General features: G+C 41.6%; 2 protein-coding genes across 2 annotated transcripts; one reads left to right on the forward strand and one right to left on the reverse strand.

The window, feature by feature from the left end:
* Positions 1 to 27880: 27880 nt before the first annotated feature.
* LOC124605970 (solute carrier family 22 member 13-like) lies at positions 27881 to 75177 on the reverse strand. Its single transcript, XM_047137934.1, has 5 exons — positions 74966 to 75177; positions 47015 to 47236; positions 43511 to 43725; positions 34101 to 34288; positions 27881 to 27991 (listed from the first exon to the last, which is right to left on the reverse strand). The coding sequence occupies exons 1-5, from the start codon at positions 75175 to 75177 to the stop codon at positions 27881 to 27883; spliced, it is 948 nt and encodes a 315-aa protein (XP_046993890.1).
* Positions 75178 to 83119: 7942 nt separating this feature from the next.
* On the forward strand, positions 83120 to 111493 carry LOC124605971 (solute carrier family 22 member 7-like). Its single transcript, XM_047137936.1, has 5 exons — positions 83120 to 83157; positions 86845 to 87084; positions 103822 to 103979; positions 107882 to 108050; positions 111247 to 111493. Exons 1-5 carry the CDS (start codon positions 83120 to 83122, stop codon positions 111491 to 111493), a joined length of 852 nt encoding a protein of 283 aa, XP_046993892.1.
* The last annotated feature ends 32686 nt before the right edge of the window (positions 111494 to 144179 follow it).

The following is a 144179-nucleotide window of genomic DNA, read 5'->3' on the forward strand; positions in this document are numbered from 1 at the left end:
GGCTCTCATTAAACCTGGGAAGGACCCAGAGTCTCCGATGAGCTATCGACCCATAACCCTTCTTTGCCACCTGTTTAAGCTCTATGAAAGATTGATCCTCAGCAGAATAGAGAAGATCGTTGACTCGAAGCTAATTCCACACCAAGCAGGTTTTAGACCTGGGAAGTCCGGTACCAGTCAAATTCTGGCATCGACGGAAGATATCGAGGATGGGTTTGAGAATAAACTAATCACCGGGCTGGCACTAGTCGACCAAGTTCCGCCTATGATACGTTAGATCACCGGACACTACTGCATAAACCCTACGAGACCCTGAAAGACTACCACCTAGTCAAGATAATCGAATCCCTGCTCCAAAATAGTTCTTCGTAATGCTTGAGGGGAAAAAGAGTCGATGGCGCAATCAGAAAGATGGGCTCGCCCAAGGGAGCGTGTTGGCGCCAATCCTATTGAACATACACTCCTGGAAATTGAAATAAGAACACCGTGAATTCATTGTCCCAGGAAGGGGAAACTTTATTGACACATTCCTGGGGTCAGATACATCACATGATCACACTGACAGAACCACAGGCACATAGACACAGGCAACAGAGCATGCACAATGTCGGCGCTAGTACAGTGTATATCCACCTTTCGCAGAAATGCAGGCTGCTATTCTCCCATTGACACGATCGTAGAGATGCTGGATGTAGTCCTGTGGAACGGCTTGCCATGCCATTTCCACCTGGCGCCTCAGTTGGACCAGCGTTCGTGCTGGACGTGCAGACCGCGTGAGACGACGCTTCATCCAGTCCCAAACATGCTCAATGGGGGACAGATCCGGAGATCTTGCTGGCCAGGGTAGTTGACTTACACCTTCTAGAGAACGTTGGGTGGCACGGGATACATGCGAACGTGCATTGTCCTGTTGGAACAGCAAGTTCCCTTGCCTGTCTAGGAATGGTAGAACGATGGGTTCGATGACGGTTTGGATGTACCGTGCACTATTCAGTGTCCCCTCGACGATCACCAATGGTGTATGGCCAGTGTAGGAGATCGCTCCCCACACCATGATGCCGGGTGTTGGCCCTGTGTGCCTCGGTCGTATGCAGTCCTGATTGTGGCGCTCACCTGCACGGCGCCAAACACGCATACGACCATCATTGGCACCAAGGCAGAAGCGACTCTCATCGCTGAAGACGACACGTCTCCATTCGTCCCTCCATTCATGCCTGTCGCGACACCACTGGAGGCGGGCTGCACGATGTGGGAGCGCGAGCGGAAGACGGCCTAACGGTGTGCGGGACTGTAGCCCAGCTTCATGGAGACGGTTGCGAATGGTCCTCGCCCATACCCCAGGAGCAACAGTGTCCTTAATTTGCTGGGAAGTGGCGGTGCGGTCCCCTACGGCACTGCGTAGAATCCTACGGTCTTGGCGTGCATCCGTGCGTCGCTGCGGTCCGGTCCCAGGTCGACGGGCACGTGCACCTTCCGCCGACCACTGGCGACAACATCGATGTACTGCGGAAACCTCACGCCCCACGTGTTGAGCAATTCGGCGGTACGTCCACCCGGCCTCCTGCATGCCCACTATACGCCCTCGCTCAAAGTCCGTCAACTGCACATACGGTTCACGTCCACGCTGTCGCGGCATGCTACCAGTGTTAAAGACTGCGATGGAGCTCCGTATGCCACGGCAAACTGGCTGACACTGACGGCGGCGGTGCACAAATGCTGCGCAGCTAGCGCCATTCGACGGCCAACACCGCGGTTCCTGGTGTGTCCGCTGTGCCGTGCGTGTGATCATTGCTTGTACAGCCCTCTCGCAGTGTCCGGAGCAAGTATGGTGGGTCTGACACACCGGTGTCAATGTGTTATTTTTTCCATTTCCAGGAGTGTATATACAAATGACCAACGAACTCCAGACAAAACCAAAACTTTTGTATATGCAGACGACTTGGCAATAACAGTTCAAGGCAACAGGTTTGAAGCCATCGAGGAGAAACCAGAAACCGCCCTTCCTACAATGTCGACCTACTACAAAAAGAATTCTCTAAAACCCAATCCCTGCAAAACTCAAGTGAGTGCATTCCATCTGAACTCGAGGCAGCAAAGTACAGGCTCAATGTTACCTGGGATGGGACATTACTAGAACACACAGATACGCCCACCTACCTTGACGTCGTACTGGACAGAACATTAACATCATTGCGAAAAAACACGCAAAGAAGTAGAAACACGAAATTCCCTAATAAGAAAGCTGTCCAATAGCAAATGGGGAGACAAACCTACTGTGGTCAGAACTTGAGCCCTAGCTTTGTGCTTCTCAACTGCCGAATATACCTACCCGGTATGGTGCAGTTCCGCCCACGCAAAAAAGGTAGATATTAGCTTTAATGAAACATGCAGGATAGTGACAGGCTGCATGAAACCAACCGCCATAGAAAATCTTCACAGGACCGCAGGTTTCACAAACCCTGACTCATGTAGGAAAGCACATGATCATACCGAGAAGCTAAAACAAACCTTTGATGCCTGTCACTCAATATTTGGCCTAGAGTGTGGCCCCAGCAGACTCAAATCCAGACGCCGTTTCCTAAGCTGCGCCTTACATGAACCACCCATCTACTATCCACTGAGAGAGGACCCACCAAGCGGCGTTTCTGGTGATTGGAAAACCTGGAGAATGCATAACCGCATCAGAACTGGGGTGGCTCCTGTGAAATCTAATCTGATCAAATGGGGTTTGTTGGACGAAAATGACGACAATTACGACTGCGGCACTCGACAGGACATGGGACTTCTTCTTCAATGCCCTGCCTGCCCCCACAGATGCACCCTCGACAATATATGGCTGGGTAAAGAAGAAGCATCGGACATTGCCCAATACTGGGCAAACAAATTGTAGTTTCCGGACACGAAAAAGTAAAAGTAATTTTAACAGAGAGAAAGCTTCACACGTAAAAGTAACTTATGGCGAACCGTAATGGAGTGTTTTAGCACCATTATTTTGAATGTGAATGAGCAAGTCGAAAACATCGGAAGTGGAATAAGACTTTTCGCGGGTAACTCTATAAATCTGTAGCGGAATGTGGCAACACCTGCAGAGGACCAATGCCTGCAGACTGACTTGCAGGTGGGAATGATTATAAAAGTAATACACTGCGCATAATAAGTAGAAAAATAAAAGATTTCAGAAAGATCAGTGTAAACATGTCATACCCATTAAATATGTGGGAGTGTGTGTATGAATCAATTTAAAGTGGTTGGACCACATAAAATAAATCGCAGGTAAAGTACACTCCTGGAAATTGAAATAAGAACACCGTGAATTCATTGTCCCAGGAAGGGGAAACTTTATTGACACATTCCTGGGGTCAGATACATCACATGATCACACTGACAGAACCACAGGCACATAGACACAGGCAACAGAGCATGCACAATGTCGGCACTAGTACAGTGTATATCCACCTTTCGCAGCAATGCAGGCTGCTATTCTCCCATGGAGACGATCGAAGAGATGCTGGATGTAGTCCTGTGGAACGGCTTGCCATGCCATTTCCACCTGGCGCCTCAGTTGGACCAGCATTCGTGCTGGACGTGCAGACCGCGTGAGACGACGCTTCATCCAGTCCCAAACATGCTCAATGGCGGACAGATCCGGATATCTTGCTGGCCAGGGTAGTTGACTTACACCTTCTAGAGCACGTTGGGTGGCACGGGATACATGCGGACGTGCAGTGTCCTGTTGGAACAGCAAGTTCCCTTTGCCGGTCTAGGAATGGTAGAACGATGGGTTCGATGACGGTTTGGATGTACCGTGCACTATTCAGTGTCCCCTCGACGATCACCAGTGGTGTACGGCCAGTGTAGGAGATCGCTCCCCACACCATGATGCCGGGTGTTGGCCCTGTGTGCCTCGGTCGTATGCAGTCCTGACTGTGGCGCTCACCTGCACGGCGCCAAACACGCATACGACCATCATTGGCACCAAGGCAGAAGCGACTCTCATCGCTGAAGACGACACGTCTCCAATCGTCCCTCCATTCACGCCTGTCGCGACACCACTGGAGGCGGGCTGCACGATGTTGGGGCGTGAGCGGAAGACGGCCTAACGGTGTGCGGGACCGTAGCCCAGCTTCATGGAGACGGTTGCGAATGGTCCTCGCCGATACCCCAGGAGCAACAGTGTCCCTAATTTGCTGGGAAGTGGCGGTGCGGTCCCCTACGGCACTGTGTAGTATCCTACGGTCTTGGCGTGCATCCGTGCGTCGCTGCGGTCCGGTCCCAGGTCGACGGGTACGTGCACCTTCCGCCGACCACTGGCGACAACATCGATGTACTGTGGAGACCTCACGCCCCACGTGTTGAGCAATTCGGCGGTACGTCCACCCGGCCTCCCGCATGCCCACTATACGCCCTCGCTCAAAGTCCGTCAACTGCACATACGGTTCACGTCCACGCTGTCGCGGCATGCTGCCAGTGTTAAAGACTGCGATGGAGCTCCGTATGCCACGGCAAACTGGCTGACACTGACGGCGGCGGTGCACAAATGCTGCGCAGCTAGCGCCATTCGACGGCAAACACCGCGGTTCCTGGTGTGTCCGCTGTGCCGTGCGTGTGATCACTGCTTGTACAGCCCTCTCGCAGTGTCCGGAGCAAGAATGGTGGGTCTGACACGCCGGTGTCAATGTGTTCTTTTTTCCATTTCCAGGAGTGTAGATACCACAGTGGGACATTTGGACATTGCCCGTCAGTTTGCAATCCCCACCACATTGATGGAAAAAATAGAGGACACCCAAAGAAGTGTAGACAGTTTGTTCAACGGTTCATTACTAAGAGCCAATGCTTCATTGAAATGCTAAGCCAACGCCAGTGGCAGACGCCGCAAGAGAGAAGATCTGTATCGTGGTGTGGTTTACTGTTAACGTTCTGAGAGCGTCTGTACCGACAAACTATATATTGCTTTATCCTGCATGTATCTCACGAGCTGACCAGGAAATGAAACTTATAAAGATTAAAACTCACCCAGCGGCTTCCCAACAATCAGTCGTTGTTCCCGTGACCCATTCGCGAGTGCGAATTGCAGTGATATACCAAGTACACTCCGCCAATCAGCATAACGTGGCTTCCGGAGTATAGATGTAGATCTAGATCTGGCTGACACAGCGTAATTGTTACAACAGTTCTTTATAAATACATATCCTTACTCCACGATTTACGACATATTTCATGCAGGAAGACACGTTTTTTCCAGCGTTCCACTATCGTCCCCCACCTCCTTTCCATTTTCCAATAGCAAATGATGTGCGGTAAAGCTCCACACGAGGATTCGGTATTATTATAATGACAACATGTTTATAAATAATACACTACTACACAGGTGCGCAAGTTTTTCATTTAATTTAAAGTGTTCTGAGTCGTTAGATCGAACCACATTGCCTTCTCAAAGCTCTTCAGAATTCGGTGTTTCGGTCCCTCTGCTGGAATCTTCTTCAGGATGCCACTGGTGTCTCCAGATAGCTGATTGCTGAAAAAAGACAATAACACTTTCACCTATAAAATACTATTCTCCAGAGATTTTCCGCAGAAGTGGATTGAAAGGGTAAAATACTTGAGGCTGTTTGGTGGATTGTGGCGTCATTTGGAAGATATGAAATCAGATATTAAAAGCGCGAAGAAATCGTTAATATTATTGATATGGTTGTTGTATAGCCTCGGTTGTATCTTGCTAATTATTTTTATATTTTGCCCGCCGTGGCTTAGTGTTTGCTTCTTTGACAGTGGGTAGGATGAAGCTCGGAACCATACTCTAAAGCTCCGTATAATGGCACTCTACGGCTTTCAGTAAAGACCGGCTGTTGTGCCAGTCTCTACTATTTCCCTTCTATTAGCATAACAGGGACATGTACACTCCGTTCCAGTCCTGTCACTAATATAAAATCCCTGAGTGCACCGAGAATCGAAACCGGATCTTCCGCAAAGCAGTTAGAAGCTATGGAGGTGGATATTGTAAATGCATTCGTTCTCCGTTGTTTCAACTAGTTAATGTAGTTTGCTTCTGTAAATATTAATCTCTGTCACTAAACACTTTTGTGTCATTAAGATCAAGTACCTAGGCCTCAACGAAGTTATATGTTCCCTTACTTTTGAAACGAATGTTCTCTGCATTTTAACAACAGTCCCATCCATGATGATAAACGCATTTTGATAAGCGTCTTCATAACGATCTTGCGCTAACTTATTGACTCATGAAGAAAAACACTGCTCTTCTTTGTATTATCTGTTTCCTCTTTTAATCTCACGTGCCAAAGCGTCCGGCAGTCACCTGCAATACTGAAGAACTTGCCGAAAAGCTTTTATGCAAGCCACACCTCTCGTGAATGAGTTACAGTGTCTTCAACATTCTGCCAGTCAGTCTCAGACTCGATTAAACTTTCCTTAAAACTAACTTTATGTTGCTGTAGCAAATATATGTCGGTCCAGAAGAATAGTGCTTGTTATATTGCGGCTGATGGTGTTTTCTGAGATTGACTGCCATTAATTTAACAGTGTATGTCACTGCATCTATATACGCGAACCATGTTACATTTATTTACTTTCAGCGTCAAGCACGAAAACATGCACGGAGTGTCGATTCTCAGTAGGTCCTCTGGCATTTCGCCACAGTTCGGTTTTATGATTCCACAACAGTACGAGATGTCGATGGTCGTAACGTTAAAACGTGATTGGTATCTTTTATGTGCAGATAACTGGATATAACAGTTCGGTAGAACGAACTGCATATTCGTCGACAGTTTTACAAAACTTTTCAGAGCAACGAGCGTATTAATCGTCCTCTTGCGTAGCGGAACACCAATGTGCGTAATTTAGATGCACACAACGTCTATCTTAAGCGTGTAATGTGATGAAGTGGAAGCGTAATTAAAGAATGCTGTAACAAAATTCTCGCTTTATCGTGTAGGGTCACCGCGTGGAAATGGGGTACTTATATGACTCCTTGTGGTTTCCTGTTGGGTCGACCCGACAGAAATGGCCATCGACTTCATTTCCAGAGGCACTGTGTAAAACATACTCGGCTCAATCTGAAGAGGTCGGAGGAATGCATACATAAAGAAAACAGGAAATTAGAGTTTCAGCTTAGAAGTTCCATTAGCTTTCAAAATAACTGTGTTCATTGTCCTTTTATTGTTCGATGACCACGAAAGTATCATAGTATCCCCCATTTCTCTTTTGCGGTCGACGACAAGTACTTCTGAAGCCACACTTCACAATGTCACTTTATTCTGGTAAGTAATTTTCCTGCAAGTTCTCTAGATTTATTTTGAAATAAACACTTCATATAAATGCCAGGTAAATGGGAATACTACCGTACAATCACTTTTAAAGCAGTTACATCTATGTTGCTGACATGAATAATATGCAGAAGAGTGGAAGAGGAATTTGGGGACCTGTCAGTTTGCCTGTATGAGACGACACCAGAGAGGCTGTTCTGAAGTTTTGATTGCTAATGGGGAAGACAAGACGTATGGAAGCTCAAGTCACGTTTATATTGTTCTTTAACCTAAAAGCACCTATTGACAATGTGATATGGTTCAGGCCGTTCGAAATTCTGAGGAAAATAGGAGTAAGATTATGGGAAAGTAGGATAACGCACAGCATGTAAAAACCAAAAAGTAACGATAAGAATAGAAAGTAATGAAGGCAATATTCCAATTAAATGGGTGTAAAGCTGGGATGCAGCCTTTTGACACTATTGTTTCGTCAAAACATAGAAGAATCAATGTAAGGAATAAGCGTAAGTTACATGAGTGGGATGCAATTCTAGGGCGAAATGATGTCAGGGATAAGTTTCGCTGATGAAATTGATGTTGACAGAGAAAGTGAAGAAGCATTACAGGACGAAGTGAATAAAATGAAGTCTAATGAGCACAGGAAATGAATATAGAGTAAACCTAAGACAGACGAATGCAATGAGGAGTAGCAGAGATGTGGTTATCTACAAAATGAATGTCAGAACAGATGACCAAGAGGTAAATGAGGTCATGGCATACTGCTATTTCGATAGAAGCATAACGTACGACAGACGAAGCAAGAGGGACATGAAAAGTAGACTAGCGTATATGACCAGCACCTTCCTGGTGTATGAAGTGCACTAGTATTGGTGGTTCAAATGGCTCTGAGCACTATGCGACTTAACTTCTGAGGTCATCAGTCGCCTAGAACGTAGAACTGATTAAACCTAACTAACCTAAGGACATTACACACAAGCCGGCCGGAGTGGCCTAGTGGTTCTAGGTGCTACAGTCTCGAACCGCGTGACCGCTACGGTCGCAGGTTCGAATCCTGCCTCGGGCATGGATGTGTGTGATGTCCTTACGTTACTTAGGTTTAAGTAGTTCTAAGTTCTAGGGGACTGATGACCTCAGAAGTTGAGTCCCATAGTGCACAGAGCCATATGAACCATTTTTTTTTTTTTTTTGAACATCACACACATCCATGCCCGAGGCAGGATTCGAACATGCGACCGTAGCGGTCGCTCGGCTCCAGACTGTAGTGCGTCGAACCGCACGGCCACTCCGGCCGGTACTAGTATTGAATATAGGCTTTATTTTGAGGGAGAAATTTCTGTGAAAGCATGTTTGGAGCACACAATTATACAGAAGTCCATATTTGAAGATGGGCATACTGAAACAGAAGAGAAGCGTTTGGGATGGGGTGCTATAAACGACATACCTCCTATAAGGATAACACTGGCGAAAATGTAAAAGATGAAATGACTTACGTGAAGAGATAAGGGAAGTAGCTCCATTGTGCTTCAGGGAGTTGAAGTTGGTTAAAATGATAGGGGAAGACTGAGATTTGAATATATACAATCAATAATTGAGGACGTAGGGTGTAAGTACTACTCTGAGATGTAGAGGGCAGCACAAGATGGGAGTTCGTGGCCGGCCACATAGAACTAGTTAGAAAACGGACGACTCAAAAAATCCTTACACCACTATAAGTTGCAGATGATTTTCGAATTACCGTGGGAACAGATATATTTCAGTGCCATTCCGACTGACACCACGAAGATGAAGTGCTAGATACGCAAAATTTAACCGACTTTAAGAAGATTCTGTGATATGCAAATGGTTAGCTTTTCAGAGCATTCACACAAGGTTGTCGCTGGTGGCAACGTGCTGACATGAGGAAAGCTTCCCACCGCTGTCTCATACACAAACAGCAGTTGAACGGCATTGGTGGGTGAAACATTGTTGTGATGCCTCGTGTAAGGAGGAGAAATGAGTACCATGACGTTTACGACTTTGATAAAGGCTACAGCCTATCGCGATTGCGGTTTATCGTATCGCGACACTGCTGCTGGCGTTGGTCGCATACTGTTAGCAGAATATGGAATCGGTCCAGGAGGGTAATACGGAACGCCGTGCTGGATCTCAACGGCCTCGTGTCACTAGCAGTCGAGATGACAGGCATCAGCATGGCTGTAACGGATCGTGCAGCCACGTCTCGATCCCTGAGTCAACAGATGGGGTTGTTTGCAAGACAACAACCATCGGCACGAACAGTTCGACGACGTTTGCAGCACCATGGACTATCAGCTCGGAGACAATGTCTGCCGTTACCCTTGACGCTGCATTACAAATAGGAGCACCTGCGATGGTGTACTCGACCTGGGCGCACGAATGGCAAAACGTCATTTTTTCGGATGAATCCAGATTCTGTTTACAGCACCATGATGGTCACATCCGTGTTTGGCGACATCGCGGTGAACGCACATTGGAAGCGTGTATTCGTCATCGCCATACTGGCGTATCACCCGGCGTGATGGTATGGAGTGCCATTGGTTATACATCTCGGTCACCTCTTGTTCGCATTGACGGCACTTTGAACACTAGACGTTACATTTCAGATGTGTTACGACCCGTGGCTCTACCCTTCATTAAACCCCTGTGAAACCCTACATTTCAGCATGATAATGCACGACTGCATGTTGCAGGTCCGGTACGGGCCTTTATGTATACAGAAAATGTTCGACTGCTGCCCTAGCCAGCACATTCTCGAGATCTCTCACCAATTGAAAACGTCTGGTCAGTGGTGGCCGAGCAACTGGCTCGTCACAATACGCCAGTCACTACTGTTGATGAACTGTGGTATCGTGTTGAAGCTGCATTGGCAGCTGTACCTCTACACGCCTCCAAGCTCTGTTTGACTTAATGCCCAGGGGTATCAAGGCCGTTATTACGGCCAGAGGTGGTTGTTCTGGGTACTGATTTCTCAGGATCTATGCACCCATATTTCGTGAAAATGTAATCACACGTCAATTCTAGAATAATTTATTTGTCCAATGAATACTTGTTTATCATCTGCCTTTCTTCTTGGTGTAGCAGTTTTAATGACCAGTATTGTATATTATATGTGACGTTAAAGAGGGAATGAATTTTGGTGGTTTTGAACATAAAAGGTTTATCATTAGTTCCGCTATCGAAAGAAATCTCATTGCCAACGTAGTGTCCTCTATTCTACAATATTTTGGTTTGCTTTACTTTTTTTACTGCATTACGTATAAATTTACTTATTGGAGTATAGTAATTTTTAAATTCGGTTATATATCGTTAGGACTGCGTTCAATATTAGGTAGTTTGTTATTTGCAACAAGCATATGTGGCGGCGTCTGCAGGGGTGCTCCACTCATCTGTTGGAGATTAAGCAGAGATTGTATGGAGACTAAGTAGAGAAATGGAAGAGTTGCTCATTAATTTAGAGCTGAAGTAAACAATAAATGGGTAAATTCAGGATTAAGCAACGATCCATTACCTGCTCCGTAGTATGGGAAAGTACAGTTTACTACTTACTTAGCCGATTCCGAAGTTGTATGTATTTGTACATCAGCAGTTACCCTTTCAAGAATAGCAATATGGTCCGACAGCCACCTCAGCGCGTCTCAGCCTGACAGACTTGTGCCGAAATTTACTGCTCTTTGGAGTCACCATCGTCACCAGTCTGAGCGCTGTAGAGAAGAGTGATTTTTTTGGTACCTTAGGGACCTTGCTTCATCCTACACTCACCTATGCACGGCTGCCTTATTAACTTTCAGCAGTTCATGTAACTTCGTCACTCATCGTCTAGTTATAATGATACTAGACTTATAGGATTCTAGGTAAAATTATCGCAGATTTGGTCTAGTGTAACACATATCCTCTCAATTCATGCTGGTTAGTGTGGTATCTAAGTATGTGTCATGTACAGTCAGATTAACTTACGCTACACTTCTCGCAAGAGGAAGCAAGATATTAGCGCATTCTGTGTCTGATATACTTTACTGATGATATATACACAGAACGCTTCCGTTGACATCATCATTGATGTCCGCAGCTTCTAGGCATGCATGTGTGTATATTAGAAAGTTTTCATCTGTTCAGGATTCTGTCTTCAGCTCAGTTATGGTTACTTCCTATTCTGCATTTTACAGCACTACAGGATGACCAAATTTTTCCTCGATCATATGAAAGATTTTGCAACAAAAGTCCGTTATGTCGATTGTTGAAGCGATTGTTGAAGTCGTGACACAATACCCCTCACACGGGTATCCTTCATTATTTTTACTCCTGCTTATCTTCCGTTAAAATCGTATTGTTTACAATGTGGTTCACTCTGTAAGTTTAGCACCTTGAATGGGAAGCACTTTTAACTGTTACTATCTTTTTTTACCTCTGTATTAAAAATATGGCACAAAGTAAGCTGTTGTTCGTGTGTGTTTGCTTAATACAAAAAAATTCCCCTCAATATTGTTAGGGGCGTTCACAGACCTGTTCGCCTAATCAGGTAGTTATGCTTCTACCGTTACGATATTCATTACTGTGGGCCCCTGAATTACTTATTGACAGATTTTCTGAGTCGTTCGCATTGTTCTCAATGTGGACATCTTTTAACTAGTAATGTCACCCTGTGGCTTCTAATTCACTTTTCTGTCGTGGCTTCCACAGAATGGGTTCTTTGTGAAATTGCAACGCCTACAAGGATAACACGTACAATACCTATCGGATTGAATGGATGAAAAATTACTGCATGCCTCGTCAAAATAAGAGTGACAGGGAGAAGTATCTCGGTAGCGTAACTGGTATTCGGGGTATTCGGGAAAATGGGCTAAGAATTCACTTTCTTTTTCTCGTAGACAACATGTAACGATAGTGGTGCCTGTTTGGAAACAGCTATACGCAGTGATAGTAAGAGATGGGCAATGTAGAGAAAGGGATGACTGCCATCTTGTTGGCTTGAAGCAACAGCCCTGCAAGAAATGTGCACCTGTTTGTGTCGACGGCTGAATTGCATTTGCAGCGTATGGGACACGTGGCAAACTGTTTTCCGTCGTTCGAAATCGAATACACCACAAAATAACAATGTGCGGGTGCAGATGACTGAAGATGGTTTATTATACGAAATATAATATTTTGAACTTGTGTTACTGATATGGCTGCACAAATACACATCGCTGGAATCGGTTTATTGCTCAAAATATCATACTTCGAACTTGTCATACTGATATGGCCACTGTAATGTTAAATCACTGCTTCAGTTCAATGAATGACGTAGAGGACCATCAGGATGTGTATTGGGATTTTACTTTACGAAGCAAGTCCATATGCAGCAGGATGGTTACCACTAATTCCGTGTCCTGTTTGTCCAGTCATAAAGGTATTTTAACATTTTTCTTCAATTTCGTATTTCTTACTTCGTAGTTTGGAATCGTATCCCACTAAATCCTTACGACATGCCTATTTAGTTGTAGTTGTTTCTACAGAATAACATGAATAACTGAATTCTGAACATTCACTGTGTCTCAGAGTATATCTTTACTCATTCCTTCTATTTAGTGATACCATTCATGAACGTCACCAAATATTCACCTCTGCTGTTAGTAGTGTTGAGTTTAGATCCCATTTCATTAGCATCTCAGAATATTTGTATTAATTGTTTTATCGTAGCCACAGTTCTTGCGTGCTTCTATTTGAGAAAACCATTCTGTATCGAAATGGTTATTATTGCCCAATTATTGTCTTCCTAATTTATAGTTTTTCTTTCCTACCACTTGTAATTTTCACCACAAAGTATTTATATCTGTCAGTAGATGCTACTGTTCTCATCGCTTCTCAGTGTCCTAAATCTTATTTTATTGAGCCAACAGTCAATGAATTTTGTTTTACTGGTTTGTAAAAGTTATATGGTTCTTATTTTTACATTTTCCATTCAGTTTTATAATACTATTATATTCTGTATTCTCATAGCCGTGAGCAAAAATCAGTTTCTCGTCCACAAACTCATTATGAATCGGAATTTGGACATATCATTCTGTCAATATTGTAGCCTTTTATTCTGTGTACGTTTCACAAATTGCGGGAGAAATCCAATATGAATGATGTGACACTTTGTACATTGAAAACAAGGTGATAAATATATTGCCAGTTTAGATGAAATACATGGAAACTTCCCGTCAGTTTCAACTGTCGTTATTGTTCCTTGGAAGTGTGTAGAACGATTTTTACGTTTTCCATATATTGACTAAAGGTACACTATCACATGAAATGGGTGTGGTAAGAACAACAGGTGAAACAGATTTGTTATACTAACTTTATTCTCATAAATCAGTAGGAAATAGTACAGTATAAAAGAATTGTATAACTGAAACAACTTTTTTAATTTTTTTTCCTATCTTCACTCCTCATACCACTTTGGCGCCGCCTACCACGACTTCCTCCTCTATGTCAACTATTTCTTCAGAGAAACAGCTTTCGCATCCACAATCCTCATTTATTTGTTGGTTATATTACAATCTCCATTACTGCAGTTTTTAATATTTGCAGCTGCCTCTAGTACCATGGCTGTTATCCGCGATGTCTCAACACATGACCTACCATCCAGTCGTGTTATCTTGTCGCTACTTTCCCATATTTCTTTCTTTGTTTATTCAGTGGATTCAGGATTTCTTACTATATAAGTACTAATAATTTTCAGCATTGTTCTGTAGCACCACATCTGTAATGCTTCGAATCTGTTCTTTTCGTGTTTCACAATTAACAAGCACAAAGTTTCTTTCATCTCTTTTGTCCATACACAGGGTGTTCGGAAATTCCCGTTACAGACTCCTAGGACATGTAGAGAGGAGTAAGTTTATCATATTTTAAACCGGAAACCGTTTTCGGAAACGGTACGGTTTCTCTTCAGACGTTTAACGCGTCCCTCATAGTTACTTGCCCTGGTATGCAGTAGGAAAGGCAGGATGAAATGCCATTGCATGTCCGTCAGGAACTGTGGTTTCAGTTTGTCGGTGAACCATCTCATTTTTCACGTGTGATTCGCGGACATCTCAGTAGGCGATATGGTGAATGATTGGCAATCAGAAATAGTCGTACGACGTAGCCGCAACGATCGCCGGATTTAACTCCTATGAACTACTTCTTGTAGGGTCATATGCAAAGTTTAATTTACGAAGCTCCTACACTGACAAGGGATGATCTGCTGACACTTGTTCCGGTTCAAATGGTTCAAATGGCTCTGAGCACTATGGGACTCAACTGCTGAGGTCATTAGTTCCCTAGAACTTAGAACTAGTTAAACCTAACTAACCTAAGGACATCACAAACATCCATGCCCGAGGCAGGATTCGAACCTGCGACCGTAGCGGTCTTGCGGTTCCAGACTGCAGCGCCTTTAACCGCACGGCCACTTCGGCCGGCCTTGTTGCGGTCGCAGCACTAGAAACAACAGGTGTATTAGAGAGTTTTTACCACACGAAAAATAGGTAGATGCACGTATTTGAATGCAACGTTATGCCGACATTACAAAGCAATCGGTGGAGAACTTTCGGAGATTTACTGTTTTGAACATACAACAATTTACATTTATGTTCATGTTATCAGAATCAAAGTTCTGCACCGATTACTTTGAAATTTGGATGCGCAGTTGCATGATGATTTAAAATTACCTTTTTTATTAAGTGTAGAGTATACATATTTATATATGGTCCTCAAGTAGTTACGTAAAAATGTGGGAGTATTTGAGTGCAACTTTCTGCGAAATTTTCAAAGCTGTCGGTGAAGAACGTTCGGAGATCTACGATTTTGAACAAATGAACACTCACGCTTTTATTTCTGCATGTCAGGATTGGCTAGCGGCCATGTATTGTCACTAAAAATTGCTTTGTATAACCAAGGTCAGACTGTCAACTGTGATAAAATATGTAAAACGTTTTATAGTTCTCGACTGAAACAAGAACATTGTACTTGATTGATAGTAAGTGCTAGCAAACACTGCAATTTACATTTCCTGGCCGAACTAATATTACGCGTCATTGTCGAGCATCTGTCCAACCTGTATTTCGTACCATCCTCTACGGATCACTAAATGTTAGAATAACTAAGTAAGTAAATCTTTCTGTTTCCGAAGGTGAGTTTGAGAAGTCACATTCGCCACGTATAACATTACCATTGTATTGGCATAGACTTCGTTTACGTCATAGAACACCCTCTCTTAACCGTATTCATTTTTCAGCAAAAGCATATAGGTGGCGTAAAATTGTTAAATTGAACTCTCGACGTTAGTTTTCTTCAAGACATAATCCGGAGGTGGTTTGGGCTTCCAGCTCCAGTACTTCTGGCCTTTACCAAAGACGGCTGCATCCTGTAATGTCTCTGGCAACCTCTGTAAAGCAGATTCCGGAAGAAACGATGCGGCAAACGCCGTACCAAAGTTAAGAGCAGCGAGAATGGCACAGGGCATCCTTCTGTCGCTCTGAAAAAAAAAGAATGAAATGTTGTGTCAGCACTGCGAATTAAAACTGGTTGTACTACCGAGACACACGTATTAAAAGGGGAACACAAAGCATCTGTTTCAGACATACAAGGTCGGCCACTCTTCTCCCTCTAGTAGGTGTTCAATCACGAATATATAATAGTGCTAAACAACCACCGGTAGTAACCAATGAAGTTAATTCGTACGTATACTCTACATTACTCAAGATCTGCCACCTTTCCATCATTCTGTATCAGGGTACTCACTGTGACGAAACATTCTGAAAGGTCAAGGAGGAGAACCGAGCCATGGGTCAAACCCGGCCAGTTGTTTCCTGACACTATGGTACTAGGGTGCCGGAATGCTCCGTTACTTCATCTCACCAGGCAATAAATTTGAATCCGCTCACTCGAAAAGCCACATAAAGTATTTGTTCATCAGAGAAGTTTACTGAACTGTAAGGACGATCACAACTTTTTAACTATATTTTCTTGGATTACTACACAACTTCTCATATGATTCGGAAATATCCATCTTTTACACACTTTTATGACATATAGTCCCAAATTATGTATTTACACACACGTCTACCACACGTGCAAAGTAGTACGCGACTCGAGAAATAAAATGAGAACATTTTCACAGACATTCATGCTATCAAAGTTGCAACGGGGCCGCTATGGAATTTAGACTATCTACATACAATGATTGTTGACGTTTCTATAGTAACAGTTTGTATCCTATAGGATACAACGTACATACGAGTAACATCACGTCATACGTGTACCATTGCCGTAAATGCTATGATAATACTTAGATAGCATACATCTCTGACTTACTATACTTTTTAACATTCGTCACAGAGAGAAAACTATTCTACGTCTGACATGAAGTAACTGTATATGAGAAACTTACAAACGGGAAAAGTGTCCATCGTGCCGTACAACGGTGTAATTAATTAGAGAATTGCAAAATCAAATAGTGCACTAGTTCTTACTGATTCATATGTTATTATCGTTATTAGTAGAAAAATATAACTAACAATGACATAGTATTAGTAAAACAAACTTACCTTTTTTCTTTTTTTGTGTGAATTAAAGCGACACTGTTCTCTACCCATCTCTCCTTCTCTGTTTGCGTAATAGTTACAAGATATTTCATTACTCGTCTTCGTCCATACAGAGTCATTTTGAGTGAATATCTAGATGTAATTTCTTTCAAACTGTCACTATTACACAGTTTCAACACGACATAATTAGTTTTAAGAGAGATTTACTAATTTTGATTCGTCAGAATGTCAATTGGGAGTCAGTCAACGACGCAAATATTTTGTCCTTGTTGGAAAATAATCACCAAATCCTCTTTGCCTCAAAATGAAGGTTACTAAGGTCAACGTTGAACCCCTCATCGATGTCGAAGTCATTTAATTATCAGAATGTTTAGCGACTGAAATTCCTTGTAAATCTGGTATAAGAAATGTCAACTTAGATCCTAGGTTGTATGTTTCCCTTTTCTGTGCGACATGAGTCGCACAGAAGTAATCGAAATATATTAGGCCTCATTGGAGAGAGGCATAAAATACCGGCGCCACATGCCCCTTAGTGCCTAATTCCGTATTAAGACAGGACACTTTAGTATGGTCCAGTATGAGCAATGCTCCGCTCCTGTAATACAGGGGCACGTGGTAAAATTTTGGTAGTATTCAGATTCTACCAACAGAGAAAATGTCTGCTGGCAATACATAAACACAACATTCTCTGTCTACACATTCCTCCGAAACACAGTGTCTGAAGTAAATTACCACTCCTCGTAACAACGGCTATCACTTACCATGACTTACGTAACATTTTGCAGGCTACAAAGTATGGTCTGTGGTACTGTTTCAGGTAAAAAGTGATGGGTGGAAGACAGAAAGTACTTCATAATTGCAGCCTCTAAAGTAAGAAACTGAAAGAAGTTTACTGTGTGTTGTGTGATGTCCTTAGGTTAGTTAGGTTTAAGTAGTTCTAAGTTCTAGGGGACTGATGTTAAGTCCCATAGTGCTCAGAGCCATTTGAAAAAACTTTACCAACGGACTATTAAGAATCACAACAACAATGAACCAGAAATGCATGTCTTGATGTAATACGCAGCACATTAATGCTGTAAATTGTTTATTCATCTATGATCCACATATCGTATTTGCCTTAAGTTTTTCTAACTCATGAAATGGGTATTTATTCTCATTTTCTACGATGTGTTGGGAGATCAAAAGATTTTCTCCAACGTTCTTCATTATAAGGAATTCATGTCTACTCTTTCAGTTGATGGTATTATCTGATGAAATGGCTCTTCCTTATTGCAAAGAATTCGCGTTGACGCTGTCTGTACAGTTTTCTTCTTATAACATAAGAAACATAGACGCTCCTGAACTTTGAATAGAGACTTCAACGAACTAACTCGATGAAGTTTTCTTATCTTCAGCCACATTAGAGCGGGCTTTCATTAGATGTATTCCAATCTCTGTCTTCCTTTAAAGTTTTGCCTTCTATAGCTCCCTCTAGTACCATGGAACTCATTCCCTCATGCCTTAACTGATGTCTTATCCTCCTGTCTCTTCTCCTCATCAGTGTTTTCCACACGTTCCTTTCCGCTCCGAATCTGTGCAGAACCTCCTAGTTCCTTACCTTATCCGTCGACCTAATATTCAACATTCGTCTGTAGCAGTTCTGGTATGATTTTTTTTATAGTAATTTATTTGAAAGCTTTGTTGCCTTGGTAAAAATAAAATTGGTTCTTTTTGTCGTGACAGAATAAATCACTATTAATCACACCAGATTTGTCGGAGAACAGCAGCAACATGTGTAATTGATCCAGCTTTAAGAAATTCTATTACCTTTTAGCGGAAAATTCGTGCGGTACTCTCCGACGTTAGAAAAGTCGTGGTGTTCCGTTCGGAGCAGGAGGCGGCTGTCTTTTCTCATTAGCGATATCGTAAATTACTAAAAAAAATGAACAGAAATTTTTTTTCGGAGGAAGATCGCGCGGAGAAAACAGACGGAAGTTACATGAAAGAAACCTAAGGCACCAACTAATTGGATTTGTACGAACATATAAACGGAACTGAAAGAACTTGGAATAAATACTATAACGATGTCGTCACGACAGCCTCCTGTTCCGACAGAACACAAGCTGGATCATAAGCTGCATAAATCTTTTAAACAGGAAAGATTATCACAAGTATAATTAATGAAAATAAGGTTGAGAGATTTTCTTTGAAGTTAAATAAACTTCAAGGTTTCAAGTATTATATTATGAAACGGAAACTTACATTAACATGGCCACCCATTGTGGCGGAGGAGCGAATTTTCATGATATACATTCTCGCTTGTTTATGGCTACATATATTTTTTAATCACTTAAACTCTTAAAGTTACAATAAAATGATTATATCAGTATGGAGCACAATACTTTTGCGTCCGACTCGCAACACATTCACAGAACAGCTAGAGAGCGGCGCGGCTCCCTGCAGAAGTAAAAATTGGCAATTGTTATTTTTAAACATAGCTGCATCGTTTTTTTTTACTGATCGATAGTAGTGTATAACAGTTTATAGCTATCGTGATATTCTGCGCTTTGAAGGAGCGCGGCAAAGATATCTGGTTACAACATTCATTGGTATATGTTAAAAGTTCGCACATACTGACGCGAATACAGAAAAAAAACTTTTACATGTTAAAAATCGCAGTGATAAAGACTGTAATGTCACAATGCCTCCCATATGAGGCATGATGATTCCGGAAGGATCATCAGGACTCACATGTAGTTTCAAGACATTACTGTGTTATATCATCTGTTTACTTTCGTTCTAACATAAAATTGGAATGAGTTTGCCATCTAGTTATTTTATGCTTCCAGTACAGTTATGAAAACAAATAGTCTTTCAGTGTCTTTTGTGCACTTTGGCACTTCTCTCAGTTCATTGTAAGGTGTCCTTGCACTGTTATCTTAATTGCTGTTACTGTGAAACAAAATATGACAAAAAACAATCTTAAGTCTAACACACACAAAGATAAATGAATAATACTGTATATAGAAAACAAAACATGTCAGTAGACAAACATACACAGATACATTGAAATAATTAATTAAACAGTCTTCTAAAATTGTCTGTGACCTGTTTGGTCTCGTAATGTTTTTTATCCGTTTTATTAGATACTTTTAGAATGTCGTTGTTAATCAGGACGTTTCACTTGACACTACACTGTACACTTTTATTCGTCACGCACTCACTTAACCGGAGTCTGCAACGTCTATTCTCGTTCGGTGAGCGGGGTCGTCCGAGAGGTCACGACCCTGGGTAGCGTCTTTTTTGTGTTCGCTCGTGTTGCCTCTCTAGTGTCTCGCATCAAGCGTCATGTCGTTTACATGCAAATAAACAGAAAGAAACCTGTGTTAGGTTCGTGCTATAATGTAGACTTACAGGTAAAGGTTTTATAGGATTCTGGACAGGATTGATAACCTTCCCTTCCAGTTAACGTTTCAGTGCTCAGTAATGCCTTGTCTTTATTTAACTATCTATCGCAAAATATCCGACGTGACTGATTAAATGGAAATTAATTTGAAGCTAAGACTTCTCTTTTTACAGAATAAATAAAGTTCATAATTAAGTTTCACTGTGATAGCTTTAGCAATGTCTCTTGCGTAGTTGTGAGACGGAAAACATTCTGAGGTCAATGACACGCCTCCACAGCGCGCGCGTCGGTTGTGTTTCAAATGTTAATTGTTGAGTCCAACTGCAAGCAGCTCCGCGCTGTTGCCGGTTACTAGTCCAGTGCAACACGCGCTCGTGTATGCTCGTATGAAGTTTAACGTGTGTCACTCGCGCTCTGCTAAAATGAGAACACGCGGAAAACACACGTTTAGTGTCCTTTCTCCATCGTCGATCGGCGTATCGAAAACTTGGGTAGAAAATACCAGCGTCTGTTTCGAGGATTTCACACGACAGTCCCTGCGACCTGCCATGCTGCTTACACACAGGTAAGTGAGGCCAACGTTTTACATATAGTTTGCAAAATGTTTTGCTGTGATCGCTGTCACTACCTGCACTTGCGTGTACACACGTCACTGCACACGTATTTTGTACACTTTATGACTCGCATTTTGTTTAAAACGTCTTAGGGTGTCTGCAAATTCACATCTCCCATCTCACATTGCGATTTCAAAGTTCACAGTTCAAGTTACTCACAGGTAAATACATTACAAGATTAAACAATGTCCATAAATTACATACATACATTTCTTAAGTTTGCTTACAGTCACAAAATTCTGTTAACCTTTTCAGTCACGCCACGCCGGATTAGCGTATTGAATACCACTACTTGTGCATCAAGGCACTATTATTTCGGTTATTCTCTCTCCCTTTTACAAAGGTAAAATTTTATTTAAAACAAATCTTTTAAGCAACTTGTTATTTCGTTTCTCTTCAAAATTTAGTGTCACTGTTTATGTAGAGCACAGATTGAACAAATTCTGTCTCTACTGGTCGAGCATACTCATGCATTTCTCTCCGGAAGATTCATGCTTCATAAAGTTACTGGCTGCAAGTACTACTCGCGGAATGTATTATAATCTCTCAACATTGCTACTCGCGATACGCGATTAGAACAAAACTTTCGCTAACGGATCTCTCCCAAAAATTTCGTTTCCACTTCAACCGTCTAAAGAGCACTCAGATGAGCCTGTCAAATTCTAATTCTCACTTTTTTTTAATGGGATAGGATGGGGAAGTGGAAGAGGAGAGGATCAAATATGAACATAAATACACTATATACATATACAAATTCTAGCACAACTACACTAGGATATTTTTGTGACCTTACATGCATGACATGCGTCACGTGTGCCTTCAAGTGGCTATTCTTTAATCTAATATCGGATCTTAGTTTTATTATTATAATGTGAGTCATATCTGGTGACAGCTTTCTAGTTTCTCACGCTTCCTTCTGGGCGATTGTCGGGCTTGGCTGTGAAATAGCTAATTACTTTAGTGCATCTTACATGTTTAAAGAAGAAACGTTTACCATCAGGAATACTTCAGACTTGTCAGTACGACGTATATGTTTCCATGTAGTGGCACTTTCGACTACATGACCTAACAGCTGTTGTAAAACAGAATAAAGGAATTGCTTTGTTGCTTAGCTATTAAATCTTTATGAGGCTTACTGTTCGTAGATGATACTTTGATTCTGAGATTGAATCTCCTGAAAACTATCTCTGTTATTTACTGCTTTTGACAGTTCAAACACTTGGCTACACAAATCTGTTTAATTCTGAAGATCGCGCTAACAAAAGGTATAGTTCATGGCGGTGTTACAATAACGCACAGTTTACACGCAATAGGCTGTACTCTGTACAATTAAAGACTAACGTTCCATCTTGAGGGCTGATAAAGAAATTGCTTAACCTAATATTTCACATACATATATATTCATTGGAGTTGGAAGGTGGCAATCTGCTACTTCCTTCGGTATCTCCTTTCACCAATAACGGCATTCCTCAATGCCAACAGCCAACTTGGACTGCTTACACCTATGACTAACTTAAAACTACCTGAGAATCTGTCCTCTCCAACGGAATGTGCTTTCCTTTTCGTACGCCATAATAAATCAAATCTTCAATTACCTCCATAGTCTTTCGCCAAAGTGTGAGTACTCGTATTGGTGTGTTTGAATACCGAAGTGTTTCACAGATTAAACCTTAAGCTAATGTTCCTTTGCTTGTTACTTTGCCTCGTTATACTTCTTGAGATCCTGGTGGTGATACAATCCTTTAATTCTGCCAGATGCTGGATCCGCTATTAGATAACATCCTGTATGTGGTTTTTTAATTACTACAAATGGTCCGTCGTACAATAGCCTCCATTTCCGATTTCTTTTCAACAACTTCGATGGCTTAAAATGTGTCCGTAAAAGCACCTTTTCATTAATATCATATGTAAGAGCCTTAGATACTTTCTTGTCATAAGACTTCTTGCGTAGATTCGCCTGTACAGCTAAGGATACCAATGCTTGCTTAAGTTTTGCATCTAAATCTAATTCTGGTTCTACAATTTTAGGTATGGGATCTAACCATTCATTTCTTTCCCGATGACTCGTCATTGATTCCGCAGGTGTAAATCCAGTTGAGAAGTGTGGAAGATTGTTGACAATCTGCTCGAATGAAGATACAAAGTCAATCCATCGGGTTTGTCGATTAGGTATGTAGGTTCGAATGAATCTATTGAACTCTTTGAAGATACCGCCGGTGGGATTAGATTGCGGTCTGAAACGAGATATAAGTATTTGTTTGATGCCATGTCCGGCAAGAAAATTGCGCCATTGTCTGCCAGTGAAATTCGATGCATAATCTGATAGAATGGCCTCCGGCTTGCTAAATCGAGGAAAATAGTCTTGTTCGATTCGATGGATGATCGGAAGTGCCCTGGATGATTTCACTGCATAAAGTCTCACATGTTTTGTGAAAAGATCCATCAATGCGACTAGGTATTTCACCCCTCCCCTCCCTTGCGGCAGGGGGCCGGCGAGATCAAGGGCCAGAACTTGATTTGGTCTCGCAGTAATAATTGGATTCAGAGGAATTAGGTTCGAATGGTTGAAGGGTTTTGCCTTCTGGCAGATAAGACATGTACTTAACAACTTGTGGATTCGATGGTGCAAGTTTGGTACATAGCAATACGCAGAAATCTTTCGTTTGCATTTTTCAGGTCCATAATGACCCAAGGAAAGATGTGTGTGCCAGATAAGGTGTTCAACGTATGCGTGTGGTATACACACACACCATCTACCAGAGAGGAGAGAAGTTCGATGGAATAAAACATCGTTGTGTAGTTTATAAAATTTGGACAAGTGGTGATCGGGTTCTATTAGAAGAAGTTGTTTGACCTTACGCCATTTGGGATCTGTTTCTTGGAGTATACGCATCTGCTTGCAGAGCTGAAGGAAATACTTTCTATGTAGTGGGTCTTTCATTAGAAGAATTCGGTAATTAGACATCTGCTCGATAAGTTCACTGGACTCGGGAAGTCCTTGCGGCATGCGTGACAAAGCATCCGTGATAATGTTGTTTTTACCCTTGATGTATACTATTTCGAAATCATACTCTTGCAAGAAGAGACTCCATCGTGTAAGACGAGGATGAAGAAGTTTACACGAGAGCAAGAAACTAAGAGCTTGGTGATCAGAAAAGACCTTAATTTTCCGACCATGGATGTAGTAATTGAACCTTTTAAAGGACCATACAACGGCCAGAGCCTCCAACTCTGTCACCGAGTATGACCTCTCACATTCTGTGAGAACCCTACTTGCAAAGCTGATAACTCTTATCTCTTCTTTTCCATCAATTACTTCTATTTGAAACAAACAAGAACCAAGCCCCTGAAATGAAGCATCTGACGAAATACAGAATTCTTTATCCATGTCTGGATGGAACAAAATATTGTTTAATGCTATCAAAATCTGCCTGACACTCTGGCGTCCAATGCCAGTGAGTATTTTTCTTTAGAAGATCATGCAATGCTTGACTGTTCATCGACTGGTCCGAAATAAACTTTCTGAAAAAGGAAGTCATTCCGAGGAAGCCTTTCAACTGGCGTTTAGAAGAGGGCACAGGAAAGTTTTTAATAGCTGCTAGTTTGTCTGGATCTGGGGTAATTCCCTGTGATGATACAAGATGTCCTAAAAATTTAATCTCGCTTTTACCAAATTTAGACTTATGTACATTAGCTGTGACTCCATAGTCAACAAACCTCTGGAAAACTTTGCTTATTATCTCTAAATGTTCTTCCCAAGATTTCGTAGCAATCAGTAAGTCATCAACATACACTGTTACTCGATCCAACAGTTCAGGTCCTAATACATGATCAAGTGCAGCTACGAATACGCCTGAACTCACATTCAAACCAAATGGAACTACTTTGAATTGGTATGATCTACCTGCAAATATAAACGCTGTATATTTTCGAGACTGTGATGTCATCTTGACCTGCCAGTTGCTCGATCTCAAGTCTACCGATGTGAGGAATTTTACTCCATGAAACCTTTGTAATTGTTCATCCATAGCCTCAGGTCGAGTTCTTACTGGAATAATTATTTTATTTATGTTTCTTGCATCCGAAACTATACGTACACTACCATCCTGCTTCAAAACTGGCAATAACGGAATACTGTAATGTGAGTCTGACGGTTCAATGATCTCCCACTTAAGCATTTTACGTATTTCATTTTTCACAGCCTCGCGCCTTGCATACGGGACAGAGTACGTTGTCTTGCAAAAAGCAGAATGGGGAGCGACCTTCATGTCATATTCGTAGTCACGTATTACTCCAGGTCTCGAAGAAAAGACATGAAGATACCTCATAAGTAAGTGCAGTAAATCTTGCCTTAGTATGTAATCAAATTCACTTGATTTGCTTACTTTATTCAAAATCTCTTCTCTAGTCGGAAGTCCGTCATCAGTATCAAAATCCGTCCAACTGTTACCCTGTCTTGTCATGTGTGCTTGGTTCAAAAACATTCGCTGTACCAGTCTGCGTACCTTAACTTTGTGCTCAGTGTTGACTCTTTTGACCTTGCCGCGCAACAATTGCAGCGTTACCTCCTGTTCACCTACTCGGATTGTACAGATACCCTTTTCTATATCAATCACTGCCTTATTCTTCCTCAGGAACTCCATTCCTAATAAGCATGACACTGACGAATTCTTAGCTAGTAGAAATACACACATGAAAGAAGTAGAATTAATCCTTATCGGTACCTGAGCTTGCAAATTGACTCGCTGTGATAAAGATCCTACCGCTCCTGTTACTGAACAACCTTGTACTGGTAACGTTAAAATTTTCATCCCTTTCTTAAACATACATAGTGATAAAGCATTTACGTTTGCACCAGTATCAATAATAGCATCTATTGCTGTATTGGCTATGTAAATTTTAGTCATTGCTTGTACTTCGTCTTCCCATACGTCATTCAAGTCTGTCTCAATATTTTCCTGCAACAAATCGTCTCTCAAGTCAGTGTCGCGACCATAACGTATTACGTTAAGTCGTTCAAGGTCGAGTTTGCCCCCATTATGTCCCGCAGCATCCCCAAGGAGGCGAAAAGGTGCTGCCTTTAGTTTTCCGCTTTCTTGTGATGCGACTGATTTGATTCTTCTGTCACATCACTTGACCATTCTCGCTGGTTTTTTACCCATTGTGTGTGTTGATTTGTATCAAACCCTTGTTGGTACTGCACTTGGTTACCAGGCTAAAAATCGGCACATTACTTGCCTGCGTAAAATATACCGGTGGATTGTATTGTTTTCTTGGTTTATTGCTATTGTATCTAAAGTCCTGTTGTGGTGGCGTGTATTGTTGTTGTTGCATGAATGGTTGTTGCTGAGGCGTGTATTGCTGTTGTTGCTGGTGTTGTGGCTGCCCATAGGGTTGTGGTGGAGGTAGCTGACTTCCGCAATTTTGATTGATGGAACGTTTACCCTTGTATTTGTTCCCATTCTGGTAGAAGTTACTACCGTTATTGTTTGATAGGTATGGGGCATTCCCGTAATACTGTTGTTGCGTGTTGTATATTGGATTCTACCGTTGGTTGCCGTAATGCTTGTTTTTGTTTTTATCATTACGGTAACCATTGTTTCGGCCTCTATTGCGGTTATTGTACTGTTTGTTTCCGTATTGTGTTTCGTGTGAACCATTTCCATTACTACCGTTTCCATTCGAATACGTGCCTGCGTTGTTGTTCTTACGGTTAGCATTCGCACGCGCGTCTTCGTGTATAAGATCGAACGAATCAAGGACGGATAAAAATGCGTCCTGATCTTCTTCTGACACGTTCACTAATTTTTCGCGTATAGAAATGGGTAGTTTTGACTTAAGAATCATAATAACATCTTTTGTTGTTATGGGAGTGTCCCAATATTGTATCTTTCTCAAGTACTTTTCAAAGTACCGGCGAAGTCCGCCACTGTTCGAATGGAAAGGTTCGGCGTTGTAGACCTCTTTGCGTAGGCGTTGCTGAACACCTGCGCTCCAAAATTTGCTTAAAAAATTCTTCTCAAACTCGCTAAATGTTTTACACTTAACAAACATCTCGGTTCCCCATATAGCACTTTCTCCTTGTATGTATCCAGTAATGAATTGTATTCTCTGTTTGTCTTTCCAGGCAGCTGGAAAGACTCCTGAAAAGTTCATTAGGAAAACGACTGGATGAATATTTCGCTTTTCCGGTTGGAATGGTTGAAAAACTCTGTGTTTCAATACACTCTCCTCTTTCATGAGGGTTGTGAGTGTCAATTGTTCAATGTTGTTGTTGTGTGAATCGTTAAATTCATTTTTCGGTCGCGGAATGTACTTTGGTGTGTTGTGTTGTTGTGTTGTCTGGTATTGATGTTCATCTGGCTCAGAAGGTAGTGAGTGTTTCCCGTCACTCTGATTATCATACTGTAGTGTTTGAATTTGCTGTTTCAGGTCGGATATTTCATCTGTTACTTGCTTCCGCCATTCCGGCAAATCCCGGGTAAACACTCGTCTAATTTGGCCTAGTTCAGTACAAACAGTGTCTCCTGAACTGCCGGGTGCAGATAATATGTCTAAGGTTGCGGATTTAACAACATCTTTCAAGTCACGTGTAACCTTCTCCTCAACAAGCTTCTCTTGTACATCAATCCATTCTTTATAATGTTCGGTAAGTGCTTTAGTGTGCGAAGCAACACTACTATTAACTCTTTCCACAATAGTTCGGTCCGAAATGTCATTCGCCATTGCACTTACTTTTGATTCTACAGTGGCTACCGCTGTCGCTAACTCGTCTACCAGTCGTGAAACTGTTTTATACGCAAGTTTTACGGAATCGGTTTCTTTGCGACACGCTTCGATTTGAGTTGTGAGATTCTGACGAATGTTATCAATTTTGTTATTCAGAGTGCTTATCTGTGTTGTCAAAGTGGTTACTTGCGCCGTGACGTCACCATTAACCGAATCTATCTGTGCTGTGAGAGAGCCTACTTGCGTAGTAAGGGTACCTACTTTCGCATCAATGGTGGTATTTACGTCATTCCTAATTGAGTCAATCTATGTTGTCATATCCGTTTTTAACTCTGATAAAAACTTGTCTCTGTCTTTCTCACGTTGTTCGCGATCACGTTCGCGCTGTTCCCTCTCCTGTCTGTCTAGTATCAATTCCTGTAACATTTTGACAATGTCAATTGATACCGTTATCGGGGAGGTGGGTGTTTCCTGCTGAGTGTCGTCCACTTTAGCTACCTCTTGTCTGTCGTCTGTCCTGGCCGTCGTTCCGCGTGAGCGGAGTCGGTAATGTTTGTTAACAGTGCCGTCGCTTTCGTCTGCAGAGTTCGCGCTCGATTGTCCGTCCGCCATAATGAAATTCAACTATTGCCAACTTAAAATGGGTACTGCCAACAGAAATTCTGATTGTCAATTATTCTTGCCGCGCAAGTTAAAGTCGCGACGCGTTCGTCAAATGTCTAATGTTACATGGGTAATAACTGACACACGTCTGTAGCAAAAGGACAAGATGGAGTCAACGCCGTTGAAACAATTGATTGCCAACGCTGTTACACAGAAAAGACTGAAATGGCATCCATCTTGAACTTACACGAGAATACTAACTACAGTATAAAACAAATAGTCAAGCAAAAGGTTACAGAAAATGTTCAAATATTTACGTAGAAAAAAAGTGGTTTTTTACGTTAAGCTACAGAAAGGATAGAGTGAGGTCGAATTTGACGGTCAAATGAGCTACTCGTTAGACAGAACTATGGCAAACGAAAATTTGGTTCTCACTCGGCGTTGTCTTCAAAACTGCAAATCTGCGTCTTATTAAATCCCAAGATATTTGTGTAAATACCGCGTCCTTCAATATTGCGTATATTTATTGCTCATCCGTAATTTTATGCAGCATTGGGTTCCAAAGAGCGATACATGAAATAAGACAATCATATATTAGTACCGTGACACTTTCAATATTTTAATCAAGTCCCTGTTCGGGCGCCAGATCTGGTACGATTTGTTTTTTAGTAATTTAATTGAAAGCTTTGTTGCTTTGGTAAAAATAAAATTGGTTCTTTTTGTCGTGACAGAATAAATTACAATTAATCACACCAGATTTGTCGGAGAACGGCAGCAACATGTGTAATTGATCCAGCTTTAAGAAATTCTATTACATTTTAGCGGAAAATTCGTGTGGTACTCTCCGACGTTAGAAAAGTCGTGGTGTTCCGTTCGGAGCAGGAGGCGGCTGTCTTTTCTCATTCGCGATATCGAAAATTACTAAAAAAAAATGAACAGAAATTTTTTTTCGGAGGAAGATCGCGCGGAGAAAACAGACGGAAGTTACATGAAAGAAACCTAAGGGACCAACTAATTGGATTTATACGAACATATAAACTTAACTGAAAGAACTTGGAATAAATACTATAATGATGTCGTCACGACTGTCTCCTGTTCCGACAGAGCACACGCTGGATCATAAGCTGCATAAATCTTTTAAACAGGAAAGATCATCACAAGTATAATTAATGAAAATAAGGTTGAGAGATTTTCTTTGAAGTTAAATAAACTTCAAGGCTTCAAGTATTATATTATGAAACGGAAACTTACATTAACATGGCCACCCATTGTGGCGGTGGAGCGAATTTTCGTGATATACATTCTCGCTTGTTTGTGGCTACATATATTTTTTAATCACTTAAACTCTTAAAGTTACAATAAAATGATTATATCAGTATGGAGCACAATACTTTTGCGTCCGAGTCTCAACACATTCACAGAACAGCTAGAGAGCGGCGCGGCTCCCTGCAGAAGTAAAAATTGGCAATTGTTATTTTTAAACATAGCTGCATCGTTTTTTTTACTGATCGATAGCAGCGTATAACAGTTTATAGCTATCGTGATATTCTGCGCTTTGAAGGAGCGCGGCAAAGATATCTGGTTACAACATTCATTGGTATATGTTAAAAGTTCCCACATACTGACGCGAATACAGAAAAAAAAACTTTTACATGTTAAAAATCGCAGTGATAAAGGCTGCAATGTCACACAGTACATCTCAAATGCCTCGATTCTCCTCTTCCGGTTTTCCCACAGTCCATGTATGACTACCATGCTGTACTCCAAACGTACATTCTCAGAAATTTCTTCCTCTTATAAAGGCCGATATTTGATATTAGTAGACTTATGTTGGCCAGAAATGCCCTTTTTCCTATTGCTACTATGATTTTCATGTCCTCCTTGCTCCGTTCGTCATTGGTTATTTTATTGCCTAAGTAGCAGAATTTCTAAACTTCGTCTACTTCTGATGTTAGGGTTCTCGCTGTTCTCATTTCTACCACTTTTCATTCCCATCGTCTCTATACCATTTACTCTCAATCCAGACTCTGTACTCACTAGGCTCTTCGTTCCGTTCAGCAGATCATGTAATTTTTCTTCAGTTCCACTCAAAACAGCAGTGTCATTATCAAATCGTATCACTGATATGCTTTAACTTTGAATTTTAAGTCCACTCTTGTACCATCCTTTTACTTCCATCATACCTTCCTCGATGCACAGATTGAACAGTAAGGGCGAAAGACTGCATCCTTGTCTTACACCATTTATAATACGAGCACTACGCTATTGTTCGTCCACTCTTATTATTTCCACTTTGGTGTTGTACAAATTGTATACGATCCGTCTCTCGCTATAGCTTACCCCTACATTATCAGAATTTCGAACATCTTACATCATTTTACATTGTCGAAAGCTTTTTCCAGGTGGACAGTTCCTACGAACGTGTCTTGATATTTATTTAATTTTGCTTCCATTATTAACCGTAACATCAGAATTGCCTCTCTCGTTCCTTTGCCTTCCCTAAAGCCAAACTGATCGTCATCTAGAGTATCCTCAATTTTATATTCCATTCTTCTGTATATTAATCTTCTTAGCAACTTGCATACGTGAGCTGTTAAGCTGATTGTGGGAAAATTTTCTCATTTGTCCGCTCTTGCCGTCATCGGAATTGTGCGGTTGATGCTGTAAGAGGTCCATGACTAAGGAATTAGTTGCTAGCGCTCTCGAGCAGATGTAACTTCGATGCATTGCTCACGCGCTGCCTGCGATATGTAAGCTACAATAGAATCGCAGACCAGAGAGCAATGTCGTCAGCAGTAGTAGTAGTAGCTCGCAGTCGGGCAGTTGGGTGGGCAGGTCGTGGAGAACAATGGCGATGTCTGAGCGATGTAGTATGAGGTAAATGCAAAAATTATTCTTCTTTATTGCCGTGCGCATATGTTAATTGCTACAACAGATTTTTTTGTACTATTGTTATATCAAAGTCACATGTAAATGTCTTCAAAAATCTTTCAATAGCAATGTTTCTTATTAACATAACTTTTGACAGTCATTCATCTGAATTTAAAGTTTTAACTAATTTTTCATATCCATAGTCATACCGATTATTGTAAAGAAAATCAGTTCTTTTCATACATAACGAAATATAGTGGCCAGCACTGCACTCGGCTGTGCCAGAAAATTTTCTTATAAGAGCAGATACAGGACTATTACAAGTGATTGAAGCGATTTCATAAATTCACTGTAGCTCCATTCATTGACATATGGTTTACGACACACTACAGATACGTAGAAAAATTCATAAAGTTTTGTTCGGCTGAAGCCGCACTTCAGGTTTCTGCCGCCAGAGCGCTCGAGAGCGCAGTCAGACAAAATGGCGACAGGAGCCGAGAAAGCGTACCTGTATGTCGTGCTTGAAATGCACTCACATCAGTCAGTCATAACAGTGCAACGACACTACAGGACGAAGTTCAACAAAGGTCCACCAACTGCTAACTCCATTCGGCGATGGTATGCGCAGTTTAAAGCTTCTGGATGCCTCTGTAAGGGGAAATCAACGGGTCGGCCTGCAGTGAGCGAGGAAACGGTTGAACGCGTGCGGGCAAGTTTCACGCGTAGCCCGCGGAAGTCGACCAATAAAGGAAGCAGGGAGCTAAACGTACCACAGCCGACGGTTTGGAAAATCTTACGGAAAAGGCTAAAGCAGAAGCCTTACCGTTTACAATTGCTAGAAGCCCAGACACCCGATGACAAAGTCAAACGCTTTGAATTTTCGGAGCGGTTGCAGCAGCTCATGGAAGAGGATGCGTTCAGTTCGAAACTTGTTTTCAGTGATGAAGCAACATTTTTTCTTAATGGTGAAGTGAACAGACACATGTGCGAATCTGGGCGATAGAGAATCCTCACGCATTCGTGCCGCAAATTCGCAATTCACCAAAAGTTAACGTGTTTTGTGCAATCTGACGGTTTAAAGTTTAGGGCCCCTTTTTCTTCTGCATAAAAACGTTACAGAACACGTGTATCTGGACATTGGAAAATTGGAGACCGACAGCGCCGACTTCATCATTCAACAGGATGGCGCTCCACCGCACTTCCATCTTGAAGTTCGGCATTTCTTAAACAGGAGATTGGAAAACCGATGGATCGGTCGTGGTGGAGATCATGATCAGCAATTTATGTCATGGCATCCACGCTCTCCCGACTTAGCCCCATGCGATTTCTTTCTATGGGGTTATGTGAAAGATTCTGTGTTTAAACCTCCTCTACCAAGAAACGTGCCAGAACTGCGAGCTCGCATCAACGATGCTTTCGAAGTCATTGATGGGGACATGCTGCGCCGCATGTGGGAGGAACTTGATTATCGGCTTGATGTCTGCTGAATCACTAAAGGGGCACATATCGAACATTTGTGAATGTCTAAAAAAACTTTCTGAGTTTTTGTATGTGTGTGCAAAGCATTGTGAAAATATCTCAAATAATAAAGTTATTGTAGAGCTGTGAAATCCCTTCAATCATTTGTAATAACTCTGTATATACGCGTTATCCGGCGACATCACTGCGGTAAGAATTTTCAGTTCATTCAGAATGAGTTTTCAGGGCCATGACGCAGCACTGCAGACACCAGATTTACCAGTTTAGATTCGCAATCAGTTAATTATTGAAAGGTTACATTACGAGATTTCTTTTGAAAGGTTATGTATTAGTCACATTTTATTGGGAGGTTATTCACTTTTTTTATTTGGAGGTTACGGAACATATTTATCTGTTGGGAGGTTACAACTGTTGGTTTTTGGACTGGCTAAACACTGAGAGATTTACGATTAATAAAATTCATGAAGGTCCTCTCTGAATAATTGTACCATTCTAGACGCAATATTTAACATCAGCTTTGTCCTGTCATTTCTCTTGGATGCCTTGTGCACCTCCGCTGTCGAGCAGTACAGTAATTTTCTTGTATACGGAGCTTATTTGCGGAGCATGCTTACATGGTGGGTTGTAAATCTTAGTTTCTTTCGAGAAAACACATTTAGCTCTTTTATTGTACATCAACAGTTTTTATTATTTTATTTAATCTGTTTGCTATCAATCAATCTCGTACAGGTTATGACTGTTAACTATTCTGTTTCTCAGTAGCGGTACCACTGAAGGTCGTTTTCTAATAGATGTTTCTTAAATCTAAATTAGTGTGTTCTGTTAACACAGAGAGAAATGTCACAACACGAATGATGTTCAGTCTCCATGTGGCCCTGTCCTTTATACCACAGAGAACTCAATGCGAGTTCTGCGTGCCAGTGTGTAAGACTATGCACGAGGTGTAATTCTCCTGGTTCAAATGTGGTACGCAGTTCTATATTAACTCCTCCCGCACAGGCCATGAAGGCCTAAAGGTACCGACAGTCCGCCGTGTCATCTTCAGCCCACAGGCGTCACTGGATGCGGATATGGAGGGACATGTGGTCAGCACACCGCTCTCCCGGCCGTATGTCAGTTACCGAGACCTGAGCCGCTACTTCTCAATCAACTAGATCCTCAGATTGCTTCAGAAGGGCTGAGTGCGCCCCGCTTGCCAACAGCGCTCGGCAGACCGGATGGTCAGCCATCCAAGTGCTAGCCCAGCCCGACAGCGCTTAACTTCGGTGATCTGACGGGAACCGGTTGTTACCACTGCAGCAAGGACGTTGGCACAGTTCTGTATTACTGCCCCTAATATAAACTGAGTGCCATAAATCACGTAAACTGTTATTATATTTGCTGACGTACTGTGTGTGACACTCGAGAATTGCAGCTGTAAATAGCTTGTGGCATGGATTTAGACACAATCTTTGAGCAGCTTATTATAGACAGCTGTGACTCCTCTCACGTCTTCCCATAAATTCCCTTACCGTCGCTTCTTATCTCGCTGCGATAATTATGACTCACACCTCCTGGAGGTCTGTCCACCTACCATGAGGGCCACGTATGGCAGGGCAGACATGACGACGCCAGCAGCGGTCCACTCGACGCAGGCGGCGATCTGTCGCAGGCACGTGTGGTGCACTTCCACGCTCTGCAGGTTGGCCATTCCGTTGGTGCCCGTCCTGAAGAACTGCGTTATCACCATCATCAGCGTGATGGCCAGACCGCTGAAGTTAGCTGAAACAAAAACATACCGTGCAGCACTTACCACATACAACTAAATGACGGAAGTACCAAATGGTTCAAATGGCTCTGAGCACTATGGGACTTAACATCTAAGGTCATCAGTCCCCTAGACTTAGAACTACTTAAACCTAACTAACCGAAGGACATCACACACATCCACGCCCGAGTCCGGATTCGAACCAGCGACTGTAGCAGTCTCTCGGTTCCAGACTGAAGCGCCTATTATCGCTCGGCCACAGCGGCCGGTGACGGAAGTATCTCTCTCTGTCTGTCTGTCTGTCTGTCTCTCTCTCTCTCTCTCTCTCTCTCTCTCTCTCTCTAATTCTCACGCACACACACACTTACACACACATTCACACGCACACATACACAGAGTGCACAAAAATTACCCAATTCAAGCAAATGAAGAGTAGATCTGACCCTCTTACGTTGTTGACCTTCTGGTTTTCTTATAGAAAATTGGTTTGAATCACTGTCCATGCTAGCCCATCCTGCGCAAGCCTCTTAATCTCTGCGTAACGGCAACTAACTGCATCCATTTGCACCTGCATACAGTATTCAAGCCTTGGATTACCTGTACAATTTTAACCATCTACACTTCCTTCCATTACCAAATCCACAATTCCTTGATTGCTCTGAATGTGCCCTGTCTAGTTCTTCCCAGTTCTTTCCTTTAATCAGTTCCTCCCATAAATTTGTTTCCTCTCTACTTCGACTTAATACGTCCTCATTTATTAATTTCCATCTTTCTTCTGTAGCACCATATTTCAAGAGCCTTTATGCTCTTACGTTACTGTTCCTTATATAAACTGAATGACCAAAAGTAACTTTAAGGTTTGTCCCACTTGATGATGTACCGTGCACGACAAATGTTGTGGCAAGATGTGGCGTATGGCACGAGTTTAGACACTTTCTGTGACTGTTTTCTCTCAGGTGTGTAGTGATTATGGAAGTAAACCGTCTATCAGTTTGGAATGCTTACTGGTGCTAGACGAATATGGCTTGGCATGTCATATGAAGACGTCCTCCGTCCCTCCAACCAACCAACAGCTGAGAGTTTCTCTGCTAACTGGAGAGGCTTGAAGATATTGATCAAAGGCAAACGGTCTTTTCTTTCGCTGATTCGAAGATCCTCTTTGACGGTGTCGCCAGGTGATGCCCCAGCCCGGTTGGCATCTGTGTCGCCAGTGCGTGCCATCAACCGTTTTTCTGCAGTGGACTCGACAGACCGACAACCCAAGAAAGCTGACGATTCTGTGAACCTCATCGAGCAGGATGCTCCTGCCTCTGTGCCCTGTAGAATAGAGTCTTCTGACGCTGGAACTTGGCAGCCACCGACGTGACACCCATTCATTTTCTCTTCATCCTCCAATGGGACGTTCACGGCCTTTGATTCCACCAACAGGATTTATGGCTGCTTTTAGAATCTCAGCACCCTTGTACTCTGCCTTCAGGAAACAAAATTGCGTCCTCATGACCGCTATGAGCTTCCGCACTCCTCCCTGGTCCGTTTTGACTTTCCCCTAAGGTCAGCATTCCATCTCATGGGGGAGTCATGCTGCTCATTTGGGATGATGCCTATAGTCAACTCATCTGTGTGACTACCCGTCTTCAAGCAGTTGCATTTCGCCTTTTCCTTCCTCACCTGACTTTTTCTCTTTGTACCGTTCATATCCCTCCATCTCTGGGCGTCACCAAGGTAGACTTCCACCAGCTTATTGGGCAGCTTACCATACTCAGTATTCAACTTTACTAGTGTCATTTAGACTCGATACATTGTAGGTAGCAGTTTTTATACGTTTTATAAGGAAAAGTCATTTTGACAATGAATCTTAAACTCATTTGCGTACGTTTGTTTAGAACAAACTGCGAGCGTTAAAAGTTAAGCCAATGTAAAATACGAGGTAAATTATTGTTACAGTACAATATGTCAGTAAATCAGTATCGTAATACAACTTCTGAGTCCCTCTTACATACGGTTTAGTTAACAGAAAGTTAAAACTTATCTCGTAGACTGCTTACATTCCTTAGCATGTTGTGGCTTTAGTGATCGTGTATTGTAAGCCTATCGGTTCCTATAAAGTAAAGCCCGTATTTGTGCTTTACTTTCTGCACTCTTATCGTTAGCTAAAGGTTATGTTTTGTACCTGCATCTGTCAGTGTACAATACTCAGTATATACTTTTATAGACTAGATACATTGAAGACAGCACTTGTCATAGTTTTATTAGGTCATTTTCGCGTACACGTAAACGTTTGTTTACATTTTAAATACGAGGGTTAATCTGTAGGTGTTGCTTACCGTAGGTTACTGTTTAACAGTATTCATTAGATAGACCATAGAAGTTTGCTGTAGGATACTGTTTTTTTTTCTTTAGTATTCACTAGATAGACTGTAGCAGGAAAGTAAGCTCCAGATCTAGCTTCCACCATAGTTTTTTATTCTTTCTCATTGTTGAGTGTCCTTTCTGCCAACTAGAGTGTAGCTGTTAACTGTACGTGGCAGTAGGTTTCCTTAAGTTTCTTATAGTTAATCACATATTAGCTAGATAGATAGGGACTGAGTTTATTGTGTGGGGATGGAGGAGGAGTTGACCACAGCGCAAACGTAGCTGGAAGCTTTGTTGGCCACAGTCAACAGGCTCCAGAGTGCCACCTTGGGATGCAGTGGGGATGGGGTGCCTGGGGCAGCCTCTGCTGTACTAGATTTGCAGGGCGGGGGGGGGGGGGGGGGGTGTCACAGCTCTTTGAGCCGACAGGCCCACTCTCAGTTTGGGTGACGGTCTGTGTCGAGGTCTCGAGCCTTAAGGCAAAGGCTGCATGGGGGATGAACGCTCCTGCCAATTCTTTTGCACTTTCCAATAGATCAGTGCGCTATCTGATGCTATGGGTGGAGGGAGGAGGCTGACCCAGATCAGAGTGCACCTTCTGCCAGGATAGTGGCCGCTCCTTCAGCTAGGTCTGCACAGGCACCTGGGGATAGGAGTTTGTTAGTTACTGGGAGCTCCAACGTTAGGGGGGTCATGGGGTCATGGAGTCCCTCAGGAACATAGCGGCTAGGGCGGGGAAAAAGTCCAACTTTCACTTTGTGTGCTTCTCAGCGAGCATTGTCCGGGATGTCGAAGAGGCCCTTCCAGCAGCTATCGAGCGTGCGTGGTGCAGCCAGCTGCAGAATGTTGTACATGTCGGCACCAAAGATGCCAGTTGTCGGGGTTCCGAGGAAATCCTTGGGTCCTTTCGGCGGCTGCCTAAACTGGCGAAGGCTGACGATTTGTAGCATTATACCCAGGGTAGACTAGGATCCTCTGGTTTGTAGTCGAATTGAGAAAATAAAGCAGAGGCTAGGTCGACTTTGTGACGAAAATGGTTGTAGATTCCTTTACCTACGCTATGGGGTGGAAGGTTGTAGGACGCCCCTCGATACATCGTATGTGCACTACACACAGGAAGCAGCTACACGCGTAGCACAGTAATTGTGGCGAGCACATGTTTTTTTTTTTTTTTAGATTAGGTCCTTCCCTACGGAAAACAAACCGTTGGCCTAAAAAATTACCAGTTCACGACACGAATGTGGGTTGACTACTGAAAAAATTGTTATTTCGCGAAAACAGGTCATTCCTAATGATTTATATATGCTAAACTGTGGAAGTGTCTGTACCAAGATACTCGAGCAACTCTCCGAAATAAACAGTAGTAATGCCATTATTGTGTCATGTAACAAAAGCTGGTTGAAACCAGACGTAAATAGCAGTGAAATTTTGAACCCGGATAGGACAAAGTTTAGGAAGGATAGGTCTGATGGTATGGGAGGTGGCGTGTTCATAGCAGCTGTTTAAACGCAGTTGAGATAGATACTGGGTGGGACTGTGAAATAATCTGGATAAAGCTGTCAATCAGACGAGGAGTGGCCATTGTATTAGGAAGTTTTTCTAGACCACCATCAATGTCCCTTTTACGATATCTCATAACTGTCCACCATCGTGTCATCCGTTTGGCCATTGGCGCCTTTTACACCAGCCCATTTGAGTCTGTGCACTGAAGCTGCTGAACTACCACTGTGCAACCGCCGTGACTTTCTCCTCGGCAGGTATGCATGCCGTTTGTCTGCCATGCCTGTTCATCCATTCTGTGCCCCCTTCTTCGACGGCTCCTTTGATCGCCAGTATGGGGCACGTCCCTCTTGTCTGTTATTTCCTGGAGTTCACCTCCAGCACTTGCTCTGGCGGCTTAAGTTCACACCACCTGCAAGTTTCCCGGCGGTTTGAACCCTTCACCACCTTAGCTTCTTGCGGCGGCCGTGTTCACCTTGGCCTTCATTCGCTTCCGAAGGACACTACTGCAGCCTTGCTCTATCGCCTTCACAATTTCGCATGGAATTACCTGTGTGTACACTGATGGCTCTCGGATTGAAGCTGGTGTGGGTTGTGCCTTCGACGTTGGCACCGACGTTTTTCGATAACGGCTTGCAGCACACTTCTCAGTAATTACAGCCGAGCTCTTTGCCCTATATTAGGCGACTGAGTACATCCGGCGATACAGGCTTTTCAATTGTATCCTTTGATCACTCTCTCAGCGTCCTCCAAAGTCTCTGTGCACTGTGCACTGCCCATCCCCTAGTGCAACTGGTCCAGAAAAACTGTCACAGTGATGTTTATGTGGGTTTCTGCTCATGTCAGTCTTCCAGGATACGTGGCTGCGGATGCTGCTGTGTGGGTTGCAGTCTTCGTACCTCAGACCACTAATTCCTATGTTACCTCCGATGGTCTCTGTGTTTTCGTCTGTCAGGAGGAGGTGTCACTTTGCCATCGCTATTGGTCCTCCATTCATGGAAATAAGCTCGAGATTATCAAGCCTCTCCCAGCGGCTTCGACGACCTCCTCTCGGGCCTCCCGCTGGGAAGAGGTCGTTTTAAGTAGGTTGCATACAGGGCACAGCCTTTTTAGCCATCGTCATTTGTTCAGTGCTGCTCCTTCACCATTTTGTGCGTATTGCTGCTAAATTTCAACTGTCCGTCATTTCCCGACGGAATGTCCGTTTTCTAACCGTTTACGTTCCTGCTTCGGTCTGCCACTTGAGTTATCGGCCATTTTAGTTAACTACGTCCGGGCTGTCGACCGCGTTTCACTTTTTATCCGTCACAGCAATATGGTGAAGGCCATTTAAGTTTTTTAGTTCTGGATCTCCGTTTCTCTTTGGTGTATATTACAGCCCATTATACACGTTCCTGGTTTTAGCTGTCCTCTCTTACGTCGATAGGGAATGAAGCTATTTAACTCCTCAGTCTTCGCGTCTTATAGTTTTGACTTCGGCGCGTATGACCCCAGTAGTTTTTGTCTCTAAAACAAAACGAATGAAACGAAACAGGACTGAGTGGAGGCAAATGTACAGCAATAGTTTCAGCATCAGTGTCACAGTGCCTTCCGATGACTTTCGGTCATGGAATGTACATGTTATATACGTATAATCGTATACCTTCAGCAGATACATTGATGATCAATGTAGCAAGCAGCAAGACCAGTCTTGCACAGAGAGATCATGAGGCAACATGTTGACGAGATTTTTCTCTGAGGACACACGAGGTACCATTCTGGAGGGAGTGTTGTCCTGGGAGATCAAGCGGCACTGTGGTCTTGTACTGACAGTTCACGCGGTATTCACAAGTGCCAAGTCTTTTACTGACAGTTGAAGAGGCATTACATTGTCACAAGTCTTGTTCTGAGAGCTCATGACGCACCATAACGGCGAGACTCATGTACTGAAAGACCACTAGGCACCATGCTGGTGAACGTTTTGTACTGAGAGCTCAGGAGGCTCTATTCTGGCGACAATCTTGCGCTGAGAGCTCACGAGCCACCATAGTGGGGAGGGCCTTGCATGGAGAACTCACAGGGCACCATGGAAGTGTCTTGTACTGACAGCTTTTGAGCCAAAATTCTCAAATGAGTCTTATACTTAGAGCTCGCGAGTCACCATGGCGAGGGTCTTGTACTGAGAGCTGACGACGAACCATGGTGGTGAGAGTATTATACTGAGAGGTCTCGATGCAATATGTTGGCGAGAGCCTATTCGTGAGAAATCACGAGGCCCCATGCTGGTGAGTGTGGAGTACTAGGAGTAACAATTTCGTTTCGGAATATCGCTAATACGTCTTCCGTTAACTATACGTGGTTAACATTATGAAGATAATTAATCCGCCTTCACCAAAATGCATAAGCAATTCATTAATAGTATATATATATATATATATATATACATGTATATATATATATATATATATATATATATATATATATATATATACAGGGTGATTCAAAAAGAATACCACAACTTTAAAAACGTGTATTTAATGAAAGAAACATAATATAACCTTCTGCTACACATCATTACAAAGAGTATTTAAAATGTTTTTTTTTTTCACTCAAAAACAAGTTCAGAGATGTTCAATATGGCCCCCTCCAGACACACGAGCAATATCAACCCGATACTCCAACTCGTTCCACACTCTCTGTAGCATATCCGGCGTAACAGTTTGGATAGCTGCTGTTATTTCTCGTTTCAAATCATCAATGGTGGCTGGGAGAGGTGGCCGAAACACCATATCCTTAACATACCCCCACAAGAAAAAATCGCAGGGGGTAAGATCAGGGCTTCTTGGAGGCCAGTGATGACGTGCTCTGTCACGGGCTGCCTGGCGGCCGATCCATCGCCTCGGGTAGTTGACGTTCAGGTAGTTATTGACAGATAAGTGCCAATGTGGTGGCGCTCCATCCTCCTGAAATATGAATTGTTGTGCTTCTTGTTCGAGCTGAGGGAACAGCCAATTCTCTAATATCTCCAGATACTGTAGTCCAGTTACAGTAGCACCTTCGAAGTAAAAGGGACCAAAAACTTTACTGGCTGAAATGGCGAACAAATGTACAACTAAATGAAGCTTTATAGCTCCCTTAATTCACCGACAGATAGTGCTTAGCTCTGCCTTTTGTCGTTGCAGAGTTTTAAATTCCTAAAGTTGTGGTATTATTTTTGAATCACCCTGTATATATATATATATATATATATATATATATATATATATATATATATATATATATATATATACTATTAATGAATTGCTTATGCATTTTGGTAAAGGCGGATCGCTCTCCAATTGTACCGCCTCCATTTTCCCGTTTTTTTTAACAGGGTGTACCAAAGCTCTCCCGTCCGCACTGATTTTCGACGATGTTATAAGTTGCGCTAGGGACCGCATCTACCTTCTTTCGAAGTTAGCAGGCAACTACGCTGTTATGCGGCGGCTCGTTTCGGCCCATTCAACATCTGTCCTTCAAGTGTAACGAGCGAGTAACGGAGTTTATATTTCATACCTGCCACAGCAAGTTTATGTTCGTGGGGTCTCTATTCTAATTCGAACGTTTGACTTACGCTATACGTATTCGTTTCGGAATATCGTTAATACGTCTTCCGTTAACTATACGTGGTTGACATTATGAAGATAATTAATAACATTTGTGAAATATAACTTTGTTTGCGGAAAACATACTGATGTTCGAAGTCGCCAGTTTTTCCACGACAAACGACTTTCAACAACTTATATGCATAATTGTTGCAACTGATTGCAGGGAATTATATATATATATATATATATATATATATATTTTAATTACAAAAAAGAAATACTTAAAAAAAAGGTAGCTTGGCGCGAGAACCGATCCGGCGACCTTCGGATTACGAATCCGACCGCTTACCCCTGCGCCACGACGCTGTAGAAAATTATTAATCGTAGAGAGTATTTCACCGCAGCGGTTTCTTTTAACTGTCGATTTTCTCGACAACGGCTGAGAATTGCATCTAGGTGCTTTGCCACATTATACCTCTGGCCATGAGCTTTTATTATGCGCAGTATTAATCGAATCTGAATTTCACAAATGGCGGCCTCCCTTGTTAGAGTTCAGAATTTACCTCTCTGACGGGACACTCGTAGTGAGAGATACTTGTTGAGATCTCACAAGACACCATGTCCGGTTGGTCCCGGCCGAGGTTCGAATCCTCCGCCGGCCGCGGTGGTCTAGCGGTTCTAGGCGCTCAGTCCGGAACCGCGGGACTGCTACGGTCGCAGGTTCGAATCCTGCTTCGGGCATGGATGTGTGTGATGTCCTTAGGTTAGTTAGGTTTAAGTAGTTCTAAGTTCTAGGGGACTGATGACCACAGATGTTAAGTCCCATAGTGCTCACAGCCATTTGAACAATTTTTCGAATCCTCCCTCGGGCATGGGTGTGTGTGTTTGTCCTTAAGATAATTTAGGTTAAGTAGCGTATAAGTTTAGGGACTGATGAGCTTAGCAGTTAAGTCCCATAAGATTACACACACATTTGAACAGTTTGAACACCATGTCGGTTAAAGCCACGTATTGGGAGCTCACGAGGCACCACACTTACTGAGAGTTTAGTACTGAGCAGTCATGAAGCACAATGCTGGTGAAAGTCTTTTACTGAGATCTAAAAAGGCATCGTGCTGGCTAGAGTCTTCTGCTGAGAGCTCACTACGCTAGGCACCGTGCTGACGAGAATCTTTTACAGAGAGCTCATGAGGCTTCTTGGTTGCAAGAATATTGTGCTATGAGCTGATAAAGCGTCATGTGACAGTCTTACTGTGACAGTTATACAGGTACCTGGCAGGCAATAATCTTGTTCTGAGAGCTTCCCTAGTCACATGGCGAAGAAATCGTGTTGTTTACCTTTCGAGATTTGCAAATTATCTGTAAAACCGGCAATGAATTGCCGATCTGCTACCTTCAGTTAACTTTCGAGACGCAGTTTGCTAAAGGTTGAGTAACATTTCGTCGCCTCTCGCCATTTTCTTTTGTACTAGGTGCATAATCATCAGAAGCTAATTAGTTTCTCACTTTTTGAATTAATGTCTTTGTCAATCTGTGACGCGTATTATCAGTAACACAGTGTTTGCGAATTTGATTACGTACTCACACGTTAACTGTAGACATACAGTGCTGCAGGGGGAAACGATATGTTAATGGCTGCTACAATGCCACTGCTCACTGTTTCCTTGGCGAAGCGTCGCTTTGAACAGATGCAAAACACTTGCTGCCCGGTCAATACACGCAGCAGTACTGTCTGCTTTGAGCGTGGGCTAAGGTTTGCAACCCGCACAGCACACAGATGGCTCAAAAACAATGCAATGTGTAAGGCGCTCAGCTCACCAGTCAGCATGAAGGAGACGGCCGCTGCGGCGATCCCAGACAGAAGGGCGCTGCCCACGGCGGACCAGCAGCGGCCGAAGCACGCAGCAGTGAAGTGGACGACACAGTAGGCGGGCAGCTGGATTGCGCCCTGTGCTGCCACTGACAGGAACGGGTTCACGCCCACGCCACCAGACATCATCACTATAGACTGCAGCGTAAGCAGGTGCGTAGATCTGCCATAAGTTGTTTGACATTGTAGCTTGCTAGTTATAACGTTCCACAGATCATATGCTCACTAGCTATGACATAGGTGGTTTGTTTATATTGGGATCAATAATTATATAGGCAATATTGACCTCTTTAACAGATGATCTTTCACATTTATATCAAACAACTGCTACTTTTTTATTATTTTTGATGGTTACTCCGAACTTTCCTCTCAGTGTATCATCCTTCCTAACAATCAATGCACACACACAAACCAGCAACCCTCATAGCCCCAGTCGACACTCAGTTCCACCGAACCTGCAGTGACGAAATAACGCAATTTTTAGCAGCGAGTTAAGTATACAGTGGACCGCGACGATAAGACGTTTACTCCAGTCGCTGTGAAACACTCTGCTCAACCGTCCGTGACTTCGAGAGCATCTTCTGGCCACGACAGCACTCAATTGTTGACCCACAGCCCTGCCCTCTACAGGCGACAAACCACTGGAGATGTTATTGTGGTCACAGATCTAATCACGAACGGAAACTATCGGTATCAATCGTGCTCGCGCGGTACAAAGGGTAATTTGCAGTCATTTTCAATTTCCAACGAAAGTTTGATGCGTGGATGAAGATAGTTACAATGATGTTCAAATGGGTGTGAAATCTTATGGGACTTAACTGCTAAGGTCATCAGTCTCTAAGCTTACACACTACTTAACCAAAATTATCCTAAGGACAAACATAAACAACCATGCCTGAGGGAGGACTCGAACCTCAGCCGGGACCAGCCGCACGGTCCATGACTGCAGCGCCTATACACCGCTCGGCTCATCCCTCGCGGCCCGTTAAAATGATCTGGATACAGATGAGAAGGTTCCATTCCATGTGGCCACACCATAAGAATACATCCACATACTTAAAAAAAAAGCCTGTGAGTTTAGGAGAAGACGTCCTGAATGCGGTATCTTTAAAATCTTCCATAAACAATTTGGCGACAATACGGGAGAGAGGATTACCCATAGCCTCACCGTAAGTTTGTTAGAAAACATTTACATTAAGTAAAAAATACGTTGATGTCAATATATGGCGATACAAGAACATCAACACCAACTAGAGAGTCATTTGTTGCAATGATTAGGTACTTAGAGCATTGAATAAAATGAACCATGTTGGATATATGATCTTCATATTTCTCAACATGGGTGTTAAGAACAGAAACCAGGCATTTGGCCACATAATAAGGAAGAGCGCCCAAATTGTTGACGACCGGACAAAGGGGAGTTCAAGGTTTACGAACCTTGGATAAAACATACTGTTGTGGACTGACAAGACAGCCACAGTGACGGGTAACCGAAAGGCACGCGTTTAAACTCACGCAGGCTGGCGTGAGGTCTGAAACAGGATACGTAATGAATGCTATAAAGAAAAATACGTAGCTTCTGGAATACTTAACTTTAATCTACATTTGTAGAACATCGCTCTTGATGATACATGTTATAACCACAATATATATAGCAAAGGAATATGGCGCCTTGCTAGGTCGTAGCAATTGTAGCTGAAGGCTATGCTAACTATCGTCTCGGCAAATGAGAGCGTAGTTGTCAGTGAACTGTAGCTATGAACGTCGGCTGTACAACTGGGGCGAGTGCCAGTACGTCTCTATAGACCTGCCATGTGGCGGCGCTCGGTCTGCAATCACTGACAGTTGCGACACGCGGGTCCGTCGTATACTAGCGGACCGCGGCCGATTTAAAAGCTACCACCTAGCAAGTGTGGTGTCTGGCGGTGACAACACACATGCAACTCTTGTGCCACCCCTGATGAAATTTTGTAATGATATCCTCAACTCTCAAATAAAAGGACCATTTTTGCCAAACAATTTTCACGACAGAACAGTGAAACTCCATTAATCAAAGGGAAGAACTAAAATATATCTTCCCTCAATGACTGAAGGGCTTTCCTTTCACTAAAATAAAAGTGGTAGAGCTCGACGAAGATGATCAGAAACTTCCTGTCTAATTTCTTCTGCCCGATCTTCAGGAAAGCGAGCTATGACCAGCCCCAGCACTAATAGAATCAATAGCAGACTAATGCCTCTGTGTGGGAACGAAATTCTAGCCTTTCTGCAAAGGCTTGTGAGCCAGGTTTGGAAGAGAGTTGTGGAGACAGTAAACAAAAAAGTACGCTGACGCTTGCAGCTTCCTTTGAGTTTCAAGAAGAATCAATAGAGGAATAAGGGAATCAATTGAGGACGAGACAAATGGTAAGTACACTGTTCATTATTTCAAAAGTAATCACGATGGCAATTAACATATTTATCCCACTATGAGACAAGATGGTCAGTGCCTTCATGGAGAGATGTTTGCTGTTTCCTACCGAACCATGACTGAGCCCGCCATTTGGGAGCGCCAATATGTAACGAGGGTTGTTTCGAGATCGCCGCAATGCTTAGGCATTAGGCATTCACCACATAGTCCTGATCACTCCCCAAGCAAATTCTGTGTCTTTTCAGCCCTGACGAGGCATTCGTGATAAAATAATTTAATGATCCGGCTGTACACCCGATTACAACATTATCTACTCGTAGGCAGATGTAAAATATACCATTTCGAATTTATAAATATTTAGAACCGATGCTGTGGACATGTGAACAGTTCAATGGGAAGACAGTTATGGTAATCAGAGTTTTTAAAGTATTCTGTCATGTAATCGCTAGTCTAATACTGACTGGCAAACATGTGCCTCGCGTAGGTCTTCCCTGAAGCCGCCAACCTATTTACGCTAAGTATAAGTAACCATTTAATAATTACAGATCTTAAATTTTCAATCTATTTTTCAGTTCAATCTGCAACCTTTTTTACACAAGGCCAACTGAAAAACTAGCTCAGAATTTATTGTTTATACTGGTTACTTTCTTTTTGTGACACCTGCTAATATTTGCTCCGTAACACAGTTAGGAAAATGGTTCAAATGGCTCTGAGCACTATGGGACTTAACATCTTAGGTCATTAGTCCCCTATAACTTAGAACTACTTAAACCTAACTAACCTAAGGACACCACACACATCCATGCCCGAGGCAGGATTCGAACCTGCGAACGTAACAGTCCTGCGGTTCCGGACTGAAGCGCCTAGAACAGCACGGCCACTGCGGCTGGCTCACAGTTAGGAAGCTTCTACATAGGACTTTAACTTGCAATCTCCTGAAGGTTTTTATATCCATTAAATAAGTTAATAAGTACAAGTTTTAAGTGAAGACAGCGAAATCAAGAAGCAGATATTCATTGGTTAGCTCTCCTCTGTATCACCATACCTTGCCGTAATTAGGAGCACAGTATTCTTGAAGACGTTCCAGCTAGAGAAGAGGCTGAGGAAGCCCTTCCTGTCCCTCTGGGCCTTACCCACGTTCCGCATCACCTGCCGAGCGTAAGGTGGCAGTTGTCCACCGTTGGTAGTGGCGATGCGCTTCAACAGCCTCAGGGCGTCCTCCTCACGACCTCTGCACGCCAGCCACCGCGGAGACTCCGGGAACCACCTGTGCAAAATTAGTGAGAGCATGTGGACGCTTCGTCTTAAATTCATACATGTTAGAAAAGTGGATGCATATCAGTACAATACAAGTCTCGTCGTAAACCAGTCGATCGTTTTCAACCAAACTTGGTACACACACACACACACACACACACACACACACACACACACACACACACACACACATACCATTTAATGTTTCATTATTTTCATCATGGCAGCAACAACAGCAACCATTAGAAAATTATCTCGAAGGGAAAACATCCCGCAGTTGTACTAAATTATGTGTATTTTAAACCTTCACCATCGTTTCTGCTATAATAATATAGCCTTCTTCAGAAGTCATACACACTAATAAATGAAAAACATCTTAGCCCAGCGGCTACGTCAAGACCAATAAAATATCTTCGACATAAGCCTGTTTCGAGTATATGTAATTTTTACATATGTTCGAAACAAGCTAATGTCGAAGTTATTTTATTGGCCTTGACGCAGCCGTCGGGCTAATAAATTTTTCATTTATTAGTGTATATGACTTCTGAAGAAGGCTATAATGTTATAGCAGAAACCGTGGTGAAGGTTTAAAATAAACATAGATTAGTACAACTGCGGGCTGTTTTCCATTCGAGACTTAATGTTTCGATAGGACCATTGTGGAGGTAAGAACCACCTATCTATTAAAGGGGGAGTGTGGGAGTCAAAAAGAAGCGTAACTCATGACATGCAAATAGGCAGACCATATTTCTCCAGTATTTGACATTGAGAACCATTAGTGACTTGTAACCAACTTTACTAATAATACCCGGCCGCGGTGGTCTAGCGGTTAAGGCGCTCAGTCTGGAACCGCGCAACTGCTACGGTCGCAGGTTCGAATCCTGCCTCGGGCATGGATGTGTGTGATGTCCTTAGGTTATTTAGGTTTAAGTAGTTCTAAGTTCTAGGGGACTGATGACCACAGATGTTAAGTCCCATTTGTGCTCAGAGCCATTTTTGAACTAATAATAATAATCTCTAACATTTATGAAACTTGACCAATTTCATCATTTCGCGGCCCTGTCAACAACTGTATAAATATTAATTTCAATTTTAATAACCAACAGCCTCAGTTGCACCGTTCACCTAGAATTTACTTAGGTTTCAGTCGGGTTAACCCAACCTTCTTCAGAATAAAAGTAACTACCGTTTGTCCATAGCGGACGTCGTCAAGCTAAAACTACAAATCCATAAATTACCATCAGATTGTAAAAACTTATCTGCAACTGCCTCAGCCCCACTTCGCGACCGCAATGCTGCAGTCACGAGTGCTGTACTGGAGATTTATGGATTTGTAGTTTTAGCTTGACGATGTCCAGTATGGACAAACGGTAGTTACTTTTATTCTTAAGAAGGTTGGGTTATCCCGACTGAAACCTAGGTAAATTCTAGGTAAATGGTGCAACTGAGACTGTTGATTATTAAAATTTAAATTAATTGATGAAACTGTGTTGCTGAAATTTTTCCTTCCCCCATCCCCGCCCCCTCCCCACCCCCAAACGCACACACACACACACACACACACACACACACACACACACACACTTACACACACACACACAGAAAATGATGAAAGGGAAAAAGCTTATCGCTTGTTACATTTTCTCAGTTCATGCAGTAAAACTGCTGCATCACGTATGGCGTTTCACTCTATTCTTCTTTTTTGCTTCAGACTTTTATTGCAACAGATATGGCATGAAGTGTTCACATATACCACTTAATTTAATTACGAAAATATATCATTTTATAATACAGGGTTCAGGAGATACGATCTCATAAACACTGCTATTAATAAAAAAGACTGCTGGAAAATGCATGACGTTTTAATTTATTACTTCCTTACTGCTGATTGTAACCGCAAAGCGTTTCTCAGACAGTATCCAGGTACGCAAATGGATGTAGATGCAATATTATATCACTCTACGACAAGCAGTTCAGGAGATGTGACATCGTAAACAAGGAGCTCCGTGGAAACGAAACTGCAGAACGATATTCGCTAGAGATATAGGTAAATAACGTCCACAAATATAAGTGATACACGTTAAATACTTGGGAAATATATGTGACATAACTGTACGAGAGCAAGAGCAGGGTAAATTGCTCATCCTAAAGTACTGGATCGACTTCAGTCAATCCTGGTACACATACTACTAATCAATAGGAAATAAATAATTTGGGTGTAAGAACCACCAACGTGCTATTGGAATGGGGTGAAAGTGGGTAGAAGGAAGAGTGAAGATAAGATAGACACAAGTAGGAGGAGGAGGTAGTGGACTGGGAAAGGGGAGAGGGAAATGGACAGAAAGTAAAGAGACGGAGCCAGACAGAAGGGAAAAGAGGAGATGGATACAGAAAGGAAAGATAAGATGGACATAGAGAAATGGGAAGAAAAGATGAACAGGAGAATGAGAAGCAGGAGATGAGAAAAGCGGGAGGAAGCATAAGAACAGAGAAGTGGAAGAGGAGCAGATGGACGGAGAAAAGCAAGGGGAGGAGATGGACAAAGAGAGGAGGAGTAGATGGACAGAGAGAGGGAAAGAAGGAGATCCACAGAGAGACGGAGACCAGGAGATGTACTAATGGGGCAGTGCACTGATACATACCCAGAAATGACGGTTACGCAGTGAATTTCAAGAAAGCGAAAGGAAGTAATGTATAATTAGACTCAGAACAGTTTTCCGCAAGTCCAAAGCCTCTCCATACGTTTCATTTTGCAGTTTTGCGATTGAAAGGGGAGTTGTTTTATAGGTAAATGGTGTGTTTGCATCATGCTACAGAACGTCATCAGATGTATTAATAATAGCCATTTAAACAACATTGTAAAACTTTCCGTTTTAGCCACGAAAACTGCGTTGGCACTACGAGATACGAAGAACTGTGATTCTGCACATTAGAAAAAAAAATCCCATTCGGTAATGGAAACTGAGTTCATGATACTGCTTCCACGTCTACACATCAAACCGAGTCTTCATTGTGTACTACAAAAATGGAACTCTGACAACAGAACATAGTCAATTTCAGACACAAAAATAACACAAATATTCCCAATAAGAAAGTATAGAATAAATTACAGGCGAAGTTGACGAATAAGGGAATAAAAAATAGCTGCAGTCGAAACTGGAGATGAAGTTTTTCTTAAGTAGCAATATACTGCAGCTTACAGATTTGTTAAAAATTGAATGAAAAATTGTCGCATAAAACAAAAGTCTCAGGCTTGAAGAATCGTAAAGAAATGTGATACTAAAATATGGTGTGGAAACATTATTATTACGAAAAGAAACCTAAAACGACGTAACCCCCCAATATTCATCATCATCTGTATCTGGAATAAGTATATGGTGTCCTTTACTCTCCATATTACCTGAAAAATAAAAACAGCGCTAAGCAGAATGCTGCAGAACAAGACACAAAGTAATTCCAGTTGCGCAGGGGCCAGGCTAAAAGGCGGAAGCCATGATGCCAAGCCCGAGGCTACTGCTCGAGAAATAGTTCAGCGTCGGCCGATGTCTGATGTCCGTCAGTTCCAAACCTAAAGCAGAAAAGGTACTTAATCAGTTTTTATCTATATCCGATACCAACTACTTAAGTATCAGCATCACAATGTAACTTAAGTTTCAATAAAATCACATGGACAGAAATATCTGGTAACTACGTACGGCCACAGATTTAAATATTGCGTATGTATTCGTACTTATTAAGCTTAACTCCCAAAGAGCTGTGCACCCCCACAACAAGGCAATACCGAGTAAAACCATCTCTCGTACTGCACTCTCTTCAGTTCGGCTTGGAAACTAGTTACCTTTCTTGAGACAAGCCATATCCATCAGAAGTCACACACTACTGCCGTAGGTCACCCAAAGTACGAGGACCATGATCATCACATGTCACCTGCTGTTCCAAGTAGTCCCTGTCATCTCCATGCGCAAACGATTTCAAAATGTGTGGTGCTTCTTTTATCCCACCCAAGAATTCGTCAAACTAGGAGAATATAGGTGCAGCCCTCGTTTTAGACGAACGGAGTGTTGCCAGTATAATCAAAATGAAAGTGTAAAACGTTAATGTAAAACATGGTCACAGAGAATGTAGAAAAAAAATCCTGAGTTACGTTCAAGGTAACCTGAATGACTGGGCCCTGTAGCGGAATAGGAATTGTTCACTTATATAGTAACACAAGTCCTGTCATCCTTTACATAAAAATTTACTGCTGAGTATTTATCAAAGGCATCCACGCAGCACTTTCCTGTAACATCTCATCTGCTTCATTCCAATTTTCTTACAAATGAGAAAATTAAATGTCATGAGGTGAGAGTCCCCAGTCGGGTAGACCGGTTGCTAGGAGCAAGTCTCTTTAGCTGACACCACTTCGACGACTTGCGTGTCGATGAGGATGATATGATGATGAGAACAACGCAACACCCAGGCCCAGAGCGGAGAAAACGCAACCGGGAATCGATCCCAGGCCCCGCGCATGACACTGTGCCCCACTGACCACTCAGCTATCGAGGCGGACATACAGATGACGATTCACTACCATACAATTCTGTGTTTGAGATATACATGCTCAGAAAATTCTTTCACATATTAAAGCCTGTTGCTGGTACTGATAAATGTCTTCTGGAGGGGGATTCTCTCCTTCATATGGCTGTTCTGATTTTTATGACCACCATGGTCCGTTCGTTATGCTTTATTATGAATGCTAGGCAGCAAAATCTCCACAATCACCTACAACGTGATCCCTGATTTTGATGTGAAACTTATCGCTAACAGCATTTATGCTAAAACTCAGTAGTTTCGTGTTTCATTTATTTACTCTGAATCCTCTTGATGACCCTGTAAGCCACTTTGCTCCACTCAAAAGGTCCTGAATATCACAGAAGCCAACGCGTTCATCAGCAGATCTATTGGTTCAAATGGCTCTGAGGACTATGCGACTTAACTTTTGAGCTCACCAGTCGCCTAGACGTTAGAACTAATGAAACCTAACTAACCTAAAGACATCACACACATCCATGTCCGAGGCAGGATTCGAACCTGCGACCGTACCGGTCGCACGGTTCCAGACTGTAGCGCATAGAACTGCTCGGCCACCGCGGCCGGCTGGCGCGCCGTGATCTTCAGCGATGAAAGTAGATTCTGCGTGAAACCAAACAGTGGTCGTTTGCTCGTACGACATAGACCTGGTGAGTACTGTCTCGTACGATGCATTCGTCCAAGACACACTGGCTCCACTCCAGGCCCAATGGTCTGAAGCGCAGTAAGCTGCAATTCTTTTTCACCGTCGGTGTTTCTGGAGGGAACACTAACACTCAATACGTGAAGAATGTTGCTAGACCGTTTTTGTTTCTTTTTACCGTTATTGCAACAGGAAGGTTCTTCCAAGGGGATAATGCTCGCTTACAAACTTCTCATGAAACTCAACGTGTTCTGCAAGATATGCAGCAACTTCCTTAACGACCAAAATTTCCAGACTTGCCTCCAATCGACTTCCTGCATGGGACGAGAAGTGTTTCGTGTGACTCGTCAACCAAAAACTCTTACAGAACTAGGGACACAGTTCGAGCAAGCGTCGAAAAACGTATCACAGGACAATATTCGCATTCTTCACGATCGACAGAGTGCCAGAGTCAGCGCCTCTATTGCCGACCGTGAAGGCTCCAATACGTACTAATACTGGGGTTTCAACACAGGTCTATACCCGCTTTCTCAGAGCCGCTTGTGGTACTGGTCTGACTTGTAAATCGTTCCATGTACGGGCGTAGAAACTTTTTTCTGTTGCATTTTACGATCTAGAGTTTAGGATCTTACCCAGATTGCTTCCTTACTACTGTAACGAACAAGAAAGGTGGCACAGGTCAAAGGGGATAGAAACTTAGTAAATTGTTCAATGTTTGTATGTATTTTATATACGAGTAATCAGTTAATGTTGAAGAAAAGAAAATTTCCTTACCACCGTAAAATGGCTATGTACTTCATCATGTTCTAATATATTTTTCCATCGATTTTAAAAGAAAATACTCCCACTCCATTAACAAGAAGCTATCAAATTCGTTATCAGATCACTTAACATCGAGCGCTAAATATTCATTCTCTTATCGCAGCTTCTCTACGTTGTTGTTGCTGTGGTCTTCGGTCCTGAGACTGGTTTGATAAAGCTCTCCACGCTACTCTATCCTGTGCAAGCTTCTTCATCTTCCAGTACCTACTGCACCCTACAGTCTTCTGAATCTGTTTAGTGTATTCATCTCTTGGTCTCCGTCTGCGATTTTTACCCACCACGCTGCCCCCCAATACTAAATTTGTGATCCCTTGATGCTCCAGAACATGTCCTACCAACCGATCCCTTCTTCTAGTCAAGCTGTGCCACAAACTCCTCCCCAATCCTATTCAGTACCTCCTCATTAGTTATGTGATCTACCCATCCTATCTTCAGCATTCCTCTGTAGCACCACATTTCGAAAGCTTCTATTCTCTTATTGTCCAAACTAGTTATCGTCCATGTTTCACTTCCATACATGGCTACACTCCATACATATACTTTCTGAAACGACCTCCCGACACTTAAATCTATACTCGATGTTAACAAATTTCTCTTCTTCAGAAACGCTTTCCTTGCCGTTGCCAGCCTACATTTCTTATCCTCTCTACTTCGACCATCATCAGTTATTTTGCTCCCCAAATAGCAAAACTCCTTTACTTCTTTAAGTGTCTCATTTCCTAATCTAATTCCCTCAGCATCACGCAAGCTCTATGTAACAATGCTTTAACTCCCCCTTTAGAATGACCCTGCACCAGTAACCTCCTACTTTTCTCTTATTGTAATCCTACTTTTAACATTTCCTCGCTTGTGGATTGTAATTTCCTGAACTTGATTCCAGTAATTTCAGAAATAAGGGCTATTGGACAAACCATAGCTAGAATTGGCGGACCGTATGGCAGGTGAAGGCTGTAAATGGAAATAGCCAATTAATGGTAATAAAATTTCTCATTTGTTACACGAATAGCAAGCACTGAAAACACATAAAATGAAAAATGTCTGTTTGCCATAAATTATTCATCCTGAATCGTCTGCTGCGAGAAAAGCCATGACACTGATAGATCGTCTGTTATCTAACACTCTTACTGATAAAGTAAGTACGTGTGACAACGTGCCACTACACACATTTCCATGCGCCCACATCTCATGGCTATTACTGAGCGACTGGAAATGTTATGCCCAGTGCATCCACAGCTCGGACACCCACGAAAGACTGTCGGCGAACAGGGATTATTTTTTACGACTGGGCGCAATTTAAACAGATTTTGCTACGTGACTGTCGTTATATCACGATACATGCAGTCACAGGTAATAATTAATTAAAAATAATCCAAAAATTAAAAAAAGCTAATACGTGTTGGGGTATACGATCCCCACGGTGCACTCACCAACAGACAAAGCTGATTCAATCATAGGACCTGCGGCCCCTGATATATGGGACTGCGCCAGGATGAACAGCGGAAGTACGTCTGGAGTGAGGACCAGCAACAGCCTGCTGATAACGTGGGCTGCCACACACAGAAACTGCTGCGGCCGTCGGCCGTACCTACAGCGAGAATAAGAATGAAGTTGAAATGTAACGCAGGATTGTCAGGCGGGTGGATTCCGCTGATCCTGACTGCTGCTATAACATTTTACAGTAACCGTGATTTTCGTTGATTTTCGCAGTCACATTTCCATAGTGTAAATGTATAACACTGCGCTATAAATTTTTAAAACTTGAAGAAAGTAAACTTTGGATCCAATATTTCGTACTTAAAATCTTTATTTACGATGATCGGTTTCGTTAAACACAATTAGCGCCAAATGATCTCTTTTCAGGTTATTATATTGACTGAAGTTGGGCACATGGGGTAACCTGTACTAACAAGGGGAGGCCGCCAATTGTGAAATTCAGATTCGATTCATACTGCGCATAATAAAAGCTCATGGCCAGAGGTGTAATGTGGCAGAGCACCAAGATGCACTTCTCAGCCGTTGTCGAGAAAACCGACAGTTAAAAGAAACCGTTGCGGTGAAATACTCTCGACGATTAATAGTTTTCTACAGCGTCGTGGCGCAGCGGTAAGTGTTCTGGTTTGTAGTCCGAAGGTCGCCGGATCGAATCTCGCGCCATGCAGCCTTTTTTTTAGTATTTGTTTTTTGTAATTCAAATGTGTATATATATATATATATATATATATATATATATATATATATATATATATATATAATTCCCGGCAATCAGTTGCAACAATTACGCATATAATAAGTTGTTGAAAGTCGTTTGTCGTGGAAAAACTGGCGACTTCGAACATCAGTATGTTTTCCGCAAACTTAGTTATATTTCACAAATGTTATTAACTATCTTCATAATGTCAACCACGTATAGTTAACGGAAGACGCAGAAACGATATTCCGAAACGAATACGTATAGCGTAAGTCAAACGTTCGAATTAGAACAGAGACCCCACGAACACAAATTTGCTGTGGCCAGTATGAAATATAAACTCTGTTACTCGCTCGATACACTTGATGGACAGATGTTGAATGGGCCGAAACGAGCCGCCGCATAACAGCGTAGTTGCCTGCTAATTTCGAAAGAAGGTAGATGCGGTCCCTAGCGCAACTTATAACATCGTCGAAAATCAGTGCGGACGTGAGCGTTTTGGTACACCCTGTTAAACAAACGGAAAAATGGAGGTGGTACAGTTGGACAACGATCCGTCTTCACCAACATGCATAAGCAATTCATTAATAGTTTATATATATATATATATATATATATATATATATATATATATATATATATCCCCCCCCATGAACCATGGACCTTGCCGTTGGTGGGGAGGCTTGCGTGCCTCAGCGATACAGATAGCCGTACCGTAGGTGCAACCACAACGGAGGGGTATCTGTTGAGAGGCCAGACAAACGTGTGGTTCCTGAAGAGGGGCAGCAGCTTTTTCAGTAGTTGCAAGGGCAACAGTCTGGATGATTGACTGATCTGGCCTTGTAACAATAACCAAAACGGCCTTGCTGTGCTGGTACTGCGAACGGCTGAAAGCAAGGGGAAACTACAGCCGTAATTTTTCCCGAGGGCATGCAGCTTTACTGTATGATTACATGATGATGGCGTCCTCTTGGGTAAAATATTCCGGAGGTAAAATAGTCCCCCATTCGGATCTCCGGGCGGGGACTACTCAAGAGGATGTCGTTATCAGGAGAAAGAAAACTGGTGTTCTACGGATCGGAGCGTGGAATGTCAGATCCCTTAATCGGGCAGGTAGGTTAGAAAATTTAAAAAGGGAAATGGATAGGTTGAAGTTAGATATAGTGGGAATTAGTGAAGTTCGGTGGCAGGAGGAACAAGACTTCTGGTCAGGTGACTACAGGGTTATAAACACAAAATCAAATAGGGGGAATGCAGGAGTAGGTTTAATAATGAATAGGAAAATAGGAATGCGGGTAAGCTACTACAAACAGCATAGTGAACGCATTATTGTGGCCAAGATAGATACGAAGCCCACACCTACTACAGTAGTACAAGTTTATATGCCAACTAGCTCTGCAGATGACGAAGAAATTGAAGAAATGTATGATGAAATAAAAGAAATTATTCAGATTGTGAAGGGAGACGAAAATTTAATAGTCATGGGTGACTGGAATTCGAGTGTAGGAAAAGGGAGAGAAGGAAACATAGTAGGTGAATATGGATTGGGGGACAGAAATGAAAGAGGAAGCCGCCTGATAGAATTTAGCACAGAGCACAACATAATCATAACTAACACTTGGTTTAAGAATCATGAAAGAAGGTTGTATACATGGAAGAACCCTGGAGATACTAAAAGGTATCAGATAGATTATATAATGGTAAGACAGAGATTTAGGAACCAGGTTTTAAATTGTAAGACATTTCCAGGGGCAGATGTGGACTCTGACCACAATCTATTGGTTATGACCTGTAGATTAAAACTGAAGAAACTGCAAAAAGGTGGGAATTTAAGGAGATGGGACCTGGATAAACTAAAAGAACCAGAGGTTGTACAGGGATTCAGGGAGAGGATAAGGGAGCAATTGACAGGAATGGGGGAAATAAATACAGTAGATGAAGAATGGGTAGCTTTGAGGGATGAAGTAGTGAAGGCAGCAGAGGATCAAGTAGGTAAAAAGACGAGGGCTAGTAGAAATCCTTGGGTAACAGAAGAAATATTGAATTTAATTGATGAAAGGAGAAAATATAAAAATGCAGTAAGTGAAACAGGCAAAAAGGAATACAAACGTCTCAAAAATGAGATCGACAGGAAGTGCAAAATGGCTAAGCAGGGATGGCTAGAGGACAAATGTAAGGATGTAGAGGCCTATCTCACTAGGGGTAAGATAGATACCGCCTACAGGAAAATTAAAGAGACCTTTGGAGATAAGAGAACGACTTGTATGAATATCAAGAGCTCAGATGGAAACCCAGTGCTAAGCAAAGAAGGGAAAGCAGAAAGGTGGAAGGAGTATATAGAGGGTCTATACAAGGGCGATGTACTTGAGGACAATATTATGGAAATGGAAGAGGATGTAGATGAAGATGAGATGGGAGATACGATACTGCGTGAAGAGTTTGACAGAGCACTGAAAGACCTGAGTCGAAACAAGGCCCCCGGAGTAGACAATATTCCATTAGAACTACTGACAGCCTTGGTAGAGCCAGGCCTAACAAAACTCTACCATCTAGTGAGCAAGATGTATGAAACAGGCGAAATACCCTCAGACTTCAAGAAGAATATAATAATTCCAATCCCAAAGAAAGCAGGTGTTGACAGATGTGAAAATTACCGAACTATCAGCTTAATATGTCACAGCTGCAAAACAGTAACACGAATTCTTTACAGACGAATGGAAAAACTAGTTGAAGCCAACCTCGGGGAAGATCAGTTTGGATTCCGTAGAAACACTGGAACACGTGAGGCAATACTGACCTTACGACTTATCTTAGAAGAAAGATTAAGGAAAGGCAAACCTACGTTTCTAGCATTTGTAGACTTAGAGAAAGCTTTTGACAATGTTGACTGGAATACACTCTTTCAAATTCTAAAGGTGGCAGGGGTAAAATACAGGGAGCGAAAGGCTATTTACAATTTGTACAGAAACCAGATGGCAGTTATAAGAGTCGAGGGACATGAAAGGGAAGCAGTGGTTGCGAAGGGGGTAAGACAGGGTTGTAGCCTCTCCCCGATGTTGTTCAATCTGTATATTGAGCAAGCAGTAAAGGAAACAAAAGAAAAATTCGGAGTAGTTATTAAAATTCATGGAGAAGAAATAAAAACTTTGAGGTTCGCTGATGACATTGTAATTCTGTCAGAGACAGCAAAGGACTTGGAAGAGCAGTTGAATGGAATGGACAGTGTCTTGAAAGGAGGATATAAGATGAACATCAACAAAAGCAAAACAAGGATAATGGAATGTAGTCTAATTAAGTCGGGTGATGCTGAGGGAATTAGATTAGGAAATGAGGCACTTAAAGTAGTAAAGGAGTTTTGCTATTTGGGGAGCAAAATAACTGATGATGGTCGAAGTAGAGAGGATATAAAATGTAGGCTGGCAATGGCAAGGAAAGCGTTTATGAAGAAGAGAAATTTGTTAACATCCAGTATTGATTTAAGTGTCAGGAAGTCATTTCTGAAAGTATTCGTATGGAGTGTAGCCATGTATGGAAGTGAAACATGGACGATAAATAGTTTAGACAAGAAGAGAATAGAAGCTTTCGAAATGTGGTGCTACAGAAGAATGCTGAAGATTAGATGGGTAGATCATGTAACTAATGAGGAAGTATTGAATAGGATTGGGGAGAAGAGAAGTTTGTGGCACAACTTGACCAGAAGAAGGGATCGGTTGGTAGGGCATGTTCTGAGGCATCAAGGGATCACCAATTTAGTATTGGAGGGCAGCGTGGAGGGTAAAAATCGTAGAGGGAGACCACGAGATGAATACACTAAGCAGATTCAGAAGGATGTAGGTTGCAGTAGGTACTGGGAGATGAAAAAGCTTGCACAGGATAGAGTAGCATGGAGAGCTGCATCAAACCAGTCTCAGGACTGAAGACCACAACAACAACATATATATATATATATATATATATATATATATATATATATATATATATATATATATATATATATTTGAATTACAAAAAACTAATAATGAAAAAAAGTTGCATGGTGCGGGATTCAATCCGGCGACCTTCGGATTAAGAACCCGAGCGCTTACCGATGCACCACGACGCTGTACAAAATTATTAATCGTCGAGAGTATTTCACTGCAACGGTTTCTTTTAACTGTCGATTTTCTCGACAACGGCTGAGAAGTGCATCTTGGTGCTTTGCCACGTTACACCTCCGGCCATGAGCTTTTGTTATTCGCACTACGAATCGAATCTGAATTTCACAATTGGCGGCCTCCCCTTTTAAGATTGGATGTTGGTAATTCTGTTTACCGAAACCGATAACCGTAAATAACGGTTTTACAAATGCAATCTTGGCTGAGAAACTGTCTTTCTTGAAGTTAAATATTCACAGATCGCCTCTAATTACTCAATGTGATCAAGTTAGATTTTTAAATTTTAGTAACTTAAGTCATCTATTCATATCTTTAGGTTCGCAGAACATGAGAATACTCCTATTTATAGTTACCAAAGACTTTCTAAAGCCAAGGTCTTATAAAAATTACCTAATTTGCAACAACCGGTTTCGACACACCTTGATGACATATTAAGGGTCTTGAAAAATTTTCTTACGAAACGTGTTCATTTTGAGTTGGAACACCTCGCCAGATTCTCGTGTTAGTGGATGAAATGTAGGAAATTATCCAAAAGTTTTTCATAAATAAAACATTTAAGAACCATAAGCATCATGTTCAATTGGCCATATCCATGTATGTAGTGCTATTAAACGATGTTTACGACCTGAAAATCACAGTACATGATACAATGTACACTATTATATTTACTACGCGTATCTTGCAATAGAAGAAGCAACTGTTAAACGCCTACGGACTGCTTGGCTCCAGCAGTGTGTCGAAGGAGCGTCTCTTTACGGCAAAAGTCAGTAATTTAATGGCAGAGGATCATCCCGCCACCCTGCAAATTTTGCTTCATCGGTGAAATATCTCGGTGAAGGCACACACAACTGTTGATCGCCAACGTCACCACAATTTGTAGGTAAGATATTCACGTGTGCATTTTTAGTAACATGTAATATTTCAACTGTTCATGCAGAAATATTTCATCAATCACAACTTCTCTCAATTTTTTTAAATGTTCAACAAAACATACGAAATCGTCTTAATTAATTACCGTGCTGTGTTCTCTCCGATCCTGAAGACCAATTCAAAATTAGAGTATATAATATACTCTGATCTATGGGCAATCAGACGAATATTAATTTATTTTTCGCATCTCTTGACTGGGAAATTTTTACGTCAGTGCAACGTCATTTACCTATAAAGTTATTTACAAAATACTTCATAACCCACAGTTTGGCATACAGCGCCTACGGCAAAACTTTGTTTGTGTGAATCAGTGGTTCAAGTGCAACAGTTCTCATTTCACGAGTAAATTAAGTTCTCATGGCTATTTTTTCCGGTTCCATAGTTGGTTCCTGACATGGTCATACTTGCATGGATAAAACAGTACTGAACGTACCAGCTGGAAAATTAACAAAAAGCAATTTTGATGAAAGAACGTCGAGAAGAGTGAGAACAGAAAGATTCAATACAATTATTCTAAAGAACTGAAGATTATTCTCTGAGCATTACGCCACTTAGCCTGTGATGAACTTGAGAAGATCGCGCAAATTACGCAATGCCAATAAATTATACATGTGGTCCCATATGTAGTTAATGATGTTTCCAATTGGAATTCAGTAACACGAAGCAAGTTAAGTTAAGGGCACATCGTTTACACTACATTTTGTGTGTTGAGTAGTGTTGTGGGTGAAGTTACCCCCATTACTTTTACATATCTTTGCACTATCTAAGAATATAAATGTCGGCCCCAAAACTACCATATAATGGCTACTTCCAATTGTTTGTATATCTATATTTCGTATAATGCTACGTGTAACTATTTTCAGTGCGACAGTTACTTGCAATATACCATCCATACACTGTTACACACGGTAAATCACAAAAAAATTGCACCGTAGTTTTGTACATGGCTGCACGTTCAGAGACCGTGAATAGTTACAATTGAAAGAAAAACAGTCCTCGGTCACTATTTTTAACAAATTAACCTGGTTTCAACCCTGCTAGGAGCGTCTTCTTCAGTATTTAAAAAAAGGTTTATATTCTATAATATGGACACAGAATAATCACTAAAAGCCTATGATAGGGTATAAGTACGGAATCATCGTAAGGAATGACAGTACTTGTATGTCATTTATAAAATAAAAAATATGCCAAAAGGGCATTAGGCACAAAGATATTTCAGATAAAGAAAACTATGATGGCGAGCCACTAAGGGCTGTTCGTTACTTGCGTGGTGCAGGTTGCAAAACGTACTCAGGTGCCCACGTTAACAAATGCGACCAGGTGAACATGGCACTGCAACGAGCGCGCCATCTAGTAGTCATAGATACAATTAGGCTAATTCACATTGAAATATTTGGGATACGAACAGCTCCTTTCACAAGCTTAATTTCGGTAGCTGAGTGGTCAGCGTGACAGACTGTCAATCCTAAGGGCCCGGGTTCGATTCCCGGCTGGGTCGGAAATTTTCTCCGCTCAGGTACTGGGTGTTGTGTTGTCCTAATCATCATCATTTCATCCTCATCGACGCGCAGGTCGCCGAAGTGGCGTCAAATCGAAAGACCTGCACCAGGCGAACGGTCTACCCTACGGATGGCCCTAGCCACACGACATTTCCATTATTAGTGCTGTGACCTCACCTTTTGTGTGATTTAGTTTACATTAGTTTAGGTTGGATGCATTTGGCGTTGATCTTTAAAATGGCCTTTGTTTAATGCGTTATTACATTTTTAAATAGTTATTACTGTGTTTTCCCATTCTCAAGTGTGAGCGTTATGTTAAATCTGTCTTTGCGGGATCCCATAATGTTTAGAGCCCAAGCCTGGTTTGTTGTAAATATATATTTAGGTCGTAAATAATTGTTTTGTTCCAGACGTTAGCTTAAAAATGTCTGGCGACCTTTTGGGTTCATTGCTTGTCACTTAAAGCTAACTGGACCTCGGGACTGTTTCTTTAATGGCTGTTGATGTTCATGTATATGACCTGTTGATATTAATGTCTCAGAGAGGCGGGGCCTGGGTATTGTTGTTGACTGTCTGCAAGACATACTGAAAGTCTGAGTGGCGTCAGAACATATTACTAGCCATTGAGTGGCTTAACGGCAACAAGAGTTTACTTATGTACATATTTTTTTTTTTATTCCTGCTAAGTTTGACGACTTGTTATGTCTAGCAACGTTTCCAATGATTTTCCTTAAGGAGATGTTAAGAATAGTAGCTGCTCATGCAAGAATTAATCTTTTGAATAATCAAGGCATTGGTTAGGTGATTTAATGTGAAACACACTTCCATTATTCCATATTTGAAATCCATATTGTACCTTCCATATCATCATTGTGGAGAGAAACCCAGTGCATAAACTGATTTTATTGATGTATGTCCAGTAAATGGATTTTACAATTTGTTGGTACCACTAATGATGTTCTATAGACTCTTGGTCCATTTCTTCTGATCTCAGGGCAACCAGGCACAGCAAGCTATGTATCAAAATGGTAGCAGAGAATGGCAGCCCTAGGAGGTGGTAATTATTAATATTGAACAGAGCTCTCTTCGTTTTTTGATAGTTGACGGTAATATCCTCCTAGCAACGTTATAACCGTATTTTGCATTTTGTCAGAATCTATCCTTGCTTTATGTTGTCAGATGTTCTTGTCATTAGCATGAAGACTGAGCTGTAGTGGAAGTGTGCTGTCTGAAGAAGGAGCAGCTAAGCAGTAAACTTCATATTCTTGGCAATCTGAGGAGTTGAAGGTCACTTAAGCAACGCTGTGCAAGACGCGACAATTGGCTGCGACTACGACGCTGCCCCCTCCTAATCTTTTCCCACCCTGGCAGACGGTGACAAGGCCGCAACACGACAGGATTCGTCGCTGTTTCCCAAACTCTGGTCGGCAGCGGCGGATTCAAATACTCAAGAAAAATAAGAATTCCGATTTTCATGGTATAAAAAATTATGTTAATGGAACAAAGTTACCTCAGCTCCCAGAGTTAGTTTTTCGATGTAGATTCTCCTTTAACTCTCCCAGTTTTGCGTTTCTTTTTCGCTGTATATTACTTCTCTATCGATTGTGAGGAAAGTAAAAAGCACAATAAATTGATGTTTGCGTATCTTACACTTTCACATCACAGCTTGATAATGAGGTGTCTATTTTTCCGATATTCATCACAGTTATTCCGATACTTAATTTACAAGTAACCTACTTCATAAAATTTGAATTGTGTACAGTGAAAAATGTGGTCGCTGGCTACTTTGCGTATGGTTCACGTTAGGTCATACATCGTTGCCGATGAAAAGAAGCTAACATATCGAAATTATTTTTAAAGTTGAGATCAGAATGATATCGATGTCCGTTTCCGAGATTTGGGCTCATATATCTCCGTGAGCGTCGCGACTAGCCGCCAGTTCTGTCGACGCGCAACGTGAATCGTGTGGTCATCACACGATAGAGAATGCATTTGTTTTGTTTCGCTGACACATTTGGACCTAATAAAACCATTTTATGTCATATATTTCTCCAGTATGAGTTACTAATATTTCTCCATATGCTCTTGACAATTTTATTTAAAATGCCACGAAATGTAGATTTCTTAAATGTAAAGACATGCTGCCTTCAACATATTTTCTTCTCATTCTTGGGAAGAGGATAAATTACTCACCTCTAGTATTTTCTTCTGAACCTGGACGAGGATACCCAAGTGGAAGTAGACGCCCTAACAAAACCAACAAATGTCAAATATTTACGTCTTTCATCGTTATGGATGACATGAACATTTAATCTTGCCAAGCTGAATTCAAAAGATGACTCCTGGATTTACAAAATACGAATTTCAATTGTGGACTGTGTCAGACCAGAAGGGCTTTGTAAAACAGTTGTGCACTTTTGGCACAAGTTTTTTGAGCACCATCTTCTACCAGTGAATTGAAGTGAATGTGACAAATTACTTACTGCAGCATACTGTATGCGCAATCTGCTGAGAAACTCCTTCCTCAAAAATTAACACCTATTGATTACAGAAAGCTGTACAACAATCTGGTGGCGGTTTTTCACAACTGGAAGGTATCAACAAGACACCAATCTGCCGTTTACTTTCAAAGTGAAGGTATTGTAAAGTGTAACTTTCTCGTTGTACTTTAGATTGTTCATTTTATAATGTACTTGCCGTTTTCTATTTTTATCGTCCCAAAAAAGAGTAATGCGAAAATTGACCTGCAAGTTCATTTTCGTCATTCTAATTCTACATCTGCATGGATTATACTGATTTTCATAATAGGACTGAAAATTTTGCATTAATGGGAAAATAATATATATTTCACTCACCTGCCAGTTTCAACTGTGCATCAATTTCTTCCCAAATTCCGTCTCTGAACAAAGTGTCCCTATGTTTAGGGTTCTTCAAATCGTAAAGGCAAGGATGTTGCGAGACCAACTCACAGAGCTTCACACCCTGTGAGTGGCTCACTTCAGTTTTCCTTGACTGGCTCGACATCTTTCTGGCAGCCGTACGTCTTTGTGTCGTCCGGTTTCCGTCGCAACACTGCTCACTGGTGCAGTGCTGCGGCAGCTGCCGCAACAGTCGCGCGTCGCATCCCAAACTCGAACTGTGCATGCGCCAACAGGCAACTTCTGACGTCACGTAGCGACCCGTCGCAGTCGCTAGTGTGCGTCACGTCTTGAACAACGTACCTTTAGCTGTCAGCACGGCTGCGGGTAGCAGCGTAGAGTCCAATACAGGTGGCAGTGGCCTTAATAGCTCATGTGAGTGCTCCTATTGAACACAGCATTGATTCTGTATCCGGCTTGTAGAAAAATGTTGGGTTTCTCGAATACACTTTCAAAGAGGTCTACCGGTTTCAGACTCAGATTGCTCTTTAGTTTACTCGTTTTGGGGATTTGGATTTGATAGTCAATGTTTCAAAAGAGAATTCGAGTGTCAGTTGTGGTCCCAGATAACGCTGTGTCAGTTTAGGTTAAGTGTTTTAGAGTCGCATAAGAAGCGCGAAGTTAGTGGAGAGGGAAGTTCTCTGCCATTAAAAAACATCAGTAGTTATGCACGTGCAAGGTGTAGCAATTAAGATAATCTGTTATACCACTTTCCTAAGCTACCTGATCACCTCTTGAGGGGTTTTAAGGGAGTAGATTCTCTCGCTATTGACACTTTGCTGCTACTAGCAAGATTTTTTTAGTTTACTGTGGACGTGCGAAGGTAGGCTACAGTATTTGAAGTCCCTCAGGCAGTCATTTTACCACTTTGATATCCGCTGTGCTATGGATACTTTGCTGAGACGGTGAGCATCACCCTGTAGGAGCGGTACTGGCTCTGGGAGTTGCACGCCAGCATTCGGAGAGAGCGGGTGTCAGGTGGAGTCCAAGGTCAAATAATGAATCAATATATGTTTTGCGTGAAACACCTACAAGAGTCATTGACTGATTATGTCAGCGACGTATGTAAGGGGACAATTTGCATTCGATGTGAACTTGCCGGAATCGGAGGTAGTTATGACCAACTTCCTTATGGCAAAACCGGTGGACCATTCCCGCACTTTTTTTTCAGATAAACGCCATAATTATGGCGTGTTACGTCACTTGGTAAGCAATGAGGAAGGGGTTGAACAGGCTGATCAAATGGGAGACGGCGAGGTACAGCCGTCGGTTCGATAAGACGAGGGTAGAAGTTTGGTTAGAAACTTCATCTGCGTTAAGGGAAGTTGTTATCGTTGTGGTGTGCCGGGTCATTTCGCCTAACAGTGCACCGAACGAAATATTCGGACAGCTGACGCCAGAGGAGACGGGCTGGACGTCGGTCGTCCAAATTGCCAAGTGATTCTAATGGACCGAGGGTAGCAACAGGTGAGTCACCCCCTTGCGTTTCTATAAACGTTATTCATGAGCCTTTGTGCACCAGTTTGGACTCGGGTAACAGCATCTACTTTTTAAGTCATGAGTGAGATTCGTGGCATGGACATAAATGTAAATTTTCTGATATTAAACCTCTGTTTAGGAGCTGTAGAACTTTGAAAGGCCACATGCTTCCGTTGGTGGCATTGTTGAGAGCGTCTTCTAGGATTAATGATTTTTCGTGGCCATTTTTTATGTCTGTGGTGAAGGGTCGGAGTATTGAACATTTGCTTCGGTGTGATTTCATTCAAAAGTCAGCTTTAATTTTAGATTGTTTAGGAGGGATATTTTATTTTAGGTTTCGGCCGTCACTCAGGTTTATACACACATCAAAAAAAGTGTTGCATCACCCCGGTTTCCAGATCTCCTGAAGACGGTCTTTGACGGTAGATATTGTATCACAGACACACTCCCTTTGACTGTTCAGAGATGTCACTAAACCCGCCAAAAGATCTAAACAAATATGCATGAGCAGCGCCTATTAGACGGAGGTGTTCCGACAGCCGATCAGGAGACGGCGTTCAACCAAGAAGGAGGTACATGGCTCATGTTAACTGTATTTCAACCATGCCTAGACGGCCTATACCACGGTTCGATCCCATCCGCATTGTTACCTTATGCCAGGAAAGGCTCTCAGTAAGGAAAGTGTCTCTGAGTGGACCAAAGCGATGTTGTTGAGACATGGAGGAGATACAGAGAGTCAGGAATGCCTCGCTCAGGCCGCCTAAGGACTATTACTGCAGTATATGACCACTACCTACGAATTATGGCTCGGAGGAATACTGACACTAACGCCATCATGTCGACTGATGCTTTTCGTGGAGCAACACGACGTCGTGTAACGACTCGAACTGAGCGGAATAGGCTGCAATATGCGCAACTTCACTCCAGACGGCCATGGCGAGGTCAATCTTTGCATCCACGACACCATGCACCGCGGTACACATGGTCCCAACAACATGCTGAATGGACCGTTCAGGACTGGCATCACCTTCCCTTCACCGACTAGTGCAGCTTATTCCACAACATCGTCGAAGACGTGTTTGGAGGCAACTCGGTCAGGCTAAACGCCTTAGATTCACTGTCCAACGAGTGCAGCAAGGAGGAGGTTCCCTGACGTTTTGGGTTGGCATTGTATGGGGCCGGCGTACGCCGCTGACAGTCAAGGCACGATAACGGTTGTACGGCACGTGAATGCCATCCTGCAACCGACAGTGCAACTATATCGGCAGTTTATTGGTGAGGCATTCATCTCCACGGACTGCAATTTGCGCCCCCATCGTCCGCATTTTGTGAATGACTTCCTTCAGGATAATGACATCGCTCGACTAGAGTGGAAAGCCTGGGATAGGTTGAAAAGTGCTGTTTATGGACGACGTGACCCACCAACCACTATGAGTGATCTACGCCGAATCGCCGTTGAGCAGTAGGACAATCTGGACCATCAGTGCCTTGATGATCTTGTGGATAGTATGCCACGACGAATACAGGCATGCATTAATTCAAGAGGACGTTCTACAGGGTACCGCTGTGTACAGCAATCTGGATCACCACCTCTGAAGGTCTCGCTATATGGTGGTACAACATGCGGTGTGTGGTTTTCATGAGCAATAAAATGACGTTTATGTTGATCTCTATTCCAATTTTATTTACAGGTTCCTGAATTCTCGGAAACGTGGTGATGCAAAACTTTCTTGATGTGTGTATTACACAAGCATGCCTGTTTGCCAGGGCGGTGGGATGGGGGGGGGGGAGGGCGCAGGATAGATGATGTTTGCTCTGGTGAATTTGAAGTAAGACATTTGTTTCCAACCGTCTTAAATTATTTGCATATAGTCTTCTTAAGATACTAACTAATAAGGTATGGTTCACTAACAGGATACAGTATCGTAATCCAACTCTCGGCTCAATTACATGTTAGGCAATCACCTTATACATTTTTCCAACGTCCGGCTACTGCCACTGTGGCTCCAGGTACTCTCGCATTTATAGAGCGCATAGAGCGCGACCTCAGAAGATGTCTCCCGCAGATGGAGACGCAACGTCAGGTGGAAATTTTATACATCGTCCACGGCCTCTCAGCCCGGAAGTTTCAACTGAAGTAAACACCGGCCGTGAAAGCCTACATTGCTGATTAAAAGCACCGTATTTACAACCGAATGAAACTAGCGATGCTGCGGGAAAGAATTCACCAGACGCGGCGAGAACTAGCGCAAACTAGCAGTAAGCTGTTATATCTCCATTTATATATCAGTAATATAATGCAGTGTTATGGCTGGAATAAGGCGGACTGTAACGTTCAGAACCATGGAGCTCAGTGCAGAAATGGCAGCTGAAAGGCAGAAGAGGAAATTCGATGGCCTACAGAAAGGCAGAGGTGAAACATCAATCGCTGGCAACTCTCGAACTGTGATTAATATGTCTCTGGGAGAGAATTAACAAAAGAGGAACATTCAGTTCTATCGAAAGGAGGCAACTTTGCAGTCACGCCACTAAAGGTTCCTTCGGAGGACAATATAGCAAATTTGGAGGCAGGAATCCGTTTGTTATCACCGCATTCCGCTGATGAAATGAGGAATGAAGCAGCCAGAATATTACGCCAAGCAAAACTACCTACCAGCAATTTGCCTCAAGCGGAGAGGATAGCACTGTGGGAGATCAATGCGGATAAGAGCGTTATTGTACTTGCAGCTGATAAAGGATGTGCTACGATTTTGGTGAACACCGAAGATTATCACAAGAAGATTAGTGACCTATGCACAAAAAGCTTCAGAAGGATCCTACAACCTAAATATTGAGAAATACCAATCATCTGGTGAAACAATCTTCTTTCTATTCGAATGATAAGAAACAACTCTGCAAAACGGAAGCTTATCCACCCAGACTTTATGGACACCCAAAGGTACATAAACCACAGGTCCCGTTGAGACCGGTTGTGAGTGCCATAGGGTCTCCAATATCTCGCCTGCTTGCTGCAACCACACATCGGCAGAAAGGACAGTTACATTAAAAACTCGGTGCATTTTATTGAAAAACTGAGGGAGATTTACGTCAGCCAAAGTGATATTCTTGTGAACTTCGGTGTAGTGTCATTGTTTACCGTGGTGCCTGTAAACGAAGCTATTTCATATATAGCAGATATCTTTACGACTGATACAGTTACTTTATTTAAACACTGCCTGACGACAACTTATTTCCAGTACAACAACGAGTTTTAAGATCAGATCGACGGGGTGGCGATAGGAAGCCCTCTCAGCCCAGCTGTTGCCAATTTCTTTATGGAGATCTTCGAACAGCGAGCGCTGCAGACTGCCAGTAAAAAGTCTGCTAAATAGTACCGCTATGTTGATGACACATTTGTAGTGTGGCCTCATGGTGTAGAAGAGTTGGATGTCTTCTTGGTGCATCTGAACAGCATTAACCGGATGATACAGTTTACGATGGAGAAAGAGAGCAACGCCGGCCTGTGTGACCGAGCGGTTCTAGGCGCTTCAGTCTGGAACCGCGCGAACTCTACTGTCACAGGTTCGAATCCTGCCTCGGGCATGGATGTGTGTGATGTACTTGGGTTAGTTAGGTTTAAGTAGTTCTAAGTTCTAGGGGACTGATGACCTCAGATGTTGAGTCCCATAGTGCTCAGAGCCATTTGAACCATCTGAAAGAGAGCAAAGGTCAACTCAAATCACAGGATGTGTCTGTCATTAAACGGGTGGATGGGACGCTGGGCCACAAGGTATATAGAAAGAACACTCACACGGATCGATACCTCCACAAGGAATCTAACCATCATCCTAGGCAAAAAAGAGATGTCATGAAAAACTTGGTGGACAGAGACAACAAAATCTGCGAGCCGGCTAACTTACGAGATGAACTGAATCACCTACTGTCAGCCTTCATGAAAAATGGATATACCAGCAAGGAAATTGATCGAGCCCTCCATCAAAACAGAAAATAAGCCAGAAGTCCAGAGCAACAACGCTCACCTACTGGAAAAGTTTTCCTACCGTTCATTAATAAGGTCACGGACCGTGTCGGGAAAGTTGTCGCCAACTATGGTATCGAAACAATCTTCAGACCCATCAAGAAGATTAAGGAATAATTAAGAACTGCAAAAGAAGCCCGACATCCCCTAGCAACAGCTGGGGTGTATTAAATTCCATGCAGTTGTGGACAAGTATATATTGGAGCAACGAAAAGAAGTGTAGAACACGAGCTTAGCCGAACATAAAAGAAACTGTCGCTTAGGACACATCGAAAGATCGGCCGTAGCTGAGCATGTTTTCGAGATGGGAATCACAAAATTGAATTTAATGAGACAAGCTTTCTGGCACGAACATCCCATTATCATGAGGGCATGTATAGGGAAGCAATAGAAATTCACAAACACCATAACAATTTTAATAGAAAAGAGAAAGTTTTAAAGTTGGACAAAATACGGATATCGATGTTGTGCCAGCAGAATGACAATCGATTACTCTTAATCGAGAATGATGACGCCTTGCAAAGATAGGCATACCGTCGGCATCACGTGACGAATAGTGGTGCCCTCTATGCGCTCTATAAACACGAGAGTACCTGCAGCCTCAGTGGCAGTAGCAGGATGACCTGAGAATATGTCTCCCGCAGATGGAGACGAAACTTCAGGTGGAAATCTTATACATCGACCACGGCCTCCCAGCCCAGAAGTTTCAACTGAAGACAACACCGGCCGTGAAAGCCTACATTGTATGATATAGCAAGTTGTTACCCAAACATCTCCAACACTTGTGGGAGGTGCTGGTGCACCTCAGAAAGGCAGATCTGACTGCCAAGCCCAAAATGTTTGAATTAGCACGGCGGTGCCAAACCATCAAAGTCTGACTATGTGCAGCGAGAAAATTTACATTGTTGGCAATGTAGACTCTGCAGAGGGTGTCCAGGTAGACGAAACTAGCACCCAAGCCTCTTACAAGTTCCACCTACTGTACCGTAATCAATGGAAGATGGTTAGTCAGTCTCAGACTTGTAAGGTGGCGAAACACAATCCTGATGAGCGCAGGGTGCTGCTGTAGTCTTTCCAGGCTGAGAAACTAACAGAACGTTTGTTCGTCGATTCCATGGGGCCCAGTCAGGTTTATTATTTGAATGCCAGTGTCGTTTCTTCTAAAGAACAAACTCGACGTAAATCCAGCAGCTATGAAACAGCATATGTAGACTGAAGGGGGATCACTGCTGTTGATGGGACTGTGGATTCGCCGTAAAGCGTACCGAAATAGTCTGTGCAGTTGCGAAAACACTGTGTCCCAGATGGCGCAGTGGTTGCCGCACCTCCCTAGTAAGCTTGAGATTCCGGGCTCGAATGCTGGTGAAGTACACATTTTCGTATGTCGCCGCTGACTCCGCTTAATGTCCAGCTGCAGTTGATAGCAGTGATCTCCCTTCAATTTACATACAGGGTGAAAAGTATTTAAACCGACAAACTCTGTGAGGTTGTAGGGGACATAAAAACAAATACATTTCCCTTACGTCATTTTTTTCTATGAGGATTATTTAAACCAGTGAAGGCCGTATTATGCTCTTCAGTTGTTCGAGTGCCGGCCGGAGTGGCCGTGCGGTTCTGGGCGATACAGTCTGGAGCCGAGCGACCGCTACGGTCGCAGGTTCGAATCCTGCCTCGGGCATGGATATGTGTGATGTCCTTAGGTTAGTTAGGTTTATTTTAGTTCTAAGTTCTAGGCGAATGATGAGCTCAGAAGTTAAGTCGCATAGTGCTCAGAGCCATTTGAACCATTTTTTAGTCCTTCGAGAGCAATTGTTACGCCCATTTCGCTTACAGTGTGTCCCCAACCTGGAATCAGTTATTTATCCACCCAGAGCACAGTTTTCGCAGTTTTACTTGGAACGATGTGAAATGCATCCTGCATTTCAATCCTCTGTGTTGTTTACCGATGAAGCAACGTTCGGGCGTGATGGAGTCTTCAACATGCACAATTCACATGTTTGGAGTGAGGATAACCCACATGCCACAGTTACTAGCCCTCATCAAGTGCGTTTCTTCGTTAATGTGTGGGGCGGTGTTGTTGGGACTGTTTAATTGGGCCGTATCTGCTACCGAGGCCATTAAATGGCTGGCACTGTTACAGTTTTCTCGCCACAGCATTGCCAAAATTGCTGGAAGACGTCCCGCTCCCTACAAGACAACGCATGTGGTTCCAAGATGACAGGGTGCCGCCACATTTCAGTCACCGTGTGCGTCGATTCCTGGACCGACGGTTCCCAGAAACGTGGATTCGCAGAGGTTGTCCTGTACCATGGCCTGCTCGATCCCCAGATATGTACACTCTGGACTTTTTTGTGTGGAGAGAGATACACAACCTTGTTTACGCAGCTCCTGTTGCATCAGAACAGGATATGGTTGCTCGGATAGTAGCAGCATCAGGAACAATTCAGGATATTACTGGGGTGTGCCAGTGTCAGACAGAACATGATCTGACTGTGTAACCTTTGTCTACGTGTCAATGGAGGCATTTTTGAAACTCTACTGCAATTGAAATTGGGTTGTGTTAATGTGTTGTCTCTTGGTAATAAGAATATGGGAAAGTGGTTGTTGGTTTAATTAATTTGCCACCAGAGAAATCTTCCTCTACCGGTTTAAACATTTCTCATAGAAAAAAATGACTTTTCACCCTGTATAGTTTTTCAAAGCTGCTGGATTTACGTGCTGTCTGTTCTTTCCAATCAACAGACACTGTGCATTCAAGTCATCACAATCTTTCAGTGTCTGTGATGACGCGTTTCCTACGGAGCTATGTAGGAAGTACCTCTCCGCGCCGAGTGGAATAGTGAAACATGGCAGCATGAAAGTACAAATGAACGTAAATTTGGTTGCTGTAGACGACATGTCCCAATGTACCATCAGCTTTTATCATCACTAATACATCAAATAAGAGAAGGCAGCCATTATTTGTCTACCTCCATCGTGAAACAAATATTCGAGTGGATTGATCAAGATATTATTGGGAGCTGCTTCAATTCTCATTTCCATGAGGTCAAGCGAAAAATGTGTGTGCGTATACGAAGAAGCACACATGTTTGAATACAAATGACTCTACGGCAAGTTTCTCAAAATCTTCCGTAGATAGGTTGGATTTTGCTTCATAGAACTGTTAATCGAATAAAGTGTGAGGACGACACGTATCGAAATAGCTTCGTTAGCTGAAGAACAAACCTACCCTGATTTAAACGTCAAGAATCAGGCAGAGGGAAGCGAGCAGAGTGTGAGAGCACATCAGATTTCCAATATCAGACCCATTCAAAGATAATCCCTGTAATCGACATAAAAATTCCGCATGACTCGTGATGTGACGCCACATCGAACTAGTAGTGGGCTCAACCTAGTAGCATCGCGTTTTGATACATGTCAGAGCCCCAAACTCATTGGCAATAAACCGAAGATGAACACCTTCCCTGTGGATCTTCGGAAGGACCCTCAATCTAGGTGGGATAGGACAGAAACAATTATGGAACTCCATAGACTCTGGTGAAAAGCAACTTTTCTTCAGTAGGATGTTAGTCTCCTTTCAGTGGAGTCAACACTGGGTTTGCGATACGTTGGATCGGATAGGAAAGCTCCACATTTTGAATGTAATCTTCTTGTCAATGCATAACGCGGTTCTCATCCCTTATGGCAGTTCAGGAGGTAGCTTAAAAATGTCCTGTTTCACATAAAATTATAAGACCGAGAGGTATCTTGAGTTCCTTTGGAAAATTTAGCCTTTGCCTGACAGGGATGAAGCTGCGTCGTCCAACATGTCCGTGAGACTGATCACGAAACATCGGTATGTAATATTGTACTTCGAGGCACGGAAACGTTCAAACTTAGCTGAATGTCTGGGAGTTAGAGCACGGTATTCCCAGTCAGAATGCGACCGAGAAGCACTATCCAAGAAATCCCAAGAAAATGGCAAATTTTTCAAAGGAATCAGAAAACGAACGTGAAATAATTCCTTGGAAACAAATCTAACTGTCGGAGCCTGCAATAAATCCTGTCATGAACAACAGATAATCCAGCGCAGTTATTGAGACGTTTAGCGACAGCAGAATTAATATGAGGCACAATTTTCGAAAACGGTTGAGCAACATTGTGGTCTCAACATCGTATCAGAAACGAAAACGCTCGTGGCATTTTCTCTCTTGTACCACGAAGTTTAACTTCCAGATGTGTAACTTTTCTCTCGGCTTATAAAATGTGCATATAACTTGCAGGACTTTGGTTGTTCATGCACCGGTATCTGCGGAATGTCCGAATTAAATTTTTTAATACACTAAACTTCTATGTAGTAGCTAAAATTAGACTTATCCATCTAAAATAGCCTAGGCGCATATACAGAAGCATAAACTCACTAATATCTCATTATCTAGTGCGCGATCTCTTCTGATATATTTGGGCTTGGTAAGTCACTAAGAATAAAAGGAAGAATATGGTTGCAGTATTACGCTAAGCACAATGGGCGAATACTTACCTGTCGCCTATATACCCAAAGAGCAGTCCCAGAGCCACTCCGATATTCTGTGCGTAGAACAAGACGTCATTTGTTACGTGCCTGTTGTCACAAACCCAGCTCATCTGCGAAGGGACCGTCAGCGAGAACCACGTATCGTCATAGTCCCAGCCGTGCTGACACTGGACGGGGTTTTTACTGCTCGAGTGAAAGTCATCACTCTGGTTGTACATCTGGCACTTGCTGAAAGAATCTTCTTCCCTGAGTCAGACGCGAAGCGTTTGTATCAAATGTCGTACAAGACTTTTAAATAACAATATTACAAGTAAAGGTCGGTTACTTTTTTGCATAATGGTAGCAAAAATAGGTAAAAAGAAATTCTAACCAATGATGGCGAAGGCATAATTTTTCTGGATCAGTATTTCTTTGAAATAAAGCATTATTAATTTATAACTATGGACGAAGTGATAATATCTACGTAAGATACTGCGTCCCTTGAGCAGGTAAACATAAGTACATAAAACTACCCATAACGAATTAAGGCCTACTCAGACATATTGTGATTGTGATGCTGTTCAGAGAGTTACAGAAATAATGTACACAGAATTCCATAAAACATGTTTAATATTGCATTATACATGCCACAGTTACTTCACATACACTGACTTAAGCTCTGTTTACTTTCACTACAACCATACATAAAGAAAACTCTAAATTCATGAGTATTATTTTTCAGCTGGTTAGAGCAACATTTGTCGGTGACTGACACAGCCGTAGTCACAGAACAAGTCAAAGTGTTAGACAGTTCAACAATTCACGAAGGCCACTTTCCACTCGTTCAGAGCTACCCCTTGAAGAAACTTACGCCGGAACACGTCTGTTAAATTTCTACGGCTGCGTTTGAACATCGCAAATGAATTGAGCTAAAATCGTTTTTCACACAACGAAAAATTTGTTGAAAGCTGATACATTGCGTTTTTTTGTCTGTTCTGCTGCAGTTTCCATCTGACTTGTAATGACTTACCTATAAACAGTGAAAACTACCGTAATATATCATAATACCTGTGACGTTGGGAAATGTGCGGTACCATTAAACAGAGTATGAGAATTTACTATGGCCTTTTACAAACAGTGTGCTCACATGAACGCATGGTTTCAGGAAATAGGAAAAAAGTTTCAGAAAACTGTCTTAAAAGCACAGTATGTGTTAGTAAAACGATAATTAGGAAAATCCCTCCATTTATGGAATAAGGAGAACTACATTAAACTCATTAATAAATATAAAGATTCAAAGCAAGTACAAAAGAAATAGGTTGCTTTGTAGGATACATTACATATGGATGTCAAAAAACCCAGCTGATTTGTAGCTGTGAGACTGGTCCTTAGTGTACTGTGTGGTCATGGATGGCTATAGAATCTATTGATATTCTAGTCCGCATTTATGCACTACTCATACCATTGAACTGACAACCAAATTCCATATTAAATGCGAACGCCAAGTAAAAGTTGAAGTTCTACGATCCATATACACAACATTGAAAATTTATTTTATCCTACATGACTCCGTGAGATATTGTTATCCCTAAATTAATAGCATGTATTGACATCACCAACAGGCGTGCCTCAACATGATGCGAAATCATCTGCCGACCTTATAAATGAGGGGAACAAAGGCAAGACAGAGGACTTGCTCGGCGATAGCACCCTAAGTTCATAACGAATCCTTGTAGATAGCTTTGCATTGGCTGCTGCAAGTCAATGAGCCTCGAATAAAACGTATCGCGCCATTCGACAGGCCAGAGAATTTCTCAAGAGAGCGCATCATCGATACCAACGTGTCAACGTTTGTGAACTTGCGGATAAGAAGAGGTAGCACCATGTTAACGTATCGATGGAAAGTCTCGAGGTGAAAAGCAGACGCATTTCAGTATGCGTGTATTGCATTTTGAGCTGATATACAATCATGAGTTAAGCTAACGAAAGAAATTAATCGAACAGGGATTTTAACAGTATCTATACGATTCAAAATTTCACCTTCCGCATTTCTACATATAATAGGTCTAAAGGTTGAACATCTCATCTCAAAGATACTTACTCAGATTACCGTGGAAAGCACTGAGTGTTTGTTGAAAGGGTCATCCTGCATTTTTCTGCACTTTTTCGGAGAAGCAATGGAAAACTTGAATCTGAATGTCTGTACAAGATCTCTATTCCGCGTCTGCCGGATGTGTGTCTAGCAGGTTAACAACTGTACCGTCTATCAAGAGGTTCGTTCGGAAACAACAAAATCTTCGTACAGACAGTACTGCCAATCTGTGGTTATTAACTACATGATTCTCACAGACCATTATTCAAGCAATGCTACTGAAATACTGCACCTCAGTATTGTATGGTGGATCCAACAATTGGGCCCACTGTTGTGTGAAGATCGCATAACAACACTCCACGTAATGCACTACCCTTTGGTCAAACGGATAAGTGTCTTGAGACACGTAGTACGAATTACATAAAAAAGATATACATTTATCAGTTGCTAAACGTTTATTTTTATGTAAGTCTTACCTAGGGATTGTGAAATTCTTCCACTCCGTCAGCGAAATGTTGCTATTTTCTCTCCCAGGAACATGGCACCAGTGATCAGGAGTCTGCATTGCGAGATAGAAAACATATACACTTATTAAGTTGATACACTGGCCGACGAAATTGAAGACGATGTTGAGCTTCGCCTGAAATTTTCCTCTCGAGCCAATGGAATCGAGTACTTCTTCAAACGCTAGTAAGACCGCTGTTCACTGAAATCTCGCAGTTTCCCTGGAAGCAAATGTCACGCTTATAGATAGTAACTGTTTTGACCTGGTTTATTGTATTTGAGTAAGAATTATATACAGAATCTCATGATTAACATTCAGAACATCAGAAGAAAGGAGTTGAGAAGATGCTCTACTGACCCCACCTAGAGTCAGAGGGAAGTGAGGTTGCTTTAATCGATTTATCAGCAACGATTTTTCCTAAATTCATTTCCTAATTTGAAATGAAATTTTCCTTCGACATAACAAATAACCGGATAATATTGGGATAAAAGTGAGTTCCCTCTTCATCCTGTGCCTTTAGTCCCACAGTTCACTCAAGTATTGAGAAATCTTTGTTCAAACGCGCTTCAGTAAAAGAGAAAAAATCTATAGCTTCACCGAGAGGGGCTGCCAAGAAATATTTATTTATTACAGCCTGTTTCAATCCTCGGGTATCTTGTATTCAAAGGGAGAGGACATTTGAAGTGCATTACATACTTAATTATCATTTACACGCTGTTTGTTCAACATCTTCACAGCAGCTCACATAATGCCACATAATCACAGCTTATATGGTGCTATTGAGCATGTGGCGTCAACTGGCATAAACTACATCATGATACACTGAAAATGTTCTTTCTGGTACTTTCCTTTCAATTAAACTCAAAAGTGTTGTGTGCCTCTAAGATCTCTATACTATCAAAACGCTGTGGATACAATGCTTAAGGTTTAGTATTTACCATCTGCAACTATATTTCTACTTGTTGAAAAACTTTGCAACCACGTGTACAAAAGAAATGATATTGTTTTACCGGTTTCAGACTCCTAGCGCCCTACTTCAGATGGCTGTACAGAAAAATAAACCACAAATAAGTAGTTAGTTAAGAATATCGGGATTTAAAAACAGTAAGTTAAAAAATTTAAATACAGGAAGTTCCCTATTACAATTTTCGCATCATTTGCGAGCGGAAAAAGTAAGATGTATATGGTCCTAGAAAATACACAAATATTACATAATACAATAATGAATCCACTAACGCAAAAAGGGCTCGGAAGGTCTTTCATATGCTTCATAGTGCCTGTACAGCAATAGTATAAGGAGATATTTTGACACTGGTCTTAGGGTGGGGTCAAAAGTAAGATAAAGTAATAAAGCAAAACTTTACGCAACCTTAGTTCCTTGAGACATCAACGAAACTGTAGGTGCCCATAATCAGCGTAATAGGTAATATATAGAACTCTTACGATAAATACAATAATAAAAACTACAAGTGACGGTAGGGATGCGAAATTGGGGAACAAATCTCCGAAATAGGTGTAGTGAGTTCAGTAGCGTGCAAGCAGGGAACCTCTCGGTGAAAATAAACTGCGAAACCTTTGTAAACGAATAAAACAAATTGCGAAATCTTTATTAAGGAACAAAATTTCTTTTGTGCTTATTATTTCAACAAATACTTAAGGTGTAAATTATTTCATATAGACGAAATTACATCAACATAAGTCAGTACATTTTCCAATTCGTTGATATGAACGAATGTCGTTTAATACACGTAATATGCTACCGCTTATATGTATTCGTGACTGTCACATATCGTCCTAGTTACCTATGGTATACTGCTTATACAAGAAAGGTTATATGCTGAAGAAGACGTAGCGTTACTTTGGTTCGACTTGTAAATATAAATGAGCTTCGTAGTCGTCAGAATGCAGAAAGCCTCAACTCAAAGTGTGGGATTCAGGCTGCATGTATACCACGACGACTGACTGTGTTTGTTACACTTTATATCATGTAATTTAATTATTTTATTAACTGATAATAGGTAACACTTTACAAATAAGTATTATTTATGTATGTCGTCATAGTTATGAATACAGTTATTACGATAAATTTATATGTCGTATTCGAGTTTACAGTTACGTATAATAGATTTTAAGCAGTTTGGCGCTGTAGTTTTAAGTAACTTGGGTGGGAATGTGACATTTTAATATGTTTTCGTCGGCATATACACCAGAGAGCGTTGTTCATACTCAACCACTGCTTTTGGATAAGGAAAGTGAAAGAATTCTGTGAATACGTTGCTTTACATACAATTGCTACATTAAATTTCCTGGCAGATTAAAACTATGTGCCGGACCAAGACTCGAGCTAGGGACCTTTGCCTTTCGCGAGAAAGTGATCTACTATCTGAGGTAGCCAATCACGAATCACGAGCCGTCCTCACAGCTTTAATTTCGGCAGTACCTCCTCTCCTACCTTCCATTCTTCACAGAAGCTTTTCTGCAGATGGGTAGCTTAGATGGTAGAGCAGTTGCCTGCGAAAAGGAAAAGGTCCCGAGTTCGAGTCTCTATCCGGCAAACACTTCTAATCTGCCAGGAAGCTTCATATCAGTGCACACTACTCTGTAGAATAAAATTCGTTCTGGAAACTTGGTATATTTTTTTTTACTTCGGGATCATGTGGTAGTAAGACACGTCTAAAAAGAATGTATTCTTTCTAACAGTATACATTATGTATTCTTTCTAACATTATACATTTTACGATGCTCATGCAACTAATCAGTATGTGAGCCAATTTCGAAAATGTAAATGGGAAGGCATAAAGTAACTTTCCTAGATTAACTACAAAAAACTTTGTTGTTTTTTATATGTTGGCAGACCTCCTCTACGTGGTCGCACTTCTGCCATTTGCTTCTGAAAAAAGCTTCTTTTCCCATTACCTGTTAAGTTCCGTGACGAGTGATCATCTCCAAATGGAGAGAAAAACAGTTTCTGCAATACCTAGAGAAAAACGTTCTTATCATTAGCTCGCAGTTAACTACAAACTCGTTTGCGTATTATCTCGTATTCGAAAACTTTTCGGTCGTTTGAACCATATACGAATCCTAGGAGCTTATATATTATCCTGAACACACTGTATATCTAATGGAGCGCTATCGTCGACTGTGGCAACTTTCAACGTATATGGAACAAGGGCTTTGTGATTCTACATGCGCCATCGAAAATGCCGCAGTTCACGCTCGTGAGAAATATGTGATTTTAGGGTCTTAAATAACGGCCACTTACCTTCATTTGTGGACTGACACACGTGCAGTGATATTAATAACTGTTACATGGTCGCCTAGAAGTTTGCTTTCTGCCCTACTTGCGGAAGAAAAGTTACTGCAATTTGTGTAGTTGCTAACATTTGAATTGCGGTAATGGCGAGTGTAATGAACAATATGCTAGAAAACCGTAATCGGGTGAGAGCGGGGTATGGGGTGAGGGTTCGGGGAACTTAAGTCACATTTTTACATTCTTATGGACTATTTCGAAAACCACTGTTTCGAAACTCATTAGAGAACACGAACTGCTTCATGGTTTTCGAAAGGTGGAAGCCATTGTTATCCGTTCAACAAGTAACATACACGAGTACTAATCGTGTAAACGCTACCATTTCCTCGAATGCTTCACAGCCTAAACGTAAAAAGCGACTACGAGCTGCCTCGCTGCCAAAGCCAGTCTGGACACTAGACCATGAGCACGGCTGGAATTTGCAGGCTAACGTTCGTATCCCAGCCCCGTGGGATTGCTGGCCACTGCTCAACGTAATTAATTTGACGAAACCCGGTCGAGAGCAGATGTACAGTTCTATAAGCGTTAACTGCGGCGACTCATTCCTGCTGTAACCACGCATGAAACATGACTTTTTTGCCTTCTAGCTGAGCTATTAATCGTGTCTGCCACATGTTCAACTAAGAATTTCCGTTCACGTACCCTTCAAAAGACGTATGGTCCCAACCGGATTTCTGGTACGATGCGCATGCATATCATAACAAGAGACCAGTTCCTTCCCAGCTATTGCACATAATGTGTATTTTCCACGTAAAACTGCAGAGTACAGTACATTCATGTGATTAAATCACGGCATTTCGAAACTGTGTCAACAAAGCAGACAGGTTTTCACACACTGCTACACATCATCAATTTATTCACAAACATCGATTTAAATCCTTTAACTATCCATTTTTTTAAAGTGTGGGCTTGCGTTGTTGATCGCTTTCCTTGACGTTCAGTTGGATATTTGTATGTAAAAGTCGCTGGGGACTTCTCAGTTGGTTGAGCAATGACAGCACTCAATTTCCCTAGTGTTTTTTATTATCCAGGACTTGGTCTTTGTGTGATACTGCCTAAAATAAAAGCGGTATTCAGAAGATCAAGCAAAACTTCTTTATAATGAGGGGTCTTGCAAAAGTGATCTCGAAATGCACACGTTATCTCGCTCATTGTTTGCAGTATCTGTAAACATCTGAGCAGCGACATACACGCCACTAATCTGTCCACAAATATCTATGTCCGTTCACAGTACCAATCTCTTGAATTTTAAACAATACAATACTAAAACACCGGAAAATTATACTAAAAACGGTTTTCGTCAGCTAAGAAACAAGAACATCAAAAAACAACTATTTATTTCCAAATTGGACAAAAATAAATGTACAGATTTTCGAGATAACGAGTTATTAGAAAGAATACTTAATTTTTTTTATTGAGGTAAACTTACACCACGTAGAAAGATCTGGAGACCATTATAAGAAAGTAACCCCCACTTAGTTTCTTGGTTCTTATAGAGGAGCCCTGTACCACATAGTGCACATTGTCCAGACCTCTGTTTACTGAACGTTGATTTTTCTGGGAAGTTTCCACCAAAGTAGGTGGCTCTTTACCTAGTGAGATAATTCCTGTTGCAAAACGTTTGTATGTAAATTCGATCAAATTTTCTTGCGCTGATACAAGCTTCATCATATACATAATTAGAGTTACTGCGGCGATAAACAGCTCACCTTCGTCAGCCTGTTGCGAACTATAAGCAGTGGCATCATTCCGGTCCAGGAACCGTTGTAGAAATTTGTAAGCATGTTAGTTGGCATCGACGATGCAGTTTCAACTGCCAATATTGCCCTGCTCACCACCTAACTAATGTCTCATGTCTGCAGCTTGGGCTTGTGCTGCTCGAAGCACGTTCCATCCTTCGTGCTAAATTCCCCTCTGACAATAGACTTCTCGTGTTGCAACCATAATAATCAAATCATTATATTTGTTAGTTGCTATGTCTACGAACATTTTTGGTTAAGAATATTAATCATGTGGTTCAATTTAATTTCTGCTTTGTTTCACAGATGGAAGTGACGGGACGCTAGCATTTATTGGAACTTTTCGCACCCGATAATGACCGTTTTGACACATGTACCTGGTTTCGGTTTCGGACCAGCCATTAAGATTATCACCAGAGACCGGGATTTTGTAACAAACCATGTGTCAGACCTTCAGTGCATATTTCACGCTCATATGCACGAGACTGTAACGCTAAAGACCCAGTTAACGTCCACTAAAGAAAAGAAAGAAAACATGCGAGGCTCGGCGGGTATAGCTCAGACACATAAGAGGTAAGCTCTTCCTATGAACTTCCCGACGCAATAGAAGATAAAACGAAGCTAAGCGTAGGGCGTAAGAGGAACGAAGCGACTTCTGGCCTACTAGTTCGAAGGAGTGACCACAAATAAGTACTCTTATGGACGACATTCGGCCATTTCATCTCTGAGCTACGAACATAATTCAATTGTAGCGAATTCGATCACTCGAAAATCATTACATCATAGCACTCAAGAAGTCAGGAAAAGTCCTCATGGAAATTGCTAGCATGTGAGCAACGCCTTCGAGAATGGATAATTCCGAATGGAACACTTGCCGACGTACAGGTGAACATATCATCAGGCCGACGGGCGTATATATAAGGGGCATATATATACGTTTTTCTAAATTGGGCAAGTCTTACACTGTCTGATGATAAACCTTGGGCTTTCTGCCTGTTGAAAATTGATTGTATTGTTTTAAAGTATCGGCCTTCAGTTGTTTTAAGTTTTAAGGATCCTACTTATCAAGTAATACCTTTTGGAAGATAAAGCTGTGGGCCTTCTCCCTGTTGAAAGTTTATTGTCGTGTATTGTTTTTAAAAGCATCGGCTATCACCCGCTTTAAGTTTTAAAGTTCTTACTTATCAAGTATTACCTTTTGGAAGATAAAGCTGTGGGCTTTATGCCTGTTGAAATTTTGTTATAGTTGTTTTGCTTTTTAAAAGCATGGGCCATCAGCCGCTTTATGTTTCCGGGTTCTTACTTATCAAGTATTACATTCATTCAAGATAGAGCTGTGGGCCTTCTGCCTGTTGAGAATGTATCGTCGTTGTATTGTTTTTAAAATGATGGGCCTTCAGATGCTTTAAAGTTTTGGATTCTTACTTATCAAGTCTTACACCACTTGTGCTTAAATACTATTTCAGGTTAAAAGCTTTGGATCGTCTGCATAGGAAAATTGGTTGCAGTTTTTTTTCTTTCCTTCTTCTTTTTTTTCTTTTTTTTTTAACACTTCCCTCTGACTCTAGGTGGGGTCAGTAGAGCATCTTCTCAACTCCTTTCTTCTGATGTTCTGAATGTTAATCATGAGATTCTGTATATAATTCTTACTCAAATACAATAAACCAGGTCAAAACAGTTACTTTCTATAAGCGTGACATTTGCTTCCAGGGAAACTGCGAGATTTCAGTGAACAGCGGTCTTACTAGCGTTTGAAGAAGTACTCGATTCCATTGGCTCGAGAGGAAAATTTCAGGCGAAGCTCAACATCGTCTTCAATTTCGTCGGCCAGTGTATCAACTTAATAAGTGTATATGTTTTCTATCTCGCAATGCAGACTCCTGATCACTGGTGCCATGTTCCTGGGAGAGAAAATAGCAACATTTCGCTGACGGAGTGGAAGAATTTCACAATCCCTATGTAAGACTTACATAAAAATAAACGTTTAGCAACTGATAAATGTATATCTTTTTTATGTAATTCGTACTACGTGTCTCAAGACACTTATCCGTTTGACCAAAGGGTAGTGCATTACGTGGAGTGTTGTTATGCGATCTTCACACAACAGTGGGCCCAATTGTTGGATCCACCATACAATACTGAGGTGCAGTATTTCAGTAGCATTGCTTGAATAATGGTCTGTGAGAATCATGTAGTTAATAACCACAGATTGGCAGTACTGTCTGTACGAAGATTTTGTTGTTTCCGAACGAACCTCTTGATAGACGGTACAGTTGTTAACCTGCTAGACACACATCCGGCAGACGCGGAATAGAGATCTTGTACAGACATTCAGATTCAAGTTTTCCATTGCTTCTCCGAAAAAGTGCAGAAAAATGCAGGATGACCCTTTCAACAAACACTCAGTGCTTTCCACGGTAATCTGAGTAAGTATCTTTGAGATGAGATGTTCAACCTTTAGACCTATTATATGTAGAAATGCGGAAGGTGAAATTTTGAATCGTATAGATACTGTTAAAATCCCTGTTCGATTAATTTCTTTCGTTAGCTTAACTCATGATTGTATATCAGCTCAAAATGCAATACACGCATACTGAAATGCGTCTGCTTTTCACCTCGAGACTTTCCATCGATACGTTAACATGGTGCTACCTCTTCTTATCCGCAAGTTCACAAACGTTGACACGTTGGTATCGATGATGCGCTCTCTTGAGAAATTCTCTGGCCTGTCGAATGGCGCGATACGTTTTATTCGAGGCTCATTGACTTGCAGCAGCCAATGCAAAGCTATCTACAAGGATTCGTTATGAACTTAGGGTGCTATCGCCGAGCAAGTCCTCTGTCTTGCCTTTGTTCCCCTCATTTATGAGGTCGGCAGATGATTTCGCATCATGTTGAGGCACGCCTGTTGGTGATGTCAATACATGCTATTAATTTAGGGATAACAATATCTCACGGAGTCATGTAGGATAAAATAAATTTTCAATGTTGTGTATATGGATCGTAGAACTCCAACTTTTACTTGGCGTTCCCATTTAATATGGAATTTGGTTGTCAGTTCAATGGTATGAGTAGTGCATAAATGCGGACTAGAATATCAATAGATTCTATAGCCATCCATGACCACACAGTACACTAAGGACCAGTCTCACAGCTAACAATCAGCTGGGTTTTTTGACATCCATATGTAATGTATCCTACAAAGCAACCTATTTCTTTTGTACTTGCTTTGAATCTTTATATTTATTAATGAGTTTAATGTAGTTCTCCTTATTCCATAAATGGAGGGATTTTCCTAATTATCGTTTTACTAACACATACTGTGCTTTTAAGACAGTTTTCTGAAACTTTTTTCCTATTTCCTGAAACCATGCGTTCATGTGAGCACACTGTTTGTAAAAGGCCATAGTAAATTCTCATACTCTGTTTAATGGTACCGCACATTTCCCAACGTCACAGGTATTATGATATATTACGGTAGTTTTCACTGTTTATAGGTAAGTCATTACAAGTCAGATGGAAACTGCAGCAGAACAGACAAAAAAACGCAATGTATCAGCTTTCAACAAATTTTTCGTTGTGTGAAAAACGATTTTAGCTCAATTCATTTGCGATGTTCAAACGCAGCCGTAGAAATTTAATAGACGTGTTCCGGCGTAAGTTTCTTCAAGGGGTAGCTCTGAACGAGTGGAAAGTGGCCTTCGTGAATTGTTGAACTGTCTAACACTTTGACTTGTTCTGTGACTACGGCTGTGTCAGTCACCGACAAATGTTGCTCTAACCAGCTGAAAAATAATACTCATGAATTTAGAGTTTTCTTTATGTATGGTTGTAGTGAAAGTAAACAGAGCTTAAGTCAGTGTATGTGAAGTAACTGTGGCATGTATAATGCAATATTAAACATATTTTATGGAATTCTGTGTACATTATTTCTGTAACTCTCTGAACAGCATCACAATCACAATATGTCTGAGTAGGCCTTAACTCGTTATGGGTAGTTTTATGTACTTATGTTTACCTGCTCAAGGGACGCAGTATCTTACGTAGATATTATCACTTCGTCCATAGTTATAAATTAATAATGCTTTATTTCAAAGAAATACTGATCCAGAAAAATTATGCCTTCGCCATCATTGGTTAGAATTTCTTTTTACCTATTTTTGCTACCATTATGCAAAAAAGTAACCGACCTTTACTTGTAATATTGTTATTTAAAAGTCTTGTACGACATTTGATACAAACGCTTCGCGTCTGACGCAGGGAAGAAGATTCTTTCAGCAAGTGCCAGATGTACAACCAGAGTGATGACTTTCACTCGAGCAGTAAAAACCCCGTCCAGTGTCAGCACGGCTGGGACTATGACGATACGTGGTTCTCGCTGACGGTCCCTTCGCAGATGAGCTGGGTTTGTGACAACAGGCACGTAACAAATGACGTCTTGTTCTACGCACAGAATATCGGAGTGGCTCTGGGACTGCTCTTTGGGTATATAGGCGACAGGTAAGTATTCGCCCATTGTGCTTAGCGTAATACTGCAACCATATTCTTCCTTTTATTCTTAGTGACTTACCAAGCCCAAATATATCAGAAGAGATCGCGTACTAGATAATGAGATATTAGTGAGTTTATGCTTCTGTATCTGCGCCTAGGCTATTTTAGATGGATAAGTCTAATTTTAGCTACTACATAGAAGTTTAGTGTATTAAAAAATTTAATTCGGACATTCCGCAGATACCGGTGCATGAACAACCAAAGTCCTGCAAGTTATATGCACATTTTATAAGCCGAGAGAAAAGTTACACATCTGGAAGTTAAACTTCGTGGTACAAGAGAGAAAATGCCACGAGCGTTTTCGTTTCTGATACGATGTTGAGACCACAATGTTGCTCAACCGTTTTCGAAAATTGTGCCTCATATTAATTCTGCTGTCGCTAAACGTCTCAATAACTGCGCTGGATTATCTGTTGTTCATGACAGGATTTATTACAGGCTCCGACAGTTAGATTTGTTTCCAAGGAATTATTTCACGTTCGTTTTCTGATTCCTTTGAAAAATTTGCCATTTTCTTGGGATTTCTTGGATAGTGCTTCTCGGTCGCATTCTGACTGGGAATACCGTGCTCTAACTCCCAGACATTCAGCTAAGTTTGAACGTTTCCGTGCCTCGAAGTACAATATTACATACCGATGTTTCGTGATCAGTCTCACGGACATGTTGGACGACGCAGCTTCATCCCTGTCAGGCAAAGGCTAAATTTTCCAAAGGAACTCAAGATACCTCTCGGTCTTATAATTTTATGTGAAACAGGACATTTTTAAGCTACCTCCTGAACTGCCATAAGGGATGAGAACCGCGTTATGCATTGACAAGAAGATTACATTCAAAATGTGGAGCTTTCCTATCCGATCCAACGTATCGCAAACCCAGTGTTGACTCCACTGAAAGGAGACTAACATCCTACTGAAGAAAAGTTGCTTTTCACCAGAGTCTATGGAGTTCCATAATTGTTTCTGTCCTATCCCACCTAGATTGAGGGTCCTTCCGAAGATCCACAGGGAAGGGGTTCATCTTCGGTTTATTGCCAATGAGTTTGGGGCTCTGACATGTATCAAAACGCGATGCTACTAGGTTGAGCCCACTACTAGTTCGATGTGGCGTCACATCACGAGTCATGCGGAATTTTTATGTCGATTACAGGGATTATCTTTGAATGGGTCTGATATTGGAAATCTGATGTGCTCTCACACTCTGCTCGCTTCCCTCTGCCTGATTCTTGACGTTTAAATCAGGGTAGGTTTGTTCTTCAGCTAACGAAGCTATTTCGATACGTGTCGTCCTCACACTTTATTCGATTAACAGTTCTATGAAGCAAAATCCAACCTATCTACGGAAGATTTTGAGAAACTTGCCGTAGAGTCATTTGTATTCAAACATGTGTGCTTCTTCGTATACGCACACACATTTTTCGCTTGACCTCATGGAAATGAGAATTGAAGCAGCTCCCAATAATATCTTGATCAATCCACTCGAATATTTGTTTCACGATGGAGGTAGACAAATAATGGCTGCCTTCTCTTATTTGATGTATTAGTGATGATAAAAGCTGATGGTACATTGGGACATGTCGCCTACAGCAACCAAATTTACGTTCATTTGTACTTTCATGCTGCCATGTTTCACTATTCCACTCGGCGCGGAGAGGTACTTCCTACATAGCTCCGTAGGAAACGCGTCATCACAGACACTGAAAGATTGTGATGACTTGAATGCACAGTGTCTGTTGATTGGAAAGAACAGACAGCACGTAAATCCAGCAACTTTGAAAAACTATACAGGGTGAAAAGTCATTTTTTTCTATGAGAAATGTTTAAACCGGTAGAGGAAGATTTCTCTGGTGGCAAATTAATTAAACCAACAACCACTTTCCCATATTCTTATTACCAAGAGACAACACATTAACACAACCCAATTTCAATTGCAGTAGATTTTCAAAAATGCCTCCATTGACACGTAGACAAAGGTTACACAGTCAGATCATGTTCTGTCTGACACTGGCACACCCCAGTAATATCCTGAATTGTTCCTGATGCTGCTACTATCCGAGCAACCATATCCTGTTCTGATGCAACAGGAGCTGCGTAAACAAGGTTGTGTATCTCTCTCCACCCAAAAAGTCCAGAGTGTACATATCTGGGGATCGAGCAGGCCATGGTACAGGACAACCTCTGCGAATCCACGTTTCTGGGAACCGTCGGTCCAGGAATCGACGCACACGATGACTGAAATGTGGCGGCACCCTGTCATCTTGGAACCACATGCGTTGTCTTGTAGGGAGCGGGACGTCTTCCAGCAATTTTGGCAATGCTGTGGCGAGAAAACTGTAACAGTGCCAGCCATTTAATGGCCTCGGTAGCAGATACGGCCCAATTAAACAGTCCCAACAACACCGCCCCACACATTAACGAAGAAACGCACTTGATGAGGGCTAGTAACTGTGGCATGTGGGTTATCCTCACTCCAAACATGTGAATTGTGCATGTTGAAGACTCCATCACGCCCGAACGTTGCTTCATCGGTAAACAACACAGAGGATTGAAATGCAGGATGCATTTCACGTCGTTCCAAGTAAAACTGCGAAAACTGTGCTCTGGGTGGATAAATAACTGATTCCAGGTTGGGGACACACTGTAAGCGAAATGGGCGTAACAATTGCTCTCGAAGGACTAAAAAATGGTTCAAATGGCTCTGAGCACTATGCGACTTAACTTCTGAGCTCATCATTCGCCTAGAACTTAGAACTAAAATAAACCTAACTAACCTAAGGACATCACACATATCCATGCCCGAGGCAGGATTCGAACCTGCGACCGTAGCGGTCGCTCGGCTCCAGACTGTATCGCCCAGAACCGCACGGCCACTCCGGCCGGCACTCGAACAACTGAAGAGCATAATACGGCCTTCACCGGTTTAAATAATCCTCATAGAAAAAAATGACGCAAGGGAAACGTATTTGTTTTTATGTCCCCTACAACCTCACAGAGGTTGTCGGTTTAAATACTTTTCACCCTGTATGTAAATTGAAGGGAGATCGCTGCTATCAACTGCAGCTGGACACTAAGCGGAGTCAGCGGCGACATACGAAAATGTGTACTTCACCAGCATTCGAGCCCGGAATCTCAAGCTTACTAGGGAGGAGCGGCAACCACTGCGCCATCTGGGACACAGTGTTTTCGCAACTGCACAGACTATTTCGGTACGCTTTACGGCGAATCCACAGTCCCATCAACAGCAGTGATCCCCCTTCAGTCTACATATACTGTTTCATAGCTGCTGGATTTACGTCGAGTTTGTTCTTTAGAAGAAACGACACTGGCATTCAAATAATAAACCTGACTGGGCCCCATGGAATCGACGAACAAACGTTCTGTTAGTTTCTCAGCCTGGAAAGACTACAGCAGCACCCTGCGCTCATCAGGATTGTGTTTCGCCACCTTACAAGTCTGAGACCGGCTAACCATCTTCCACTGATCACGGTACAGTAGGTGGAACTTGTAAGAGGCTTGGGTGCTAGTTTTGTCTACCTGGACACCCTCTGCAGAGTCTACATTGCCAACAATGTAAATTTTCTCGCTGCACATAGTCAGACTTTGATGGTTTGGCACCGCCGTGCTAATTCAAACATTTTGGGCTTGGCAGTCAGATCTGCCTTTCTGAGGTGCACCAGCACCTCCCACAAGTGTTGGAGATGTTTGGGTAACAACTTGCTATATCATACAATGTAGGCTTTCACGGCCGGTGTTGTCTTCAGTTGAAACTTCTGGGCTGGGAGCCCGTGGTCGATGTATAAGATTTCCACCTGAAGTTTCGTCTCCATCTGCGGGAGACATATTCTCAGGTCATCCTGCTACTGCCACTGAGGCTGCAGGTACTCTCGTGTTTATAGAGCGCATAGAGGGCACCACTATTCGTCACGTGATGCCGACGGTATGCCTATCTTTGCAAGGCGTCATCATTCTCGATTAAGAGTAATCGATTGTCATTCTGCTGGCACGACATCGATATCCGTATTTTGTCCAACTTTAAAACTTTCTCTTTTCTATTAAAATTGTTATGGTGTTTGTGAATTTCTATTGCTTCCCTATACATGCCCTCATGATAATGGGATGTTCGTGCCAGAAAGCTTGTCTCATTAAATTCAATTTTGTGATTCCCATCTCGAAAACATGCTCAGCTACGGCCGATCTTTCGATGTGTCCTAAGCGACAGTTTCTTTTATGTTCGGCTAAGCTCGTGTTCTACACTTCTTTTCGTTGCTCCAATATATACTTGTCCACAACTGCATGGAATTTAATACACCCCAGCTGTTGCTAGGGGATGTCGGGCTTCTTTTGCAGTTCTTAATTATTCCTTAATCTTCTTGATGGGTCTGAAGATTGTTTCGATACCATAGTTGGCGACAACTTTCCCGACACGGTCCGTGACCTTATTAATGAACGGTAGGAAAACTTTTCCAGTAGGTGAGCGTTGTTGCTCTGGACTTCTGGCTTATTTTCTGTTTTGATGGAGGGCTCGATCAATTTCCTTGCTGGTATATCCATTTTTCATGAAGGCTGACAGTAGGTGATTCAGTTCATCTCGTAAGTTAGCCGGCTCGCAGATTTTGTTGTCTCTGTCCACCAAGTTTTTCATGACATCTCTTTTTTGCCTAGGATGATGGTTAGATTCCTTGTGGAGGTATCGATCCGTGTGAGTGTTCTTTCTATATACCTTGTGGCCCAGCGTCCCATCCACCCGTTTAATTACAGACACATCCTGGGATTTGAGTTGACCTTTGCTCTCTTTCAGATGGTTCAAATGGCTCTGAGCACTATGGGACTCAACATCTGAGGTCATCAGTCCCCTAGAACTTGGAACTACTTAAACCTAACTAACCCAAGTACATCACACACATCCATTCCCGAGGCAGGATTCGAACCTGCGACAGTAGAGTTCGCGCGGTTCCAGACTGAAGCGCCTAGAACCGCTCGGTCACACAGGCCGGCGTTGCTCTCTTTCTCCATCGTAAACTGTATCTTCCGGTTAATGCTGTTCAGATGCACCAAGAAGACATCCAACTCTTCTACACCATGAGGCCACACTACAAATGTGTCATCAACATAGCGGTACTATTTAGCAGGCTTTTTACTGGCAGTCTGCAGCGCTCGCTGTTCGAAGATCTCCATAAAGAAATTGGCAACAGCTGGGCTGAGAGGGCTTCCTATCGCCACCCCGTCGATCTGATCTTAAAACTCGTTGTTGTACTGGAAATAAGTTGTCGTCAGGCAGTGTTTAAATAAAGTAACTGTATCAGTCGTAAAGATATCTGCTATATATGAAATAGCTTCGTTTACAGGCACCACGGTAAACAATGACACTACACCGAAGTTCACAAGAATATCACTTTGGCTGACGTAAATCTCCCTCAGTTTTTCAATAAAATGCACCGAGTTTTTAATGTAACTGTCCTTTCTGCCGATGTGTGGTTGCAGCAAGCAGGCGAGATATTGGAGACCCTATGGCACTCACAACCGGTCTCAACGGGACCTGTGGTTTATGTACCTTTGGGTGTCCATAAAGTCTGGGTGGATAAGCTTCCGTTTTGCAGAGTTGTTTCTTATCATTCGAATAGAAAGAAGATTGTTTCACCAGATGATTGGTATTTCTCAATATTTAGGTTGTAGGATCCTTCTGAAGCTTTTTGTGCATAGGTCACTAATCTTCTTGTGATAATCTTCGGTGTTCACCAAAATCGTAGCACATCCTTTATCAGCTGCAAGTACAATAACGCTCTTATCCGCATTGATCTCCCACAGTGCTATCCTCTCCGCTTGAGGCAAATTGCTGGTAGGTAGTTATGCTTGGCGTAATATTCTGGCTGCTTCATTCCTCATTTCATCAGCGGAATGCGGTGATAACAAACGGATTCCTGCCTCCAAATTTGCTATATTGTCCTCCGAAGGAACCTTTAGTGGCGTGACTGCAAAGTTGCCTCCTTTCGATAGAACTGAATGTTCCTCTTTTGTTAATTCTCTCCCAGAGACATATTAATCACAGTTCGAGAGTTGCCAGCGATTGATGTTTCACCTCTGCCTTTCTGTAGGCCATCGAATTTCCTCTTCTGCCTTTTAGCTGCCATTTCTGCACTGAGCTCCATGGTCCTGAACGTTACAGTCCGCCTTATTCCAGCCATAACACTGCATTATATTACTGATATATAAATGGAGATATAACAGCTTACTGCTAGTTTGCGCTAGTTCTCGCCGCGTCTGGTGAATTCTTTCCCGCAGCATCGCTAGTTTCATGCGGTTGTAAATACGGTGCTTTTAATCAGCAATGTAGGCTTTCACGGCCGGTGTTTACTTCAGTTGAAACTTCCGGGCTGAGAGGCCGTGGACGATGTATAAAATTTCCACCTGACGTTGCGTCTCCATCTGCGGGAGACATCTTCTGAGGTCGCGCTCTATGCGCTCTATAAATGCGAGAGTACCTGGAGCCACAGTGGCAGTAGCCGGACGTTGGAAAAATGTATAAGGTGATTGCCTAACATGTAATTGATCCGAGAGTTGGATTACGATACTGTATCCTGTTAGTGAACCATACCTTATTAGTTAGTATCTTAAGAAGACTATATGCAAATAATTTAAGACGGTTGGAAACAAATGTCTTACTTCAAATTCACCAGAGCAAACATCATCTATCCTGCGCCCTCCCCCCCCCCCCCCCCCCCATCCCACCTCCCTGGCAAACAGGCATGCTTGTGTAATACACACATCAAGAAAGTTTTGCATCACCACGTTTCCGAGAATTCAGGAACCTGTAAATAAAATTGGAATAGAGATCAACATAAACGTCATTTTATTGCTCATGAAAACCACACACCGCATGTTGTACCACCATATAGCGAGACCTTCAGAGGCGGTGATCCAGATTGCTGTACACAGCGGTACCCTGTAGAACGTCCTCTTGAATTAATGCATGCCTGTATTCGTCGTGGCATACTATCCACAAGATCATCAAGGCACTGATGGTCCAGATTGTCCTACTGCTCAACGGCGATTCGGCGTAGATCACTCATAGTGGTTGGTGGGTCACGTCGTCCATAAACAGCACTTTTCAACCTATCCCAGGCTTTCCACTCTAGTCGAGCGATGTCATTATCCTGAAGGAAGTCATTCACAAAATGCGGACGATGGGGGCGCAAATTGCAGTCCGTGGAGATGAATGCCTCACCAATAAACTGCCGATATAGTTGCACTGTCGGTTGCAGGATGGCATTCACGTGCCGTACAACCGTTACCGTGCCTTGACTGTCAGCGGCGTACGCCGGCCCCATACAATGCCAACCCAAAACGTCAGGGAACCTTCTCCTTGCTGCACTCGTTGGACAGTGAATCTAAGGCGTTTAGCCTGACCGAGTTGCCTCCAAACACGTCTTCGACGATGTTGTGGAATAAGCTGCACTAGTCGGTGAAGGGAAGGTGATGCCAGTCCTGAACGGTCCATTCAGCATGTTGTTGGGACCATGTGTACCGCGGTGCATGGTGTCGTGGATGCAAAGATTGACCTCGCCATGGCCGTCTGGAGTGAAGTTGCGCATATTGCAGCCTATTCCGCTCAGTTCGAGTCGTTACACGACGTCGTGTTGCTCCACGAAAAGCATCAGTCGACATGATGGCGTTAGTGTCAGTATTCCTCCGAGCCATAATTCGTAGGTAGTGGTCATATACTGCAGTAATAGTCCTTAGGCGGCCTGAGCGAGGCATTCCTGACTCTCTGTATCTCCTCCATGTCTCAACAACATCGCTTTGGTCCACTCAGAGACACTTTCCTTACTGAGAGCCTTTCCTGGCATAAGGTAACAATGCGGATGGGATCGAACCGTGGTATAGGCCGTCTAGGCATGGTTGAAATACAGTTAACATGAGCCATGTACCTCCTTCTTGGTTGAACGCCGTCTCCTGATCGGCTGTCGGAACACCTCCGTCTAATAGGCGCTGCTCATGCATATTTGTTTAGATCTTTTGGCGGGTTTAGTGACATCTCTGAACAGTCAAAGGGAGTGTGTCTGTGATACAATATCCACCGTCAAAGTCCGTCTTCAGGAGATCTGGAAACCGGGGTGATGCAAAACTTATTTTGATGTGTGTATAAACCTGAGTGACGGCCGAAACCTAAAATAAAATATCCCTCCTAAACAATCTAAAATTAAAGCTGACTTTTGAATGAAATCACACCGAAGCAAATGTTCAATACTCCGACCCTTCACCACAGACATAAAAAATGGCCACGAAAAATCATTAATCCTAGAAGACGCTCTCAACAATGCCACCAACGGAAGCATGTGGCCTTTCAAAGTTCTACAGCTCCTAAACAGAGGTTTAATATCAGAAAATTTACATTTATGTCCATGCCACGAATCTCACTCATGACTTAAAAAGTAGATGCTGTTACCCGAGTCCAAGCTGGTGCACAAAGGCTCATGAATAACGTTTATAGAAACGCAAGGGGGTGACTCACCTGTTGCTACCCTCGGTCCATTAGAATCACTTGGCAATTTGGACGACCGACGTCCAGCCCGTCTCCTCTGGCGTCAGCTGTCCGAATATTTCGTTCGGTGCACTGTTAGGCGAAATGACCCGGCACACCACAACGATAACAACTTCCCTTAACGCAGATGAAGTTTCTAACCAAACTTCTACCCTCGTCTTATCGAACCGACGGCTGTACCTCGCCGTCTCCCATTTGATTAGCCTGTTCAACCCCTTCCTCATTGCTTACCAAGTGACGTAACACGCCATAATTATGGCGTTTATCTGAAAAAAAAGTGCGGGAATGGTCCACCGGTTTTGCCATAAGGAAGTTGGTCATAACTACCTCCGATTCCGGCAAGTTCACATCGAATGCAAATTGTCCCCTTACATACGTCGCTGACATAATCAGTCAATGACTCTTGTAGGTGTTTCACGCAAAACATATATTGATTCATTATTTGACCTTGGACTCCACCTGACACCCGCTCTCTCCGAATGCTGGCGTGCAACTCCCAGAGCCAGTACCGCTCCTACAGGGTGATGCTCACCGTCTCAGCAAAGTATCCATAGCACAGCGGATATCAAAGTGGTAAAATGACTGCCTGAGGGACTTCAAATACTGTAGCCTACCTTCGCACGTCCACAGTAAACTAAAAAAATCTTGCTAGTAGCAGCAAAGTGTCAATAGCGAGAGAATCTACTCCCTTAAAACCCCTCAAGAGGTGATCAGGTAGCTTAGGAAAGTGGTATAACAGATTATCTTAATTGCTACACCTTGCACGTGCATAACTACTGATGTTTTTTAATGGCAGAGAACTTCCCTCTCCACTAACTTCTCGCTTCTTATGCGACTCTAAGACACTTAACCTAAACTGACACAGCGTTACCTGGGACCACAACTGACACTCGAATTCTCTTTTGAAACATTGACTATCAAATCCAAATCCCCAAAACGAGTAAACTAAAGAGCAATCTGAGTCTGAAACCGGTAGACCTCTTTGAAAGTGTATTCGAGAAACCTAACATTTTTCTACAAGCCGGATACAGAATCAATGCTGTGTTCAATAGGAGCACTCACATAAGGTATTCAGGCCACTGCCACCTGTATTGGACTCTACGCTGCTACCCGGAGCCGTGCTGACAGCTAAAGGTACGTTGTCCAAGACGTGACGCACACTAGCGACTGCGACGGGTCGCTACGTGACGTCAGAAGTTGCCTGTTGGCGCATGCACAGTTCGAGTTTGGGATGCGACGCGCGACTGTTGCGGCAGCTGCCGCAGCACTGCACCAGTGAGCAGTGTTGCGACGGAAACCGGACGACACAAAGACGTACGGCTGCCAGAAAGATGTCGAGCCAGTCAAGGAAAACTGAAGTGAGCCACTCACAGGGTGTGAAGCTCTGTGAGTTGGTCTCGCAACATCCTTGCCTTTACGATTTGAAGAACCCTAAACATAGGAACACTTTGTTCAGAGACGGAATTTGGGAAGAAATTGATGCACAGTTGAAACTGGCAGGTGAGTGAAATATATATTATTTTCCCATTAATGCAAAATTTTCAGTCCTATTATGAAAATCAGTATAATCCATGCAGATGTAGAATTAGAATGACGAAAATGAACTTGCAGGTCAATTTTCGCATTACTCTTTTTTGGGACGATAAAAATAGAAAACGGCAAGTACATTATAAAATAAACAATCTAAAGTACAACGAGAAAGTTACACTTTACAATACCTTCACTTTGAAAGTAAACGGCAGATTGGTGTCTTGTTGATACCTTCCAGTTGTGAAAAACCACCACCAGATTGTTGTACAGCTTTCTGTAATCAATAGGTGTTAATTTTTGAGGAAGGAGTTTCTCAGCAGATTGCGCATACAGTATGCTGCAGTAAGTAATTTGTCACATTCACTTCAATTCACTGGTAGAAGATGGTGCTCAAAAAACTTGTGCCAAAAGTGCACAACTGTTTTACAAAGCCCTTCTGGTCTGACACAGTCCACAATTGAAATTCGTATTTTGTAAATCCAGGAGTCATCTTTTGAATTCAGCTTGGCAAGATTAAATGTTCATGTCATCCATAACGATGAAAGACGTAAATATTTGACATTTGTTGGTTTTGTTAGGGCGTCTACTTCTACTTGGGTATCCTCGTCCAGGTTCAGAAGAAAATACAAGAGGTGAGTAATTTATCCTCTTCCCAAGAATGAGAAGAAAATATGTTGAAGGCAGCATGTCTTTACATTTAAGAAATCTACATTTCGTGGCATTTTAAATAAAATTGTCAAGAGCATATGGAGAAATATTAGTAACTCATACTGGAGAAATATATGACATAAAATGGTTTTATTAGGTCCAAATGTGTCATCGAAACAAAACAAATGCATTCTCTATCGTGTGATGACCACATGAATCACGTTGCGCGTCGACAGAACTGGCGGCTAGTCGCGACGCTCACGGAGATATATGAGCCCAAATCTCGGAAACGGACATCGATATCATTCTGATCTCAACTTTAAAAATAATTTCGATATGTTAGCTTCTTTTCATCGGCAACGATGTATGACCTAACGAGAACCATACGCAAAGTAGCCAGCAACCACATTTTTCACTGTACACAATTCAAATTTTATGAAGTAGGTTACTTGTAAATTAAGTATCGGAATAACTGTGATGAATATCGGAAAAATAGACACCTCATTATCAAGCTGTGATGTGAAAGTGTAAGATACGCAAACATCAATTTATTGTGCTTTTTACTTTCCTCACAATCGATAGAGAAGTAATATACAGCGAAAAAGAAACGCAAAACTGGGAGAGTTAAAGGAGAATCTACATCGAAAAACTAACTCTGGGAGCTGAGGTAACTTTGTTCCATTAACATAATTTTTTATACCATGAAAATCGGAATTCTTATTTTTCTTGAGTATTTGAATCCGCCGCTGCCGACCAGAGTTTGGGAAACAGCGACGAATCCTGTCGTGTTGCGGCCTTGTCACCGTCTGCCAGGGTGGGAAAAGATTAGGAGGGGGCAGCGTCGTAGTCGCAGCCAACTGTCGCGTCTTGCACAACGTTGCTTAAGTGACCTTCAACTCCTCAGATTGCCAAGAATATGAAGTTTACTGCTTAGCTGCTCCTTCTTCAGACAGCACACTTCCACTACAGCTCAGTCTTCATGCTAATGACAAGAACATCTGACAACATAAAGCAAGGATAGATTCTGACAAAATGCAAAATACGGTTATAACGTTGCTAGGAGGATATTACCGTCAACTATCAAAAAACGAAGAGAGCTCGGTTCAATATTAATAATTACCACCTCCTAGGGCTGCCACTCTCTGCTACCATTTTGATACATAGCTTGCTGTGCCTGGTTGCCCTGAGATCAGAAGAAATGGACCAAGAGTCTATAGAACATCATTAGTGGTACCAACAAATTGTGAAATCCACTTACTGGACATACATCAATAAAATCAGTTTATGCACTGGGTTTCTCTCCACAATGATGATATGGAAGGTACAATATGGATTTCAAATATGGAATAATGGAAGTGTGTTTCACATTAAATCACCTAACCAATGCCTTGATTATTCAAAAGATTAATTCTTGCATGAGCAGCTACTATTCTTAACATCTCCTTAAGGAAAATCATTGGAAACGTTGCTAGACATAACAAGTCGTCAAACTTAGCAGGAATAAAAAAAAAATATGTACATAAGTAAACTCTTGTTGCCGTTAAGCCACTCAATGGCTAGTAATATGTTCTGACGCCACTCAGACTTTCAGTATGTCTTGCAGACAGTCAACAACAATACCTAGGCCCCGCCTCTCTGAGACATTAATATCAACAGGTCATATACATGAACATCAACAGCCATTAAAGAAACAGTCCCGAGGTCCAGTTAGCTTTAAGTGACAAGCAATGAACCCAAAAGGTCGCCAGACTTTTTTAAGCTAACGTCTGGAACAAAACAATTATTTACGACCTAAATATATATTTACAACAAACCAGGCTTGGGCTCTAAACATTATGGGATCCCGCAAAGACAGATTTAACATAACGCTCACACTTGAGAATGGGAAAACACAGTAATAACTATTTAAAAATGTAATAACGCATTAAACAAAGGCCATTTTAAAGACCAACGCCAAATGCATCCAACCTAAACTAATGTAAACTAAATCACACAAAAGGTGAGGTCACAGCACTAATAATGGAAATGTCGTGTGGCTAGGGCCATCCGTAGGGTAGACCGTTCGCCTGGTGCAGGTCTTTCGATTTGACGCCACTTCGGCGACCTGCGCGTCGATGAGGATAAAATGATGATGATTAGGACAACACAACACCCAGTACCTGAGCGGAGAAAATTTCCGACCCAGCCGGGAATCGAACCCGGGCCCTTAGGATTGACAGTCTGTCACGCTGACCACTCAGCTACCGAAATTAAGCTTGTGAAAGGAGCTGTTCGTATCCCAAATATTTCAATGTGAATTAGCCTAATTGTATCTATGACTACTAGATGGCGCGCTCGTTGCAGTGCCATGTTCACCTGGTCGCATTTGTTAACGTGGGCACCTGAGTACGTTTTGCAACCTGCACCACGCAAGTAACGAACAGCCCTTAGTGGCTCGCCATCATAGTTTTCTTTATCTGAAATATCTTTGTGCCTAATGCCCTTTTGGCATATTTTTTATTTTATAAATGACATACAAGTACTGTCATTCCTTACGATGATTCCGTACTTATACCCTATCATAGGCTTTTAGTGATTATTCTGTGTCCATATTATAGAATATAAACCTTTTTTTAAATACTGAAGAAGACGCTCCTAGCAGGGTTGAAACCAGGTTAATTTGTTAAAAATAGTGACCGAGGACTGTTTTTCTTTCAATTGTAACTATTCACGGTCTCTGAACGTGCAGCCATGTACAAAACTACGGTGCAATTTTTTTGTGATTTACCGTGTGTAACAGTGTATGGATGGTATATTGCAAGTAACTGTCGCACTGAAAATAGTTACACGTAGCATTATACGAAATATAGATATACAAACAATTGGAAGTAGCCATTATATGGTAGTTTTGGGGCCGACATTTATATTCTTAGATAGTGCAAAGATATGTAAAAGTAATGGGGGTAACTTCACCCACAACACTACTCAACACACAAAATGTAGTGTAAACGATGTGCCCTTAACTTAACTTACTTCGTGTTACTGAATTCCAATTGGAAACATCATTAACTACATATGGGACCACATGTATAATTTATTGGCATTGCGTAATTTGCGCGATCTTCTCAAGTTCATCACAGGCTAAGTGGCGTAATGCTCAGAGAATAATCTTCAGTTCTTTAGAATAATTGTATTGAATCTTTCTGTTCTCACTCTTCTCGACGTTCTTTCATCAAAATTGCTTTTTGTTAATTTTCCAGCTGGTACGTTCAGTACTGTTTTATCCATGCAAGTATGACCATGTCAGGAACCAACTATGGAACCGGAAAAAATAGCCATGAGAACTTAATTTACTCGTGAAATGAGAACTGTTGCACTTGAACCACTGATTCACACAAACAAAGTTTTGCCGTAGGCGCTGTATGCCAAACTGTGGGTTATGAAGTATTTTGTAAATAACTTTATAGGTAAATGACGTTGCACTTACGTAAAAATTTCCCAGTCAAGAGATGCGAAAAATAAATTAATATACGTCTGATTGCCCATAGATCAGAGTATATTATATACTCTAATTTTGAATTGGTCTTCAGGATCGGAGAGAACACAGCACGGTAATTAATTAAGACGATTTCGTATGTTTTGTTGAACATTTAAAAAAATTGAGAGAAGTTGTGATTGATGAAATATTTCTGCATGAACAGTTGAAATATTACATGTTACTAAAAATGCACACGTGAATATCTTACCTACAAATTGTGGTGACGTTGGCGATCAACAGTTGTGTGTGCCTTCACCGAGATATTTCACCGATGAAGCAAAATTTGCAGGGTGGCGGGATGATCCTCTGCCATTAAATTACTGACTTTTGCCGTAAAGAGACGCTCCTTCGACACACTGCTGGAGCCAAGCAGTCCGTAGGCGTTTAACAGTTGCTTCTCCTATTGCAAGATACGCGTAGTAAATATAATAGTGTACATTGTGTCATGTACTGTGATTTTCATGTCGTAAAGATCGTTTAATAGCACTACATACATGGATAGGGCCAATTGAACATGATGCTTATGGTTCTTAAATGTTTTATTTATGAAAAACTTTTGGATAATTTCCTACATTTCATCCACTAACACGAGAATCTGGCGAGGTGTTCCAACTCAAAATGAACACGTTTCGTAAGAAAATTTTTCAAGACCCTTAATATGTCATCAAGGTGTGTCGAAACCGGTTGTTGCAAATTAGGTAATTTTTATAAGACCTTGGCTTTAGAAAGTCTTTGGTAACTATAAATAGGAGTATTCTCATGTTCTGCGAACCTAAAGATATGAATAGATGACTTAAGTTACTAAAATTTAAAAATCTAACTTGATCACATTGAGTAATTAGAGGCGATCTGTGAATATTTAACTTCAAGAAAGACAGTTTCTCAGCCAAGATTGCATTTGTAAAACCGTTATTTACGGTTATCGGTTTCGGTAAACAGAATTACCAACATCCAATCTTAAAAGGGGAGGCCGCCAATTGTGAAATTCAGATTCGATTCATAGTGCGAATAACAAAAGCTCATGGCCGGAGGTGTAACGTGGCAAAGCACCAAGATGCACTTCTCAGCCGTTGTCGAGAAAATCGACAGTTAAAAGAAACCGTTGCAGTGAAATACTCTCGACGATTAATAATTTTGTACAGCGTCGTGGTGCATCGGTAAGCGCTCGGGTTCGTAATCCGAAGGTCGCCGGATTGAATCCCGCACCATGCAACTTTATTTCATTATTAGTTTTTTGTAATTCAAATATATATATACGTAAACTATTAATGAATTGCTTATGCATGTTGGTGAAGACAGATCGTTGTCCAACTGTACCACCTCCATTTTTCCGTTTGTTTAACAGGGTGTACCAAAACGCTCACGTCCGCACTGATTTTCGACGATGTTATAAGTTGCGCTAGGGACCGCATCTACCTTCTTTCGAAATTAGCAGGCAACTACGCTGTTATGCGGCGGCTCGTTTCGGCCCATTCAACATCTGTCCATCAAGTGTATCGAGCGAGTAACAGAGTTTATATTTCATACCTGCCACAGCAAATTTGTGTTCGTGGGATCTCTGTTCTAATTCGAACGTTTGACTTACGCTCTACGTATTCGTTTCGGAATATCGTTTCTGCGTCTTCCGTTAACTATACGTGGTTGACATTATGAAGATAGTTAATAACATTTGTGAAATATAACTTTGTTTGCGGAAAACATACTGATGTTCGAAGTCGCCAGTTTTTCCACGACAAACGACTTTCAACAACTTATTATATGCGTAATTGTTGCAACTGATTGCCGGGAATTATATATATATATATATATATATATATATATATATATATATATATATATATATACACATTTGAATTACAAAAAACAAATACTAAAAAAAAGGCTGCATGGCGCGAGATTCGATCCGGCGACCTTCGGACTACAAACCAGAACACTTACCGCTGCGCCACGACGCTGTAGAAAACTATTAATCGTCGAGAGTATTTCACCGCAACGGTTTCTTTTAACTGTCGGTTTTCTCGACAACGGCTGAGAAGTGCATCTTGGTGCTCTGCCACATTACACCTCTGGCCATGAGCTTTTATTATGCGCAGTATGAATCGAATCTGAATTTCACAATTGGCGGCCTCCCCTTGTTAGTACAGGTTACCCCATGTGCCCAACTTCAGTCAATATAATAACCTGAAAAGAGATCATTTGGCGCTAACTGTGTTTAACGAAACCGATCATCGTAAATAAAGGTTTTAAGTACGAAATATTGGATCCAAAGTTTACTTTCTTCAAGTTTTAAAAATTTATAGCGCAGTGTTATCAATTTACACTAAGGAAATGTGACTGCGAAAATCAACGAAAATCACGGTTACTGTAAAATGTTATAGCAGCAGTCAGGATCAGCCGAATCCACCCGCCTGACAATCCTGCGTTACATTTCAACTTCATTCTTATTCTCGCTGTAGGTACGGCCGACGGCCGCAGCAGTTTCTGTGTGTGGCAGCCCACGTTATCAGCAGGCTGTTGCTGGTCCTCACTCCAGACGTACTTCCGCTGTTCATCCTGGCGCAGTCCCTTATATCAGGGGCCGCAGGTCCTATGATTGAATCAGCTTTGTCTGTTGGTGAGTGCACCGTGGGGATCGTATACCCCAACGCGTATTAGCTTTTTTTAATTTTTGGATTATTTTTACTTAATTATTACCTGTGACTGCATGTATCGTGATATAACGACAGTCATGTAGCAAAATCTGTTTAAATTGCGCCCAGTCGTAAAAAATAATCCCTGTTCGCCAACAGTCTTTCGTAGTTGTTCGTTGGTGTCCGAGCTGTGGATGCACTGGGCATAACATTTCCAGTCGCTCGGTAATAGCCATGAGATGTGGGTGCATGGAAATGTGTTTAGTGGCACGTTGTCACACGTACTTATTTTTTCAGTAAGGGTGTTAGATAATAGACGATCCATCAGTGTCATGGCTTTTCTCGCAGCAGACGATTCAAGATGAATAATTTATGGCAAACAGACATTTTTCCTTTTAAGTGTTTTCAGTGCTCGCTATTCGTGCAACAAATGAGAAATTTTATTACCATTAATTGGCTATTTCCATTTACAGCATTCACCGGCCATACGGTCCGCCAATTCTAGCTATGGTTTGTCCAATAGCCCTTATTTCTGAAATTACTGGAATCAAGTTCAGGAAATTACAATCCACAAGCGAGGAAATGATAAAAGTCGGATTACAATAAGAGAAAAGTAGGAGGTTACTGGTGCAGGGTCATTCTAAAGGGGGAGTTAAAGCATTCTTACATAGAGCTTGCGTGATGCTGAGGGAATTAGATTAGGAAATGAGACACTTAAAGAAGTAAAGGAGTTTTGCTATTTGGGGAGCAAAATAACTGATGATGGTCGAAGTAGAGAGGATAAGAAATGTAGGCTGGCAACGGCAAGGAAAGCGTTTCTGAAGAAGAGAAATTTGTTAACATCGAGTATAGATTTAAGTGTCGGGAGGTCGTTTCAGAAAGTATATGTATGGAGTGTAGCCATGTATGGAAGTGAAACATGGACGATAACTAGTTTGGACAATAAGAGAATAGAAGCTTTCGAAATGTGGTACTACAGAAGAATGCTGAAGATAGGATGGGTAGATCACATAACTAATGAGGAGGTACTGAATAGGATTGGGGAGGAGTTTGTGGCACAGCTTGATTAGAAGAAGGGATCGGTTGGTAGGACATGTTCTGGGGCATCAAGGGATCACAAATTTAGTATTGGAGGGCAGCGTGGTGGGTAAAAATCGCAGACGGAGACCAAGAGATGAATACACTAAACAGATTCAGAAGACTGTAGGGTGCAGTAGGTACTGGAAGATGAAGAAGCTTGCACAGGATAGAGTAGCGTGGAGAGCTTTATCAAACAAGTCTCAGGACCGAAGACCACAGCAACAACAACGTAGAGAAACTGCGACAAGAGAATGAATATTTAGCGCTTGATGTCAAGTGATCTGATAACGAATTTGATAACTTCTTGTTAATGGAGTGGGAGTATTTTCTTTTAAAATCGATGGAAAAATATATTAGAACATGATGAAGTACACAGCCATTTTACGGTGGTAAGGAAATTTTCTTTTCTTCAACATTAACTGATTACTCGTATATAAAATACATACAAACATTGAACAATTTACTAAGTTTCTATCCCCTTTGACATGTGCCACCTTTCTTATTCGTTACAGTAGTAAGGAAGCAATCTGGGTAAGATCCTAAACTCTAGATCGTAAAATGCAACAGAAAAAAGTTTCTACGCCCGTACATGGAACGATTTACAAGTCAGACCAGTACCACAAGCGGCTCTGAGAAAGCGGGTATAGACCTGTGTTGAAACCCCAATATTAGTACGTATTGGAGCCTTCACGGTCGGCAATAGAGGCGCTGACTCTGGCACTCTGTCGATCGTGAAGAATGCGAATATTGTCCTGCGATACGTTTTTCGACGCTTGCTCGAACTGTGCCCCTAGTTCTGTAAGAGTTTTTGGTTGACGAGTCACACGAAACACTTCTCGTCCCATACAGGAAGTCGATTGGAGGCAAGTCTGGAAATTTTGGTCGTTAAGGAAGTTGCTGCATATCTTGCAGAACACGTTGAGTTTCATGTGAAGTTTGTAAGCGAGCATTATCCCCTTGGAAGAACCTTCCTGTTGCAATAACGGTAAGAAGAAAAAAAACGGTCTAGCAACATTCTTCACGTATTGAGTGTTAGTGTTCCCTCCAGAAACACCGACGGTGAAAAAGAATTGCAGCTTACTGCACTTCAGACCATTGGGCCTGGAGTGGAGCCAGTGTGTTTTGGACGAATGCATCGTACGAGACAGTACTCACCAGGTCTATGTCGTACGAGCAAACGACCACTGTTTGGTTTCACGCAGAATCTACTTTCATCGCTGAAGATCATGACGTGCCAGCCGGCACGGTGGCCGAGCAGTTCTAGGCGCTACAGTTTGGAACCGTGCGACAGGTACGGTCGCAGGTTCGAATCCTGCCTCGGACATGGATGTGTGTGATGTCTTTAGGTTAGTTAGGTTTCATTAGTTCTAAGGTCTAGGCGACTGGTGACCTCAGAAGTTAAGTCGCATAGTCCTCAGAGCCATTTGAACCAATAGATCTGCTGATGAACGCGCTGGCTTCTGTGATATTCAGGACGATTTGAGTGGAGCAAAGTGGCTTACAGGGCCATCGAGAGGATTCACAGTAAATAAATGAAACACGAAACTACTGAGTTTTAGCATAAATGCTGTTAGCGATAAGCTTCACATCAAAATCAGGGATCACGTTGTAGGTGATTGTGGGGATTTGGCTGCCTAGCATTCATAATAAAGCATAACGAACGAACCATGGTGGTCATAAAAATCAGAACAGCTATATGAAGGAGAGAATCCCCCTCCAGAAGACATCTATCAGTATCCACAACAGGCTTTAATAAGTGAAAGAATTTTCTGAGCATGTATATCTCAAACACAGAATTGTATGGTAGTGAATCGTCATCTGTATGTCCGCCTCGATAGCTGAGTGGTCAGTGGGGCACAGTGTCATGCGCGGGACCTGGAATCGATTCCCGGTTGCGTTTTCTCCGCTCTGGGCCAGGGTGTTGCGTTGTTCTCATCATCATATCATCCTTATCGACATGCAAGTCGTCGAAGTGGTGTCAGCTAAAGAGACTTGCTCCTAGCAACCGGTCTACCCGACTGGGGACTCTCACCTCATGACATTTAATTTTCTCATATGTAAGAAAATTGGAATGAAGTAGATGAGATGTTACAGGAAAGTTCTGCCTGGATGCCTTTGATAAATACTCAGCAGTAAATTTTTATGTGAAGGATGACAGGACTTGTGTTACTATATAAGTGAACAATTTCTATTCCGCTACAGGGCCCAGTCATTCAGGTTACCTTGAACGTGACTCAGGATATTTCTTCCTACATTCTCTGCGACCATGTTTTACATTAACGTTTTACACTTTCATTTTGATTATACTGGCAACACTCCGTTCGTCTAAAACGAGGGCTGCATCCATATTCTCCTAGTTTGACGAACTCTCGGGGGGGATAAAAGAAGCACCACACATTTTGAAATCGTTTGCGCATGGAGATGACAGGGACTACTTGGAACAGCAGGTGACATATGATAATCATGGTCCTCGTACCTTGGGTGACCTACGGCAGTAGTGTGTGACTTCAGATGGATATGGCTTGTCTCAAGAAACTTAACTAGTTTCCAAGCCGAACTGAAGCGAGTGCAGTACGAGAGATGGGTTTACTCGGTATTGCCTTGTTGTGGGAGTGCACAGCTCTTTGGGAGTTAAGCTTAATAAGTACGAATACATACGCAATATTTAAATCTGTGGCCGTACGTAGTTACCAGATATTTCTGTCCATGTGATTTTATTGAAACCTAAGTTACATTGTGATGCTGATACTTAAGTAGTTGGTATCGGATATAGATAAAGACTGATTAAGTACCTTTTCTGCTTTAGGTTTGGAGCTGACGGACATCAGACATCGGACGACGCTGAACTATTTCTCGAGCAGTAGCCTCGGGCTTGGCATCATGGCTTCCGCCTTTTTAGCCTGGCCCCTGCGCAACTGGAATTACTTTGTGTCTTGTTCTGCAGCATTCTGCTTAGCGCTGTTTTTATTTTTCAGGTAATATGTAGCGTAAAGGAATCCATATACCTATTCCAGATACATATGATGATGAATATTGGGGGGTTATGTCGTCTTAGGAATCTTTTCGTAATAATAATGTTTCCACACCATATTTTAATATCACATTTCTTTACGATTCTTCAAGCCTGAGACTTTTGTTTTATGCGATAATTTTTCATCCAATTTTTAACAAATCTGTAAGCTGCAGTATATCGCTACTTAAGAAAAACTTCATCTCCAATTTCGACTGCAGCTATTTTATATTCCCTTATTCGTCAACTTCGCCTGTGATTTGTTCTATACGTTCTTACTGGGAATATTTGTGTTATTTTTGTGTCTGAAATTGACTAAGTTCTGTTGTCAGAGTTCCATTTTTGTAGTACACAATGAAGACTCGGTTTGATGTGTAGACGTGGAAGCAGTATCATGAATCAGTTTCCATTACCGAATGGGATTTTTTTTTCTAATGTGCAGAATCACAGTTCTTCGTATCTCGTAGGGCCAACGCAGTTTTCGTGGCTAAAACGGAAAGTTTTACAATGTTGCTTAAATGGCTATTATTAATACATCTGATGACGTTCTGTAGCATGATGCAAACAGACCATTTATCTATAAAACAACTCCCCTTTCAATTGCAAAACTGCAAAATGAAACGTATGGAGAGGCTTTGGACTTGCGGAAAACTGTTCTGAGTCTAATTATACATTAATTTCTTTCGCTTTCTTGAAATTCACTGGGTAACCGTCATTGCTGGGTATGTATCAGTGCACTGCCCCATTAGTACATCTCCTATTCTCCGTCTCTCAGTCGATCTCCTTCTTTCCCTCTCTCTGTCCATCTAATTCTCCTCTCTTTGTCCATCTCCTCCTCTTGCTTTTCTCCGTCCATCTGCTCCTCTTCCACTTCTCTCTTCTTATGCTTCCTCCCGCTCTTCCCATCTCCTGCTTCTCATTCTCCTGTCCATTTTTCTTCCCATTTCTCTATGTCCATCTTATCTTTCCTTTCTGTATCCATCTCCTCTTTTCCCCTCTGTCTGGCTCCTTCTCTTTACTTTCTGTCCATTTCCCTCTCCCCTTTCCCAGTCCACTACCTCCTCCTCCTACTTGTGTCTGTCTTATCTTCACTCTTCCTTCTACCCAGTTTCACCCCATTCCAATAGGACGTTGGTGGTTCTTACACCCAAATTAATTATTTCCTATTGATTAGTAGTATGTACCAGGATTGACTGAAGTCGATGCAGTACTTTAGGATGAGCAATTTACCCTGCTCTTGCCCTCGTACAGTTATGTCACATATATTTCCCAATTATTTAACGTGTATCACTTATAATTGTGGACGTTATTTACCTATATCTCTAGCGAATATCGTTCTGCAGTTTCGTTTCCACGGAGCTCCTTATTTACGATGTCACATCTCCTGAACTGCTTGTCGTAGAGTGATATAATATTGCATGTACATCCATTTGCGTACCTGGATACTGTCTGAGAAACGCTTTGCGGTTACAATCATCTGTAAGGAAGTAATAAATTAAAACGCAATGCACGTTCCAGCAGTCTTTTTTATTAATAGCAGTGTTTATGACATCGTATCTCCTGAACCATGAATTATAAAATGAAATATTTTCGTAATTAAATTAAGTGGTATATGTGAACACTTCATGCCATGTCTGTTGCAATAAAAGTCTGAAGCAAGAATGAAGAATAGAGTGAAACGCCATACGTGATACAGCAGTTTTACTGCATGAACAGAGAAAATGTAACAAGCGATAAGCTTTTTCCCTTTCATCATTTTCTGTGTGTGTGTGTGTGTAAATGTGAGTGCGTGTGTGTGTGTGTGTGTGTGTGTGTGTGTGTGTGTGTGTCTGTGTGTGTGTGTGTGTGTGCGTTTGGGGGGTGGGGAGGGGGACGGGGATGGAGGAAGGAAAAATTTCAGCAACACAGTTTCATCAATTAATTTAAATTTTAATAATCAGCAGTCTCAGTTGCACCATTTACCTAGAATTTACCTAGGTTTCAGTCGGGATAACCCAACTTCTTAAGAATAAAAGTAATTACCGTTTGTCCATACTGGACATCGTCAAGCTAAAACTACAAATCCATAAATCTCCAGTACAGCACTCGCGACTGCAGCATCACGGTCGCGAAGTGGGGCTGAGGCAGTTGCAGGTAAGTTTTTACAATCTGATGGTAATTTATGGGTTTGTAGTTTTAGCTTGACGACGTCCGCTATGGACAAACTGTAGTTACTTTTATTCTGAAGAAGGTTGGGTTATCCCGACTGAAACCTAAGTAAATTCTAGGTGAACGATGCAACTGAGGCTGTTGGTTATTAAAATTAAAATTAATATTTATACAGTTGTTGACAGGGCAGCGAAATGATGAAACTGGTCAAGTTTCATAAATGTTAGAGATTATTATTATTAATAAAGTTGGTTACAAGTCACTAAGGTTCTCAATGTCAAATACTGGAGAAATATGGTCTGTTTATTTGCATGTCATGAGTTACGCTTCTTTTCCCTCCCACACTCGCCCTTTGATAGATAGGTGGTTCTTACCTCCACAATGGTTCTATCGAAACATTAAGTCTCGAATGGAAAACAGCCCGCAGTTGTACTAAATTATGTTTATTTTAAACCTTCACCATGGTTTCTGCTATAACATTATAGCGTTCTTCAGAAGTCATATACACTAATAAATGAAAACTTTATTAGCCCAGCGGCTGCGTCAAGACCAATAAAATAACTTCGACATTAGCCTGTTTCGAACATAAGTAAAAATTACATATGCTCGAAACAGGCGTATGTCGAAGTTACTTTATTGGTCTTGACGCAGCCGCTGGGCTAAGACGTTTTTCATTTATTAGTGTGTATGACTTCTGAAGAAGGCTATATTATTATAGCAGAAACCATGGTGAAGGTTTAAAATACACATAATTTAGTACAACTGCGGACTGTTTTCCATTCGAGAAAATTTTCTAATGTTTGCTGTTGTTGCTGCCATGATGACAATAATGAAACATTAAGTGGTGTGTGTGTGTGTGTGTGTGTGTGTGTGTGTGTGTGTGTGTACCAAGTTTGGTTGTAAACGATCGACTGGTTTACGATGAGACTTGTATTGTACTGATATGCATCCACTTTTGTAACATGTATGAATTTAAGACGAAGCGTCCACATGCTCTCACTAATTTTGCACAGGTGGTTCCCGGAGTCTCCGCGGTGGCTGGCGTGCAGAGGTCGTGAGGAGGACGCCCTGAGGCTGTTGAAGCGCATCGCCACTACCAACGGTGGACAACTGCCACCTTACGCTCGGCAGGTGATGCGGAACGTGGGTAAGGCCCAGAGGGACAGGAAGGGCTTCCTCAGCCTCTTCTCTAGCTGGAACGTCTTCAAGAATAGTGTGCTCCTGATTATGGCAAGGTATGGTGATACAGAGGAGAGCTAACCAATGAATATCTGCTTCTTAATTTCGCTGTCTTCACTTAAAACTTGTACTTATTAACTGATATAATGGATATAAAAACCTTCAGGAGATTACAAGTTAAAGTCCTATGTAGAAGCTTCCTAACTGTGAGCCGGCCGCAGTGGCCGTGCGGTTCTAGGCGCTTCAGTCCGGAACCGCAGGACTGCTACGTTCGCAGGTTCTAATCTTGCCACGGGCATGGATGTGTGTGGTGTCCTTAGGTTAGTTAGGTTTAAGTAGTTCTAAGTTCTATGGGGCTATTGACCAAAGATGTTAAGTCCCACCGTGCTCAGAGCCATTTGAACCATTTTCTTAACTCTGTTACTGAGCAAATATTAGCAGGTGTCGCAAAAAGAAAGTAACTAGTATAAATAGTAAATTCTGAGCTCCTTTTTCAGTTGGCCTTGTGTAAAAATAGTTGCAGATTGAACTGAAAAATAGACTGAAAATTTAAGATCTGTAATTATTAAATGGTTACTTATACTTAGTATAAATAGGTTGGCGGCATCAGGGAAGACCTACGCGAGGCACATGTTTGCCTGTCAGTATTAGACTAGTGATTACATGATAGAATAAAAAATCTGATTACCATAACTGTATTCCCATTGAACTGTTCACAAGTCCACAGCATCGATTCTAAATATTTATAAATGAGAAATGGTATATTTCACATCTGCCTACGTGTAGATAATGTTGTTATCGGGTGTACAGCCGGATCATGAAATTATTTTAACACGAATGTCTCGTCAGGGCTGAAAAGACACAGAATTTGCTTGGGGAGTGATCAGGACTATGTGGTGAATGCCTAATGCCTAAGCATTGCAGCGATCTCGAAACAACCCTCGTTACATATTGGCGCTCCCAAATGGCGGACTCAATCATGGTTCGGTAGGAAATAGCAAACATCTCTCCATGAAGGCACTGACCATCTTGTCTCATAGTGGGATAAATATGTTAATTGCCATCGTGATTAATAGCATTACCGTTGACTCGTTTTTAATAATATTTATGTTATATCCCCCTTTGAAGATGATATAGATTCCGTTCACATGCTCTTCGAACTCCACACCTGACAGAATTACAGTGTCATCAGAAAACATCAAAGTTTTTGTACCTCTCCCTGAAATTTAATTGGTACTACAAATATATCTTTGGTTTCCTTCATTGCTTGCTTCGTGTACAGGTTGAATAATGTCGGCAATAGGCTACAACCCTGTCTCACTCCCTTCTCAACCACTGTTTCCGTTCATGCCCCTCGACTTTTATAATTGCTGTCAGGTTTGCGTAAAAGTTGGAAATAGCCTTCCGCTCCCTGCATTTTACCCCTCCTACTTTCAGAATTTCAAAGAGAGTGCTCCAGACAATATTGTCAAAACCTTTCTGTAAGTCTATAAATACTATAAAAGCGGGTTTACTGTTCCTTAACCTATTTCCTAAGATAAATTGTAGGATGAGAACTGTCTCGCGTGTTCCTACGTTTCACCTTAATCTTTCTCGAGGTTGGGTTGTACTAGTTTTTTTCATTCTTCTGTGAGGAATTCCTATAACTATCTTGCAATCAAATCTTATTAAACTGGTAGTTCACTAACTTTCACAGCACCTGCTTTCTTTGTAATTGTAGTTATTGGGTTCTCATCGAAGTATTTCACCTATTTCTTACGACTTGCACATCAGATGCCAGAGTTTTGTCATGGCTGGATCTCTCAGATCCATTAGCAGTCCTGGCGGAACGTCGTTGACTCCGGGGCATTATTTCGACATGGGTCTTCCAGTGCTCTGTCAAATCCTTCTCGCAGTAGCATATCTCCAATCTCATTTATGTCCTCTTCTATATCTGTAATACTGCCCTGTATAGACCCTCTGTATACTCCTTTCACGTTTCGGTATTCTCGACATTGATTAGTACTGGTTTCCCACTCAGCTTCTAATATTCATTCAGCTGCTCCAAAGACCTCTTTAATTTTCCGTAGGCGGTATCCATCTTTCCGCTAGTGGAATATGCTTGTAAATCCTTACATTAGTAATGCAGCCATTGCTGCTTAGCCAGTTTGCACTTTCTGTAAATCTCATTCTCTTAGTCGTTTGTACTCCCTTTTGCCAGCTTCATTTGCTGCGTTTTCATATTCTCTCCTTTTCACAGTCAGATTCTCTATATCCCATGTTAGGCAGGAACTAGTACTAGGCCTTGCCTTTTACCTATTTGATCCTCTGCTGTTTTTACAATTTCATCTGTTGAAGCTACCCCTTTAGTCAACCATAGACTAATGATCCCTCTTAACCTCTCAGTAACCATTGGCTCTTTCAACTTATCTGCAATCCATTCCTGTAATTTCCTACATTTTGCGGGTTTACTGTTCCTTAACCTATTTCCAGTTTTAATCCATATGCCACAACAAACAAATTGTGATTGGAGTCCCAGTTTGCTCATGGAAATTTATTTAAATTTAAAATCTGGTTCCGAAATCTCTGTCTGTCCATTATGTAAGCAGTCTGAAACCTTCCAGTGAGATCAAGTCATTCCACATATGACATCTACTTTCATTATACTTAAAGCAACAGTTAACCATGATTTAGTTGTGCTCTTTGCAGAACTCTATCATGCACATTCCTCTTTCATTCCTTTCCCACAGTTTATATTCACCTATAATTTTTCCTTCTCTTACTTTTCCTGCTATCGAATTCCGGTCCCCCATCCTAGTAAAGTTTTCGCCTACTTTAACTATCTGTTTATTTTCTTATATCTCATCTTCAGTCTATGGAGGTAGCTGGCATTTTTTTATGGCTGTAGAATACACAGGGGACGTGGAACGACTGAATCATTGTCACTGACTCCCACTGGACCGGCTTGGTGACGACCGTGGCGTGTAGATTTTAAGAACATTTGAAATTAGCTGCTCTATTATAGGTATAGATACACTATGTGTTTTAGGCTTAAGCTTATTTCATGCTTTACTAGGTGGTTACCTACAATACTAAATCTGCCTGTCATTTCATTGCAAACACCTTTCCGTTTAGCGGAGTTGAGACAAGTTTCTAATGTATGTATATTTGTTCTTGCTTTTTGTCGCTCACCTTGGTACTCAAGCCTAATGCAATTCGTTGTTGCTTTAGTGGAAGCCTAGTGGTCGTTGTTGTTTATATTTTATTTCTGCACTCTTTAATGGTATTAGCCTGAGTCATTGGTATATTATCTAAGCATTTCCAGTATTACTTTTCCGGGTTAGCTAACATTAATACTTTATGGTAGTCTTAATGGTTGTTTGATTTGCTAGGTGATTTGCTTCACTCACAAGCTAAATTGTATTGACTATTGATGTACTTTTGAATGGAATATACGTTAACAGACAATTTTCTGTATGTTCTAGTCAAGGCGGAATTTTCGGACTGTGTCTTGTTGGAAGTAAATTCACCGTTGGAATTAAGTTCACCAATAGATGAGGCAATGCTACACTTTCAATAATTAACTGAAACTTGTTTCACTTTTTAATACTGATCATTCGTTGATAATTTTCTTTCATTTACTTGAATTTGTCAAGTTTCAAGTCTCACAAGAATTTCATAAGAAATTTGCAGAAAGTTGTTAATTATCTTTTTGGGCCCGGTACCTTATTACTCCCAACTCCTCACGGGCTGTATTTTTTCAATTACATAGCTGAATACGTACAGATTGCTGACAGGCATCTATTACCTCTTGAAATAAGTAACCGTCACGGTTTACTTACAGCTCTCTTTTTTAAAATTATAATCACGAACTTAACTTCCGGAATACATAATATGGTTACTTGAAGGGTGACCTATGGTAGCATGTACGTTCTTCTGTCAGATAGATATCTGATATTTCTTGCAATTTCTTTCAACAATGATGTATACGATGTCTGATATAATTGCAACACGCAATAAACGAGTAATTGTAGTTAAACCTGTACTGGTGAAATAAATTTTATAAACATTCACATAACATTACAATCCACAATATAGTATATAGATTTTATACATATGTTCATCTGGCATCGAGAGAACATAAGGCAAACACAGATATTTGGAAGATACTTTTATACACCAACATCAGACAATAATCACTTCAGTGTGAGTTTCGATAGCAACCGGAAATCTTCATTTCTACAACACTACCATCCCATTTAAAATGGCTTTTAATTCGAGATGTACGCAGATCGTGAGTATAGAATCAAATTAAGTAACTGCGGCAACTTCAGTCTACATCACTTACAGATAATTATAATATTATTGTTGTTCTGATTAGCAGAAGCGTGATACCGTAATTTACAAGAAAATTAATGGAAATCTTAGTTTATGGAGTAGTTGTGATCAAATAATAATGTAAAATAAGATCAAGGGTGGACAGCGTAATATGATGTAAATCAACTTCTATTGAACTAGCTTGCCGCATATTAAGTACTTGTGTTATCTTCCCTAAACTTACATTCACAGCTTCTCTTTAACCCATGATTCTGAAAACACGCTCCAGAAAACATTTACGCACTAATTCGCTTTGTATATCCAGTAATAATATTTTTGTCCTTCCCATGTAAATAGATTCCCCACATTCGTCTTTCAAGGCATAAAACTGTACAATACCCATGACTTAATGCAAATCAAGTATCAGGATAACAACGTAAGTGAAATTATTTGCACTTCAGCCAGGGCGTTATCTTTATCTCTTATTCACTGTTACCATCAATCGAATCTTACGCAACTTCCTTCATTTCTCTAATTTTCTTGTATTGAAATAGAGATACATCACATCACAAACGATGTCAAGAATGGAGATGCATTCACTCTGTAATCCCATACATATTACTTAGATCAATATGGTGTCTTTTCCACTGTTACTCCTTTCAGCGTTATAGCGTAAGTTTATTCTTTAAATAAAGCTGAGATCGCTTTGGGATAGACAGTGTCAAGTTTACACAAAAACTGTGCTGGAAACGTAGGCCAACTGTACGATTTCTATATACCTTGGTTAATGTGACATTCACCCGCCTACACGTTACTAACATCAGGTGCTTGTTGTCTCTTCATTACCAAAAATTAACTGCTGATGCTTCTCTACTGACTCTGACGTCGGTGAGGAGCACACTTTTTTCATTTATTTTGTTAAGCCATTCCACATTTACGCATCAAATCTCCATGCTGATATCGTGTACAATAGGCATCAGACTAGAAAAGTGAAATGTAGCTCATGATTTTCGTTTTATGGATAATTTGGTTTTTAATAGAAGGACCTAGATCTGCACATTCTAGTGTCAATTCTAGTGTATGGAAATTCCTTATAGAATCTGGGCTTAATCATCTAGCAATAAGATGTCATTCAGCATCGACGACGAACGGGCTGGAAAAATTGGAAATTTGTGGTAGGATTCTATTGGACCACACCACTGAGGCTATCTGTCCATCAGCTTACATACTACATAACCTAACTTACGCTAAGGTAACACACACACGCACCCATGCCCTAGGGAGCACTCGAACCTACGACAGGGGGAGCCTCGCGTTCTGTGACAAGGCGCACTTGACTGCGCGGCTACCCAGCGCAGCGAATGGACTGGATATTTCATTACTTGTTTCTTTTGATTATCTATGACAGTAGCTTACAATAACTTACGAACACGTTCTAATTACTCGGATCTGAATTTGCACGAAGGTAATTATTAGCTGATGACACCGTTGTCAACTGTGTCGTAGGTTAGTCGTCGTAGTTACGGACTCACGATCCAATCTCACTTGTGTACAGTACATAAAACTAGCTTTCTCCCGATAATTTGCAATATCAGTCACTGACATTTTAGAAATAAGTAGAGTTTTCACATGTAGTTAACCGCTTGTAAATGTGAGATGGAGGGTATTGGCACATTGGATCGTAAATTGGACTGATTTCCGAGAAGAATATACCACCCAGCAATCCCGATTTAGTTCTTTCTTTCCCTTCTTCGATTGAGACGACTGCCGGGATAATTCCAGTCGAGAACTCATGTTCGATATTGTCACCCCAACTTACCTGACTGAGAATGTGCTCTGTGTCTAACTACCTTGCGTTCCATAGAAGCTTTTCCAATGAATATAAACACCGAAGTCAGGAGACACAGAATCCGAATCACTGGTGTCATGTATTCAAACACAAAGTGTTATGTAGAATAAATGTGTTTGGCAGGGACATCTAAATATGCTCTTGATGGTACATAGATTGAAACTCAAATAATTTTGTCCATAATGGACGATATTGCTTCTTAATCGTGTATTGTGTTACACATTCATCAATATAGTTGAAAGAAAACCTTTCAGCAAATACACTATTTCAGTTTGGTTTCTCACAGGCATAAACAAAATTAACTTTCCAAGACAACATGTGGTTCTACGTTCAGAATATAAGAGAAAGTTTGAGCTATGTTAAATTTTGAAAATATTGAAATATTCTCCGTTAAAACTAGAAAACTGTTCTTGACAGGTACTAAAATTGGTAATTATTTTACTAGAATAATATTCATTACGTGAAATTATCTAGCATCTGTGCAGTCTGAAAAAAATATTTCGTGGCATCTTTGATGAATCATTTAGCCCGTGGAGTCATCTGTCATCTCCTTTCTTCGAAAATATCGATGAAGAGTCACATTCTCCTACTATATTGCAGTAGTCTTTAGATATACCAACAAACAGCGTACAAATTTGCACCTTTCTTTCAGAAGATGTATATAAACGACTGGATCGTTAAACGAACTCCCTAAATGCTTTTACTTCATTGGATACTGTGGAGCTGGTTTTGGCTTCCAGCTCCAATACTTCTGGTCTTTGCCGAAGACGGCAGCATCCTGTAATGATTCTGGTAGCCTCTGCAAAGCAGATTCCGGAAGGAACGATATTGCAAACGCTGTCCCCAAGTTTAGAGCTGCGAGAATGGCGTAGGGCGTCCGTCTGTCACTCTGAAAAAGGAAAAGAGCGTGATCGAGGCAAATTACAGTTGCAAGTCAAAACAATACATATAACATAAAAACAAAAAGAAAAAAGAAACTGGTTTAGCTGGACGAGATCAGCCACAGAAACATTCCCTATTTCGTAACATCGCTTTTGCGTCCCATCATAAATGTCTTCAGTGCTATGCTCTCATCTTCAAAAGCCCTTACGGCTTTTCTGTATTAAAATGTAACAACACTGAAATCCTATACCTAATAGTTCTCTCTGCAGCGGAATGCAAACATATACGAACTTTTTGACAGACTAAGGATGAGTGCCGGACCATGATTTGAAACTAGTCACTTGGCTTCCAAAAGGTTACATACCGGGCTATCTTTCAAATTTTGTCAGGATATATTGTTAATCATGACTGTTCAATAGGTAAGAAAGATATGTTTTATGTCAATGCAAATGTTTTACAAATTCTGTGGAATAATCATAACCTCTCACTATATAAAACAAAACTTGGTCCGAACAGTCCTTGAAAGCCAGATGGTACCGACCGATCACCATGCCATCCTCAGCCCACAAGCGTCACTGGCTGCGGATATGGAGGAGCATGTTTTCAGCACAATTTTCTATTTTTCTTTACAGAGTATCTACATATAATTCTTTATGACATCCCAACACGTGTATGTTTCTATCCTATACTGCACAACGTAGGCGGGGGTAGTATAGCCACAAAGCTACTGGAAAATTATTTGTGGCGTATTTATAACCGTAAATGTTCAATTATTACTTGTATTCAGAGTAGGTGAAACGTACAAACTGTAAACGTGTTCATCACGCCGTGTGACTGTAAAGTAGCTAGTAAGAATAGTAACGAAAATGCAAAATCAAACAGTACACACGTTTCTTCTGATATTTATGGTAACCGTAGAAAAAATAGTGAAAACTAACGAACGGTATTCCGTAAATGTATTTAGGAACCGTACAATACTAATTTTTTTCGTAAGACATACACTTGTTGTATATATACTACTGATATAATTGTAAAATTCGTCGTGTCTGTCCGCTTGTCTATTTGATCACGCTAACTCCGTAACTGGAGAATAAGTATCTTTCAGAGGTAACCTGAGTGTAGCTTAGAGTAAAGTACAGGTTCCATTTCACCAAAACTGGATCATAAGCGCCACATTCTTATCGTTATAAATATGAACTAACAGCGAATTTACTTGTCTACAACATACAGGATTACTAATTCTTCCTTGTGTATTAGAAACATAACGACATTGCTTTCCTCTTTCAATAGGTTATAGTTACATTTAACTTCTTTCCTACAAAAGATTCTTTATCTCGATGACAGAAGAATTTTCAGAAATATGCATGAGTGTCAGAATTTAATGCTGTAGTTATATACTTACGAATACACACTGGCATCAAGTTTTCTTGGCTGGTATACATGGATTTAATGATTTCGCTTTGTATATTAGAAACTAACGACATTGCTTTGCTTCTTAAAGTAGCTTTAATTTGTTTTCTTTGCTAGACAAACACAATTTATGAAATTATCTTTGTGATTTGGGTACCCGAACATTAGATACTGATTTTGTCTTGTTTATTAGTAAAAATGCTTTGAAAATTGTAAATTTTTTCTGAATACACTGGAACGGCAAAAAACTACATGATGTTAAGAATCCAGTTCAGATAGTGAAGCGAGATCTGCTGAACTCCAGAACACCTGTCCCTTACTCGCACTTTGGAAACCCCGTCCGAAGGCGTGACATAACTCTGATAGAGAACGTCATGCATTATCTCGCTCTTCTGAACCCTTCACTCACAGAGGATTGAAGTTACTTCTCTCCAACATAACAATAAGAAGCTTAAATTCTGACAGGAAGTGGCGCAGGTGAGGTTTCTTTTTTTTTATTCGCGGAGTCCAACTTATTCCTCAGAGTAAATTATATCGCTTTAAGCGTATGTAATTCGTGGGCAGCTTATATTACGCCACTACCATAAACAAAGCACAAGGCCAGATGCTGCATCGACATTAGTGTCAGTTGCTTTTGGCTCTGCCAGCTCTACATGGTTGTCTCCCACGTTAGTGAAGCAAACTAGCTCTTCTGTTTGTCCGGATTCACATTTAAAAATAAATCCCACGCAAAAGACTTCACGGGTGCATTTCTAAATAAATATCCCGGAAACGCCTGGTTTCTCAGCTAGTGTCTGATAAATCTCCTTGGTCCCAATAGAATCAGGCTGGGTAAATGTCTCTATTCAGTTTTTTTCGAACTGACACCATTAATTATTTATCAGAGTTATAAATAATTTTGAGGGTTAATCAGCTCATACTCAGTTGTCAAACGATCGCTTAGAAAACTTTTGACGAAGGATTGAAGCGCTTATGGCAAAGAAACACGCACAGAAGCATCTTCACCCACCGAACAGGAGTAAAGATTACCTTCTAACATCTCACCAATACCATTAATGAAATACATCATTAATGTATGTCGTTCATAGCATTAATGATGTCACATTGTGTTCTTTGGAAAACCTGCAAGAATTAACCTGGAGTTATGTTAAGGTTCAGTCGTGCCGTCATTCAAATATTCGTTGTAACACGAAATTTTAAAGTCATTCATGCCATTAATCATATCACATCGTGTCCGTTGTAAAATCCTGGAAGAACAAATCTGCAGTTAATTTAATATTCAGTCGTCCAGTTCCTCAACTATTCATTGTAACACAAAAAATTTAAATCGAGAATGCCTATCGATGTTGTGAAATGGCTTAGCCGCTGTGGACCTTCGCTATTCTGGTCACTTAGACACATTTTTCCATCGACGTACACAGTTGAAAATTAAACACACAAGGTAGTATGAGGGAGAGGCATGAAATGCCGGGAGTAAGTGAGCCTTATGAACTACTAACAACAGAATAAAAAAAAAAGATAAAATCTTCCACAATTTAAGGCCGAATATTTTCCTTTTGCATTTCTTCTGTTCGATGGACTGTTCGATCCCTCAGTTGGATCCTTTCTAGGATCTTTTGTGTTCTGATAAACGGGAACGCCAGGAGATCTTGCAGAAAAAATCCCAGCACAGAGGTCGACTCGTCGCTAGAGTAGAGGAAATTGAGGACGAAAGTGACGCGTCCTAACATCCTGGAAAGTGTTACTTTTCATTAGAACTGTCTGGAATGGCTGCGGATTTCCATAGAATGACTATAGTTTAAGGTATACGGTAGTAGTATGTGACAGCTGGGCAAGACATTTGTAATAACTTGAAAGCATCGTCAGAAGAAAACTCCTCATTAATACTCACGACAACATTACAGTTCTCAGAGACAAGTCTGAAGAAAATCGGCACCCCTTGTAACAGATAAAACACATTGCTACAACATCAACATCATTTTACAGAATACTAATCACGCACTGTAGCTAAAGTGTGACGGACATTGCAGGTATAATTCGGAAGGTTACTTGGAGAATTCCCTTCAGGAATTCGTCTACACTGTCGTAGTAGAGAGCAGTAAAATAAGAATTCGTAACCTACACTTGCGTTTCTCTGCGTTCTACATTCTGACGACATCGTTCAAAACCATAAAAATATCAGTACTATCTAGTGAATATAATACAGACTCCTAATTCGGAATAATTTCGGTGAAGAGAAGCGTGAAAGATGGATCAAGCACGGTAATCTAATACTTTTACAGACGCCCTGCCTCAGTAGCTGTAGTGGCGGAACAGTTGAGGTGAAACTTGCAGAACATTCAACGTATATTTCCAGGGTAGGTCATAGCTTTATGTGGAGATTTTAACTTACCAGTTATGGACTGGGTGAATCAACTGATCAGGACAAGTAGTAGTGTTAGAGACCGATGTGGCAATATTTTACCTGCTTCATCCGAAAGTTACCTCTGTCAGCCAGTCAGAGAACCTACCCGTGAGGATATCATTTTAGATCTACTGGAGACAAACAGACCACAACTTTTCGACTCAGCCTAGAAGAGGGAATAAATGATCATAATACCGTTGCGGCATCACTGCATACGGCTCTGAATAGGTATACATTCAAAGGAAAGAAGATATTTGTGCATAGAAAGAGCGCACAAGATCATATTTCAGACTATGAGAGTAGTCAAAAAGAAAATTTCGTCTCCAGCACTGACAACGTTGAGTGTCAATGGACAAATTTGCAGAGCATCGTACAACGTGCCTTAGAGAGATGTGTGCCAAGATATGTAGTGAGAGAGGAAAATGAACCGCCGTGGGCCGGCGGTCATCTTACTGAGCTGCTACAAAAGTAAAGAAAGCTTCACTGCAAATTTATACGTAGCCAAAGCCGCACGAAAGTAAAGAGAGCTTCACTGCAAATTTAAACGTAGCCAAAGCCGCACGGATGAACAAAACCTTAACGAAGCAAAAGCTAGAGTAAAAAGAGCCATTCCTGTCGCCTTCAGTGAATTCTGAAGTAGCGTCGTTACGGAAAATCCTAAATTATTTTGGACTTATGTTACATCAACAAAAGCATCGACGCCATCTGTGTAGGAACTTTGTGACTACAATGGCAATGAAACGGAAGATAACACAGAAAATGCCAAAATACTAAACGCCTTTCTCCAAAACTGTTTAACAGAGGAAGATCGCACTGTAGCGTCCCCTTCAAATAGTCACGCGAACAACAATATGGATGATGTCGAAATAAGTGATCGTGAAAGACAAAAACAACTGAAATGGCATAACAGAGAGAAGGCCACTGGAACTGACGTGATATCAACACTATTCTGCACAGATTATGCTAAAGAACTTACCCCTGCTTCGGGAGAATGACGTATTACTAACTAATGGAAAAAAAGCGCAGATCATTCCCGTTTCCAAGAGGGGTTGGCTAACAGACGGACAAAACTATAGGCCCGGATCTCGTCCAGTTGCAGAGTTTTGTAACATGTTTTACGCTCACGTACTACGACTTCCATACAAAAAAATGGATTTCGAAAACAACAACTTTGTGAAACCCAGCTTGCTCTGTTCATCCATGAGACCCAGAAAGCAGTAGATACAGGACCTATAGTCGATGTCATGTTTCTTGATTTTCGGAAGCCCGCCCAATTAACAAAATACGAGCTTTCTAGGAAACCAAACAAACCATATCTATTTGCATTGAGATATGTCTTCAGACGGCGTGTCACAGGGAAGATTATTAGACCATAAGTTTCCACAAGATACAGGGTGTTTAAAAGCTACGCCAATAAACCTTTCATAGATGTAGAAGGTGTCTCGAGCAACCAAATCAGGAAAGGAGCCCGCGCTATTCGGAATGTAAATTTAGATCAGTCCCGAAATGGAAACAGCGGTGTGAATAAAAAATGTATTATTTTAAACGCTTTTCTAAATGTTCCTGCTACTTCTCTACAAAGTCATCACTCTGACTTAGACACTTGTCGCAGCGTTTTACTGACTGTAAGTTTCCAATACCATCGTCATAGAAGACAGTCTCTTCGTTTCTCGCTACTTCTCTGCGCTGGTCGACAGTTCTTTGCCTGTGCCACAAGGCAACCTCCATAGTCAGCAGTTCTTTTGAGTAGAGATAAACAGAAAGACAAAGTTCGGGCTGTATAATGGATAATCAACCACTTCACAACGGAAATGCTGCAGGAGCTTCCTCATTGACCCGGCAGTGTGCATGCGAGAATTGTCAAGAAGAAGAAAATTCATTAAAGGTAGGTTATTTGGGGTTTCGTGAAATCAGGTGGAGTCTCGCAGCTGGCACCAATACTTGACTGGAGAGAGTATTGTTCTAGATATCTTTAGGCGCTCACTCTGTGGTCAGAACTGAAAAGAGAGACTTGTTGCGATCAACAGGCATAACGACACTGCTTTCAAAAATGGTTGAAATGGCTCTGAGCACTATGGGACTTAAGATTTTAGGTTATCAGTCTCCTGGAACTTGGAAATACTTTAACCTAACTAACCTAAGGGCATCACACACATCCATGCCCGAGGCAGGATTCGAACCTGTGACCGTATCAGTCTCGCGGTTCCGGACTGAAGCACCTAAAACCGCCCGGCCAGCACGGCCGGCGACACTGCTTTGGTCTTTCTATAGATCATATTAGCATTTCACTTCTTCTCTACGAAAGATTCCTTACCTCGGTGACAGAAGCATTTTCTGAAATATACATGGGTGACAGAATTTAGTGTTGAAGGCAATACTTTACGAATGAACACTAGCACTGAATCTACTTCGCTGGGATATACGGATTTAACGATTTCGCTTCGTATATTAGTAACTAATGACATTGCTTAGGTTCTTAAGGTAGGTTTCATTTATTTTCTTCGCTAGACATACTAATTTATGAAGTTTTCCTTATAATTTGGGTTCCTACTCATTACATACTGACTTTGGTTTGTCTACCAGTCAAAATGCCTTAAAATGGACGTGTTTTTCTGAATACACTAAAACGGCTAAAAAGTTTTGTACTATGCGATCTCAAGAACGCAGTTATGATAGATAAGCTAGATCAGGTGAACTCCAGAACATCAGGCCTTTACTTGCTGTTTGGAAACCCCATAAGAAAGCGATGCGTGACGTAACTGTGATACAGAACGTCACGCATTGCCTCCCTCTTCAGAACCATTCACTCACAGAAGCTTAAAGTTACTTCTCTCCAAGGTAACATCAAAGAAGCCGAAATTTTGACGGAAAGTGACTCAGGCAAGTTTAATTTTTACTCGTAACCCAACTTATTCCGCACAATTTGCTATTATCTTAAACGCGTGCCATTCCCGGTGAGCGTACGTCATGCCATTACCGTTAACAAACCACAATGCCACATGCAGCATGGACCTTATTGTCAGTTGCTCTTGGCTTTGCCAGCTTTACGCGGTTGTCTCCCATACTAGTGAAGCAAACTAGCGCTACAATCTCTTCCCAGTCACACTAAGACCACTATCAATCCCACGTTTTTGACGTCAAGGGTACAGTTCTGAATGCACATCCAGGAAACGTCTGGTTTCTCAGATAGTGTCTCATAAATCTGCTTGGTCCCAACAGAATCAGGCTGAGTAAATTTCTCGAATCAGTTTCCTTCTAACTGACACCATTGATGTATTTACTGTGGTTAAAAATAATTTAGAGAGTTAATCACCTCATTATCTGTCTGTCTCCGGTAGCTGAGTGGTCGGCGCGACAGAATGTCAATCCTAAGCGCTCGGGATCGATTCCTAGCTGGGTCGGAGATTTTCTCAGCTCAGGGATTAGATGGTGTTGTCCTAATCATCATCGTTTCATCCCTATCGACGCGAAAGTCGCCAAAGTGGTGACAAATCAAAAGACTTGCAAACGGTGAACGGTGTACGCGGCGGGAGGCCCTAGTCGCACGACACGACCCCGATCTCATTCTCTATTGTCAAGTGATCGCTTGGGAAAACTTTAACAATGGATTTAAGCCATTTTTCATAGAAACACGCACAAAAGCATCTTCCCGCATCGAAAAGCGATAAAGATCACCTTTAACATATCGCCGATATCATTAACGAAATATATCGTTATTGTTATTCATGGCGTTATGGATGCTACATTGTTTCCGTTGGAAAATCCTGGACGAACAAGTCTACAGTTATTTTTAGATTCAGTTATCTAGTCATTCAACCATTCACAGCAGATACAGTGCCTAACACATCGTGCAGAGCCTAATCCGACTCTCACTGTCCTTTACATTTTGCGAGTTATCGTGTCTTACTTTCTCAATAGACCTCGTACCTGATGGCAGTCCTGGCCTTAGATGGCGCTGAACGCAGCTACGTATGTCACTCCTGCATTGCAGAGACCGCTGACTGTGGTAGTAACAGTGGCTACCGACAAACGTATGCTGTAGAACCACAACGCTTAGTCATTCCACCCGATCACGAAATTTTTGCATTTGGCCTCCCCCGGTTGTTGGAGCAAATGTGGTGACGTTACAGTAAACAAGTACAGTACAATTAAATCTCGTGTGACTAGGGCCTCCCGTCGGGTAAACCCTTCGCCGGGAGCAAGTCTTCCGATTTGACGCCACTTCGGCCACTTGCGCGTCGATGGCAACGAAATGATGATTAGGACAACACAACACCCAGTCCCTGAGCGGAGAAAATCTCCGGCTCAGCTGAGAAACGAACCCGGGCTCTTAGGATTGACATTCTGTCGCGCTGACAACTCAGCTACCGGGGGCGGACAAGTACAGTAGTGATTAAGGAAAACGCATCGCATTGTGAAAGATTTCAAGAGAGTGTTGCATGGTTCAGCATGTCCTCGTGACATAGCGTGATAAAAACTCGCAATAAGCCGACCGAAGCACCCCCATTCCCAGGTGCAATAATATTGAGGCCGACCAACAGTTTGTCTCGTGCTGAATCATGGGGACGTTCAAGAGGGCCGAGTGGAGCCAGTATATCACGTAAGGTGAAGCGAGAGGCAATAGGCAGGTAGCGTTACGCTCCTATGGGCAAAGACATCCCAATCTCATGCCTCAGCCGAACCACTCCATGTTCGTGCCCATACTTTAGCCTGTGGTTCAAACGGGTGACTTCACAGGGTGTCAATATGCCAGAGGTCGCTCCTGAGGCGTGTGCACGCCGTTTGGCGGAGGACGTACTAGAGAGAGATTCGATGCCCGCTCACCCGCTCATCTGCAACCACTCTCGCTAGAGCACATGCAATGCAAAGCCGGCACAGCGTGCAACATCGCTGAGATAAATTTTAGCTACAGTGCAACTAGAGGAAATTAAGCCTCGAACAGTTATAAGCGTTATCTATCTGACGTATGGAAGAAAAAGTGAAATAAAAATATTGTCTCTGAGAACTATGGGACTTAACTTCTGAGGTCATCAGTCCCCTACAACTTAGAACTACTTAAATCTAACTAACCTAAGGACTTCACACACATCCATGCCCGAGGCAGGATTCGACCCTGCGACCGTAGCGGTCGCTTGGTTCCAGACTGTAGCGCCTAAAATGGTTCAAATGGCTCTGATCACTATGCGACTTAACTTCTGTGGTCAACAGTCGCCTATAACTTAGAACTACTTAAACCTAACTAACCTAAGGACATCACACACATCCATGCCCGAGGCAGGATTCGAACCTGCGACCGTAGCAGTCACGCGGTTCCGGACTGAGCGCCTTAACCGCGAGACCACCGCGGCCGGCTGTAGCGCCTAGAACCGCTCGCTCACTCCGGCCGGCAGTGAAATGAAACAAAACGATGATAAATATTGATTATTTATATAATATTTTGTGATGTCATTGGACATTTTGATGTGTGTCATACAAAGGCAATGATAACTGTAAATTCCTTTTATGATCTGTGTTTGTCTGTAGGTTGCGGACGCAAGACGCATATCAAACTTAGTTCTGTTAAGAAATTGTAATTATTTCTTAGTTATTACTTGAAAATAGAGTTCATTATTATTATAAATGTGAGTGAATAATTATTTCTAAATTTAATTTCTCTCTCAATAAGCATTATCTGTGTTAATTATTTCTTTCCCGTGCAAGGAGCGTAGCCATTGATGATAGCGATTTCAATCGCATTTTCATCTGTGTTTCTTACGAAAGTATCAAAGGTTTGTTTGATTAAAATTAGTCTAAATGGTGTAGAATATAAAAGTTAAGTTTAATAAGCATTAATTCAAATACTTATCCTTTTGAAAGGAAATTTGCTGTAATAATATAAAGTCTCTGTCTATTGTCTGCCGCCATTTCAACAATTATTTCAGCGGCAAATTCAAATTACACAACTGTGCAGACATAAATGCCGAAGGTAATAAAAATGTGTAAAAATAAATGTGCACCGGTGGTCCCGAACTCATTTTAATGAAAATAATTCGAATCAGATTGGTTCCTTAAAAACAGTGCTCATAGCACGATGCATATAACAAACTTTTCTTGCTGATGTATGGAGCCGAAATTAATTACGCACGAGTTGTGAAGACTATTGTTTCAGGTAACATACGCCAGTGTTGTGCGCGGCTGATATTCGGTGGTTTTAATGATCATTTTGCTGAAGATAACTGTTTCCATAATAATCAATAGTTGTATTGAATCTGTTGTATGAACTGTGATTTTGTGACACAACTTACAGACAACACTTTAACACAACGTTAGCTTGGATTTCTTTAGCAACTTCACCAAACTTGTAGCCGGGAGAAAAAAAAATTATTTAGTAATTACTTACTGTAATGAAATAACATTATCATTTTCATTTACAAATTAGTTTACTACCAAACCACTGAATAACACAGCGAACGCCACAAGCGGTTTGGACGGCGTTGCATGAGGGATGGCATCCATTCCGTCTACAGAAAACATAGGCGCTGTTGGCCGACGATTTGTTCCTTGTGTGAAGTTCAGGCAGTGGTTCCTGCAGAGATGCGCCAGGCAGCCGTATTACAATTGAGTCCTTTCTTAATAAGTGTGTGTGTTGTACGTCAAGAGGTGCCACGTATATGTTGAGGTGAACCCCCAGGACACCCATGAACGAGGTCGTCAAGGAAAGTTCACCGTACAGGCGAGGGCTGTTTCCTTGATCGATCTCTACACGCTTCCTCCATGAATCACAGGATACAGCTATACAACGTTTATCCAAGAAGTGCTACCGACATCATTGGCGGAGGAAACACTTGCAGCCCGTCGAAAGTGACACAGAAACAAGGACTTGATTACCTAAATTTCCCATGCTAGTTTTCACAGTAGTAGTAGTAGCAACTTTATTCATTAATGTCAAGGTATTTACGAGTTGAGGCCAATTTAAAATAAGATAATTCATATACATGTAGATTTACATGCTTCTAGTTAGAGAGAATCTTTAGATTTACTCCTGGTATACAATATTTTTATTACAAATAACTTACTAAATAATGTAATGCCACACTATTCACTCATATCTCACTATCAGTCACTGCACACACTAACACATAATGTTCCATAAAACTTCACTCACTACACACACAAACACGCTCAGACACATTGGTGATTTCTTAGCCATTTTCTTTACCGCAACTCCTCATTTACTATTCTGAAAAACTGAGTCAGCATCCCTCGATAGTAAGTAACAAGTTGAGGTGTTAGTATTTTCCTATGCAAGGTTTGGGGCCAAGTATTTATAGAGAAGGAAAAAAGAAGGGAAAAAACATAGCGTCTATGTGTTATGTAGAATGTTGGATGTTTCATAATCATTATTATTATTTTTTTGCCAAATCCCTACTCTGTTTTATCTAAGTAATCCTTTAATGTATAATAAGTATTGCATAACAGGTACTTCTTAGCCATCTTTTTAAATAAGTGCATTTTTCTAATTTCTTTCATATCTTTCGGTAATTTACTGCACAGTTTTATTCCTTGGTACAAAATGCTTAGGGTTTTATGTTAATTTTTCCTCGGTAAAAGTAAGTTGAGTCCAGTTCTTGTTCCATGGTCTTGGACTCAGCTGTTTGTGCAGTAATTATCAATGTTATTTTTGATGTGTACAACTGACTGGTAAATGTATTCACATGGAGCAGTTAAAATCCCCAGTGTTTTCAACAGATATTTACTATGAGCATGACTACTATTTTTGGTCATTATTCTCACCACTCTCTTCTGGAGTTTGAAAACTGTATTCACATTTTGTGCATTTGTTCCCAAAAAGAATACCACAGCTAAGAATTGAGTGTACTTATGAATAGTATGTATATAAAAGACACTGCATGTTACACACTGATGATAGGATTCTAAGGACATAACATGCTGATGTCATTCTGTTTTACCTTTGTGTGTTCACACAACTTCAACTGAGAACCAATATTAATTCCTAGAAATTTTGCATTTGTTAGGCACTCTATAGAGGTGTCATTTACATTTAATTTAACACAGTCATTTTTCCTCTTCAGACTTAAATTTATGGCATTAGTTTTCTTTATGTCCAATGTCACTTTATTGATTATTGACCAATCATAAACTTCCCTGAGATTTTCATTTGCTTTCCCTGGAATGAGTTCTCTTGTTTTCTCAGTGACTATAATGTTGCTGCCATCAGCGAAGAGAATTTTTACACCATGAGTAACACTACAGGGAAAGTCATTGAACTATATCAGGAATAGTATTGGTCCTAATATGATACCTTGGTCCTGATAAGTGTTTTACAAAATGTTTAAATCTATTTGGAGTACGTATTATCTCTACTCTTTGTACACTATTTGCTAAGTATGATCGAAACAGTCATTAGCTACCCCTCTTTTTCCTAATCCTTCTAATTTATTTAATAGAATCTTGTGGTCGACTGTATCAAAGGCCTTACAAAGATCCAAATATATGCCTCTGACGCACTCATCTTTATAAAGAGCATGAAGTACAACTTTCGTGACTTCTATTAACTCTGATTCCGTATTTTTGCCACTTCAGAAAGCAAACTTAAAAGATTGTATTTATCGAGTTAACTCATTTATCTGTTTGTCATAATTGCTTCTATTATTTTTGAGGATGATGACAGCAGCGAAATGGTCAGGTAATTTTCTTTGTCTTCTGCATTACCTTTCTTAAGCAATGATAAAACTTTTGCCTGTTTTAACTGCTCTAGAGAAGTCCCTGATGTGAAGGGTTCATTTATTAAATTTGTTAGAGGGCCTTGTATAATCCCTTTGCATTGTTTCGGTACACACACTGATACTTCATCTAAGCATACTGACTGTGTATTCTTTAGTTTTTCAACAGTTTATTGACTTCATTCTCGGTGGTTGGAATTAACATCATTGTATTCAGTGCAACTTTATTTACAGGTGTTATATTTGTTTAGGGAAAATTTTCTTGCAACTTCTCTGCAATACTTGAATAATGTTCATTTACGTACTTTGCTAAGTGTTGTCGATGATATACTACCTTATCCGCTTCCCTTACCAATATGTTATTCTGTGTTTGTCTACCTCTCCTCGTTACTTTTTCCATGACATCATTACATAAATAAAAGCTAATAGAAATACAAGTTTATCTATTCGTATAAAGTATTCTATCAGCATCAGTCATCCATTTACAACTGTGACACTACACCCAGCTGGTCAGCCGATGGTAACCCTAGTCCTGGTCAAAATTTCGTAGCTCTGTAACAGTTGCTACATTCACGCTACATATTCAGCTGTTGGACAATTACAGCGACGAAAATTTAACCTTCGTCATGGTGTTAAATCAATAGATATTGATGCAAAGTTCTGCTTGAGTCATCGGACTTGTCATCTTTTCATTTGAACTTATCGTATTGCCCTGAAAACAGAATTCCGATATAAATGTGTGTAGTCTGCGTAGCGAAACCTCCAATACGCCACTCTTCCAGATGCATTGGTCATGTGCATCAAGACGAAATAGTGCTTGAAAAGCTGTTGCGAATGATCGATTAACAACACCAGCAGTAAAAGTAACAAACTAAATATGAAAAAAAAAATTCCTTGCTTTACAGCGGAAGGTCCACGAATAAATGTGACAATTATTTAAAAACTTTCAGCATTCAGCTGGTGATTTGCCAACGTTTTCTTAACATTATGTTACTGAGTTGCATTCTGGGTCTTTGAATAGTAAAACTAAAGTATCTGAGGCGATACACTTCGGTAGTCCATCGAGAGCTCAAACCGCCAACTCACGAGACGGCTATGGCGTCATGTTGCAAAAATGACACTGCCTTGTTTGTCACTCTGTCATTGCTCTGGTGGTACTTAATGTAGACGTTTGACATCGCAGAAAACAAAAAAGTAGTAGAAATAGTCAGTGGTATGACGTTTCTAGGATCGAAAACGCAGATTGACGATCTGTGTCATATAATCGCAATAACTATTCAGATTATTCGTCAGTATAGAAGGATCCCCCCCTCCCCCATGAACCATGGACCTTGCCGTTGGTGGGGAGGCTTGCGTTCCTCAACGTTACAGATAGCCGTACCGTAGATGCAACCACAACAAAGGGGTATCTGTTGAGAGGCCAGGCAAACATGTGGTTCCTGAAGAGGGGCAGCAGCCTTTTAAATAGTTGCAGGGGCAACAGTCTGGATGATTGACTGATCTGGCCTTGTAATACTAACCAAAATGGCCTTACTGTTTTGGTACTGCGAACGGCTGAAAGAAAGGGGAAACTACAGCCGTAATGTTTCCCCAGGGCATGCAGCTTTACAGTATGATTAAATGCTTATGGCGTCGTCTTGGGTAAAATATTACGGAGGTAAAATAGTCCCCCATTCGGATATCCGGGCGCGGACTACTCAAGAGGACGTTGTTATCAGGAGAAAGAAAACTGGCGTTCTACGGATCGGAGCGTGGAATGTCAGATCCCTTAATCGGGCAGGTAGGTTAGATAATTGCTAGGTTAAAGTTAGATATAGTGAGAATTAATGAAGTTCGGTGGCAGGAGGAACAAGACTATCGGTCAGGTGAATACAGGGTTATAAATACAGAATCAAATAGGGGTAATGCAGGAGTAGGTTTAATAATGAATAAAAAATAGGAGTACGGGTAAGCTACTACAAACAGCATAGTGAACGCATTATTGTGGCCAAGATAGACACGAAGCCCAGTCCTACTACAGCGGTACACGTTTATATGCCAACTAGCTCTGCAGATGACGAAGAAATTGATGAAATGTATGAGGAGATAAAAGAAATTATTCAGGTAGTGAAGGGAGACGAAAATTTAATAGTCATGGGTGACTGGAATTCAAGAATAGGAAAAGGGAGAGAAGGAAAATTTGTAGGTGAATATGGATTGGGGCTAAGAAATGAAAGAGGAAGCCGCCTGGTAGAATTTTGCGCAGAGCATAACTTAATCACAGCTAACACTTGGTTTAAGAACATGAAAGAAGGTTGTATGCCTGGAAGAATCCTGGAGATACTAAAAGGTATCAGTTAGATTATATAATGGTAAGACAGAGATTTAGGAACCAGGTTTTAAATTGTAAGACATTTCCAGGGGCAGATGTGGACTCTGACCACAATCTACTGGTTATGAACTGTAGGTTAAAAGTGAAGTAACTGCAAAAAGTGGGAATTTAAGGAGATGGGGCCAGGATAAACTGAAAGAACCAGAGGTTCTACAGAGTTTCAGGGAGAGCATAAGGGAACAGTTGACAGGAATGGGGGAAATATAGTAGAGGAAGAATCGGTAGCTTTGAGGGATAACAGTGAAGGCAGCAGTGGATCAAATAGGTAAAAAGGCGAGGGCTAGTAGAAACTCTTGGGTAACAGAAGAAATATTGAATTTAATTGATGAAAGGAGAAAATATAAAAATGCAGTAAATGAAGCAGGCAAAAAGGAATACAAACGTTTCAAAAATGATATCGACAGGAAGTGCAAAATGGCTAAGCAGGGATGGCTAGGGGCAAATGTAAGGATGTAGAGGCTTATCTCACTAGGTGTAAGATAGATAACGCCTACAGGAAAATTAAAGAGACCTTTGGAGAAAGGAGAACGCCTTGCATAAATATCAGGAGCTTTGATGGAAACCAACTTCTAAGCAAAGAAGGGAAAGCAGGAAGGTGGAAGGAGTATATAGAGGGTCTACACAAGGGCGATGTACTTGCGGACAATGTTATGGAAATGGAAGAGGATGTAGATGAAGATGAAATGGGAGATATGATACTGCGTGAAGTGTCTGACAAAGCATTGAAAGACCTGAGTCGAAACAAGGCCCCCGGAGTAGACAACATTCCAATAGAACTACTGACAGCCTAGGGAGAGCCAGTCCTGACAAAACTCTACCATCTGGTGAGCAAGATGTATGAGACAGGCGAAATACCCTCAGAATTCAAGAAGAATATAATAATTCCAATCCCAAAGAAAGCAGGTGCTGACAGATGAGAAAATTACCGAACTATCAATGTAATAAGTCACAGCTGCAAAATACTAACGCGAATTATTTACAGGCGAATGGAAAAACTGATAGAAGCTGACCTCGGGGGAGATCAGTTTGGATTCCGTAGAAATGTTGGAACACGTGAGGCAATGCTGACCCAACGACTTGTCTGAGAAGAAAAATTAAGGAAAGGCAAACCTACGTTTCTTTAGAGAAACCTTTTGTCAATGTTGATTGGAATACTTTCTTTCAAATTCTGAAGCTGTCAGGGGTACAATACAGAGAGCGAAAGGCTATTTACAATTTGTACAGAAAGCATATGGCAGTTATAAGATTCGAGGAGTATGAAAGGGAAGCAGTAGTTGGGAAGGGAGTGAGACAGGGTTGTTGCCCCTCCCCGATGTTATTCAATCTGTATATTGAGCAAGCAATAAAGGAAATAAATGAAAAGTTCAGAGTAGGTATTAAAATCCATGGAGAAGAAATAAATACTTTGAGGTTCGCCGATGACATTGTAATTCTGTCAGAGACAGCAATGGACTTGGAAGAGCAGTTGAACGGAATGGACAGTGTCTTGAAAGGAGGATATAAGATGAACATCAACAAAAGCAAAAGGAGGATAATGGAATGTAGTCGAATTAAGTCGGGTGATGCTGAGGGAATTAGATTAGCAAATGAGACACTTAAAGTAGTAGAGGAGTTTTGCTGTTTGGGGAGCAAAATAACTGATGATGGTCGAAGTAGAGAGGATATAAAATGTAGACTGGCGATGGCAAGGAAAGCGTTTCTGAAGAAGAAGAAATTGTTAACATCGAGTATAGATTTAAGTCAGGAAGTCGTTTATGAAAGTATTTGTATGGAGAGTAGCCATCTATGGAAGTGAATAGAAGCTTTCGAAATATGGTGCCACAGACGAATGCTGATTATTAGATGGGTAGATCACATAACTAATGGAGAGGTACTGAATAGAATTGAGGAAAAGTGGAGCTTTAGGCACAACTTCACTAGAAGAAGGGATCGGTCGGTAGGACATGTTCTGAGACATCGAGGGATCACCAATATAGTATTAGAGCGGAGCGTGGAGGGTAAAATTTGTAGAGGGAGACCAAGAGATGAATACACTAAGCAGATTCAGAAGGATGTAGGCTGCAGCAGGTAGTGGGAGATGAAGACGCTAGCAGAGGATAGAATAGTATGGAGAGCTGCATGAAACCAGTCTCAGGACTGAAGAACACAACTACAACAACATGGAAGGATCCCTCAGCTCCCAACTTGAATGAGAATGTACGAATTTTTTTAATCAGGTTTTCCGGCCACAGTGGCTGTACTGTTCTAGGCACTTCAGTCCGAATTCGCGCTGCTGTTACAGTCACAGGTTCTAAACCTGCCTCGGGCATGGATGAATGTGATGTCCTTAGGTTAGTTAGGTTTAAGTAGCTGTAAGTCTAGGAGACTGATGACCTCAGATGTTAAGTTCCATAGTGCTTAGAGCCATTTGAACCATTTTTAATCATGTTGCTTCGATCTTGGTCTTCCATTCTTATTATTCTTTTACGGTTCTTATTAAATGGTTTGTATTTCCTTTTATTCCTGATATATTCGAACACCCTGCACAATTTTACACCGTTCAGAGGTTTCTCTAAGCCGAAAAATCCTACGCCGGGATTATGATTTTTCGTAATTCATATATTCATCATCTTGCGCAAAGCCAGAAGTGCCGTTACGGAGAGTTTACGAATCTTAAAGCCGAAGTGATCGCCATCAAAGATATGCTTAACTTTCTTTTCCGTTCTCTTGTGATTGTTCGTTGGGTTTTCTTGGGGTTTTCTGAGAACTTATTTTCTTCCATATTCTGTTACTTCTGAACGCAAGGGTTAGACAGATTAAGTCGTGACCAAGATGCTTTTGTCACGTATAAAACGACAAAGTGATGAAGTGCACCAAAGGAATAATATTACACTGGAGGAGATACGAGAGCATTATAGCGAATTATGAGTAGAAAAGCTGCTGGACAAGATAATATTAATGCAATACTTATCAGACACGTGCGAAGTTTGTTGTAAATGAGGCTATTGTGTTTGTTAAACAAATGTTTTAAATGGATGATGGTAACCGTTTCTTGAAGAGTGGAGGAAGTAATATCAGTCTATAAAAATGGAACTAGATATGCCTGTGACAATTATAGTGGAATAAATCAGCTGAACACCACCTATATATTGAATGCTCAAGTAATATCATACCAAAAAGAACAAAAAGAATAGCTGACGCTCTCTTACGGGAGGAGCAAAATTTTTTCAGAAAAGGGGGTGACAGTGATGAATTACAATTGCGTTGTAGAACACTGAAAATAGAATAGAAAGTAATCTGGGGATTCATATTACCTTCGTAGATTATGAGCAGAGTTAATAGGTATATGCTGTAGAATATAATGGAAAGACAAAGCTACGCTAACTGATAAAAGGTTTCTCTTTCAATAAAGGCATTTATGCTATTACAGGCAAAGAGAGAACAGGACCAACAGCAATTAAGAGACTATTACGAGAAGGGTGCAGTCTCTCACCCACTTTATTTAACATATACATTGACAACACTATTAGACAACAAAAAGTGTCAACTATGCGAGAAATAACACTACTTTCTACACTCACAATTTAAATACTGTACTTCTTGCTCATGACCAAGTAATTTCGCAAAAGTCAGGAATGATTTACAATTTGCTCTAAATCTCTTCGAGTTAATAGGCAAACTATGTGTCTTGGAAACTTCACAGAATGAATCCAAAGTTGTAGATTTTACAGGAAAATGCCTAGTACGTTCTAATCTAACGCTAAATAGAAAATAACTAGAACAAGAGTGTAAAATTTAATTGTTGCATTATTATCTAGTTTATTAATATCAAAGTGGTATCTACAATAAATTAATCAAATCTGGAATGATATTTTGCACTATGTTTAGCACATTACCCAATAAATGCAGGAAGGACACAAAGACTGAATTCTACAGAATAAAATCAACACCTTTGCTCACATGTGGATGTGAGACCTGTACGAAAACTAAGAAAGAACCAATATGATTAAGAATAAACCAAAGTGAAATTAAAAGAAAAGGAAATGATGTTCTGTGAGATATCAAGTAAGGGATTTTGAAATAAGGAAAGAAAGACATGTATGTAGCATGTATGAAAGAATAAAATAGGAGAAAACAAAACAGTGGAAGCATACTGTATCAACGAGGCAGAGAGCATATTCAGGCATGTAATCCAACATAGACGTAAAGGAAAGAGAGACAGAGGAAGATCTAGGCTAAGGTGGCTTGGGTGAAGACGGAAGAGGCTATGAGCCAACTCCTTGAAGTGAACAAGAAAAGGAGAAGAAGAAGATCGTTTTAGCTCTAAGTAATGCTGTAACGAGCATGTCACAGATACTTCAAATATAGAAATATAAAAAATTTTGTAATATTCCCAAATACAATCCTAGGAATAAGCTAAACATTTCGCCACAGAAGACGCAGATTGTATGCCGTGGTTAATAGTGCTAAGGCTTTATCGTCAATGAATGTATACAAATTAGAATATGCATCAACAATGTGAATAGAGATGTAGGCTGCGAATTCAGCAATGCGTGGATACTGATACTTATTACCAAGAGGTTGTATTAGAGTATGCTCCGAATGACACCGCCTTAATTTCTCACGTCGTTCAGGATCATAGTCCAGTATTATGGTATATGGACGCCGTACTCTCCGGTGGCAAGTTGCAGAGTAATAGTAAAACAATGGTTTCATCATTTTGTTACTCCACTTGTCTTTGTTTCTGCGAAAATACCTCCACGACAGAGAGGATACCTGTAAAACACAGTCGGCAAAACGTACAATGCAAAGCTTAGAGTGAAACACTTGCCCTAACGCGAAAGTACTGTGTTGTGACTCCATAACTGCAGAAAATACAGCGTCATGGTGCTGCTTATACATTGTGTTGTTTGACGTAATACTCTAAGTGCACACGGGCCAACACTTAATCATTAACCTATCAATATTTCTGTATATCACTGTTGATGTGAAGTTAATTCTACAGAAAAGCAAACCCGAGACAGAACTGAATGAGAGATTAAAGGCGAAATGTAACATCATTTACCATGAATCAAAGGAAGAAGTTGGTTTCCGAACAAGACAAGCAGAGCATATTGCCAATATGTGCAGTGTTCCGCAAATCTTTCCAGTGCAATGCACATAAAGAAACTACGGGAATGTCAAATAACATGCAATTATTTTATGACGAAGCCACCATTGTACCAAAAAACTAAGAAAACATCCCAGTACACTCCTTGATAGAAACCAATCCCCAGCGATTGACCTCACTGAGTCCAGTACAATTGTTGTTCGTAGTGAACAATAATATGTCAATAATGTCTAGTGGTTGAGGTACCTCTGTGAGTGTCAGTGGCTTATCTGACGGACGCGGTGGTGGATACCATCGAAATAGCGTATGAATTTTGAAAATTAACGCTACGAGTATGCCGAGAAACATTTGCTACAGACTAAGAGATAGCTCTATAGCTTCTCTCTCTACTGCATGTTCCCTCCTGGTTGATGCATTGGGTTGGATCCTCTTTGCATACGTTGTAGTTTCTATTACTAATTCATCATTCTTTCCCAAGAAGACCCGAAATAAGGAAGAGGTTTCTGTAAAGAACTTTGCAGCAAGGTAGGGGGAGTTGTGAGCGGAAGTATCTGGCATCACTTGTACATGTGATACTTTAGAGATATTTTACTATGTATGACTACGTCTTCTGTGGAGATGAAACGTACTCTTCACATATGGAGGTGATATGGGCCTTCCACTTAACTCTCAGCATTACCCCTGGCCTCTTATTGGAGGGTCGCACGTGTCTTTTAGAAAGTAGCTCACGGTTCATTGGCAGTGTAACAATGTGGAGGACATAAGTGCTTGATAGTCGTAAGAATGTAAGCTTTCATGGCTGAGATGGTTCCTTGGAATACCTGTAGCGTCTTATGATCCACTGTTTCGTCATTCTTGCTGATACGTTCCTGAGGCAACTGACAACCACTGTAGCAGGAAGGCCGGAACATAAGAACACAAAATGTTACAAGTATGACACGATATTAGTATAGGAACCTTCTAATACAAGAGTGATACGCAGTAAGTATGGTGGTCGTAAAATCTTTGCCCAGGAAAACCTGATCCAAGAGCTGCGAGAGTTCTAGTCGGGATACCATTGCATTCTTCCTACTTTCCTGTCCCTCCCTTTCTTTTCCTGTACTTTCCTCTGCGCCTCACCCCCCAACGGTCTGTTTCGCTAGGATTTTGATGACTGACATCTTTTGGAGGTCACTCACGTAACAGACCATGAAAATGCGAGTATAGACGCCACGTTAATTTCGCTTCACGTACCATGAGGGCCACGTATGGCACGGCAGACATTACGACGCCAGCTACGGCCCACTCGACGCGGGCTGCGATCTGTCGCAGGCATGTAGGATGCACCTCCACACTCTGCAGGTTGGCCATGGTGATTGTGCCCGTCGTGAAGAACTGCGTTATCACCGCCATCACCGTGATCGCCAGTCCGATGATGCCAGCTGAATCAAAGCATACATTACAGCAATCAGAGTAGCTACTAGACGTCGTTAAAGAATCACTGTAGTAGACACAAACACACACGCACACACACACACACACACACACACACACACACACAAACGTAGCGCAACGGAACTAAATGAAAGCAACGTCTGGACCTCATACGTTACCGCTCGTTGTGCAAACGGAGAGGCCAAAAGTGATTGGTAACGTTGCCCATTTGTATATTTACCGTTTATGACGCCGGAGTGTTGCATATGGTGTCAATAAAAGAACAATGTCTGTTACAGGCGAGTGTGTAGTGATCGTGGTAGTTAAACCACTTTCGAGCATGGGACGACAATCGGTGGGAGACGCGTTGGCCAATGAGAGATTAGACATAAATTAAAGTTTCAAGAGGCCGAGATGTTTATCGTGCATCTTCGGTATTGCGTAGACAAAGTTGTATACGCGTAAACTGCCACACAGGACCAGCACACGTGTCTGGCGAACGTGTAGTGGTTAATAAAAAGGAAAAAAAAATAGGAAAATAAGAGGTTCAAAATGTGGGAGGAAATGGTGAATATAAAGGGGGTTTTAAAATCGTTTATGACCGTGAAAAAGGTAAAGAATGAAATGCAAATCGGACTTAGAATTACAGAAAAGCTATCGGACTTCGTGATTCGGAAAAAGCTGTTGTTAGGGTGGTCCTTGTGGTGTTTCTGAGCAAAAGTCAAACCAATTTCCACTACAAAAATTATTTGAGAGAGAACAGAGAATAACGAAATGTGATTAACAGGGGGAAATGGCGTAGATAAGAGTTCATTCTTTACCATGTTAACATGTCTTCTCTCGTGCGGCGTCCAGGTCTTGTTCTCCAAAAATCTCCTGCTTCATTTCTGCGTGAAAAGTCGTAGCTGCTCAGAAATCTTGCAAAAAATTTCATTGTCCAAGAATTACTGATGTATACAAATTAAAACCATCTTGATATTGAAGGCAATGTATTTTACGTTGCTGCTTCCATACACCAACTTTCATACGATCTTCCACAATTCGTTTACACATCAATAAGTTTTTTCGTCTTAATTAGAATAGGACTAGCTAATAAGTAAGTTAAGCTTCCACTCTCAAGAGACAAAAGCGGGTAGAAAACAAAAAGGGTTTACAGTTTTTGTACCTTCATTTTGTAATATATTTTCTCTGCCGTCTAGCGCTCATATAGTAGCGACGGTATAATTAATATCTGAGAGAACGAGTGTAGCGCAGCGAATTTCGAAGTCCCGCTACGAACGTATATCACTTTTGGATGACAATGCAGAGTCTCGCAGGGATAACACTCTTTGAGATATTCTCCGCCTTCCAACCACACTGGCTGGGCACGGTATTTCTACCAAGTACTCATTGGCCACTGACAAGTGAAGTGACTGTTGACTGGTTTCTGGTTCTCTCTTACACACTCCAGCTGCCGGCTGTGACGTCATTGATGCCCACGGTGTCTCTGTATAACGGCAAAAGTTGACTGCAATGCGCTCGCTTCAACTTGACGATCGATGGATCCCACGCAGAGCAGAACTCTAGCTCCCCGACCCTACTGAGGGCTTCCCCTCGTGAGGGCGTTGCTAGTGATTTTCGTTTCTATGGCTTCGCTATTTACACAGTACCAGTAGCCATTTAGTGTATGCTACGATAGAAGTTTTGTCATGTTTTATTCGTTGATCGTTTACAAAAGCGTGCTCAATTAAATACAAAATTTGGGGTAGCGTTTACGGTAAAACCTATAATGAGTTGTTCTACAGTGTGAAATGTTTGAACAACGTGATACTGGCTACACTAAGAAGGTGTTTTGTGTAACTTAGGCGCTATGAGAAGTGTCACATCATTTACGAGTCAGGTTTATTGAATAATTTTTTACAAACTTATGAAAATCGATTTAGTGTTTTCTTAGTATACCGCTTATTTTACTCGTCTTGGAGCCGAAGAAAGGTAGAAAATTTAACTTACTTCTTTGCCCACTTCTGTGGTGTTATTACGATTCTCATTTGATATGACATCAGTTATTAGGTGATTTGTATAGCCATTGTACCAGAAGACCTTGTGTAAGTGACTCAGGTACACAGGAACATCATCTGCGACGATTCCCAAGCGACTTTACAAAAAACATTCACCATTGTGCTGAAGAAGCCACTATGCATTACAGGTGATGGAAACATTTATTCAGGAATGATGATTTGTTAGCAATTATTATAGATAATAAGAAACATTTGTTTCAGACACTGAATATCATAATTTCATCCTTAGGAACATACGTTGTGCAAGGAGCCAACAAAAAAATTATAATACTGAAATAGAAATATCAGTGTCCATAGAGTTTAGCTATTGTTTCAAGAAATAATTTGGAAACTTTCAGAGAGAGAGAATCGTTGTCGGTTGCAGAACGCATGGAAGTAGCTCTGAAAGCATTGTCTTTTGTGCCAAAATCTCAGATTTGCCTCACTCGTCGATCGTAGATCTGAATGCTATATTCGATTTGCCCTTGTAAATACCAGAAAAGCAGCACCAGTATCTCTGATTACTTACTGATTCATGTAAGTACGTAGCACAGTTATCGACTAGTGTTGTGAACACGCGATCGTTAACGTAACCCTCCAAAATAAGTTTCGTGTTACTCATTCCAGAGAACGCAGGGGCGATCCGATGGCACTATGATGATTCATTCATTCTCCTAATAGGAAATGTATCGTTCAACACATATCGCGGGGAACTGTAGGTCTTCCACTATGTTGGAAAATGATGGTCGATTGTAGCTCATCAAACTGTGGCAGCAGGAACTGTTCACACATTTCCCGTTCTGGTTATCTCTGTGAAGAGAACATATTTAAAGCACCTCATTACGCTTGTCTTTCGTGGTGTTCTCTGAAACTAGCATCTACACTCCTGGAAATGGAAAAAAGAACACATTGACACCGGTGTGTCAGACCCACCATACTTGCTCCGGACACTGCGAGAGGGCTGTACAAGCAATGATCACACGCACGGCACAGCGGACACACCAGGAACCGCGGTGTTGGCCGTCGAATGGCGCTAGCTGCGCAGCATTTGTGCACCGCCGCCGTCAGTGTCAGCCAGTTTGCCGTGGCATACGGAGCTCCATCGCAGTCTTTAACACTGGTAGCATGCCGCGACAGCGTGGACGTGAACCGTATGTGCAGTTGACGGACTTTGAGCGAGGGCGTATAGTGGGCATGCGGGAGGCCGGGTGGACGTACCGCCGAATTGCTCAACACGTGGGGCGTGAGGTCTCCACAGTACATCGATGTTGTCGCCAGTGGTCGGCGGAAGGTGCACGTGCCCGTCGACCTGGGACTGGACTGCAGCGACGCACGGATGCACGCCAAGACCGTAGGATCCTACGCAGTGCCGTAGGGGACCGCACCGCCACTTCCCAGCAAATTAGTGTCACTGTTGCTCCTGGGGTATCGGCGAGGACCATTCGCAACCGTCTCCATGAAGCTGGGCTATGGTCCCGCACACCGTTAGGCCGTCTTCCACTCACGACCCAACATCGTGCAGCCCGCCTCCAGTGGTGTCGCGACAGGCGTGAATGGAGGGACGAATGGAGACGTGTCGTCTTTAGCGATGAGAGTCGCTTCTGCCTTGGTGCCAATGATGGTCGTATGCGTGTTTGGCGCCGTGCAGGTGAGCGCCACAATCAGGACTGCATACGACCGAGGCACACAGGGCCAACACCCGGCATCATGGTGTGGGGAGCGATCTCCTATACTGGCCGTACACCACTGGTGATCGTCGAGGGGACACTAAATAGTGCACGGTACATCCAAACCGTCATCGAACCCATCGTTCTACCATTCCTAGACCGGCAAGGGAACTTGCTGTTCCAACAGGACAATGCACGTCCGCATGTATCCCGTGCCACCCAACGTGCTCTAGAAAATGTAAGTCAACTACCCTGGCCAGCAAGATCTCCGGATCTGTCCCCCATTGAGCATGTTTGGGACTGGATGAAGCGTCGTCTCACGCGGTCTGCACGTCCAGCACGAACGCTGGTCCAACTGAGGCGCCAGGTGGAAATGGCATGGCAAGCCGTTCCACAGGACTACATCCAGCATCTCTACGATCGTCTCCATGGGAGAATAGCAGCCTGTATTGCTGCGAAAGGTGGATATACACTGTACTAGTGCCGACATTGTGCATGCTCTGTTGCCTGTGTCTATGTGCCTGTGGTTCTGTCAGTGTGATCATGTGATGTATCTGACCCCAGGAATGTGTCAATAAAGTTTCACCTTCCTGGGACAATGAATTCACGGTGTTCTTATTTCAGTTT

Source organism: Schistocerca americana, chromosome 3 (assembly GCF_021461395.2).
Source record: "Schistocerca americana isolate TAMUIC-IGC-003095 chromosome 3, iqSchAmer2.1, whole genome shotgun sequence".
NCBI classification, from domain to species: Eukaryota; Metazoa; Arthropoda; class Insecta; order Orthoptera; family Acrididae; genus Schistocerca; species Schistocerca americana.

What these genes read in the sequence shown, in the direction of transcription:
- LOC124605970 (XM_047137934.1), bottom strand. Translation starts at nt 75,177, where the DNA reads ATGTACAACCAGAGTGATGACTTTCACTCGAGCAGTAAAAACCCCGTC. An exon ending in TTTGGGTATATAGGCGACAG is followed by an intron (nt 47,237 to 74,965) that starts GTAAGTATTCGC and finishes AATTTTGCACAG; the next exon opens with GTGGTTCCCGGAGTCTCCGC. An exon ending in TGCCATACGTGGCCCTCATG is followed by an intron (nt 27,992 to 34,100) that starts GTAGGTGGACAG and finishes AAAATGTTACAG; the next exon opens with GAATTGATACTAGACAGACA.
- LOC124605971 (XM_047137936.1), top strand. Translation starts at nt 83,120, where the DNA reads ATGCGAGGCTCGGCGGGTATAGCTCAGACACATAAGAG. An exon ending in ATAGCTCAGACACATAAGAG is followed by an intron (nt 83,158 to 86,844) that starts GTAAGCTCTTCC and finishes CGTCTGACGCAG; the next exon opens with GGAAGAAGATTCTTTCAGCA. An exon ending in GCGCTGTTTTTATTTTTCAG is followed by an intron (nt 108,051 to 111,246) that starts GTAATATGTAGC and finishes AATTTTGCACAG; the next exon opens with GTGGTTCCCGGAGTCTCCGC.